The following is a 117,594-nucleotide window of genomic DNA, read 5'->3' on the forward strand; positions in this document are numbered from 1 at the left end:
GAGAAATTCTCACCTTTGTTATATTATCAATGAAGTTCAGTAGTTATTAATTTCTTAATACACCATCTTTAAATTATACACATTTGAAAAATAGTTTTGTAACAAAATATTTTAAAGGAAAAGGGTGATCTTGTAGTTAAAGCATAGAACTGGGAGTCAAGAGATCCGTGTTCTGTTCCTGGTTTGCTGCATGCTTCCTATATGACATTGGGCAACTCACTTAGGCCACTATTACAGATTTATCTACTGATTTTGGGTGTTCACTCTGATTTTGGATGACACGTAGGACCTAAATTGCTGAGGGGATGAGCATTCTTATCTCCAACTGAAATGCTTAGCTCCTCTGAAAGCAAGACCATAAGTGTCCTAAGTGGGACACACAAAAATTGAAGCACCAAAATTAGTGGGCACTTTTACAAAACTTGATCCCTCAGTGCTTAATTTCATTAATCTGTGAAATTGAATTGTGAGGCCTAAATCATTAAGACAGCCTCAGATGGAAGTTACTATAAAGGTGCAAAGTATGATTATTATAAAAGTTTATTGTTTCCTGTGCAATTGGAAATTAAGCTGATGCAGATTTTAAAAAATTAATTTGCAGCCCAGCTGAATTTATGTAGAAGTTTCTAATTAAGAGTATTTAATAAAATGTTAGTTTTAGCATCAACAGTAAGTTGTGTAGACCATGTACAATGTTTTACATAATGGAAACTATTGAATGATATCTCACTATGTATTTAATTTCAGATACAGTTGCCTATTTACAGCAAATGTTTGAACTGAACAGGGTGTCGTGAATCAGCCTAACATAAAGGCTCAGTTTTCTTGAATACATCACATTCCTTAAAGACAAAGTAAATAATTCCTGCTATGTAAGCAAACAAGTTATACCTTTGAATTAATCCCCAAACACATTTTGTACATTTCAAACCATGTAACGTGTGACACCATAATACAGACCAGTACAAGCAATGTTTAATTTATATTGTAAACATATATTACTGCTACACTTAATCTACAAAGCAGTTTGCATTTGTTTATGTGTGTCGGGGGGGTGTGGATTACAGGACACCTTTCACGTGACAATGAACATACATTCACATTTTCAGAGAAAATTCAGAAATTTAAGATCTTAGATTATTAGGGTGAAATCCTGATCCTATGGAAGTCAGTTGGAGTTCCGCCATTGACTTCAGTGGAGCCAGGATTTCATCCACAGTGTAGAAAGTGTATATCTCTTTGGACTTGTTTGTATTTCTTTAGACATCCTTGTGTTTGCTTTTTAGTTGAAACTTGCATTGCACTGTATATAGTTTTATATTGCATTTGTTCCTACATAACATATTCTGTGAGTCCTTCGTTCTGGGTATGGTACAGTACCTACTCTGTATTGATTCATTAAGAGTATCACTGCATTGCCCGCTGCTTTAAGTTAGTTCTGAGTGCAATTGTCTGTCAGTTTTGCCCATCCATTTTGGACATCAATCTCCACCACTGCTAGGGACAAATTAAATTTCACATTTACTTGATGTGGCTTTACATGCATTTAAGAATCAATTCTCTCTCATCCATTAACAATATATCAGAAATTATAGTTTGTCTGAAAATGTGTTTTAACTTAAATATATCTGGTGTAATAAATATCATAATTTTCAAAAAGGACAAGGTAGATTAGCTTTGTGAATTTGTTGATGTTTCTCCTTGGTTTGCATTTTCCGCTTGCACTGAGTGATTCAAAAACTGTCCTGTAGCTCCAATATATAACCTGGATCGCATTGGCCATTTCTGAAAGACAGGATACAAACAAGGTGTCCAAAAAGTGAGTCTCTCTAAAACATGTGATATGATTTCTGAAATATAAATGAATGCAAAACTTCAAATAGTAATGAAGTCACAATAAAATAGATACAAAAGTCTATGGTTATCTCCAAAAATGTTTGGTTTTCATGTCAGTGCTCAAATAATAATGAACAAAATTATTGAAAACTGTATAATGTAATCTCACTGTATAATGTAGAGTTGCTGAAAATCCCCATGAACCAACAGAAAAAAATGGTAAATTGTATTCATGTGCAGAATGTAAACAATTGTTGTAGCTGTATATTAGGTAAAAACAGAACATTCCTGTATATGGCAACAGGAATTCTATTTTGAGCTTGTGGTGACAAATCACTTAGGCCGTCATCCTAGTGTTTGGGCGGATTGCTGCATCTATGAAGAACCCAGTTGACTTCAGTTTTTCCACATGCTATCAATTGCTGTATCGGAGCCTGAAAACTGACTACATAACAATGGCACTTAACTCAGTATATCTGCTCCCTATCAAAATCATATCTGATCACTCACGATTTTTTATTCCTGTTGGCTCTTGCAGAGCCAACACAGTTCTAGGAGAGAAAGCTGGAATATATTTCTTCTTGTTCATTATCAGAACAGTTTACTTATTTCCAATTACAAGGTAAATAATTTACACTGTACAGATCTACTGACAGCACTGTGGTTGTACAGTTGGCATTGAGGGCATAACTTCAGGTATTGGAATTACATAGATACAAATGAGGACAATATTTAGGATGCATGAGAAGGAAAGAACTCGGATTCTGGGTTGATTCTGTAGGGCTGGGCATTAGAAAAGCCAACCTTTTCTAGACATTTGATATAGAAATAGCTGAGACACAATAAATAAGGCACCACACGATGCTATTTGTACAATGACACTTTTCAGAGCAGAGCTGCACCTTCAGTGTCATTCTCATGAGGTTGACTTCAGTAGGGCCAGGATATCACCCATGGTTTATAATGGCATCAGAACCCATCTAGAAAACTCAGATTTAATATCACTAAAATAAGAGGGACAAATAAACAAACATGGATATATAGGCATAATTTCATTGAGGAGTTCTGGTGTAAGAGTAGCACTCTCATGTCTTAAATCCAACACTGAATTTCTACTGTCACATATATGGTACTACTATATCCTGGTTTTGTAATATTAGACATACTGATTGAGATTTCAAAGTAGTGCAGGGCATTTAACCATTAATCTTCCAATTTCAAAATTATTGTGTATTTTCATCTTCAAAATTGAGTTTCCATTGTCACATATACGGAACCTATTTTTCTATTTCATATTTTTAAATAAAAGTTAGTGGTTAAGATTTCAAAGCAGTTCAGGGGATTTAGATACACATTGTTGGGGGGGGTATTTATTTATTTATTTATAGCCACTTTATGGCTTAATGTTTTTAACATTGCTACTTTTGTGGCAACCCCCTTCCCTGTCTCCCCGTTGTTATTGTAGAAGTGCATTTATTTTTTAATTTATATTTCTGCAGCTTTTGTAGTTTGTTTTATTATAAAAGGATGTAGAGGGTTTTTTCCTAATTTTGGTTTTTGCTATATATTATATTTTTTAGTTTTTATGTAAAAAGATGTTGAATTTTATAAAAACATTGAGGTAATAAAGCCAGATAAAACTAGCTACTTGTGTTTGGCTTGAGAGGGGAAAAAATAGTAATTCAGCAAAGATTGCTGGGAAACATTGGCAGCTGCTTAAAAAGTGTGTTGGTTAGTTTTTTGCAACTTTGAATGAAAGATTTAAATGGATTTTTGGTGGAATTTTTAAAAAGCTAATTAATTTTAAGCATACCAAATGGTGTTTTACAATCCAGGAGTGTTTGTTTAGGTTTTAAAACCTTGAATAATTACAAAAATGTATTTTAGATATTTTGCTTAATACCTTTGGTGTTGCTCAAATTATTTTTTAGATAACTATACCCAGATTACATTTTTTACTTGTACATTTGGAGGCAGTTAAGTTTAAATGGAACCTCCCCCTTTTTTCTTAGTGATTTTGACTAAATTGTTTATTATTATATCATTAGAAGTATTGGTTTTTTTGTTGTTTTGTTTTGTTTTGGCCTACAGCAATTATTTACAGACCATTTTGGGGGGGAAATGGTCTTTTTTTGTTTGTTTGTTTGTTTTTTTTAAGAATGGCTGTACAGGTTTTTGGAGACAAAAGCATTGTGGTGGTAGTTGTTACCACCTGACCTTTCATTGCATACATTGTTTGACTAAGAGGGTTTAACCAAGCGAGAATGCACTGAGTTGTACTGTGGTAACCATGTTTTATTATTAAAATTAAGCAATCTTTAAATTTACTTTTATGTTTAATACTTCTATTGTACTAACTTGCTTGATATTTTTAGCACATTGTAAAGTTTTTAACTTCTGCATAAATGCTTTAATGTTTTACTTTAAAAAAAATTGTAAAGTGACGTTTTTAGCCAATGTTTTTGGTGGCTTTGAGCTTATTTTTGTGCTTTTTTGCACATATTTTTAGCTGCAATTACTTTTTTTTTATGATTGCCCCGGGTTTTATTTTTTTAAATGTTAGTGGCATTTAACAGACCTTTATTGTGCTCTACCAAGCATTCTTTTCCATAGGTATTAAAAGTACATTTTAATTTTTTTATGTTACTGAATTTTTAGGAGAGAATTTTATACTATATTTTAGTAACATGGATTTTTTTCTTGCATTTCTTGTCTAATACTATTTTCTGGAGTTCATTTTCCACCCAGTCCCTATCCCTTTCCTGTTGAGTCCATAGGAACCTCCTTTAAATCTAACCCACTCCTCCAGTGCCCTGGAAACCTCCTCAAATTGAAATTCTTTCAGTGCCATTGCTAAACTGCTGAGTTGCAATCCTTGAGAGTAAAACTACATGTATAATAAACTAAGTTACCTGCTCCAGATGAATGGAATTTGGAATCTTAGTCACGGAACCCTATGTTAGGATTTTTTTAAGACCATTTTTTACTTGACTTTTTAAGAATGTACTTTGACTTTAGATTTTGTTATGTAGGCATTTACTATACATTGCATTACATGTTTTGGGATTGGCTTAGTTATTTCGTAGGAACCAATTTTTTTACATTTTTTAAATAAATTTTTTATGCTTTGTTCACACACTGTTCATATATGACTTACTCTTTACCTTATTTTATGTTTTAGGCTTATTTTGTTTATTGTAAATTTTTAGGGTATTTCCCCTTATTGTAGTTAGTTCAAACATTTTGGTTTTTTAGCTTATTGACTCATTTACCTATTTGAGTTACCACAGACATTTTGTTTTTAACCTGATAATTTATTTCCCCTCCTAATGCTAACTTCCAAAAAATGAGGATTTACCCGTAAGAATGGCCCTACTGGGTCAGACCAAACGTCCATCTAGCCCAGTATCCTGTCTTCCCACAGTGGTCAGTGTCAGGTGCCCAAAGGGAATGAACAGAACAGGTAATCATGAAGTAATCTATCCCCTGTCACTCATTTCCAGCTTCTGGCAAACAGAGGCTAGGGACACCATTCCTGCTCATCCTGGCTAATAGCCATTGATGGACCTATCCTCCATGAATTTATCTAGTTCTTTTTTGAACTCTGTTATAGTCTTGGCCTTCACAACATCCTCTGGCAAGGAGTTCCACAGTTTGACTGTGCGTCGTGTGAAGAAATACTTCCTTTTATTTGTTTTAAACCTGCTGCCTATTAATTTCATTTGGTGACCCCTAATTCTTGTGTTATGAGAAGTAGTAAACAACACTTCCTTATCTACTTTCTCTACACCAGTCATGAATTTATAGACCTCAATCATAACTCCCCTTAACCATCTCTTTTCCAAGCTGAAAAGCCCCAGACTTATTAATCTCTCCTCATATGGAAGCCGTTCCACACCTCTAATAATTTTTGTTGCCCTTTTCTGAACCTTTTCCAATTCCAATATATCTTTTTTGAGATGGGGCGACCACATCTGCACACAGTGCATCTCTGCCTCGATATAACGCTGTCCTCGGGAGCCAAAAAAACCTTACCACATTATAGGTGAAACCACATTATATCAAATTTGCTTTGATCCACTGGAGTGTGCAGCACTCCCTCCCCCCCAGAGCACTGCTTTACCCCATTATATCCGAATTCATGTTATATCAGGTCACATTATATCGGGGTAGAGGTGTATTCAAGATGTGGGCGTACCATGGATTTATATAGAGGCAACATGGTATTTTCTGACCTATTATCTATCCCTTTCTTAATTATTCCCAGCATTCTGTTCACTTTGACTGCCACTGCACACTGAGTTGATGTTTTCAGAGAACTATCCACAATCACTCCAAGATCTCTTACTCGAGTGGTGACCCCATCATTTTATATGTATAGTTGGGATTATGCTTTCCAATGTGCATTACTTTGCATTTATCAACATTAAATTTCATCTGCCATTTTGTTGCCTAGTCACCCAGTTTTGTGAGATCCTTTTGTAGCTCTTTGCAATCTGCCTGGGTCTTAACTATCTTTTGTAATTTTATATCATCTGCAAAATTTGCCACCTCACTGTTTACTCCTTTTTCCTGATCATTTATGAATATGTTGAATAAGACTGGTCCCAGAACAGACCCCTGGGGGACACCACTGTTTACCTCTCTCCATTCTGAAAACGGACCATTTATGCCTATCCTTTGTTTCTTATCTTTTAACCAGTTACCAATCCATGAGAGCACATTCCCTCTTATCCCGTGGCAGCTTACTTTGCGGCAGAGCCTTTGGTGAGGGACCTTGTCAAAGGCTTTCTGAAAATCTAAGTACACTATATCTACTGAATCCCCTTGGTCCACATGCTTGTTGACCCCCTGAAAGAATTCTAGTTTAATTACTTATGTTAAACCAGGCCTACAACTGTCTATTAATTTTAAAATTATAAAATAAAAACAAGGATATTTGGCTCACTTTGAAAGGCAATAAAATATCTTTCTCAACATTTTTATTACAACAAATCTGATATTATGAGATATGAAATGGATCACTATCTATTAAGGTATCTGAAACTTATCTATGTTAATATCTTTAAATGTAATCATGTATTCAGCATATATAAATTGTACTTGCATTTTTATTTTAACTTTCATACATTTGTGTATGGTAAATATTTGCTTGTGTATTGTAACTGTAGATTTGATAATCTCAAATGTTCACATCTAGAGCTTTATTAAAAGTGAATACTGTGATTTGACCACAACATACTTTTTTGTATTACCAACACCAATTTAAAAACAAAATTACTATTGAGAGGATTAGAAAATGAGCCAACTATTCAGTTTATTATAGTAGCCAGAGAATTGTGCATCTGTATAGTTTGACTGCCCATATTAATTAAATGCTTCCCCGGATTCTGTCTTTTTTTTTTAATGGTTTCCAAATATTACAAGAGCCAATCCTGCTCACTGCGCTCAGTCAGCTAGTTCCATTGAAGTCAGTGGGGTGAGTCATGTCAGAAAGGGGCAGAATCTGTCCCGAAATACATAACAAATATTGACTATTCCATGAAATATAGCCAACTTCAAGTTAAAACTTGATTTAATGGATTAAATATTAGATGTTTTGTTTTCTTAAGTCTCTACTTTTTCTAACTGATTTAAGTGAATCTCTTGTGCTTATAATGCCATGTGAACCAGTAACCTACATCTCTGAAAATGTACATTTATTTTTAAAGTATGAACAATTACAGTTTCAGTACTATGAACATGAACTCTCCTTGATTGTCTTGGGAACTAATATTCAAGGAACTTGTGGGAAATCAGAGAACATTTCAAGATTAGTCCTAATTGAATCATCCTGAATTCACCAGAATCTTACATGTAAAAAAACCAAAGTATTCTTAACACACACACAAAAAAAAAAAAAAAAAAAAAACCCATGACATTAGAATTTAAGGAAAATAATTGAAGATATATAAATTCATCTGTCCAATGCATTTGAGAACATTTTTTTATCCCAAACTACTCCTTCATGATAATGCTTCCCCCGCAGCCTCACAAGTTTTTCTGAAGGAGAGCTAACACTATGGTTAAAAACTAGAGTGAATGCTTAACAAAGAGACCTTAAAGTGCCCTTATATATTGAATGCATATGCAGCCAAGAAGAATTAGTGCCCCACCTAACATCTTGACCTAAACCTGCGACTGGATCAGTGAGAGAAAGCGAACAACCCTACTTATAGCACTAAGCACTGTACTGTTTGGAATCATCTTATACCCAGGTATAGTCACTAGAATTGTTACTAAAAGATTTTGTGACCCATACTCTGGGCTTCCATTACTACCTTAACAGTGAGCCTTTGCACTAGGCCCCAGTGTCCTACTGCTGCCCATTTCATTCGGTTGTGCCAGCTTTAACTATGCTAAAGAGCTTGGGCTTTTGTATTTTAAACCCTGATCCAAAGCCCATTGAAATTAGTGGAAGGACTCTCATTAACACCAATGTGTTTTGGATCAGGATCATTGAAATCGGTGGGAGTTTGGCGCCTAAATACCTTTGAGGATCTGGTCCTTGGTGCCTAAAGATTGTGGTGATTGGAACTACTCATATTAGACATTATTTTTGATTTAGCAAGGTAAATATGAAGATTCTGGCTGTCCCTCAGCCGCTTACCTTGACCGGGTGCAGGTAGCCATCCCCTCTCAGGGTGCCCAAGCCCTCCCCAGGCAACTCTTCCTCATCCTGTAGGCTACGGGTGAGGTGTGCAATATAGGTGGTGGCCAGGAGCAGCACATCCAACTTGGAGAGCTTGGTGTCAGGTGGCACAGAGGGCAGGGTCCTCTGCAGCTCCAGAAAGGCATGGCGCAGGGTCTGCACTCGGCTACGCTCCCGGGCAGCATTTGCAGCTGCTGGTCTCCCAGCAGTTGCCCCAACTCGTTGTCCGGCTGAGGAGGAGGAGCAAGAATCACTGCCAGATGCTGGGGGCAGCAGTGAGTCAGGCTCCAAACAAGAGCTGGAGATCTCCTTGCTGTTCTCAGATACATTTCTACAGTCCATTTGTGACTTCCCAGGTGGACAGGGACCTGTAATCAACAAGAGCAGCTCTGAAACCATCCAACCCCTGCAGCAGTAGCAGTGCTGCAAACCCATGGTGAAGCTCAAAAACTTCAGCAAGAGAGCAAATAGACCTTCACTTGCAGTGCAAAACCTTTCTGTCCCAAACCCACATGCATGTACTCAAGTGTAACATAAGCCATCTAAGACACTGGGACAGGAACTGTGGATGACAACTTCATTCCTCTGACACAATGGACCTGTCTACAGCAAGAATGTGTACAAGAGAGCTTTCTTAGGAATCAGTCCAAGACTGTGGAAACAACTTCCACAGGATCTAGGAACTACTAAAAACCTCAACACCTTCCATTCAACTGGAAGGTTCACTTCTTCAACCTTGTCTTTGCTAATATAAACACATCATATATTATATAAATTCTCACACGATTTTCTCCCTGAGAAAGGGAAGACATAAAGAAGGAAAGACCATGTTTGACTGATGCCAGTAATGTCACTTGCACTATTGGTTGTTGTATAAGGAATAGAATAGAAACCCCAAAAGTTGTCAACTAGAGCAAACAGCTGGATTCCTACCTGCAGAATTGTGGATCACTGCTTTAGTATGCAGTGTTATTTTATCTGTGTTGGTCCCAGGATATTAGAGAGACAAGGAGGGTGAAGTAATATCTTTTTATTAGACCAACTTCTGTTGGTGAGAGAGACAAGTTTAATATCCTGACATGGCTACAACAACACTGCATACTAGTTTTTGTTTATAATTTCAGTTTTGTTATTTGATATTTAAAAAACATGTCTCATGAAAGATCCCATTTCTAATCTATTTTCTAATCTCATAGGGCCATACTTCAGTGAAGTGGTGGAGAGCCGACAGAAAGCAACGAATTAATGAGGGCAGAATTTGACCCATTATTATGTAAGACCAGAAACAGGCCATGAATCCTTTCATGTTTGAAATTGTTTAAGGATCATTATGCTAGCTCTGTCCTCTACATTTAAAGTTTTTTTAAATGTAAACTTTATTCCAGTTTGGGTTTTTTTGTCTTTGTGCCAGAGGACATAAAACTGTCCCTTGAAAACAACAACAAAAATCATTTGGAGAGAAGCTCAGAACAATCAGTGAAAAATTCCTTCCTAACTTTCAGAAAGGACTGTCAGATAATCCCAATCACAAAACTGACTAATATTCCTTTAATTTATTCAGTCCCATATAGTAACCCAAGTTTTGCTTTAACTACATTACTACTATACTTGACTCCACCATCTCAGCTGGCAGTCCTTTTCACCAATTCACCACTCTCTGTAAAATAATACCTCCTGAAGGACCTGATTCTGCAGCCTTTGCTCAGGCAAAACTACTGAATGTATGCCAGATATTTCATATATGACAGGGACTGGTTCTCCCAAGTTGGAGATCGGCTGTCATTAGTGCTCTCCTGTGTAAACAAAAACAAACAAAAAGTTAATAAACTTCTATTAATTAAATCCAAAGACATTGTAATCTGATTCTGCAAAGCATTTAAGCATATGCTTAAGTCCCATTGAAGTCATCATATTATAGGATGGAGATGAGAGTAGTGAACAAAGTCAAAAGGGCTATGGGGAGGAAGAGACAGAGAGGAACAGGCAGAAAAGAAAAAAAGAAGTGGAAATAGAAGAATGAGGCTTTTAGGTCAGCTCTTTTACATTGTCCTCTCTAATTTGATGATGGTGTATGTGGGTGCATGCATGAATGTTATTTTGTTTATTTTGCTGTGATTGATTTGGAATTAGTTTGGCTCAGAAGAATATATCAGATAATATGTTTGAATATACTTGTTCACTTACATTTTTGTTTAGAGTATGATATTATTATTATTTTTTACAAAATACCTTTACTTGGGTTGTAAGTGCTTGTAATTCAGAGGAAAATCACCCTATAGGTGTTAATCTTTCATTGTGAAAATTAATAAAATATTAATTATGTAAGCAAGAACTCTCACTGTAGTCCCTGTGAACTTTTTGTAAGTAAAGACTTGAGGATTGATAAAGGGTTATACTGGTACAATGGAGCTTAGTTATACCCTGGTAACTTATATCCAAAAACCTAGTTTCCTCATCTTTCTCGTTCTCTCTCTCTGAGGTGGGGAGCACTCCACAAAGTACATTGGCTGAAATCCTGACTCCACTGGCGTCAATGGCAGAACTCCCATTGACTTCAGTAGGGCCAAGATTTTACCTGTGCACTGATTCTAGGTTTTAGATCAAGTATGTAACACAGTACCCTGTAGTGTAGACCCAAAAAAGTGTAAATGGGAAAATACAAAAAATATAAAGTATTTTTGTTTATAGTAGCATCCGTAATCCAATGAGTTAGCTGCTTTCTGAACCCAGAGATAGACTGTATTTGTTATGAAGTGTTGCTCAATAGATTCATTGTTTCCAAAGAGGTTCAAATGTGTGTGCTCAAATTTCATACTTGGGACTGATCCTGCATTTTCTGCACACCCAACATTTTCTATATGGACTTCCTTAATGGGCCTCTTAAAGAGACATGTTCCAAAATACAGTCTATTTGAAAACAAAAATGTTTCCCATTTAATTTGTTTTTAAAATTCCACTGGAAACAGCTTTTTTTTTTTTTTTGGTTTTGTTTTGTTTTTTGTTTTAAACAAATAAAACATTCCCTTGCCATACAGGTATTTGCAAACCCAAATATTACAGCATTGTGTAAAGACTAATCTGAAAATGAAATAGTGAAAGTAAATTAGAAAAACATCTTTCTGTTTTAATAGTCTAAGGTGTTACTTGTATATGCTTTAAATGTATGATGTTACATGGACATCATCAATTTGAAATCTAGTCAATTTACAACAACAACAACTAGTTAAAAGTAGTTTCAGGTACTACATCATTCTTAAGCCCTTCTGCCCATTTTTTGTGGTTTTACAATCACATTTTCTTATTTGTAAAATGTTTTTCTCTCCCTTGTTCCTGTGTGAGAGAAACATTCAGACAACAAGGGAATCTGATTATCTAGTTAACTGTACAAGAAAAACAGTGAAAATGAGTGTACAAAATAAACAAACTGTAAAAATATGGAGAGAACATTTTGGTAATTGATTTAGAGCACTCTTCAGGTGTTATCTGCAACAATAATAGGTACAAACATTTCAGACTGATTTTTTTAAACCGATTATGTCCATTTTATCTGTCTGAGACCATTTAAATGGAAATATTTTGATCTTACACAATGAAACATTAAGTACTTGTATGTCTGAATGAGATGTGTTTTTATATATATATATATATATATATATATATATATATATATATATATATATATACACACACATACACATATATGTTTTTTATTTATATATATATATATATATATATATATATATATATATATATATATATATATATATATATACACACACACACACACATTGTGCAAAACGTGTTTTATATATATATATATATATATATATATATATATATATATATATATATATATATATATATATAAAACACGTTTTGCACAATGTGTGTGTGTGTATATATATATATATATATTAGTCAATTTAAATATACACACACACACACGTCTTGCACAACATGTAAGTGCACACAAAGTAATACACACTATTAAATAGAAATCTATGTAGAATGTGCAGCAATGGCCTTTATTATATATGCAGAAAAAAGTTAAATATTATCCTTTAAATATTTATCACAAGTCTTAAAAAAAATCCAATTGTGGCTAATGTGTTATCATTATACCTCAAGTCTTTCCTTTCAAAATCTGTTTCTCTCTTTGCAAATAGATTTGTCCCAGTTCTGCATACCATTTTCTATTTAAATCCACATTTTAGACAAGGTTACTTTTGACAACTTCCCTTCCTGTGGGATTTTTTCAGATGCTAATGATTTCATTTATTTCTGGTACATCAACAAACAAAATTACATACAAGCATTCAAAAGTTGGCACACACAACGAGTTTTTGGATGGACAGATGTGGCAATTTTTTTCTAGCTTTGGACATTGACTTGAACTTTTAGGGGATTTTTTAAAATTGAAAAATGATAAAGAAATGAGGTGTAATTCTATTCAATGTTAAATACTTGGGATCTTTATCTGCATTATCTACCTCCCCCCCAAACTTCTGCCTAACAGCCTTACCCCTTCTCGGGCATGTTTGTTAGCTAACAAAGGATCAGGTTGGTATATATTAAAGAGGGGATATTTAAATGGACTAAAATTGTGCAATTTTACTAAAAATTGTGCGATTTAGTACAGTTTTATCTATTCTGTTACAATACATACTATGAACTTACATTGATTAAAGTTAGACTTCAATACAGTGTATGAATTAGGAAGAGCTTTACTAAAGGAATATTTTGATTTTAAATCGTGAAGCCAGCAATTGAAAAGCTCTGCCGCAAAGTCTATTTAATTTAATATAAAGTGTTATAAAAAAACAAAATGGAGAGTGATATTTTTATTGGACTGATCGCATTCCTCTAAAGACATCAGCTTTCCTGAATGCCACTTTCTCTTTTGAAAAGCTTGTCTTTTATTTTTAGTTCGTTCAAATAATTGAGACCAGCAAAAACTTTTATAAATGTCCTTTTTTATCTGTTGGACCCACGTGATCATTTATCTGACTATTGCACTAAACAGAAAGAGTTGACAGCAATTGTGGTACGTTTGTAACTTACACTGCTTCTTACTGTACAGGATTTTCATCAGTGCAACTTTAAACAAAATGTTTTCCTCTTTCAGACTCTCAGGAACAGAGGCGAGCCCAAGGATGGAAGCCTCAAGGCATTGAGTCTGAACGGGACTTACTGGTAAATCAGGTCTAACTTTTATGTATTATTAATTGAAACAGGATGTTCTGTGTTGTATAAAATATTATAATTGGAATTCATAAAGCAAAACCCCTCGTGAAGCTTGATCCCAGAGCCAATGCTAGGGAGATCTCAGTACGCTGCTGAAGGGTGACTTACTTTTTCCTCTTGGCGCTGCCCGGAGCAGGGAGGGAGGAAGGGGAGGGCTGGCGGGCGCTGATTCAATCCGGACTGGGAGCGGAGCTCTGTCTAGTCTGCGCGGAGCTTGCAGCCTCCCTATTTCTGCGGTCACATTGTCCCTTGTCTCCCACAGACAGACGCCGGCAGAGCCTTTTATAAGGCACGGGGCGGGCTGCCTGCAGTGGGGAACCCGGAGCTCACCTGAACGCCAGTCCCCTTCGCTCCGCAGCCCGCTGCTTACGGGAGCGGCCGCCCACTTCCCCATGAGTCATTAATCAAGCTGCAGTCCAGCGGCAAGGGAGTGGGGCGGGGCCACCCCTCCTCCCGGGAGACACCCCAGGCGTCTCCCCGGGGCAAAGAGAGAGGACAAGGGACAGCTGCCCACGAACGTCAGTGATCTGAGAGGAGTGGCCGTTTGGCTCCCAGCCTGGGAAATCTGGGCCAAGGAAGTCTGGCGCTACTTTACTTCTTCCAGCGCTGCAATGGCGGGGGGGACCCTGGAGCCCCAGCACAGCTGCTAAGAAAGGCTGCTGCAAGCAAACGGGGTCCTTTCCGTTTCCTTCGGGGAGACCGCGGCTCTGAGCTGGGGGATTTGAGAGCAGCCAGCCACAGCCCGATAGCTGGGCAGATTCTCTCCCATTGCTACACTTGGATTCTGGACTCCCGTGACACCGTAACAGCACGGGGCTCCCGCCACAGCTGACAAAAGAACCAGGCCTGTCAATTAGCATAAATGAACACTGAGATCATGGCTCCCAACCCCGTCCTATTAACAAATACTATAATAAAGTGAAATAATTAATAATAATCGCCTCCTCTGCTTTAGTGCATCGCATGCAATATATTAAAGAGCAAAGTTTAAGACCTCTAGGCACAAGCTTTTTACTGGGAACCTATCAATCAAAATACAGCCTTAAAGGAATGAAATTAACAGGAAATATTATTACAAAACATGGCTCTGAGGGGCTTCATTCCAATAATTTCGAAATCCATCTTAATGAAATTCTGGTTTGGGGGAAGAGGGAAACAGACTCCCTTATTCCTAGAGCTACGATTTGTTCAGGTCTTAGGACCGATACATCCTATTAAAAACATTAGGTTATTTCGGTTTTAGCTGTATGATTTCACAGCTTGTCATTAGCGCACCCTGACTGATCATTTCCTGTGCGTATTTAATTTCTATTGTCATTACTGCTTCTTTCTCCAAACCTGGCAGTTATTAACCAGGACTGAGAAAATGATCCCTCTGCCAGATTGTATTTGAACTAAAAGTTTGTCGTGAGCTTTCCGTAGAAAGAAACAGAGCTGGTACATGCGGTTAAAAACTATTGATGGCTAAATCTGAGCAGGAGATACGGAGCACAGTGCGAATGGATGCTCTCAACAAAACATTAACAAAAACGTAATCTCATGCAAGAAAAAGGAAATAGTTCAGAGACCAATGAATTAATCATCTTTCTATTGAAAGTCTGGCCTTGGGAGTCTCTGTGCGAATGAAAGGAATGACTATAGTCTCTAGGTGCAAATGCTGAAATTGTTCTTTATAAATATTGTTTTTGTTAGGATAAAGTAACAGTTTTGCTGGAGGGGAGTAATTTAAACGTTGGGCTTGGAGGTTAAACAATCTTTTAATAAGCAAGTTCTTTCTTTTCACTCCCTTGCTGTTTCTTTTTATAATTTGGTAGATGTGACCCTTGCATTTCCAAGCAGTGGAAAAGTCACAGCTCTCTATCTTTCTTAATAAGCTTTCTTTCGCCTTTCATATTAATAGTATAAACCCAAAGGAAAGAGGGTCACGACTCTTCCAAAATACCCAATATACGAGGAAAAAAATCATCCACAGTTGAAAGAAAGAAAGAAAGTGACTGGACAGTGAGAGCGAATATTTGATTTCAAAATTAATGGCTAGTAATTAAATATTAGTAACGTTAATGAGAAGAGACATTCAAAATAAATATGCAGTGTATAGAATAATCCCAGAACAACATTTTGAATGAAGTTTGATTGTGTGATAACATAGACACAATAAATCAAATCTTGGACCTATTAGAAAAATAAAGTCTGAACGATTTGTTACCGCTTTTGAAGCCAAGAAAATTAAGAGCTTAATCTTTGGCTATAATTTGAAATATTAGGAAGGAAGTGGGGAGAGAGGGATGATTTAGAGGACAGGGTTCACGGGGTGTATGGCTAAGCCAAATATTTCCATCGGGGGCTTTGACTCCTGCAGTATTCATGAGAACCCAAAATATCAAACCAACAAAAATAGGTGGAGATAGCCGTTTTAAACTATATATATAATGTTTATGAGGTGCTCTTTAATTAGAAATGAAAATATATTGTCCTAGAACTCATTCAGAATGAGCTAGACATTACATTAACAGGATGAGGGACGGAGACGTGTAGGGTGCAGAACGCAAGGAATTCTATCAACCTGTATTTCAGATCCACCTTTCAAGAACAAAGGCAAGACATAGGAAGACAGCTGTCGGTTTGAAAATGATGCTGCCATCCGCTGTACAACTGGATTGGTTTACAGTGATATGAAAATAGTTGTATTCCTACAACTAAGATATTAATTAAGATTTTACTCCCATCATGTTCTCGCCACTGGACTCATTGTCTAACAGAACCACTTTATTTAATATTATTTCAAGCTTTCTTTTTCCTGTTTATCCAAAGAGACTCTTTCAATAAGTTTAAAACAGACCTGTTTCGCTAGGTAGCAAGATTATATTACTACTACCATATAAAAAGAATAAAACATATGACATTCTGTGCTTGTTACACAATGTAGTTTGAGCCAGCAAATTAATTACCGGTTAATCTCTGGTTTCTCTTCAGATCTTATAAATCTTTCGCCTTTTACTGGTCAAAGTTATGAAGAGAAAACTCAGACTGATCAAAACAAGAACTGGGTTTTAGATCTGTTTCAAAGTACAGTTAATTGTTTTTCTCCTTCACCAATGTCCATTAGTTCAAATGGCTGGTCTATTTTAATATGACTGACTTGTCCATTTTAAATAAGTTATTTAAGACAGAATGTTCAAAAATAGTCCTAATAATTTAGGACAAATATATTTGACTCTAAAAGATACATTTTTACATTTCTTTTTGCCCTCGATGCTCTAGGTTGAGAGCCATGCCTGCCTGGTAAAGGACCTTGTGAAGGGAACTCCTAATATTGAGAGGTGAGTAGTAATTACTTCATTATGATTCTTTTTAAATTAAGCAAATCAAATCTGCATATTTGAAGTGATTCACTAGGCAGAGAGCTGGGGGCATCGTGTAAAGCATTTGTGATATTTTCCTTGTGTGCTGGACTAGAGCCTCAGGCGGTGTATTGTCATAGCGCCATTTACTTCAGAGCGGTGGCGATTTAGGTGAGGAGCTGCCTTTACATACTCTGTTCAACCACGGGGAACAGGCAGGTTCTCCTGGCTCGTCAGTGATCACCACTAGTCCCTCTTAGTGCAAGTCTGAAATAATATTAAGTAGTAACCTTTTCCAGGCTGTTGCAAGGAAAACGAGACTGTTTTGAGATTAAATACTAAGAATACTACAGAACCGATATTATTTATTATATTATTATGTATTATTAATATTCATCTTTTATATGTAAGTGAATCTCTATGGTAGCATTCTCGTTCTTGCAGAGGGAGTTTATTCAGTCGAAAATTGTCTTGTAGCCGTCTGCAGTAACATTACTGAAAGTTACAGACCCCACACTTCACCGACACCCTACCCCCCAATGGCATTAAAAGAACCCAACCCCAAAAACCTCCTCTTGTAAGTGAGAAACTCATCGCTTTCATAAGAGTCTGCAGCCTGCGGCCATCCGAAACCCCAGCCAACCTTCAAGCCTACACTGAAGCGCCCAGCCCGCTGGACTTAACATGGGCGCTGGCAGCGATGCTCATCATGCACATGCCCGCGCTCCCTGCCTGCTCCCTTCTTGTGAACGGAGATGGCAGGAAACAAAGGTTATTCGCCAATATTTGATTTGGATAAAACGTTGCAAATTTCGCAGAGGCTGCCACGTCCCCGCAGGCACAGGGGGCCAGAGGGGTAGAGCCTGAGGCGCTTTGCTCACGCGGTGGGTCAAACTGGCTGATCACCTAGAAGAGATGGTTACAGGGGTCCCGTAAGCTGCTGGTGCTGCCCAGAGAGGACCCGAATGAAACTAAACCGACGCGTTGCCCCTCGCCTCCCACGCATGTCCCCTGTTGGGCCACTGGCTGATTTGTGGCTGGGTACAGGTTTTTAAATCTACTCCTGCCTTCCTGTGCTAAACTCTGCTTACTCTCCGATTGCCGCCTGGCAATCAGCTGCTGGAGAGGAAACCTGCCACAACAGCTGGGGAAGAAACCGTCAGTCGCAGCAAGCCCACATGGACCCTAGTGTTCATTGCAGAATGGACCACATGCCAGTGGGGGGCGCATCGACCCCTGGTTGCACAGCCCACCCTGGCTGCTGCAGGGATTACTCAGGAAATCAGCCCTGCCTCGTTTCTGTACCAGGTGAAGAATACAGCGGCTTCTTATCCTGCTTAGGTTTTCTTCCGGCATGAGAACCCTAATTTGTAATGACAGACCTGGCTCAATGCATGTTCCTCTCGTCAGCTCAGGGTTTAGATTTAAGGCAACTGCAACCTTCTTTTTGAAGGGCTGGTAAATCATGCCTCCCCTTCCCACAACTCCCCAGGGCCTATTTTAAATGAGAACATATTGTTTAAACGGGAGCCTCACTTACAGTGTGATTTTGGTAAGAAAAGGGACTAACAAACAGTTCTTCCAGCAGTGGCTACCACATAAAAAAATCTGCTCAGTTTAAATTAAAGGATAATCTTCTGGTTTTGTAAGTACCATGCTGTCTGTGAAATACAAACTGCATTCTTTCTGGTTTATTTATCCTCACCAACAGCCAATTCTGGGACCAGGATTTAGCTAGTAAGTTTGTCCATTTATGAGGTAATACAGTAGCAATACTAGTTCCACTCCCTCGACTACAGCAAAAGCTAATTTATTAAAATAAGCAGATATGTCTCAAAGGGGACTTAAAGCCATATACTGGCTTTGATCCATGCACAAAACTCCTACTGATGGTAATTAAAGTTCCATAGCAAATCAAAGTCAGGACAAGGCCCACAGGGAACAGGTAAGCATGTGAAGATCAGAGCCAGTCAAAACCCAGAATTTCCATTTGTTTTGTTCCATTTGTTGTTTTGTTATTTTATTTTTTACTTTATTTCATGATGTAGTAGTATTAACGAATATATTTCATATCAAGTCATGTCATAATATAATAGTTGAAAAATTGTATTGTATTTTTATTTAAAAAAACATTAAGGGGAACTGCTACTTACTACAGATTAAAACATTTTATCTTTTTTTGTTTTGTTCAATGTACCTATTTGTTTTGTAATGAAATAGTTTGACGCTGACACTTCCAACAAGATAACAAGGTAGGCACTCAATGTACTAATTGGCAAAGCATCTGTTTTCAACATCCTAGAAAAATATCAGTCTAACACAGGGATAGTGAAAACACCTGCTCCTCTAATTACTAGATGGTTGCCATGTCATCAAATAATGAAAAATATAGACGTGGGAAAAATATATTTTAAAATTAAAATTTTACATTGAAATGAAATTTCAATATTTTGTCAGAATTTTTTTCCACATGAACTTTTAAAATATAATATTTTTAATAGAAACTTTCTGCTAACAATATGATTTTGCAAAATCATTGGTCTGTAAAATGGCTTTTCTAACAGAAAATTGCTGATTTTTTTCTGACCAGCTCTAGTGAGGCTATTTAGTCTGTTTTTAACACCATAACCATATGTCTGTCTCTTAAAAAAGAGAGATTCACATTTAGCTATTTTCCAACCACATCTTAATTGAAGGGAGTGCTATCAGCAACATGGATTTTTCTACCCTCCATCCTAAAAACATAGATCCAGTCATCTTGAAATAAAAGTAGTGAATTTATTAACTTTAGAAAACCACACAATAGTTTTGTTATTATAAGGCGATTCACAAAAAAGGGTAGGCAAATTCACTATTCATTTTTCCCAATTTGTTATCACCATATGTAAGATAACTGCCAAAAAAGCAGGCAAAACCCAAAACTTTACATTTCGTTTATCATTTTTACAGAATTGCAAATTTCAAAAAGCATCTAAGATGTGTATGAGGAAAGCTTATTCCATCAAAAGATGTATTTTGTGTCTGTGTTGTAGGAGCAGAATATTAAAGTTTCTTGAAAGAGCTAGAGACTGGCAGAGACCACACTATTTTCATTTTGTATCTTCCACACACACTGCTTTTCTATATGACAAGTCACTTAGGCCAAAATTTTAAAAGCTGTCCACTAATTCACTGGTGGGTGTTTTTCTAAATGATATGCTCTAGTTCAACCACAAGTTGCTTGGCGAGCTGCAGGAATCCCTGGGTGAGATTCTATGGCCTGTGTTGTGCAAGAGGTCAGACTAGATGATCATAATGACTCTTTCTGGTCTTAAAATTGATGACATCTGTAATGAGTGCCTCCATCTATAGGTGGTGGCTGAGTACCCACAATTCAAGTTGTCTTTAGTGATAGCTGCAGGTGAGCAGTACCTCTGAAAAAAATCAAACGCTAGCCAGCTCATATTGGATGCCCAAATGCAAAAAACACTCAAAACCCTTAAAACTGTCACTTTTGTGGAGGGGGGAGGGCAGGGTGAGTACAAGGTTGAAAAAGACTTCCTCCAAATAACATCCTGCTACAGAGCTCAGGGCATGACTTGCTAACATGTTGCGCTGAGTCAGTAATCCAGCTGCTGTCAATTAGGCCCACTCCCCAACAGTATTGACTTTTTTCTTTGGGATGCTCTTTATACAAGAAGCAACTTTCTTCTTTTATACAGTTTTGTCCCTTGGCGAAAGACAGTTAAAATTAGAAGTGTCATGGCGAAAGACAGTTAAAATTAGAAGTGTCACACTCCAGTAAATGTTGGCTTCAGTGACCCAAAAATAATAGCATTTACAAATCTGTGATTTCAGACATATACATATACCTTCAGATTTTCATATCTTCATGGCATATTACCCATTGATTTTAACAGGAGTAATAGCAGGTTCATAATGAGAACACCACTCTGCATTAATGTCTTACTTTTGGGTCTATTCTCCCCTCAATGTAGGCATTTAACACCATTCTTAAACGATATAGAAATAAGCTAAGTTGGTTGTTCAGAAACATGTAATTTCTTTTGATGACAGGCAAATGACAAGAGGTAAAACAAACCACATACATATGTGCAATCTGTGAAGGTCAGATATTGAACTCCTTACTTAGTCAGAACTTCCACTTGATTTCAGCGAGAATTTTGCTTAAGGGGGCACGTTTTGGTCTTAATGTGACTTAATGGCTAGAGCCGGAGACTGAATCAGGAAACCTCTTTTATTCCAGTGGCCATTACTATCTGTGCCTCAGTTTCCCCAACATTGAAATTTTTTTTGAGATTCTTGGATGAAAGATGCTTTCATTTATTTATTCAGACTAATAAAAGGCACCTAACCAGAAGCTCTAGGTGCTTGTACAGATAAAGTACCCAAACTAAAATATTATGATGATTACCATACTAATCCCAACAATATAAATTAACCAATAGGATGGATCACAAATCAGTAGTGCTGCCCTTTCCAGCTACTCCATTCCCCTCACCAAAAGTACCCCCCAAATAGTTAGGCCTTGGCGTACGTCCTGAGCATCAACAAATTAGGGCTCTGTCAAAACTCAAGAGGAAGTGATTATTAGAGTTGAAAACCCCTCTCAACAAAACCCTGCTACTAGCTCCCTTCACTTTTGAAAGACAGGGCTGTTAGCTTGAGCATCTCTACTGATGATAACTGCACAAGTATTATACATGGAGAGAGGCAGGCTTTCCAGCAGCCAGATTCTAGACCATTTAGGATTTTATCAGACAAAAGCAACTCTCTAAATTGCATCCGGAAAACTAGCAGGCAGCCAGTGCATATTACAGAGCACTGGTGTTATTACATGCTCTTGATGTGAAGCTCTACTTTTCAATAAACAGCCACATTCTTACAGCTTCAAATGGTCTTAAAATTTGGGCCGTCAAGAGTTTAAAAAAATTAATTGCACAATTAAACAATAATAGGATACCATTTAAATATTTTTGGATGTTTTCTACATTTTAAAATATATTGATTTAAATTACAACACAGAATACAAAGTGAACAGTACTCACTTTATATTTATTTTTACTACAAATATTTGTGCTTTAAAAACAAAAGAAATTGTATTTTTCAATTCATCTCATACAAGTACTGTAATGCATTTTTATCATTAAAGTTGAACTTACTTTATGTAGAATTATATACAAAAAATAACTGCATTCAAAAATAAAACAATATAAAACTTTAGAGCCTACAAGTCCATTCAGTCCTACTTCTTGTTCAGCCAATCACTGTTTGTTTATATTTTAAGGAGATAATGCTGCCTGCTTCTTGTTTACAGTGCCACCGGAAAGTGAGAACAGACGTTCGCATGGCACTATTGTAGCCGGCGTTGCAAGATATTTACATGCCAGATGCATTAAAGATTCATATGTCCCTTCATCTGCAACCACCATTCCAGAGGACATGCGTCCATGCTGATGATGGGTTCTGCTTAATAACGATCCAAAACAGTGCAGACCGACACATGTTCATTTTCATCAGCTGTGTCAGATGCCAACAGCAGAAGGTTGATTTTCTTTTTTGGTGGATTGGGTTCTGTAGTTTCCACATCAGAGTGTTGCTCTTCTAAGACCTCTGAAAGCATGCTCCACGCCTCATCCTTCTCAGAGTTTGGACGGCACTTCAGATTCTTAAACCTTGGGTCGAGTGCTGTAGCTATCTTTAGAAATCTCACATTGGTACCTTCTTTGCGTTTTGACAACTCTGCAGTGAAAGTGTTCTTAAAATGAACAATATGTGCTGGGTCATCATCCGAGACTGCTATAATATGAAATATGTCACACAATGGGGGTAAAACAGAGCAGGAGACATACTATTTTCCCCTCAAGGAGTTCAGTCAAAATTTAATTAACGCATTTTTTTTAATGAGCGTCATCAGCTTAGAAGCATTTAATCTGGAACGGTGGCTAAAGCATGAAGGGGCATATGAATGTTTAGCATAGTTGGCACGCAAATATCTTGCAATGCCGTCTACAAAAGTGCCATGCGAACGCCTATTCTCACTTTCAGGTGGCACTGTAAATAAGAAGCGGGCAGCATTATCTCCCGTAAATATAAACAAACTTGTCTGTTTTAGCAGTTGGCTGAATAAGAAGTAGGACTGAGTGGACTTGTAGGCTCTAAAGTTTTACATTGTTTTATTTTTGAGTGCAGTTACGTAACAAAAAAAAAATCTACATTTGTAAGTTGCACTTTCACAATAAAGAGATTGCATTACAGTACTTCTATGAGGTGAACTGAAAAAAACTATTTCTTTTATCATTTTTACAGTGCAAATATTTGTATAAAATAATAATATAAAGTGAGCACTGTACACTTTGTATTCTGTATTGTAACTGAAATCAATATATTTGAAAATGTAGATAAACATCCAAAAAATTTAATACTTTTCTATTGGTAGTCTATTGTTTAACAGTGTGATTAAAACTGCGATTAATCACAATTAATGTTTTAAAATCACGATTTATTTTTTGAGTTAATCGGGTGACTTAACTGCGATTAATCAACAGCCTTACTTAAAAGTATTAATGTAGAGCATACTGTAGCTGTCTAATCTTGAGATGACAAAGGCACTAATACCCAAAGAGAGGTCAGCATCCAAAAGAGAAGGTAATGCTCTCCTTTGTGAGCATGGGTGAAAAAAATCAGTCTTGCCCTCAGCTGTAACTTGGGCATCCTGGAGCTGCTAATATTTAACAGAACCCTCATACTGCAAACCCGGGTAACAAACTTGCTCAATCAGAGGGCTGATATAATCTCTGCCATTTCTTCTGATTGCTTCTCTAGTGAGTAAATAACTCAACTACATGAGTCAGGTCAGACTAAATGAAATGTAGACCTAAATGTCAATGTCATATCAAAGTCACCATAGCTCTTCACTCACACTCTCAGGGTAAGTCTACACTGCAATCGGACAACCATAGTTGGCCCGTGTCAGCCGACTTGGGCTCATGGGACTTGAGCTAAGAGGCTGTTTAATGGCAGTGTAAACTTTGGGCTTGGGCTGGAGCCCAAGCTCTAGGATGCGCCTCCAGCCTGAGCCCAAATGTCTACACCGCCATTAAATAGCCCCTTAACCCCTGCCCCAGGAGCCTGGGTCAGCCTACACAGAGCTGTGGGTTTTTAATTGCAGTGGTGACATACCCTTAATGGCCTCACACTGAGCAAGAGCGGTGATGAGATGGAATCCTGTGGTACTTCACATGAGAGAGAGAGAGAGCCCTAAGGCAAGATGAGCAATTGCCCAGCTCTGACTTTTGTTTTTTTTTTGTTAGAAGAGGGAGCCCCTCAGAGCAGTCTTAACTAGGTTGTTCAGGACCACAATCATTTACACAAAATTTTAGGATCAGTGTTATCAGAGACTGCTGATAGATCTAAGAAAAATCAGCATGGACACTTGGTCTTCATTTATTGCCAGGAGGTCAAATCGATGCAACTACTGCAGTTTCTGTACCATGCCCAGGCTTGAAAGCAGATTGACTGGAATCACCATAATTGAGTTGCCTCACCACAAACATCTTAACAAATACTTCCCAAAAATATAAGTTCAAAACAGACTGATAATTGTCAAGATTATCCATGTAAATTTGTATTCAAATATCCATTAATAATTTTCAGATTTTAATGGAAGCAAAATCTGTATAATTGGTAGTTATAGCATTTCTCTCATATAAATGAAACTATCACCAAACTGAAAGCCTTTTATTTCAGAAGATGTTACCATAAAATAAGCATAAATTAATGCATCCACACGTATTATGCAAAATAGTGGTCACACTCTCCTATGTGAGCAAAAAAGGAAAAATCTTCTTGTACAAAATATTTAGTGGTTTTTTAATTAAAATATTAGGCTCTTGCTTGGATCATTTCATCACTGGCTCTGATATACTCTAATTATGATGTTGCAATAAATTCTGTTGAGAATGAAGTGAACAGAAAGATGTAGTTGTCTCTGCAGCCGCTGGTTACAGGGGTATCTAACTGAGGAGATGAGGTTCCAATAGATCTTTTATTAGCAGTGAACTTTGAGAGTCTTTCAAGGTCAGGTGACTGTTACCAAAATAAAAATATACAGTTAAGCACAATCACATTTTTTCTAAGCCAAATGTGTTGGTCACAATCATGTTTAACATTTACCATTCATTGTCCCTGAATGAATGCCATGCACATACACATGCACAAACACAGCATGTGCTGATGTGCACTTATATATCAATCCCCCACAAAAAAGTTCTTTAACTCTGAGTTAAGCTTGCTAGACTGCAGAACTCACCAAGGCAAAACATAAAAAAGCAAGGAAATAAACAACATTCAAAACCTGTTCTGGAACTCATTTTATCAGTTCCCCTTCTGAATCACAGACTACCTCCCTTCTAATACTGATAGCTCACATATATGTACCATCATCCTGAACAATCAATAAGCAATCCTGAACTCTGACTACATTTATTGGTTATTTTATCATGTGTTACAGGATTGGTGTAGCTTCATAATTGTATTATACAAAGTTCTGTGCATAGTTTTGTATCCATGTATCTAAGTGAGATTATACTATCAGATTAAAAATAGCTGCTTTTTTGTTAATACCAAATGTAGATCAATCACTAAGTTTTATGTAGAGATTGCAGAACTGAATTTTGTACATGTACATGCATGCTGGTGTATTGTATGGATGGTCAAAGCAGCATTATAGAGAGTTCAAGTGTTGATGCCTCAGTGCAGACAAGTAACTTGCCTGGTCGCCCTTCAAGAACCAATGCCTTGGCACAGAGCCACTCAGCTACCTATTGCACTGGTACCTCAACTCCTGGGTGAACCAGGGCACCAGCACTGAAGAGCTGTCTCAGCGCAGACACTTAGCTCCCTTGCTAATGCAGCCTACTGCATTAGAAAGTTGACGCTGCAATGTCACCCAAGATCAGAGCTTGAAGGACAACACATGGTGTGCTCAGAAGCTGACAGTATTTTAAACTTACTTTTATAAAAATCATTTTAATGCATCTGAACTCAGAGCACTTTACAGCTATACAATTCTTACTCATTGTTAAAATAAATTTATTACATTCTAGAAACAAGCCATGGGGTTCATTGAAATATGCACTCAGCTGGATCAAATTCCCCCCCCCCCACACACAATATATATTTGGTAATGGACATGTCCAATCACATACACTAGAAACATTTTAGAGAAAAGCTGTTACTTACCATACAGTAACTATGGTTCTTCAAGATGTTTTGTACATGTGGATCCTATTTTAGATATCCAGGCACAAGATCAGAATCTCTGAACAGCAGTGTCTGTTGAGACACACCTGCATCCACACCTCCCCACAACCAATGGCATAAACAGTAGAGCACCCGCAGCGACAGCTCAGTTCCCTCACTAATTCAGAATCTCAGTTTAAGGAAAACTCAAAAAAGCAGGGATGAAGGCAGTGCGTGGGAGCCACAGTGATAAAACATTTAGCAGAAGGACTGTTACTCTGCAAGGCAAGTCACTTTTCTTCTTCGAGTATTTGTACATGTGGATCCCACTCATAGCCCTGCTCTACACTATGAGTTTAGGTCGAATTTAGCAGCGTTAGATCGATTTAACCCTGCACCCATCCACAAGACAAAGCCATTTTTGTCGACTTAAAGGGCTCTTAAAAATCGATTTCTATACTCCTCCCCGACGAGGGGATTAGCGCTGAAATCAACGTTGCCGGGTCGAATTTGGGGTAGTGTGCGCAATTTGACGGTATTGGCCTCCGGGAGCTATCCCAGAGTGCTCCATTGTGACCGCTCTGGACAGCACTTTCAACTCAGACGCACTATCCAGGTACACAGCAAAAGCCCCGGGAACTTTTGAATTTAATTTCCTGTTTGGCTAGCGTGGCAAGCTGATCAGCACAGGTGCCCATGCAGTCCCAGAATCGCAAAAGAGCTCAAGCATTGACCGAATGGGAGGTCCTGGATCTGATCGCTATTTCGGGAGACGAATCCATGCTATCAGAACTCCGTTCCAAAAGACAAAATGCCAAAATATTTGGAAAAAATCTCCAAGGGCATGATGGACACAGGCTACAACAGGGACCCACAGCAGTGCTGCGTGAAACTTAAGGAGCTCAGGCAAGCCTACCAAAAAAACAGAGGCAAACGGCTGCTCCGGGTCAGAGCCCCAGACATGCTGCTTCTATGATGAGCTGCATGCAATTCTAGGGAGAGGCCCCTACCACTACCCCACCCCTGTCCATGGACACCTGCAAGAAGGGAGTCTCATGCAACAGGGATGAGGATTTGGGGGGATGAGGAAGATGAGGAGGTGGAGGAGGATGAGGATAGCGCACAGCACGCAAGCGGAGAAACCATTCTCCCCGACAGCCAGGAACTGTTCATCACCCTGGAGCCAATACCTTCCCAACGCAGGCTCACGGACCACGAAGCCGGAGAGGGCACCTCTGGTGAGTGTACCATTGTAAATATAATGCACGGTTTAAAAGCAAGTGTGTTTAATGATTAATTTGCCCTGAAGACTTGGGATGCATTCGCGGCCAGTACAGCCCCTCCTTTTAAATGGCCAACCCAATGGGAAAGGAGGGCACCGCTATTTGAAACCATTCCCACATGTTTTGAAGGTTGAAGAAGCTGAAAGACTGTGGCTTACCATGGCTGCCTGCAAGCCAAATTCTGTTGCCCAGCCCTGCATGTGAGATCTCTCACACCAAACTGGCAGGCCCTCAATACAAGAGGTAAAATGCAACCTTGTACCGAAAGCACATGTGCTATGTAATGTTAACAGCTTGGTTCACTGTGAAAGAGTCTACCCACTGTTCTCTAAAATGTGTCTTTTTAAATACTACTCTCCCTTTTTTTATCCCGCAGCTGCAAATGTTTCAACGCTACCCCTATCATCTCCATCCCAGAGGCTAGCGCAGATAAGAAGGTGAAAAAAACCACACTTGCGATGAAATGTTCTCTGAGCTCATGCAGTCCTCCTGCACTGAAAGAGCTCAGTAGAATGCGTGGAGGCAACAATGTCAGAGTCCAGGAAAGCAGAAAATGAACTCAAGGACAGGAGGGACGACCAAGATGAGAGGTGGCAGGAGCACGATGAGAGATGGCAGCAGCAAGATGAGTGGAGTCAGGATGCAATGCTGAGGTTACCGGAGAATCAAACTGATATGCTCCGGTGTATGGTTGAGCTGCAGGAATGGCAGCAGGAGCACATACTGCAGCTGCAGCCCTTGTGTAACCAACCACCCTCTTCCCCAAGTTCCATAGCCTCCTCACCCAGACGCCCAAGAACGCGGGGGGGCTCCGGGCACCCAATCACTCCACCCCAGAGGACTGCCCAATCAACAGAAGGCTGGCATTCAATAAGTTTTGAAGTGCAGTGTGGCCTTGTCCTTCCCTCTTCCCCTCATCCACCACCCCACCCGGTGCTTCCCTCCTCCTCCACCCATTCCAGGCTACCTTGGCAGTTATCCCCTTATTTGTGTGATGAATTAATAAAGAATGCATGATTTTGAAACAACAGTGACTTTATTGCCTCTGCAAGCGGTGCTTGAAGGGGGGAGGGCGATTGGCTTACAGGGCAGTAGAGTGAACCAAGGGGGTGAGTTTTCATCAAGGAGAAACAAACAGAACTATCACACCGTAGCCTGGCCAGTCATGAAACTGGTTTTCAAAGCTTCTCTGATGCGCAGCGTGCCCTGCTGTGCTCTTCTAATCGCCCTGGTGTCTGGCAGTGACCAGGCGATTTGCCTCAACGTCCCAACCCGCCATAAATGTCTCCCCCTTACTCTCACAGATATTGTGGAGCACACAACAAGTGGCAATAACAATTGGAATATTGGTTTGGCTGAGGTCTAAGCGAGTCAGTAAACTGTGCCAGCGTGCTTTTAAACGTCCAAATGCACATTCTACCACCATTCTGCACTTGGTCAGCCTATAGTTGAACAGCTCCTTACTACTGTCCAGGGTGCCTGTGTATGGTTTCATGAGCCATAGCATTAAGGGGTAGGCTGGGTCCCAAAGAATAACTATAGGCATTTCAACGTCCCCAGCAGTTATTTTCTGGTCTGGAAAGTAAGTCCCTTCCTGCAGCTGTTCAAACAGACCAGAGTTCCTGAAGATGCGAGCGTCATGTACCTTTCCCGGCCATCCCACATTGATGTCGGTGAAACGTCCCTTGTGATCCACCAGTGCTTGCAGCACCATTGAAAAGTACCCCTTGCGGTTTATGTACTGGCTGCCAAGGTGGTCCGGTCCCAAGATAGGGATATCCGTTCCATCTATTGCCCCACCACAGTTAGGGAATCCCATTGCAGCAAAGCCATCCACTATGACCTGCACATTTCCCAGAGTCACTACTCTTGATAGCAGCAGCTCAGTGATTGCGTTGGCTACTTGGATCACAGCAGCCCCCACAGTAGATTTTCCCTCTCCAAATTGATTCCCGACTGACCAGTAGCTGTCTGGCGTTGCAAGCTTCCTGAGGGCTATCACCACTCGCTTCTCAACTGTGAGGGCTGCTCTCATCTTGGTATTCTTGCACTTCAGGGCAGGGGAAAGCAAGTCACAAAGTTCCATGAAAGTGCCCTTATGCATGCGAAAGTTTCGCAGCCACTGGGAATCATCACAGACCTGCAACACTATGCGGTCCCACCAGTCTGTGCTTGTTTCCCGGGCCCAGAATCCGCATTCCACAGCATGAACCTGCCCCATTACCACCATGATGTCCAAATTGCCAAGGCCCATACTTTGAGAGAAGTCTGTGTCCATCACTCTCGTGACCACGCTGTCGTTGCCTCCTCACCTACTTTGAGAGAAGTCTGTGTCCATCACTCTCGTGACCACGCTATCATTGCCTCCTCACCTGTCATTGCCTCCTCACCCCAACAAGGTCCTGGTTCTGCACATACTGCAGGATAATGGTGAGGTGTTTACAATGCTCACAACAGCAGCGGTGAGCTGAGCGGGCTCCATTCTTGCCGTGGTATGGCATCCGCAGGAGAGCAGAGTTGCAGCGGAAGCAGTGGATGATGACTGATGCCATGAGAATAGATATTTATACTGAACGACGAGAGGACCTGCGAGGCGGATTCATGGCACCAGGACAGCAGAGTTGCAGCGGAAGCGGTGGAGGACGACAGCACCGTGCACATTTCCCGAGGAAGAACACGCGTTCCCGGGAGCCCATGACAGACAACATGGAGAAATTCGCTATTGAGATACAAGCAGGAGAGCAGAGTTGCAGTGGAAGATGACGGGATGCCACGAGAATAGATATTTATAAAGAACGACGAGAGGACCTGCGAGGTCGATTCATGGCACCAGTAGAGCAGAGTTACAGCAGAAGCGGTGGCTGGATGATGATGGATAGCAGACCTACTACACCGTCTGCTGAAAGCAGTATGATGTCTGCACGGAAAAAAGGCGCAAAACGATTGTCTGCCTTTGCTTTCACGGAGGGAGGGGCAACTGATGACATGTCCCCAAAACCACCCGTGACAATGTTTTTGCCCCATCGGGCATTGGGAGCTCAACCCAGAATTCCAAGGGCAGCAGAGACTGCGGGAACTGTGGGATAGCTACCCACAGTGCAACGCTCCGAAAGTCAACGCTAGACACAGTACGGTGGACACTCTGCTGACTTAATGCGCTTAGTGGGGACACACACAATCGACTGTATAAAATCGCTTCCTAAAAATCAATTTCTAATTTCGTAGTGTAGACATACCTTAAGTGACTGACAAGCAGGGCCCTATCTGGAAGGTGGGATTGAAGAGTCCTAGCTGACACTAACTAAATAGTGATTCTAGCATTGCTCTCTCAAATTTGACATCTGATCATCAGGTCAGGTCAAGAGCATAATATTTAATAAGAGTGAGGGGAATACTCAAAGTGGCTGCCTTGCAGAACTCAGATTTGGGGATATTTCTGAAGCATGAAAACGAGGCAGCCTGAGTGCTAGTCAAATGAACTTTGATATTGAGAAGAAGAGATATCAGCCTATGATAACAGACTGAAATACACTGGGTAATCTGTTTAGATATTCCCTGAGAAGAAATGGCTTGTGTTTCAAAAGTGCTACTTTTGGAAACAAAAAGATGGAGGGATTGTCTAAAGGGCTTTGTACTATTCAGGTACTATAGCAAGGCCCTGGAAATATCTAAAGTATGAAGATTCTTTTCCCCAGGGGAGAAGTGGGGGTTTGGAAATTGGGGAGATTAAAAGATTGATTAAAATGAAAGTCTGAAACAACTCTGGGAATAAATTTAGGATGAGGTCTCAATACTATCTTATCTCTGTGGAATGTTGTGTAAGGAGGGTTGGCCATGAGAGCTTGTAGTTTGTTGACCATTCTGGCTAACCAAAAAGCCCATCTTGAGTAAGGTGGTGTACAAAGCATTCAGGAGGGGGCTTCCTAATCATAGATCAGTGTGAAGCAACCCATTTAAAAATCTGGATAATAGGTTGGGGGAAAAAAATGAGAATGACTAGACAGGAGGGTGGCATGCCAAAATTGCTGCAAGGCAGACTAATTGAGAGCCCAAAGAGCTTTAACTGCAGAATGTAATCAAGGATCCTGGGAATAGGAACATGCAACAGATCATGGTTGCACTGGGCTGCCTACATTGAAAATCTTTCCCACTTCGAGTAAGTTTTTCTTGTGGAGGGCTTCCTGCTTTGCTATAGGATTTCTTGCTTCTGTAATGAACAGTATCTATCAGTGGCACTTAACCAGCCAGCATCCAGGCTGTCAGGTGCAATAATTTCAAATCTGGGTGAAGAGTTTGATCTTTGTTCAGTGATATTATGTCTGGACAGTCTGGAAGTGCTACTAAACACTGAGTTGACATTTGGAGGAAATCCATTAGCCAGAATTGCTTCAGCCAGAAGGAGCTATCAGGATCAACATAGCTGCATCCTGTCTGACTCAGGATATTAAAGGAATTGGAGGAAATGCATGCATAAGACCTTGATTCCATGCTATGAAAAAGGCATCTTGCGTGGATCCTGGGCTCAGGCCTCCCTGAAGCAAAAGGCCGAGCACTTTGTTTTCTCTTTGGTGGAAAATAAGTCTATTGTGGGATTTCCCCATTGTTGAAATATCCATGTGAGGATGGAGTGCTTCCGAGATCATTCATGACTGGTGACAGATTATCTGCTGAGAATGTCTGTTCAGCTGTTGTTCACTCCTGGAAAATGAAGAGCAGCTGGAGTTATCAGATGAAGTTGACACCATGTCCATAGTCTGATCACTTCTTGACATAGAGGTGATGAACAGGTGCCTCTTTGCTTGTTTACATAATACATCAAAGATGTGTTGTCTGTGAAGATATGTATGGTGGAATTTTTAAAGCTATGAGGAATGCTGGTGGAATTTTTAAAGCTATGAGGAATGCCTTGATGGCTAATCTGATTGGCTGGAGTTCTTGGACATTTATGTGGAGACTCATCTCCTTCTGGAACCATATTCATGCATTTGGAGGTGGTTGAGGTGAGCACCCCAACTTGTTCTTGATGTGTCTGTGACTAGGTGAAGGGGCGGAGATGGGTTCCCTTTTTGAACATTCTGAATATCTGTCCACCAATTTAATGACTACAGGACATGATGTGTGACTAAAATGAACATGTTCATTTGATGTTTCATAGATTGATATACCGACTTCAGCCAGCCATAAAATGGATACAGGGGAAGTCTGGCTGGTGGCATCATGTAAGTCAGGGGTCGGCAACGTTCAGCACGCAGCTCGCCAGGGTAAGCACCCTAGCGGGCCGGGCCAGTTTATTTACCTGCTGACGCAGCAGGTTCGGCCGATCTCAACCCCCACTCGCCGCGGTTTGCCGTCCCGGGCCAATGGGGGCGGCGGGAAGCGGCACGGGCCGAGGGATGTGCTGGCCGCGGCTCACCAGGGTGAGCCGCGTGCTGAACGTTGCCAACCCCTGATGTAAGTGCAAGCTGATCTGTGGCCTAACAGTTTGAAACAGGTTCTCTGCTGCATTAATGGATTTATCTTGATGTTGGAGAGGATTGTCTGGACAGATTGAAATCTCTTCTGGAAGGTATGCCTTTGCTGATTTGGAACTGATTACAGGTCCTGTGAGCTCTATTGTCTCTAGTGGGTTGATCTATCATTAGGCCCAACTCTTTGAACAAGTAGAGGTCAAAGTTCATTGATGCAGCAACATCCAGATGGGACATGACTTAGATCAGCCAATTGTCTAGATATGGATAGATGTGAATGCCTTGTCTCCTTAAATACTCAGCCCCCACAATGCCTTGTCTCCTTAAATATGCAGCCCCCACAGCTAAGAATTTTGTGAAGAATTTAGATGCTGTGGACAGACTGAATGGTTTGGATCCTTGTTCAAACTAACAGGCATGAACACAGCATTCAAGATAGCTGTAAGGAAGTTAAGGAGACCCACCTAAAACAAGGCAGAATGTAATATGCCCAGAAATTAGCACCATGGGGGCAGAGGGTTCAACAGGGTATTGTTTGACCAGGGGTGTGTGTGTGTGAATGCACACCAGAGGAGACACACAAGAAAAAGTGAAGCAAGACAGAGGGACAGCCTGACAAACATGGTGTATGAGACTGGATCAAGGGCGCAACCCACATTTTCCTAAGGAGGGACGCAAAACTCTCCCTCCCCTGCTATGCACTCAGCCATAAGCTCTCTCCTCCACACTCTCCCCCAGTACCCAGCCCCAAACACTCACCCCATCATGTTTTTCTCTGCCCCGGCACTTAGCCCTGAGCTCTCTCAGCTACTCCCCCATACCCAGTCCTGAGCTCTCTTACTGCCTTCACACCCAGCCCTGTGCTCAGCCTCTACCTCCTGCACCTAGCTTTAGGCATACTCCCCTCTTGCTGCCCCACACCCAGCCCCGCACTCTCCCACACACACTGGTCCAAGCTTGTCTCCACCCACACCCAGCCTTTTGGTCTCCCCACCCCACATCCAGCCCCAAGTTCTTATCCAGAGAGGTGATCAAGCTGAAAAGCACCATCCCCACCAGGGCCTAGGCAGTTTTGGGAGCATCAGACCCCATCATCCTTCCACATCTCTGCTTCCCCAAGAACCACCAAAAGCCCAGATCCAATTCTCACATCTTCCTGGGGACTGAGGATTCCTGGTGCCCCCCTACTCTGCTTCTCCATGGGGGTCTGCGAATGCCCGGTGTCCCAGGTGCCAGAAGGACTTCAAAGGTTGGGGGGGAAACCAGGCATATGGAGTTGCAACACCATTCAAATTTGGAGGGGCAGCTGGACCAAATTTCCAGCTCTGGTGAGGGGCCAAGGGGGGCCTTCACCCCCCCCCCCCACAATTGTGCCCCTACCTTTGAAGAAGCTAGAGAGGGGGCTTCTAGTCTGGTGGTGGCTAAAGAGGCTTGGGTCTGTAAGCAAAGAAATGATTTCCTTTTGGTTTCGGTTACTCCTGCGTTCGGAGAAACAGGGGTTTATATATTCCTTGCTCTAATGGGGTCAACACCCACCTCTCATGAGCGTCCCCTTTTCTCTGGCCGATATACCTGCAATCACAGTCTTTTCAGGATGGCACCTGCCTCTCACGGGCAGCCCACTTTGGTTGGTTGGGTGTGAGCCTGCTTTTGGTTTTAGTTCTTATATTGGGGTGGTACCAGCCTCTCGCGAGCACCCCCACCCCCGGCTTCAGCGACTCAGCCTTCTGGCAGAGCTGCATACACTGTCCCCAATCCTGGGGTATACAGTCCAAGTTCTTATCTCGGCCCTGGTATGGGACCATACCTCTCAGACTTCTACCCAGAGGCACTGCCTTCTTCAACCATCCTGTCAGGGTCCATCTCAATACCCTCAGCTGGTGTCCTTGTCAGCAGACCTCCCTGAGCTCAGTCAGCAACCAGACAAGCAGGGCCTAACTCAGTACCCTCCTCAGGTCTGTCCAGGCTCTGTGCTGAGTTCCCCAGGCTCAGCCTGTCTGCATATATGCATCCAAAGAAGTGGGCTGTAGCTTATGCTCTAATAAATTTGTTAGTCTCTAAGGCACCACAAGTACTCCTGTTCTTTTTCCTGTCTGTACTGACCTTTTCATGGTCCTGCTGCTAGTCTATCCAGCCAGCCAGGCGCCGGTCTTTGGCAGCCTTCCCTGAGCTCGGTTCTGTCTGGTGAGCTCTTCGCAGTGAGCTGTTCACAGTCCTGTTGGTGTTCATCTAGGCACCCAGTTTTCCCTCATCGAGCTCCACACAGCAACTGAATTTCTCTGCTCTGCTGCTTGCCTTATATAGGGCCCTTCTGGCCCCTGATTGGCTACTCCATCAGCCCCTCTGCTGGGCTGCTCCTCTGCAGCCACTCTAGGCTGTCTGGAGGACTTCTCTCTTCTCTGTTCTGGGGCAGGGTGATATAGGGCAACAAGGCCTCCAAACCTAGTCTACCCTGCCACAGTTGCAAATAAACAAGACTGCATCAAAGAAAATACCAGACTCCATCGTCAATTTCTACTCTCAAGGGGAACATCCACAGGGACCCAAACTTTGACTAGCTGCTCCGGTCAAAAGGGGTAATGGTATACAACTAAGAAGTGCCTGTGCTTTGTTGCATATATTGTTCCTCAACGTCTCAAATAAAAGTCTTTTCTTGATTTCACATGTAAAGTCTAGAATCTCAAACTTTTTTGTAAAATAAAGCTGCACAGGTGACTGTTCATAGTCATGAACAATTCAGTTCCCTCAATAAACACTTAAGTACAGTATTAGTTTTTATGGTCCATTTACTAGTTTCGCTGAGGGTGGTTGGTAAGAGCAGTACAGAGAATTAGGCAGCCTATCAGCATCACATTTTACCCTCCTGTATGTGTGCTGGAATCTGGGGACCCTGCCACTCTGAGGCGATCAGAATCTCCCTCTATGTGTATGTGCTTGAAACTGGGTCCCCTGACCTGCTAGAGGAGTCTGAGTCCCTCTCCCTTCCCCCCATGTGAGTTGGGGGGCCCTATCCTTTTAGTAAGTAAGCCCCTCTACTTTTTCTCAAGAGGGCTGGGATCTGGGGAATCTGAGCCCCTCTGCCTGCTCTCCCATTTGAAAACCAGGAAATACAAAGTTAAGGTACCTGCCACCCCATGGGGGTGAGGGAAAGGAAGTGTGTGTGGGGGGAGGGCATTGAGTGGGCATGGCTATGGAGGCCTGGCCAAAGCATAGATGAGGGGACCTGAAAGCAGGGGCCTAGTGGAGGCACAGGACCTGGCTGGGTATACTGCTTGTGCTACATAACCAAGGGAATGTGCAACCTCCAGTAAGTTGCTGCCTGTGGTATGTTATGCAGCAGCAGAGGCCACCAGATAGCAAGGAGCAACTTTTTACATGCTAATGGCTTTTAAAGTACTACTGACTTAATGAGATAGGAAGGGATTAGCTGGAAATGTTGGTGGGGGGATATATGTTGCAGGGGATGGTGGGGGAGAGGAGGAGAGACATACACCAGTCTTCTCTCAATTGAAGAAAGTTACTGTAACCAACATAGAATAAAACTGCCAAGAGTTTGGACCATAGACCTGCCCTGTCAGCAATTTCACCCTCCAAACATTTCAAAGCATGACCACTATCACCATTCCAATCTGACAAAGTGTGCAGGAGAAGGGAAGACAACTTAAGAATCACATAACATCCTTTACCTTTAACTAGCCACCTCAACTGCAAACCTAAGTGATAACTACAACTGCTTAATGAACTCTACTCCTACCAAAAATATTTCTCATTCTGTTAAAAAAAAAAAAAAAAAAAAAAAACCTAGGAAACTCACAGACAAAAAACCCTTATTTAATGAAGTATTAAGGTTACCTGGTGATATCTTGTGCCCTTCCAGAACATCAAGTTCAGCAAAACTCAAACCTCTGAAAACCATGAGATAAAGAGGTAAGGTACATGCCAATGACATGCCAATGCAACTTTAGCTCTATCCTCTGAGCGATGCCCCAATACAGCAATAACACACATACTTGTCCTTTGCCTTTGCAGATAGTGCAGAACATTCAGGGAATAGCAAATAGGACAGTGTCTCAGCACCTTCTCTTTCCTAAGGCAAAACTTGTGCTTAGGTGAACAGTACAGAACAGGAGCTACTTTTACCTGCCCTGCACTCAAAATCTCAGCCTACAGAAACACCACCACACTTGATAAATTTTACAACCCTTTTACCAACCCCTTCACCTTTCACTCAGGATTCCACTTAACAGTTTACTTTCACTTAGCCATCATTAAACCTACAGATCACTCTTACATTCCACCCAGCTGCTGACAATCCCTATGCCCTGTGGACTGCTACTGACACATCCTAAGAACTCCTGACTGAAATGAGGCATATTGTATCTGTCACAGTACACATGCATCTCTCTCCTCTGATCACACACTCTGGGGATGGCAGGAGGACATGGGATTGAGAGAAGGGCTCAGACCCACCCCTCCTGAGAGGGGCAGGACTGCTCATATTTCCTCATATTACAATCACAGCTTTGCCAAGCTGCTCCAACTATTTCTTCCATCATTCAATACAACTGCACCTAACAAAATGAATCCAGGTGGCGTGCATGTAGATAATTCCCAGTGGCTATTGCGAGCTCCAGGGGGCCTGAGTTAAGGTTGCTTTGCTGTGTACCTCAACTGGTTTTTAGAGGTTTGAGTCTTGCTGAACTCAACATTCTGGAAAGGTCTGAGATACCACCAGGCAATCTTAAATCTACATTAATCATGTTTTCTTTCAGTTAATTCTATTCATTAACATTAAATGAAAGTGTGACTGCAAAGTCATGCTTTGGATGCATAATCAATATAACCTCATTATCAATTATCCACAAAAAATGTTCTAGGATATGCATTGTGTGTATTGTACTATATGAGCCAGCTGGAGCTAATAAACTGAAAACATGTTTATATATGTTAAACATGTTACATAATTGTATGTGATCATACATATGTTTAGTTTATTTCATACTGGGGATTACAAAGAACCACAATACACAGAACAGACAACACAATTCAAAGGCATTTGCAGGTATGCAATTGAGTTTGATAAGGAGCATGTGACTAATAGCTGAGGGGATGTGGAAGTAAAACTGATCACCCCAAATACTTCCAACTCTTGAACTAGGCATCCAGGAAATGGCTGGTTGCTAGAAGAGCTGATTTTGCATAGGTGCAAGGGCAGATACTAGGGCTTTCGCCACTCATTTCCTGATAGTTACATCATTTAAAGATATTGCCATTATTCCCAGTTATATAAACACATATTACATAGGCAAAACAGGACTTTCTGCACACCTTCTGAATAGCAAACCTATAAAATATTGATTCTACTAGCAAGAAAATGTGGGCTGAAACTGATATTTACAGTTTAATTTTACAACATCAGAATTTCAACAACTTCTCTACTCAGGGAAAATTAATAGCGCTGTATCCCATTGGGAGGTAATAGGTATCTTTAAAATACTTCAATGATTTATTTTCTTTGAATTACATCCCCCAATACCCACATTTCTTTATGCATACTTAAAACTAACATTTTAACCAATACAAAATTGCTATTATTTTTACATTAACAAAAAAGATAGATTATTCATTTAATGTTCATTGCTCTTTCAGTGACCTATTTAAGTAATCAAGCAATAATTAGCTTTTTCATTGTTCAAGCTATGCACAATCCTCAGTGGATCTTATATGTAGATTTAATATCTATTTTTAAGATACAAAGGGTCAAACATGACCTAGAATGTATGAAAAGAGAGGAAACATCTGTCAGAATTATTTACAGTGACAAACACATAAAAAACAGCATTAATGTTCACTGATTGAGTTTGATCTGATACTGAATTTCAATTAAACAATAAATATATTTGTTCAGTATCCTCACTTTCTGCATGGGGATGACTTGCCTGTGACCCAAGCCCTTGGGTCTAATAATGGAATACATGTGGACTTTTGATTATATCATTCCTCAGCATAGCTCTGAGAAGGTACATTCTTCTGGTTTATCTTTTTCTTGTTTATATTCTTTAATTAAACATTTTATTTTAAAATGTGGACAAATCCTCATCTTATTCACATGACTCACTAGCTTCAATGGAATGTGAGTAAGGTGATCAGGATTTGCCTCAAGTCAGTGATTAAGTATTAAATTCAATCTGCCTATGCATAGCACCCAAAATGGAATGGTCTATGTATCTGCAAGGCTAGCAGCAATCTTGGCACAAAACTATTGTTCAGATGAGATACTGCAGTTTTCTTAAAAGAGCGAGAGGGCAGATACATGAGTGAGGTGTTACAATAGGAGAATCTGTGGTTGCTTACTTGGAAATTTTCCCTTCTTCAAAGGGATATGCACACAGATCCTCAGTGTGGGGTTATCACCGGTTTGTAGCTGTAGGGGGCAGAATCAAAGCTGATTGGATGGCTGATGAGGGACGAGCTCCCAAATTCCGGAAACCCTCTCAGTTTTGAAATGCTTCCAAAACTAGCCCTTCTGGGCTGTGAGACAAATAATGAATCTCTTGTCCTGCATCAGCACCTTGCAAAAATAATACTCAACATCAGAAGATCATGAACAAGAAACATTTAACTACTGCCGAGAATTTTAACCATAAGTTAAACAGATCTCACTTTTTCAGGGAGGGCTATATCTGTGGACCTATGCTTTTGAAGAAAGGAACATTTTCAGGTAAGCAACCACAAATTCTGTCACTCTCTCTCAGGTGTAGGTCCACAGATTCTCATTGTGGGATTTTCTCAGCAGTGACAAAATTCCCAGGGAGGGCATAGGTGTTGGAGCACCCATGGGGAAAAAATGGTGGGTGCAGAGCACCCACCGGGAGCCCCCCCATCAGCTCTCCTCGCCCCAGTGCCTCCTGCCCACCGGCGGGCCCCGCAGATCAGCGCCGCCTCCTCCCTCCCCGCGCATCCCACCTACCACGAACAGCTGTTTCGTGGCATTCAGGGAAGATGGGAGAGGGAGGAGCGGGGACGTGGCGCGCTCAGGGGAGGAGGTGGAACTGGGCAGGAAGAAGTAGTGATGGGATGGAGCAGGGGTGGGAAAAGGTGGGGCGGGGGTGGGGTGGAAGAGGCGGGGCGGGCCTTGAAAGTAGAGGTGGAGTTGGGGGCAGGGACTGGGGCAGAGCCGGGGGTCGACCATCCCCCAGCAGTTTGAAAAGTTGGTGCCTGTGAGGGAGGGTACAAAATAATGTCACAGAGAAAAAGGATTCCCTTACTCTAAGGAATCACTACAGCATGCAGGACCTGCCTGCCAAAGGCTGCACTGGCTGAAGGCTGAGTATCTATCTTGTAAAACTTGGTAAGTGTATCTATGCCCAAACTGCAGCTTTACAGATTTCATTGCTTTCTCAGTCCATGAGACCGCCATCACTCATACTGAGTGAAATCTGGTGTCCCACTGGAATAAAGATGGGACCCATTCTTCAAACCGCTTGATCTCTGTGAAAGATGCAGCAGGATGGATTAACTGACAAAGTTCCCAGTTCTGACACTCTTCTTGCCAAAGTGATAGTGATCAAAAAGGTCATTTTGATAGTCAAATACTATATGTCCCTTTGGTGGAAAATGGAAGATTTTCTAGATATATTCAAAATTGCAGACAGTGCAAAAACATATACTTTTAAGGTATTAGCCTGCAACCTGATACCAAAACCATCTTGTAAAAACTCCAGAACATGAAACACTTTGGCTACTTAATGCTAAATATGTCTCTCTCTATGCCAAACTTTGAATTTAGACCAGATCCTTGAGTAAGCTTTTTTGTTGATTTTCTCCTATATGCTAACAGCATTTCAATGAGACCAGCAGAGTAACCCTTTCATTCTAGAAATTTCTTTTCAAATACCAAGTTTCTAGATTTAACTTGAGAAATCATTGTAAAGAACTGGACCACTGGATAATAAATCTGGCCTTGGATTGAAGAACAATGGTGGCTCCACTGACATGTTCACAAGCAGTGGTGTAGTCTTAAACTGCAGCATCTCCCTGCCAGTCTCACCTTCTAACCCTACCCCTACGCTGCAGAGGGAAGGGCACAGTGGTATACTGGGGCTGGATTGTCCTTCTGGTGCATTCTGGCTCTACTACACCACTGTAGGAGGGTTGGGAACTAAGTCCTCCGGGGACAATGGGAGGTCACAAAGATAATTTTCGCTTCTTCCTTTCTGATTTTCTGTATTACCTGATGATGATGGTGTGACGTTCTGTAGTTTGGCACAGGAGAGTTGTTGTCAGTGATTAAGGAAACTGTCCCAGTTGTTAGCTGGCAGAGTTTTGCAGATGAACAAGGGATAGGACCCTTCCTAGGGAGCACAGAGAAATGTGTCTTAGGAGGAGGCCCAGAGGAGGAAACTGGGGAAGGAATAGTGGGGGTACAGGAATGTCTCCTCACTAGTCACTTGGGAGAGGATGCCCAGAACAGAATGGCTGAGTCAGCATCGGTGCACCCAGGCACTCAGCCTGTGACCCAGGTTTTGAGAAGGAACTGTGTAACTGACCTCCTGGAGAGGAGCAGTCACACAGCTGACTTCTCAGGGACAGAGAAAGCGGTGATGGAGGGTACCCCAATCCAGGTCCCAGTTTGTCAGGATGCCATTTCTTGTTAAATTGACCAACTCACATAAGCTTGCAGCGTCCAGCGGGCATAACTGGACCCTGCAAGACGGAGGTTCCTAGGGTTGTGTCTGTGACTGGAACTATTGGCTAGTGTCATTCAGTTGCACAATCCAAGCAGCGGGTGGCCAAAAGTGCTCACTCATGTAGCTGGGAGCAGCTTACATGCTAGATGCTGTGAGTGAACAGCCCAAGAGTGGGGGTTCTCACAGCAGAGCAGGGTAAGGATGGCTCCCAGAGTTGAGGACTGGAGTGACCTAGCAGATCACCGGTCCAGATAACACCAGGGGAACATCACAGATGGGTACTGGGGGAAAAGCATAAAGTAAGTCCATTTCGCCACTTGAGTGACAGAGAATCTATGCCTAAGGCTCCTGGCTTCCTTTTGCTTGCAAAGTATTGGTGACCCTTCTGGTTTCCCTTAAATGCAAAACGATCCAGGATCGGAACTTCAAAATTTTTGATGATCAACTGGAAGCATTAGTTGTGAAGACTCCATTTCACCTGATCGATTTTCCTTCTGCTCAGCCAGTCAGCCTTCACACTGCTGATGTCATTGATACACAAGACCCTGACAGACCGTAGACAGGCCTCCACTCACTGCATCCATGATGCTGCTTCCTTTTGTAGATCCCTGAACTCATACTCCCTGATAGCTTACATATGCCATCATAGATGTACTGCCCATAATTACCAGAATATAACATTCTGCAATGATGAGGTCAGTTGTTTAAGAGCATAGAAAATTTATGCTTTTCTTTTGTTCTGAGGACCATGTCTCTGGACCCACAACTTTTTGAAAAATGCTTCCTATCCTTCCAGACTGGCATCTGTTGTTATGACAGACCTCTCTGGCTTCACCATGGCCATCCCTTCAGGGAATCTCTCTGGACTCATGCACCAATCCAGGAATTTCAACACAAATGATGGAACATTTACTTTTTAAGATGGAAATATCAGAAAATGGCAGGGAAGGAACAGAAGGAAACTGGAGAGTCCTCATATGTTTTCTTGTCCAAGGCACTCTCCCTATGCAGGACACGATCATCCCTAGAACACCCATTGGGGTGTCTATCAACATCACTGGGCACCTCCTCACGAGAGTAATTGCTGATCTCAACTTATCTGATCTTTTGGTTGGCAGATATATTGTGTGGGCCTATGTGTCTATCAACACTCCAAGATGAAATAGGTGCTGAATTGGTTGAAGATGACGCTTTCCAAAATTTACTAGAAATCGCTGCTGTTTCAATGTTTAGTTGCTTGAGTGAACCGCTCCTTTGATAAGGCTCTCACTAGAAAGTCATCCAGGAGAGAATAGACTTGTAACCCTTTCTGTCTGAGAAAATCCATCAGAACAACAAGGACTTTTGTAAATACTCAAGGTGTGGATGACAGTCCAAAAGGCAGCACTTTGTACTGAAAATGATTGGTCCCATGAGTGAATCGCAGAAATTTCCTGCATACTTGGTGAACTGGCACACGAAGATAGGTCTCCTTCAAATTGATTGATGTAAGGTAATCCACCAGGCAGACTGTTGCCACCATGGACTTCAAAATCTCCATCCTGAATCTGCCCCCCCTTATGAACTTGTTCAGGTGTTTTAAGCCAAGCACCACTCTGTCCTCCTTGGAACTCTTGGTTACCAGAAACAAGACTGAGCAGTAGCCAGAGAACATCTCTGCCTCAGGATCTCTCTCTATCATGCCAATTTGAAAAATCTGATCTATGGCCTTTAGCATTTTTCAAATCTTTTGGGGATTTGAGGGTATTCAAGAAGGGCAAAAATGATGATTTGGTATCTTTGAAAATTCTATGATGCATATCCAGGACCTGTCTGTCTAATATGAAGAGAGGCCATTGGTTTTTGAATTTTAATAGTCTCCCACTAGGTCAGAAGTTTACTGCCCATAGTCAGGCACTGTTTCTAGTATTGGAATTTGCATTGTGGGAAGACTGGTCTCTCCCCTTTTCAGGCTTAGACTTTTTCCAGTTGCTTTTGCTGTAATCTTGCAGTCCAAACTGTGAGGAGTAGACACAAAAAGATGGCAGGATCTGAGGTAAAGGCACGTTTCATGCCAAATCCAAGAGCTGCTCTCTAGCACAAGAAGGAATTTCTTCCTGAGAGGGGGATTCCCTTCTTTTCTCCTCTGCGCAAAATTCTGGGCTTCCCCTGGGGCTATGGAAAGGAGACAAAATTGCCCAGTGAGGGAAGGGAGGCAGAGGGATGATGAAATCTGCACTGCGGGAGGACGAGTGCCCAGAATGGTTTCACTAGCCGCTTCTTGCTCTGTGGCAGATTCAGCTGGTCCTGCTTATGGTTTTCCCACGCTGGGCTATTGCCGTTTGATGTAACCACTTGTGGCAGCCAAAAGGTTAACTTCATTTTTCTGTCATCCTTCAAGACATTTGCAGCGCAGCTGTCAGACTCCCCAGGGCTGGCCCTAGACCAAAGGGCACTTCAGGCAAGGAGCATCTTCTGCGCTTCCCTCCCTCCATTTATTAAACCTTCGAATATCTCACTTTTCATGTATTTGTAGCCAATTTCACGACTTTGATGCATGATTTGCATGCATGATTTATCCTTGTCATAGGACGATAAATTTGCATGCTAGGATCTGTAAATCTGTATTTATTCATGCCATATATAAGCAAATTAAAAATTTGTTTCCTCTAAGCTTATAGAAACTTTTTAATTTTAAGAATAACTGAACTGTGTTCCACATTGGATGGACCAGTATTAAAAAGTGTTACAATAGGTGACAGCCTTAGAATGTTAACCCTAGTCCTTTAGTTCAAAAAATCACTTTTCTCGCCTTTGTCCTCACAGCATCAGAGAGATCCAAAGGCTTTCCAAAGGCATTTTCAAACGATAAAATAGCAAGCGATGTCAGTCTCTTGTCGGCCATCATCCATCAAAGATATGTTTTAATGAGCCTGAGCTTCGAAAAACTGCACTCACCACTTGCGACTGTGACCGGCAGCATGAGCAGAATCCTCAAAGCTATCCATACATTAGGAAAAGTGTCCTTCAGCTCTGCATCATGAATGAATTGGAGAACTTGGAGTGGAGAGTGCTTCCCGTGTTGCAAAATGTGAAGGGTGTTGTCCATTTCCACATAAAGACTTTATCATTGATGCCCGAACATTCTCTATGTGTCAGCATGCGTTGAAGGTCCGTACAATTGTTCAAGAATGTTTTCTTGTCCACTGGGAACTTACTAGAGTCATACAACCCCTGCCCCCAAGTCTTTTTGTGGGCTTCATTTATCCAAACTCTTCTTCGATGAACATTCAAGCAGTATTAACGAGCGAGCAAAAAAAACTCTTGAATTTTGCTTCCAAGCTTTCCATCATCTCATCTATGCCCTCATAACCAAAGTGTCTTTTCTTCCAATGAATATGAGTTTCCTTGAAGACAGGCTCAACTCCTAAGTCTTCTCCCATTTCTTTGGCAGCAATGATGGCATCTTCTAATCTGTTGTCTCTGTAGGCCACAACAAAATCAAGGCAGCTTCTCATCAAAGTCTCATTCCGGTCTCAGCTTTACTCGACTGCGCCAGTTCCATCAGGGCTTGGTACTTTACTGGCCCTATGTTGCCAATGGGGCTCTCCCAGTGAGTGTCGCTTAGTGACTTCGCAGTCAGATTTGTAACACTGTCTGTGAGGATTTTCCACTTAATAGTTGATGCTGAAAACTTATATCCTTTGCAGTATTCCAAAGAGAGATACTGAATCTAAAGATGACATTACATCTGACACAACCAGGTTGAGGGAATGGAAACCACCAGGCACAAAGAAAGCTCTTGGATTCAGCACAAGGATCCTTGTCTGGATGCCACTGTTTCTTCCCTTCATGTTTGTGCTGTTGTCGTAGCCTTGGCCATGGCAGACCTGAAGCTTTATTTTATTCTCATTCAAAACATTCATAAACAGCTCTGTTAGGCCTTTTCCAGTAGAGTCGATCAATGTACTGGAAACAGATAAGGTGTTCCTTTACATGGATACACCCATCCTCGTCATCAAATAATCTTACTGTAAATTACATCTTTTCACTGTGCCTAATGTCGGGAGTGCAGTCCATTATTATGGTATAATACTTCGCTTTGCTGAGCTGCGTCAATATGTTATCAAGCACCTTCCTGGCCATAAGGTCAATCAATTCATTTTGAATTGCTTTGCTGCAGTAATGGCCCATAGCTTCTTTACAAACTACTCCATGTAAATATGCACACACGACATCATTGTATTTCCCGAAGAGCTCTAACAAAATGATGAAGTTACCGTTATGTTCAGTGAACAACTTATCCAATGAGCCCTGGAAAGCCAAATTATTCTTTGCAAGGAAGAGGGTAATTGAGATTAGATGATCAAGCACATTCCTCCAATGCAGAGTTTCTACATTAATAATGTGCTGGTTTTCTGTATTTATTCAGAAATGGCCGGGTGACTTTTCATGTTGCTTCAGAGCTTCAGCTAACTTATGCCTGTAATTATATGCAGAAAGCGCACACAATCATTTGGCATTCTTGTTAAATATTTTGCAACAAAAACAGAACACTTTGTAAGTTGATTTTGAGTAAACTGGCCAACACTGATACACTTTCTCACCATTCTCAAGCACTCTTTTGCAAAGTGACTTTGAGAAGTGTCATTTCTGCTAATTTACTGGAAACATCATATCCTGGCTTTTGCCTGGCCCGTTCAAAATTGTACGATCAATATTGGCAGACTTTAGGATCGCCGGCCACAAAAAGCAGGATCTGATGCATTGATTTGTGGTGTGCAATTTTTCTCACTGCTATATCTGCCATCATGCAAGGCTGATTCTTCTTTATCGTTTCTCTCCTTTTCATATAAACCAGATTTTTCTTTGTCATTACTCTCCTTTTTGTGTGAACCACATTCTTCTTTATCTTCGCTCTCCTCCATTCCTTATCTTTAGGTAACTCTACTAATTCCTTATTAAAAGGACTGCCATCATTTACACTCCAGCTGAGGCCTAACCAGAGCGGAGTAGAGCGGAAGAATGACTTCTCGTGTCTTGCTCACAACACACCTGTTAATACATCCCAGAATCATGTTTGCTTTTTTTGCAACAGCATCACACTGTTGACTCATATTTAGCTTGTGGTCTACTATAACCCCTAGATCCCTTTCTGCCGTACTCCTTCCTAGACAGTCTTTTCCCATTCTGTATGTGTGAAATTGATTTTTCCTTCCTAAGTGGAGCACTTTGCATTTGTCTTTGTTAAACTTCATCCTGTTTAGCTCAGACCATTTCTCCAATTTGTCCAGATCATTTTGAATTATGACCCTGTCCTCCAAAGTAGTTGCAATCCCTCCCAGTTTGGTATCATCCGCAAACTTAATAAGCGTACTTTCTATGCCAATATCTAAGTCGTTGATGAAGATATTGAACAGAGCCGGTCCCAAAACAGACCCCTGCGGTACCCCACTCGTTACGCCTTTCCAGCAGGATTGGGAACCATTAACAACAACTCTCTGAGTACGGTTATCCAGCCAGTTATGCACCCACCTTATAGTAGCCCCATCTAAATTGTATTTGCCTAGTTTATCGATAAGAATATCATGCGAGACCGTATCAAATGCCTTACTAAAGTCTAGGTATACCACATCCACCGCTTCACCCTTATCCACAAGGCTCGTTATCCTATCAAAGAAAGCTATCAGATTGGTTTGACATGATTTGTTTTTCACAAATCCATGCTGGCTGTTCCCTATCACCTTACCACCTTCCAAGTGTTTGCAGATGATTTCCTTAATTACTTGCTCCATTATCTTCCCTGGCACAGAAGTTAAACTAACTGGTCTGTAGTTTCCTGGGTTGTTTTTATTTCCCTTTTTATAGATGGGCACTATATTTGCCCTTTTCCAGTCTTCTGGAATCTCTCCCGTCTCCCATGACTTTCCAAAGATAATAGCTAGAGGCTCAGATACCTCCTCTATTAGCTCCTTGAGTATTCTAGGATGCATTTCATCAGGCCCGGGTGACTTGCAGGCATCTAACTTTTCTAAGTGATTTTTAATTCGTTCTTTTTTTATTTTATCCGCTAAACCTACTCCTCATTTTCTTCTGCACTGGGATGATTGCTACTGCCTAAAGCCTGCACTATGTTGTTCTGTTTGAGATATTTTCCCATCAAATTTGCCCCTTGCTGCAAACTAGATTGCAATTGAGCTTTCCACTTCCTATACTAAGCTCCTGAAGGCTTCTTCAGGGGCATCTTTTATTTTCTACGGGGGAAAGCAGACAGTTTTAGGGATAGCAAAAGTTTATGTTCCACAGTCTTAGAAAGTCATCAAACATTACATGTTAAGCATGGCAAAAGAAATAACAGTATTTCTTTTATATTGTTGAGTAGATAGGGGTTTGATAGATATCTCTGGCGTCTCACTAAATATGTACTTTATTAGTCACTACTTACACTCTTCATGTCTTAAAAATCAGGGCTTTGGAGCGGAGCCTGGAGCTGGAGCGTGGAGCAGCTCCGGAGCAGTGGAGCTATAAAACAAGGTTCACAATATTGCAGCTGGGCTCTCACTTCACTTCACTTTGTTCTTAGATCTCACTGACTGACTGGTGACGCCTCGCCCCTTATATACCTGCAAGAGCATGGCTGACAACATTCTAGGAGGTTGGAGGAAAATGTAGTTCTCAGAAAGTCTGGAAGGTTCCATGAGATTCTACATATGTCCAGAACATTCTAGGAGGTTAGTGAAAAATAAATCCACAGACAGAATACCTGAAACATTTTACTTCAAACATTCTATATTCCTTTATGACACTAACAACAATAACAGCACCCTAAACCTGATACCCCCCAAGCCCAGCATCCCAGGCAGTTGCCTGGGTTGCTTGCCCCTAAATCCGGCCCTGAGACTCCTTGCTGGTGGGAACCAGGCTCCTGGGTTGGAGTAAGGCAACCAAAGCGAAACCTTTCTAACCTGATGAATGAGGCAGCTGCAGTGAACGAAACACAAACCTCTCCTTCTGCACACTATGGCAGAGAGACAGAGCAGGATGAATACAACCTTGGTCTTCTATTTTTGAACCTTTCTCCACCATCCTCTTAGCCTGTTACTTGAGTGGTGGGGTGGTTAATGTTGCTATGGTAATTCCAGGCAGGAGACAAACCATCTCTTCAGGTTTTTCTTTTCTTATTTATTTATTTTTGAATTCTTTCTCTTGCACTGGATTCTCCCACTCAGCCAGTAGCAACAGAAGGCAGAACAAAACTGAGGAGGTATCCAGAAGGTGGGGGCTAGTCCCTCATCAGCCATCCAATCAGCTTTGATTCTGCTTCCTACAGCTACAAATAGACAATGATGCCACACTGAGGATATGCAGACCTAGCTTTCAGAGAGAAGTCTTATTTCAATAATATTTGTAAAGTGCTCCGAGATCCTCATTTGGAAGGAACTACGCAAGACCAAATTATTATTATAGCAGTGCATATAGTAAGGCAGTGATGCCATCTTTTTTGGGCATGTCTGCCAGAGCTCCACCATCACTTGGATTAATAAAAGCCTTGTTTACAGTACTAATTGTTGAAAATATCAGCTATAGATGGTCTGACTGAAGTTCATTACAGCCCTCTTTATATGAATCACAAAGACCTATAGACTGCTCCTAAGACGTCACTTAAATAAATGGTATTAATTTCCATTTACCAATAAAGCAGATACTGATATTTTATTCCAGTAGAGTACTGAAGATGAAGTTCTGCCCCCACTGAAGTCTATCGGAGTCTTCATATTGACTTCAATAGGGCCAGGATTTCACTGTGATTTGCTAAATTATTGGGAATTTTCATAAACTGAAGTTGTTTAAAAGCTGCACATTCTAACATATAAAATGCCTATTTATTATCTTTAGCAAACCAGTCTAACTAAATACAATTTCACTATCAACGCTTACATTCAAGGAGTATTTCCACTTGACAGTTTTCATTTTTAACATATGTTCTTATAATAACCAACATAATTTCTACTTAAAAGTACTGATGAAATTTTAAGTGTATAAGAGTCACAAAATCATAGTTTTGAACTTCACTGTCATGGGTGGGGGGGATTACTGATATGCTGGATTTTTTCCCTACTAATATAGTTATATTTACTATAGATAATTCAATTAATTTTTATGTGTCCAAATGCAAATGGAAACATAAAATAAACTTACTATGCCATAGTCTAAAAAAATAAATAAATTCAATGAGCTCATATGAAATTCTTTCAAAAGTACAGCTGAGTAGATATGCCTTACCACATCTGCCACTGCAATACAAATAGCCTTTAAATAATACCTACGAGAGGAATAGATAACACTGTTCTACAGCCAAAATGCGTCTGAAATAAATGTAGTCAAACTTTACTAATTCTGGGTCACTGAGAACGAAAATGATGCTTAAAATTGTTGATTGGCTCCAGTTTTCAAGATATGCTATTGGGTCAGTATATACGACCCTTGACTTGGGAATGGCGGAGGATAAGTGAGTTATAAAGGGAAGGGATCTCAATTTAAACCAGAAATGACTAAAATACATCTTTGACTGGATCTATGAATAAATCTATGACTGGGTTTGGACAGTACTTGCTTTTTAGGCAAAACAATGAATGATGCAATCTAAAGCTGGTATTGCGTCATACATGATATGAATTGCATCATGTAATTCCTAGAAGTCATGGATGATGCAATCATAACGAAACTTACATCACTCTGCTGAACAAATTGCCCTATATCAGCTCTAGAAATCATACAGTGTCGTGCTCTCTTATTTGTCAATGTTTGGTTTTGCAAAGGGACACATTTCTGTTTAGCCAAAGTGAGCAGAGATGCCTCGTACTTGTGTGAACAGTGCATATAACTTCTGCTATGTTTGTGGTGAAGTGACTTTTGCATCACAAAAGCGCAGTATAACCACTATGGTTAAGAAAGCCTATCACCTTTATTTTGGCTGCAAAATTGGAGATCAGGACAAGAGGTGGGCCCCACACATATGCTGCAACACTTGTGCAACAAATCTTCGCCAGTGGTTGAACAGGAAAAGGAAATCTATGCCTTTTGCAGTGCCAATGATTTGGAGAGAGCCAACAGGTCATACCAGCAATTGTTACTTCTGCATGGTGCCTCCAGTTGGGAAAGGTGTGTCAAAGAAGAAAAAGTGGACTGTGTATTATCCAAACATTCCATCAGCTATATGCCCAGTACCCCACGGAGAAGGACTGCCGGTTCCTGATGTACCAGAATCATTCTCACTTGAGTCAGACGAGGAAGAGGAAGAGGATGAAACTTCTGAACCATCAATGTCACAGGACCCACATTTTCTCCCATCCTCCTCCTCTGAACCACACCTCATAACACAAGGTGAACTGAATGACCTTGTCAGGGATTTGGAACTACCCAAGAGTAAGGCAGAGCTGTTGGGCTCCAGACTACAGCAGTGGAATCTCCTGGCAGGTGATGTTAGGGTTTCCATGTTCCGTGACCGTCAAAAGGATCTTGTCCCATTCTTCTTCATGGAAGGTGATCTTGTAGCCTGCAACAACATCGATGGTGTGATGGCAGCCCTCAACATCGTTCACGATCCAGATGAGTGGAGACTGTTCATTGATTCATCCAAGACGAGTCTTAAAGCTGTTTTACTGCATAATGGCAATGTTTTGCCATCAAATTCCAGGTGGTCATGCAGTCCATATGAAGGAAACCTATGACAACCTGAAACAACTTTTGAGGTGCATAAACTATGACCAACATCAGCGGCAGCTTTGTGGCGATCTGAAGGTTGTTGCTCTCTTGCTTGGTCTGCAGACTGGATACACAAAGAACTGCTGTTTTCTCTGCGAATGGGATAGTCGTGCAAGAGATTCCCACTACATCAAGAAAGATTGGCCACTCCAACAGTCATTGGAGCCTGGGAGGAAAAGTGTTCAGCATCCACCACTTGTTGAATCAAGGACGATTTTGTTACCACCCTTACACATCAAGCTGGGTCTGATGAAGAACTTTGTCAAGGCCATTGACAAAACACAAGCAGCTTTCAAGTACCTCCGTGGAAAATTTCCAAGCTTAAGTGAAGCTAAGATAAAGGAAGGTGTCTTTGTTGGTCCTCAGATTCGTGAACTTCTTCGAGATGATGCATTTGACCATGCACTGCGTGGCAAGGAAAAGACGGCATGGAAAGCCTTCCAGTTAGTGGCAATACATTTTCTCGGAAACAACAAGGCAGACAACTACAGGTTGTTGGTGGAAAACCTCCTCAAGGCATACAAAAGCCTTGGTTGCAACATGTCACTAAAGATACATTTTTTGCACCCTCATCTAGATTTTTTTCCACCGAACTGCAGAGCAGTGAGCAACGAGCACGGCGAGCTATTTCACCAGGACATTGCAACAATGGAGAAACACTATCAGGGCAAATGGAGCCCATCAATGCTTGCAGACTATTGCTGGACAGTGACAAGAGATGCTCCATTTAATGAATACAGGAGACAAGCCAAGAAGCGCCGAGTAGACACTGAATAGGACGAAACTATGTACATAATAGTTTTTTGCCTTTTGTTTCATAATAAATGTTATTTATATAACCCTTTTGCTGATTTTTAAAATGTTACATAAACAGGACAGGTGAAATATTATTATGGTAAAGCAACCATAAACACATGAAAAGACCTAGGTTTACAATTTATGATTAAAACTCTACTATCTACACAATATACATAGACATAAAATGTAAAAACTTAAATATCTTAGAAACAGTAGCCAATCAGTTGTTTTAATTGTCATATTTGAATTTAGCACACCAAAATACATAATAAATAGCACATTTTATCTCTGAAGCAGACGACTTCTCAAAAATTGTAGACCAGTGTAAGGTAGCTGCAAGTCTAATCTCGTCTTTAAATACTATTGCTAAGCATTTATTGTTGAACTTTATATTTATTCCGGAACTGCAGTTACAACAGTGCTCACTACAAGTGAGGTAGCCAGCATTTCCAATAGAAACTTTTGCTTCTAATTAATAATTCATCTGCACATTGTTTTAAAATATTTTTTTCCATAAAGAGTTTAATCTTTTGACATATTCTGCCTTTAGCTACTCTAGTACAAACCCTGCAAAATCAATGGATTTGCACTTATGTAAATGAGAGCAGAATCTGACTTCTACCTTATCCCCATAAAATACTGTGAAGGTATTTGAAGATGTCCATTGCTTCTTCTGCAACTCAAGAGCAATCTGTTCTTTAAAACAGAATTGTATTTCATGATGTAAACTAGTGGTATTTTGGAAAATAAGTAATTTTGTTTAAGAAATTTAGATTACAATTTGCATAATTAAACCCTTTTATCCCCAATGAAAAAAATCTCTGAGGCATTTTGTAGTCATATGTAGTTTTATGCACAAGAGCAAAAAATAAATGTATTAATTTATATTTGTGTCCACTCTTCATTCCATATGATTAAAAAAAATAAACATCTCCTAGTAAGAAAGAAAATTTCTGAAGTTTTCCCATGTGTCACTTGGTTTTAATTTGCTCAGCAGACCATGACAGACTGCTTTATCAGGTGAAAAAAAAAGAGACTGTTTTCTGCACTTTTCAATGATCTATCAGTTACTGGCAAATAATAATAAAAAAATATGAAGCCAGTTCACGAGTGCCTTTACTGATGAAAGGAAGTACTGGTACTTAAGTGGAATTTAATTATTTTAGGATCACACTGCTTAAAGGTGTGTTTTCTAAGCAGTTGACTGAAACTTGTCCAGGTAATCTATAAACAAGAACGAGAATAATCCTAAACAGTTTATTAGTGTTTAAATGAGAATGCTGAACTGTTTAATTCCATTTTCTTTGTTTGAAAAGATTATTGTGTTCTGCAATCACCAGTTAGACTTTGTTTGGTATTAACCAGGGCTGGACAGAAAACATTTGCAAGGTTTTGAAATCTGTTTTTGTTCTACATTGGAACAAAATTGAGATCTTTTGAAAGTTTTCATGAAAAATGAGAGAAAGACACACCATTGCCCTGCAATGGCCAGTAGACCAGTGGTTCGGGCACTCGCTCTGCCTGAGTCAGAGCAGGGACTTGAACCTGAGTCTCCCAAATCCCAGATGAATGCCTTAATGTACTGGACTATAGATAGAGTCAGTCTCTCTTGCTCACCCAATTAATATTTACCGTAATTATTTACACACAGTGGAACAGCTCCAACCAGAGAGACAGAGAGGTTTCAGAATCAGAAGGAGCAGGGACTTGAACCTGTGTCTACTACATAGCAGTTGAGTACCCTAAAGACTGGCCTGTTGGCTATTCTGGGGAGGAGGAATGTCTCTCATTTTGAAATTCCATCCTGTACCTAAGAAACTTTCCTGGCAAAGGTTTCAATAAAACTGACTCTTTCCTGTGAAAAGTTTTGAAGTTGTTGAATCAATATTTTCCTACAAAAAAAGTTGAGTCACAAAATTCCTTATGAGCCCTAGTATTAACACAACAGAAAACAAGCCTAATCCAGTCCAAGGTTTAATCTTGTTCTCAGATACACAGGCACTTATAGCTGCATAATTTATAAAGTCAGCTAATGGTGTTGGTACAAAGATAGTTGTATATATACTAACATGTCTGTGATATAGCAAGAATTCAGAATAAATGATGATAGTATCATTGAGGCTATGTTTTAGTCACAGGTAATTTTAGTAGAAGTCACGGACAGGTCACAGGCAGTAAACAAAAATTCACAACCCCTGACGTGTCCATGACTTGTACTATATATGCCTGACTATATACCATGGGGGCTCTGGGGCAGGGGTGGCCTGGGGGTGCTGTGGGTGTTCTGTGGGGTGGGGAGCAGCCCAGGGGTGCCATGGGTGCTCTGCGGGGGGGGGGGGGGGGGGGCAGTGGCACACTGCCTGGGCCCCTGCTGCTGCAGGGGAGGGGAGGCACAGCAGCCTGAGACCCCTGCTGCTGTTGGGAGGGGGGGAGGCGCAGTGGCCCAAGACTGCCCCAGCAGCCCCAGGGGCTGCCCGAGCTGCTCAGGAAGCCCCTGCAGGCCAGATGTACCTGCCGCTGCAGAAGTCACGGAGGTCCCAGAAAGTCAAGGAATTTGTGTATTTTGTGACAGACTCACAGCCTTAAGTATCATACCCATGTCACTATGTAACTCGAGCCATCAGAGTGTGGGGGACCAGCCTAACTTAGAATTGTTTTCTTTGCAACATCAACTGACTAAAGAAATTCAAGAAAAAACATCTATTCTGTGAACAAGAAAAGTCATTAGGCCCTACATTCTATAAAATATTTTAGGGCTACTAATTTGGAATGAGTTAAAATAGCATTTTTTGTCTCTTGTATCATTCATGTCTCATGTTAGAGGCTAAGCTATCAGCATCATGCTTGACGTATAGTGCAAAAGTTGAACACAAGCAAATTATGCTGTTGGAAAATATATAAAACCCCTGGCTGATTAACTTTACTACCTTGTTTTAGGGCAACACTAATCTTTGTTTTTAAACAACGTATTGCCCTTTCATTGAGCTTTATACTCAAGTGAATATACGTGCTGGTTCATTGACAGATGTAAAAACAAAGCCATTAAGTGAACTGTGAGAGCAGAGAGCCAAGAGGCAGGAGCCTGCAGCTACAGAATTCCCACTGCAGCACATTGTTCTTTCTCTGTTAGAATGGCTGATGGTAAACAATCTCCTCACACTTTTGAGAAATATCACCAAGACTTTATAATTTAGAAGTTAATTAATTAAGGAAAGAGCCTGCTGTTTAGAGAGAAGCCGATGGATCTGATGGAAAATTTTCAATTGCTAACTGCTGCTGAGAAGCTATAAAGGAGCCTTATTCATCTTTTTAAAACGTGTGTTCCACCATCTGAACATGTAAAGGATAGTCTTTATAAGGAACAATTGTTTTCAGATTGTAAATTAGCAAAATTGCCACTTTGTTCTCCTCTCCTTATCCTCACATACTAAACTGTCTAAGGCTTCAAAAGACAGGTTACTTGATGAAAACATTTTAAGAGACGACATTGTGAATTACTTGATATTATGTTTTTTTAATTATGTTATGTTTGGAAACTCTTCTAAGCAGCACAGCATCATAAAATAATTTATAAGCCAAACTGTACAAAAATTGAAATATTCATTTGGAAAAGTATCTGATAAACTAGATGGGTCAAACAACGACTGTTTTACAATGAAAAATGTCATCATTCTGTTAATATTCAACTCACCTAATGTAAAGTTTCCCCATTTTTAGAGTCCTCTATTATTAAATAAGAAGGCTAAAAGGAATGAATTACTGGATTCAAAAACCAATTTAGTCACAGGAAAAAATCCTAGATGGTCTCAAAAATGTTGGGTCACTTTGGGATGCCTGTGCCTTCTGCAGCAGTGGAGTGGAGTTCTATACAGATTGCTATTTAACTGTGCTCAGCTTTGGCTTAAAATCAATTTAGGTCTACAAGAAGAGGGGTGCCTTACCATTCTTCAAGAGCTGCCTCTGTGCATTCATATTTATGGGATTAAACAGCCACCAGACCATTTACAAATTGCAAAGAGGGAAGAGGCTTTACAGGCCATTAAGGAAATCTATAAGGAAGGAATGATTGAGCTTTCAACTAGTCCTTGGGCCTCACTCACAATTCCAGTTGAGAAAAAAGATGGCAGCACTAGTTTCTATACAAAACTAAATTAAATCACTTTACTATAAACAGATGATAGTCTGGATGCTGCAGCAGGTTCAATCTGGTTTTCCATACTGGATCTTAAAAGTGGGTATTGGCAAGTGGAAATGGATCCAAACAACAGGAAAAAAAGTGCTTTCACAGAAAGAAAAAGGTCTCTGGCAATTTAAAGTGAGTTTTTTTGGCCTGTGTAATGCACCAACCACATTTAAGAAAGTAATGGAGAGCATACTGCATGGCATGCCCCTCTCTGGTGCATACTAAAATCTTTGAGCAGGAATTGATACATTTACAAATAGTCTATGATAAGCTTAAGGCTGTCAGCGTGAATCCAAATAAAGGAGTTGTTTAAAAAAAAAAAAAAAAAAAAAAGGTAATTTTCCTTGGAACACAATCAGTGAGGAGGGAATTTCCACTGGCAAAAAGGAAATTGAAACTGTACAAAGCTGGTCAAATGTCCAGACACTCATAGATGTTCAAAGTTTTGTAGGGCTCCTATTACAAAAGGCTTATTTGTGGATTTGCCAATATTTCAAAACCATAGCGTAAGTTGGGTGAAAAAGGAAAACAATTTCAGTGAGTAGCAGCGTGTGATTTCACATTTTCAGAGTGGACTGTACCTGTTTCAGCCTATCCATGTTTCAACCCCCCTATTCATATTGGATATAGATGCTAATGCTTACGATTTGAGGGACAGTAATGACAAGAGAACATAAAGGACTTGAGAGGGTGGTGGCTTATTACAGCAAAAGTTTAAGTTTTCTGGAGAGAATGTATAGCACCACCCAAAAGGAACTACTGACTGTGCTTAAATCTAAAGAACATTTTCATCACTATTTGTATGGAAGAAAAACTGTGGTCAAGACAGACCATGTATCCCTGTAATTACTCTTTAGATTCAGGAATCCTAAGGGACAACTTGCCATCTGGTTGGAAAAATGTCAGTTATGATCTCAGAATTACACACAAACCTGGGAACAAGCATGGTAATACACACCCTTGTCCGGGTGGCCTTGTTGAGAGGCTAATTGCAAACTCTGCTCTAAGCAGGAGAACAAGGAATTTGTTGCTCAAGGGAACGAGTGTGCTCAGGAAGAGATGTCTGTCTCCTCTCCTCTTATAATTTGCAGTACAAATGTTCCTGGTTCACCAATTGGAACAGTGGATGCAGAATTGCAAGAATGGACTTCTGAGCAGTTAAATGATTCCCAAAGAGAGGATACGGACATCAGGATAGTGTGTGATTGGAAAATCATTTGGCAAAGGTAGCCACACTGGAATGTAGTATCTCCACAGACCATAGTAAAAGCTTTCTGGTCACAGTAAGAAAGCTCGGAGTTTGAAGATGGAATATTGTACAGGAGATGGGAAAAAACAATGGGCAATGGGTACAGGTACTAGCTGGTTGCACCAGATACATTGAAAAAGAAGGTTCTGATATGTCATGATTTTAAAACTGATGGACATTTTGAGGTTGCAAAAACCAGTCAAGCTAAGAGAAAATTTCTATTGGATGAAATGCAGACAGGATGTAGAAAACTGATACAAGAAATGTAATGTTTGTGTGGCAGAGAAGAGTCCCCCTATGACAGGGAGAACCCCTGTGCAGCAGTATCTTGTCACCTTTGTCCGGCTTGTCCTCGTCCATTCCTCCACAGAACGCAAGTCGACGCCACACCATTCCGTTTTGTTGCAAGCACATTCTTTCCATTTCTGGCCAAAGAGTTTTGTCATGGGATTGGTCCAGTATCTTGTGGGGGCCCCAAAAGAGCACACTGCTGTCAATGTGCTTGGGCCCTGCCTGAAACAGAGTCTGGCAATCAATATAACTATGTACTACTTCACAAAATGGTCTGAAGTTTACCCAATAAAGAACCAAGATGCTGTGACACTAGCAGAGGTTCTCGTGAATGAATTCTTCACCAGATTTTGGGTCCTGAATTATACACAGCTCAAGGGAGAAATTTTGAATTCAAAGTGTTCCAATAGGGTTTCTGAAATTCTATGGCTCCACAAAACTCGTACAACCCCAGCATACCCACGTCTGATGGGGTAGTGGAAAGACTCAATCAGACTCTCGGGGTTCAGCTGGCTACCTCTGCAGACCAGAACCAAAGGGTCTGGGACAGGGTGGATAAAAATCAATGATTTAAAAAATCAGATTTTTTTTTGATAAAATGCTTTTTGAGGAAAAAACCTATCTAAAGATAGTTTTAATTAAGATACATTATATCTCAAAGATATCTTATAATGGAATAGGGATTATAAATTCTAATTCTATAGTATGAGACAATATATTAAATGAAATGTTTAAGAAAAGTTTTATAAATGAGTTCCAATAGTTCATGGATTAGGGATCCAATCTTATAGGGTTCCAGGGGCTTCTGTATAGATTATTTAGGTTAATCTTTCTATCTACACAGTACACTCAGTGCTCAGTCTAAAACAGTGATTCTCAAAAACTTTTGTACTGGTGACCCCTTTCACATAGCAAGCCTCTGAGTGCGACCCCCTTTATAAATTAAAAACACTTTTTAATATATTTAACACCATTATAAATGCTGGAGGCAAAGTGGGGTTTGGGTGGAAGCTGACAGCTCGTGACCTCCCATGTAGTAACCTTGCGACTGCCTGAGGGGTCCTGACCCCCCACTTTGAGAATCCCTGGTCTAGAAGATACCATCAGAGATGCTTAGTTTTGCAGTTCTCAAACTGTGGATTTGTGTCTCCAGAGATAACATGCTTGTTAACAGCAAAAATATTTTAAATAAATAAATAAATAAATAAATAAATAATATATACAGGTGAGACCTCAACCCTATTGTCCCTCTGCAAATTTGTGTACACATAGTCAATCCCTTACCTCTCTCTAAAAGTGCAAAGTTTCAAAAAGTTCAATGACTAGAAGATTGTTGGGGGTGGAATAGATCTGGACAAGGAGAAGAAGTCTGGAGATAAATGGGAGAAGGGAGGGACAGGCAGTAGAAACAAAAGTGAAACTGTTTGAGCAGCATATTCCAGAAGTCTTGAGGTCTTTCCGAGTGTAGCCTTCATTGATTTGAGATCTACCATACCATTCTCTCACTAGAAAGGAAAACCTATAGTAGAAGCAGGCTGTAAAAGAGACCCAGTTTGGGAATAAGAACCATTCAAGAAATATGTTTGCTGATGATGTTTTAAAGAAAGTCATACCAGTGAACTGGTGGAAGTCACTTAGCCCTGGTCTACATTACGAGTTTAGGTTGAATTTAGCAGCATTAGATCGATTTAACCCTACACCTGTCCACACAATGAAGCCATTTTTGTCGACTTAAAGGTCTCTTAAAATCGATTTCTGTACTCCTCTCCGACGAGGGGATTAGTGCTGAAATTGACATCGCCAGGTCAAATTTGGGGTAGCATGGATGCAATTCGACGGTATTGGCTTCCGGGAGCTATCCCAGAGTGCTCCATTGTGACCGCTCTGGACAGTACTCTCAACTCAGATGCACTGGCCAGGTAGACAGGAAAAGCTCCGTGAACTTTTGAATTTCATTTCCTGTTTGGCCAGCGTGGCAAGCTGATCAGCACAGGTGACCATGCAGAGCTCATCAGCAGAGGTGACCAGGGAATCCCAGAATAGCAAAAGAGCTCCAGCATGGACCGAACGGGAGGTACTGGATCTGATCGCTGTATGGGGAGATGAATCTGTGCTATCAGAACTGCATTCCAAAAGACGAAATGCCAAAATATTTTGAAAAAATCTCCAAAGGCATGATGGACACAGGCTACAACAGGGACCCACAGCAGTGCCGTGTGAAACTTAAGGAGCTCAGGCAAGCCTACCAAAAACCAAAGAGGCAAACGGCTGCTCCAGGTCAGACCCCCAGACATGCTGCTTCTATAATGAGCTGCATGCAATTCTAGGGGGTGCCCCCACCACTACCCCACCCCTGTTCGTGGACTCCTGCAAGGGGGGAGTCTCACGCAACAGGGATGAGAATTTTGAGAACGAGGAAGATAATGATGAGGAGGAGGATGAGAGTAGCGCACAGCAGGCAAGCGGAGAAACCATTCTCCCCAACAGCCAGGAACTGTTTATCATTCTGGAGACAATACCCTCCCAACCCTCGCAAGGCGGGCTCCCGGACCTTGAAGGCGGAGAAGGCACCTCTGGTGAGTGTACCTTTGTAAATATAATACATGGTTTAAAAGCAAGCGTGTTTAATGATTAATTTGCCCTGAAGACTTGGTATGCATTCTCGGCCAGCACAGCTACTGGAAAGCAGTCAAGCAACATCCGTTCTTTATCTCTCTGTGTTATCCTCAGGAAAGTGATATTATTCATGGTCACCTGGTTGAAATAGGGGAATTTTATTAAGGGGAGATTCAGAGGTGGCTGTTCCTGCTGGGCTGCGTGCCTGTGGCTGAAAAGAAATCATTCCCGCTGTTAGCCACGCGGTGGGGGAAGGGGTGAAGCGATCATCCCAGAGAATTGGGTGTGAGGGGGGATTTAGTTAGGTTTGTGCTGCATGTTAACCCGAAAACCGCAGCCCCTCCTTTTAAATGGCCAACCCATTTTAAATGGTCAACCCAACGGGTGCTTGGTATGGGAATTGAGGGCGCTGCTGTTTGAAACCATTCCCACATGTTATGAAGGTTAAAGAAGCCAAAAAACTGTGGCTTACCATGGCTGCCTGCACAAATTCTGTTGCCCGGCCCTGCGTGTGTGATCTCTCACACCAAACTGGCAGGCCCTCAAAATAAGAGGCAAAATGTGACCTTGTCCCGAAAGTACATGTGCTATGTAATGTTAACAGCTTGGTTCACCGTGAAAGAGTCTACCCATTGTTCTCTAAAAAATGTGCCTTTTTAAATACTACTCTCCCTTTTTTTTTCTTCCCACAGCTGCAAATGTTTCAACACTCCCCCTATCATCTCCGCCCCAGAGGCTAGCGCAGATAAGAAGTCGAAAAAACCGCACTCGCGATGGAATGTTCTCTGAGCTCATGCAGTCCTCCCGCACTGAGAGAGCTCAGCAAAATGCGTGGAGGCAGACAATGTCAGAGTCCAGGAAAGCACAAAATGAATGCGAGGACAGGAGGGACGCATGAGAGGACAGGTGGCAGGAGCAAGAGGAGAGGAGTCAGGATGCAATGCTGAGGTTACCGGAGAATCAAACTGATATGCTCCGGCATATGGTTGAGCTGCAGGAATGGCAGCAGGAGCACAGACTGCAGCTGCAGCCCCTGTGTAACCAACCGCCCTCTTCCCCAAGTTCCATAGCCTCCTCACCCAGACGCCCAAGAACGCGGGCGGGGGGGGGGTAGGGCACTCCGGGTACCCAACCACTCCATCCCAGATGACTGCCCAAACAACAGAAAGCTGGCATTCAATGAGTTTTGAAGTGCAGTGTGGCCTTGTCCTTCCCTCCCCTCCTCCTCTCACACCCCACCCGGTGCTTCCCTCCTTCCCCACCTCTCCTGGGCTACTTTGGCAGTTATTCCCCTATTTGTGACAAATTAATAAAGAATGCATGAATTTGAAACAATGACTTTTTGCCTCTGCAAGCGGTGATCGAAGGGGGGAGGGGAGGACGGTTGGCTTACAGAGCAGTAGAGTGAACCAAGGGGGCGAGTTTTCATCAAGGAGAAACAAACGGAACTTTCACACCGTAGCCTGGCCAGTCATGAAACTGGTTTTCAAAGCTTCTCTGATGCGCAGTGCGCCCTGCTGTGTTCTTCTAACCACCCTGGTGTCTGGCTGTGTGTAATCAGCGGCCAGGTGATTTGCCTCAACCTCCCACCCTGCCATAAACGTCTCCCCCTTACTCTCACAGATATTGTGGAGCACACAGCAAGCACGAATAACAATGGGAATATTGGTTTCACTGAGGTCTAAGCAAGTCAGTAAACTGCGCCAGCACGCTTTTAAACATCCAAATGCACATTCTACCACCATTCTGCACTTGCTCAGCCTATAGTTGAACAGCTCCTGACTACTGTCCAGGGTGCCTGTGTATGGCTTCATAAGCCATGGCATTAAGGGGTAGGCTGGGTCCCCAAGGATCACGATAGGCATTTCAGCATCCCCAACGGTTATTTTCTGGTCTGGAAAGTAAGTCCCCTGCTGCAGCTGTTCAGACAGACCAGAGTTCCTGAAGATGCAAGCGTCATCTACCTTTCCTGGCCATCCCACGTTGATGTCGGTGAAACGTCCCTTGTGATCCACCAGTGCTTGCAGCACCACTGAAAAGTACCCCCTTCGGTTTATGTACTTGTTGCCAAGGTGGTCCGGTCCCAAGATAGGGATATGCAGTCTATTCCTCTCCCTATCCGTCTATCGCCCCACCACAGTTAGGGAATCCCATTGCAGCAAAGCCATCCACTATGACCTGCACATTTCCCAGAGTTGCTACCCTTGATAGCAGCAGCTCAGTGATTGCGTTGGCTATTTGGATCACAGCAGCCCCTACCATAGATTTGCCCACTCCAAATTGATTCCCGACTGACCGGTAGCTGTCTGACATTGCTAACTTCCAGGGGGCTATCGCCACTCGCTTGTGAACTATGAGGGCTACTCATCTTGGTATTCTTGCGCTTTAGGGCAGGGGAAAGCAAGTCACAAAGTTCCATGAAAGTGTCCTTATGCATGCGAAAGTTTTGCAGCCACTGGGAATCATCCCAAACCTGCAACACTTTGCGGTCCCACCAGTCTGTGCTTGTTTCCCGGGCCCAGAATCAGCGTTCCATGGCATGAGCCTGCCCCATTGCCACCAGGATGTCCAAATTGCCAGGGCCCATACTTTGAGAGAAGTCTGGGTCCATGTCCTCATCACTCTCATTATTGCGCTGCTGTCGCCTCCTCGCCTGCTTTTGCAGGTTCTGGTTCTGCACATACTGCAAGATAATGTGCGAGGTAACTGCTGCGGTGATCTGAGCGAGCTCCATGCTTGCCGTGGTATGGCGTCTGCAGGAGAGCAGGAGAGCAGAGTGGCAGTGGAAGTGGTGGTTGGAAGACCAGTTTTGCAGACTACTGCACCGTCTGCTGCCAGGACACAACAGCAGCGGTGTCCGTTAGGTGAGCTGAGTGGGCTGCACGCTTGCCGTGGTATGGCGAGACAAGAGCAGGAGAGCAGAGTTGCAGCAGAAGCGGCGAATGACAACGGTCATATAGAGGACCTGTGAGACCACCAGGAGAGCAGAGTGGCAGCGGAAGCGGTGGTTGGAAGACCAGTTTTTCTGACCTATTGCACAGTCTGTGGCCAGAGCAGAGTGGCAGCAGAAGTGGTCGTTCGATGACGACAGTTAGCAGTCCTACTGCACCGTCTGCTGAAAGCAGTATGGCGCCCACACGGAAAAAAGTTGCGAAATGATTGTCTGCCGTTGCTTTCACGGAGGGAGGGGCGACTGACGACATGTACCCAAAACCACCCGCGACAATGTTTTTGCCCCATCAGGCATTGGGAGCTCAACCCAGAATTCCAATGGGCAGCGGAGACTGCGGGAACTGTGGGATAGCTACCCACAGTGCAACGCTCCGAAAGTCGACGCTAGCCATGGTACTGTGGACGCACTCCACTGACTTAATGTGCTTAGTGAGGACACACACAATTGACTGTATGAAATCGCTTCCTAAAAATCAACTTCTATTAATTCGACCTAATTTCATAGTGTAGTCGTACCCTTAGTTCCAACTACTTCAGTGAGAGCCATACAAGTGTACATAGCAGAATTGGACCCAGGATCTTTTAGGGGAACATACCTGAATTTTTTGCTAACATTAACATTACTTCCTTCCTGGGGTCTTTGCAGAGGTTCTTCTCTGTTATGTGGAGACCTATGTAGCTCAGATAAAATAACAAATTTTGGTTTTCCTTTTCCAGAAGGATTGTAATAAACAGGAACAATGGGATGGCCTGTTCCAAAGTCATCTGCAGGATACAAAGAATTAAGTATTAATGTAATATTTCAAGACAAAGTATGACTTCATTTTGCTAGTTATTATATGGCTTGCAAGTTTTAATATTTTTTGTTATGTACAAATAATAAACTAAATGGTAGTGTAGACATGGTCTTAGTGGGAGGTGAGACTATTCAGCATCTCCTACAATCAGACCCTTATTTTGTGAGATCTCATGAGATAGCAATTTGATATGGCATGATTGTAGATCACAATAAGCCCTGTCGCTAAAATTACATATCAGAGCTTATCAAGAAGCAATTGGAGAACTTCCATTAGTTCATTTATGTATAAATGCTTATTTACAAGCTATTTGAGCCACCTGAGTTTTAATGACTAGGCTTAAAATCTTGCAAGAACAGTCTCTTTCACAAGCTTTCTTATATATCAGTACTTCCTGCATCCAGCTGGGTTGGAAATGCTGTGAAAAATAGCCTTTATCATTTTAATTATTTATTTATGCTTCCAGTCCTACTTGAAATCGAGAAAAGCAGAAGCACACAAAAATGAAAATTGAAAAAGTTAATTTTTTTAACCTCAAACAAAGTTTAATTCAGGCTTGTTTGAATTTTATACCTAAATATTTTTTTGGGGAGGTGTGTTCTTATTTTATTTGCCTATTCAGACTGTAAACTTCCTGTGGGAGGGACAGAATCCTCTTGTGTGTCTTTACAGTACCAAAGACAAATTATTATAATGAATATAAACCAAGTGATAATACTAAATATGAACTAATTTGCCAACTCTCATATCTAGTTACATCAGTGGTGGGCAACCTGTGGCCCGCGGGCTGCACGCAGCCTGTCAGGGTAAACCGCTGGCAGGCCGTGAGACACTGTTTACATTGACCGTCTGCAGGCATGGCCGCCTGCAGCTCCCAGTGGCCGTGGGTCACTGTTCCTGCACTGCACTGATTGTGTGTGTATTTATCCCAAAGTGTTGGACAAGCATTCTTCTATGTGTGAAAATCAGCCTTACAAAATTATCATGAACATTCACCATCACTGGCTCAAAATCTATTTGCCTATCCTTACCGTGATGCTGACAAGTTTAAAATAGAGGTGAGCCAGAACAAAAACTGAAGATCTAGACCTTCCTGAACAGAGAAGCTGAGGAGTTCCTTGACAGTCAGGTTCAGGAAACATCAGTACCCCAGGTAAAAAGGAGCTGCTCACCAAGGAGTCGGAGACAGAGGAGGTCAGAGAGGAAGACTGGCAGTTCGTAACTACCAGAGGCAAGAGGTCACGGAGACTGTCTACATGGTTGAAGATCGACAAGGATGGGCAGGCTGTGGCCACAAGACAGAAGAGGACCAGGAAGAATTCCACGTAGCTGGAAGTTTCCAATAGATACCAGGCCCTCAACTTGGAAACTGTGGAAAATACCTCTCAAGATCCATCTGGTCACGGAAATGGAGACATGTACGGGACACAGGATGGCAGTTTAGCCCAACCTGTAAGAAAATCAAGCTTCCTCACAAAGATTTCTTCAACTGTCCAAGGAAAACTGATGATCCTTGTTGGGGATTCAATATTCCAAAGAATTAATAGAATTTTGTGCAAGGGTCAGGCAGACAACAGGACAATGAATTGCCTTCCCAAAACATAACACTAGATGTTGCTTTAAAATTGGATAGACTTTGAAGTTGACAGGAAGGTATCCATTGGTGCTGATTTGTTAGAGCACTAATGACACTGAGTCATGGGACGTCTCGCAGATATCGCAGGGAACTTGGAAGTGTGCTGAAGAATGTCCAAGTGATATTCTCTGAGATCATTCCTGTCCCACAAGCAAAGGAAGGCACAAGGCACAAGATTCTGAAAGTGAAACGCTGGCTAGAAAAGTGGTGTAGGTCGGATTTGGCTTTGTGGAACATTGGTCCACCTTCTATAGGGAGAGGGAGCTGTATAGTTTAGATGGCTTCCACCTCACTAGAAACAAGACCAATCTTCTCTGGGACAGGTTGACTAGAGTCACCAAGAGGGTGTTAAACTAATTAAAAAAAAAGGGGAGGATAAAAAGAGGGAGGATATGAGCACTCAGCACAAAATTGAGATGTGGAGAACAAAATTAAATCAAGGAACCAAAGGACATGAAGAGAAGAAATTATTTAATTGCTCATATGCCAATGATAGGAGCCTGGGTAACAAACAAATACAAGTGGATTCCTCATTTATGAGCATAAATTTGATCTAGTTGGTATTACTGAAATCTGGTGGGATGATTCTCATGACTGGAATGTTAAAAATCAATGGTCGTAACCTATTTAGGAAGCATTGAGTGGACAAAAGGGGAGGTGGGATGTCACTCTATGTCAAAAATGGCATTACCCATTTCCAAGTCACTGATAATGCAGAAGAAAATGATCTTGAAAGCTAATGGATCAATGTCCTAACAGATAAGCAAAAGATGGGGTAGTTGATGTCTGCTATAGACCACGACTCCTAATACGTTCCAGTATTAAAACATCCTTGGAATGTCTAAATATTATAGATGACAATTTTCTAACTCAAAAAGTGTTGCAGCCAACACACGGGATTTCTAGATTACACCTCATCTCGATAGATAAAGAAAAAACTGGTCACGGAACTAAAAATTAATGGTAACTTGATGATGACTATAATGTGCAAACAGAGTTAAGTCCAGACCAGTTATATATCCTTGGTGCTTTAAAAGGCCAATTTCACAAACTAAAAACAATTAGGAGCCAAATTAGCTGGGAGGAAGAATTTTATCAGAAAAATGTTAATGATAATTGGTAATTGCTTTAAGAACGTTTTACTACATGCCCAAAAAGCCACAAATCCACAATTGAAGAAAAAGGCCATATTGGTTGAAAATACCAATCTGGTTTAGAAGGGAAGTAAAGCCAGCTATAAAAGTAATATATAAAAATGGAAGACAGCGGAAGTTGATAGTAATGAATATATATATCAGGAGCTAGGAATTGTAGAAAAAGGAAGCAAAGGGACACAATGAGAAAGCTATGGCCAGCAGAGTTAAGAATTATAAGAAAGAGTTTTTAAAGTATATTAGCAACAAAAAGAATCCTGACAATGGTACTGGTCCATTACTAGAAGGAAATGATATGGATATAATACAGAAAAGGCAGAAGTGTTCAGTAAATATATCTGTTCTGTAGTTGGGAAAAAAACAGATGATGTAATAACACTCTTTCCATTCCACTAGTATTTCAAGGGGACGTTAAAGAGCAGCTACTAAAGCTGAACATTTTAAAGTCAGCCAGTTTGGATAACTTGCATCCAAGAGTTTTAAAATAGCTGGCTGAGAGGCTCACTGGACCATTAATGTTGATTTTCAATAAGACTTGAAACACTGGGAAAGTTCCAGAAGACTGGAAGAAAGATAATGTTGTGTCAAGAAACTATAGGCCTGTCAATCTGACATTGATCCTGGCAAGATAATGGAGCAGCTGATCATAGAATCATAGAATATCAGGGTTGGAAGGGACCTCAAGAGGTCATCTAGTCCAACCCCCTGCTCAAAGCAGGACCAATTCCCAGCTAAATCATCCCAGCCAGGGCTTTGTCAAGCCGGGCCTTAAAAACCTCCAAGGAAGGAGACTCCACCACCTTCCTAGGTAACGCATTCCAGTGTTTCACCACCCTCCTAGTGAAATAGTTTTTCCTGATATCCAACCTGGACCTCCCCCACTGCAACTTGAGACCATTGCTCCTTGTTCTGTCATCTGCCACCACTGAGAACAGCCGAGCTCCATCCTCTTTGGAACCCCCCTTCAGGTAGTTGAAGGCTGCTATCAAATCCCCCCTCATTCTTCTCTTCTGGAGACTAAACAATCCCAGTTCCCTCAGCCTCTCCTCATAAGTCATGTGCTCCAGACCCCTAATCATTTTTGTTGCCCTCCGCTGGACTCTTTCCAATTTTTCCACATCCTTCTTGTAGTGTGGGGCCCAAAACTGGACACAGTATTCCAGATGAGGCCTCACCAATGTCGAATAAAGGGGAACGATCACGTTCCTCAATCTGCTGGCAATGCCCCTACTTATACAGCCCAAAATGCCGTTAGCCTTCTTGTCAACAAGAGCACACTGTTGACTCATATCCAGCTTCTCATCCACTGTGACCCCTAGGTCCTTTTCTGCAGAACTGCTACCTAGCCATTCGGTCCCTAGTCTGTAGCAGTGCATGGGATTCTTCCGTCCTAAGTGCAGGACTCTGCACTTGTCCTTGTTGAACCTCATCAGGTTTTTTTCGGTCCAATCCTCTAATTTGTCTAGGTCCCTCTGTATCCGATCCCTACCCTCCACTGTATCTACCACGCCTCCTAGTTTAGTGTCATCTGCAAACTTGCTGAGAGTGCAGTCTACACCATCCTCCAGATCATTAATAAAGATATTAAGCAAAACCGGCCCCAGGACCGACCCTTGGGGCACTCCGCTTGAAACCGGCTGCCAACTAGACATGGAGCCATTGATCACTACCCGTTGAGCCCGACGATCTAGCCAGCTTTCTATCCACCTTACAGTCCATTCATCCAGCCCATACTTCTTTAACTTGGCGGCAAGAATACTGTGGGAGACCGTATCAAAAGCTTTGCTAAAGTCAAGGAATAACACATCCACTGCTTTCCCCTCATCCACAGAGCCAGTTATCTCATCATAGAAGGCAATTAGGTTAGTCAGGCACGACTTCCCCTTCGTGAATCCATGCTGACTGTTCCTGATCACTTTCCTTTCCTCTAAATGTTTCATAATTGATTCCTTGAGGACCTGCTCCATGATTTTTCCAGGGACTGAGGTGAGGCTGACTGGCCTGTAGTTCCCCGGATCCTCCTTCTTCCCTTTTTTAAAGATGGGCACTACATTAGCCTATTTCCAGTCATCTGGGACCTCCCCGATCGCCATGAGTTTTCAAAAATAATGGCTAATGGCTCTGCAATCTCACCCGCCAACTCCTTTAGCACCCTCGGATGCAGCGCATCCGGCCCCATGGACTTGTGCACGTCCAGTTTTTCTAAATAGTCCCGAACCACTTCTTTCTCCACAGAGGGCTGGTCACCTTCTCCCCATGCTGTACTGCCCAGTACAGCAATCTGGGAGCTGACCTTGTGCGTGAAGATAGAGGCAAAAAAATCATTGAGTACATTAGCTTTTTCCACATCCTCGGTCACTAGGTTGCCTCCCTCATTCAGTAAGGGGCCCACACTTTCCTTGATTTTCTTCTTGAAACAGGACTCGATCAATAAAGAATTAAAGGAGAGTAATATAATTAATGGGTTTATGGAAAACAGTTCCTGTCAAACTAACTTGATATCTTTTTTTGATGAGAGATTACAAATTTGGTTGATACCGCATGTCCTTTTTATTAAAAAACTAGAACAATATAAAATTAACATGGTACTCATTACATGGATTAAAAGCTGGTTAAGTGATGGGTCTCAAAATGTAATTGTAAGCAGGAAATCATCACCAAATGGATGTGTTTCTGTTGGGGTCCCATAGGGATCAGTTCTTCGTCCTATGCTATTTAACATTTTTATTAATGACCTGGAAGAAAATATAAAATAATCACTGCTGAAGTTTGAAGATGACACAAAAACTGGGAAAGTGGTAAATAATTAAAAGGACAGGTCACTGATACAGAACCATCTGGATTGCTTGGTAAACTCCGCCCGAGCAAACAATATGTGTTTTAATATAGTTAAATATACATGCATAAATCTAGGAACAAAGAATGTAGGCCATACTCACAGAATGAGGGGGTTCATTGTGGGAAGCAAAGACTCTGAAAAAGATTCTGGAGCCATGGCAGACAATCAATTGAATATGAGCTTCGAGTATGATGCTGTGGCAAAAAGGTCTAATGCAATTCTTACAGACATAAACAGGGGAATCTCAAGTAGGAAGAGAGAAGAAATTTGATCTCTATACTTGGAACTGGTGTAACCACTGCTGGAATACTGTGTCCAGTTCTCGTGTCCACAGTTCAAAAGGAAGTTGATAAATTGGAGAGGGTTCAGAGAAAAGCCACAAGAATGATTAAAGGATTAAAAAACATGCCTCACAGCAACAAATTCAAGGAGCTCAATCTAGTTACTTTAACAAAGAGAATGTTAAGGTGTGACTTGATTGCAGTCCATAAGTACCTACATGGGGAATAAATATTTAGTATTGTGCTCTTCAGTCTAGCACAGAAAGATATAACACAATCCAATGGCTGGATGTTGAAGCTAGATAAACTCGGACTGGAAATAAGGCATAGACTTTAAACAGTGAGAGTAATTAACTATTAGAACAACTTGTCAAGGGTCATGAAAGATCATCGATACTGTTTAAATCATGATTGGATGCTTTTAAAAAAATATGCTGTATTAATTATTTTGGGGAAGTTCTATGGCCTGCGTTATACAGGATGTCAGATGGGAGGATCACAATGGTCCCTTCTGGCCTTGGAATCTGAATTTATTAATTAGATCTGAAACTTCTATCTTAGCCCAATCTTCAGCCTGAAGTTTGTTTCCAACATCTTTGCTGTGAAATAAAATGTTAGGGTTGTTATAATGTTGTAAATGATCATATTGTAAATGGAGTATTTGATTAGTTTGCTTACAGAAATGTGGATAAGCTGCATGTTCATTTGTCATGCTCTCTTCCTTGCTTTTTTTCCTAGAGGCTTTGGATGCTTTCCAATTCATTAGGAATTGTCTTTCTATTTCTTTTATTTCTTTCCCATCAAGGGATTCTGAGGAAAAAGGAAAACACACACACACACTTTTCATAATAAAGTTAGTCAACTAAAAGGTTAAACTATTAAATATCTTATGTACACTGATATGTTTTCTTTTGCCAAAAATTGCTTACATTTTAGTTAACTTTGTCAGAAAAGAAATCAAGTGATAGATTATATCTTGAAAATTATTCATAAAGAAATGAATTTCATGTGTAACATGGCAGTTTTCAAATGCATTGGAAAGAGACTATCAATTATTTGTAGGGTTTGCAAGGAGAATGTTTGATATCCAAATTAAGACGTGATAGTGAGAGTGCAGGGGTCTAAAAAGAGAGCATACATTTATGCAGGACATATACATTTATAAGGGCATAAGGAAATACACACTTGCAACCAAAACCTGCCTGCCTTACTCATCAAATAGTCCCACTGACCTCTTGGGGCCACCTGTATGATGTAAGAAAGCACGATTTGATCCTTTATCATAACTTCACTCACTCTGTAGTGCAGTAGGACCCACAGTTCTAGCATGATTTGACTCCATCCACATTTCCAAATTAAGTTTCTTGTTTGACTACAACTTAGGCCTGGTCTACACTTAAAAAATAGATCAACTTAGCTACATTGCTCAGGGCTGTGAAAAATATTGTGCCTTGGGTGCCGTAGTTAGGTCAACTTAACTCTTGATGTAGACATGCCTACGTTGATGGAATAATTCTTCCGTTGACCTAACTATCATTCTTGGAGAGGTGAATTAACTACATCGACAGAAAAACCTCTTCCATCAATGTAAGAGGCATCAACGTAAAATGCATAGTTAAGACACCCAAACTACCTTAACTCTACCCTGCAGTAATGCTACAAGGGGAAAAAAATGAAAGATATCTTTAAAAATCATTATCGCCTAATTTGGGACCACAAACACAGAAAAGCCTGAATTATAATTGTATGGATATGCCATAGTATCACTCCTTTTTAGTAAACTGTACTTTTGTTAATAATAATAAGTTGAGTCATAATAAGCAACAGGTTTTTTTTAGCTTATTAATCAATTTAAACTATATAACTTGTACAATAGCTTTTAAAAATTATATTTACCACCTGACATTAATGTGGAGGACATTACTTGGTTTCATAGGAGTTTCACTGTAATTCAAAAATAGATAATGTGCCAACTATTTTTTTTAAGTGGAAAGAGTTCTAACCATACTCTTTTACCTAGAGTTTTTGACTGTATAATAAGCCTGTCCCTGTATTTTGGTTTGCGGCAAACAGGATTCCCTTTAAGATCCATTCTGCACAGCTTGGTCCATTTGTTCAATACAAACTCCAAATCCTGCAATTAACAGAAGAAAAGAGAAAAACCAAGACTGTTGCTTTATCTTGAGACTGTAGACGATAGAGTTCAGTAATCATGCTGGTTGTTCATTGAAAAGTCTTCTTTTGGACTTCTGGGTGTAAAATTAAGTATGTGTGTTTGTAGGACTGGGGCTTTGTATGACACTTTTTGAATGCAGCACAGTATTTTACATAATAGAAATAGGAAGGCAGTGACAGAAACATTTACGATCAAATACAAAGTGAGTGATGGCAAGCTGACATGCCAATCATCATCCATTGGTTTTGATTCTTTATTTCTGACACTCCCCTCTAGAGTCAGGTTTACACATCCCAAGACAATTGTCTAGCACTAGTTCCTATGATAAAAATCCTCAACTAGCTGAGGCGCTTCCAAATGGGAGGAATATGGTTATGGAAAGAAGCCAGAAAGCAACAGTACTAAGTAGGACTGGTTCAGACATATTGTAACAGAAGGGGACTCCGGGTCAAGAAGAGAGTGGGGAATGCAACAAGCTGTAGGTCAAATCTTTCCATAAAGGTATTAGGTTACCAGTCCCATGGTTTTGCTTTGCTTGTACTGGACTTGGTGCTAACAACAACATTCATTATCCTAGAACTGTAAGATGTTGTCTATCATTTTAAATAGTAAATGCTCAGTCCAGGCTCTGATGTTGTCTAATCAGATTTCCATACACTCTGAGCCTATTTTTGCAAAAGCTCTGGCTGGTGGCAGAAGTTCCTTTTGGTTGATTTTGCAGTGCCTCTGGAAAGCCAAATAGAGCAGAGACTTTATCGGAATAAGTCTATTGACCTCCACCTAGTGCTTACCATATTTTCATGCAGGAAAAATTGATTGCTGAAGAAGCATTTTTGGAGGTGTTAAAGATTTTCTAACTCAGAGCACCAGTGATCAGTAATGACAGGAAAGCTCAGGTCCAACAACGGCTCTAGCTGAGAATGCTAGCCTGAAAACCAGTATTTTATAGACATGCATAAAATCTGGTCTATCTTCATCATGCTTCTCTTGTGGGACAGCATGGAAACTTCTATTGGGTTAGTTGGGAAGACCACAGAATAGGGTCCTGATGCCAGGCAACAAAAATGTTAGCACTTGGTAGCTGAACACAAGAAAGATCCTCTGTTTTTTAGGATATAATAATGCTACTTGCAGACAATTGTCTTTGCCATCATACTTTTAAATGCCAGACACTGGAGAAAAGCCAGTCAAGAAGACAGTAATGTGAGTAACATATGCATATGTTTTTATATCACACATAGGAGGAGAAGATATACAGCCTTTTGCATCATAAAAGGCCCTTAAAAATATAATTCTACCTGTACAGGCTTCAGAAATTCATAGGACAGTGGACATTTCATGCAAAAATTGATTAAAAAAATAAAACTAAAATCTGGCAAATCATGCTGGAAAAATATAATTTACACAAGACATAGTAACTCCCCTACATATCTGTGGGTGGCCAGTTACATTCTTGGCCCAAATAGTGAAACATTTAAAATGTACCTTTCTGCAGTCTGGGTTTCTGTCTGGTAAATCAAGGGCAATATGACCTAGATCAAACTTTTTCTGTCTTTTAACTTCAATATATTAAAGTTAACAAGATTTGAAGGCTATTCATAAGTGCTTAAAGAAGAACAGGAGGACTTGTGGCACCTTAGAGACTAACAAATTTATTAGAGCATAAGCTTTCGTGGACTACAGCCCACTTCTTCGGATGCATATAGAATGGAACATATATTGAGGAGATATATATACACACATACAGAGAGCATAAACAGGTGGGAGTTGTCTTACCACCTCTGAGAGGCCAATTAATTAAGAGAAAAAAAACATATATCTCCTCAATATATGTTCCATTCTATATGCATCCGAAGAAGTGGGCTGTAGTCCACGAAAGCTTATGCTCTAATAAATTTGTTAGTCTCTAAGGTGCCACAAGTCCTCCTGTTCTTCTTTTTGCGGATACAGACTAACACGGCTGCTACTCTGAAACCTTTCATAAGTGCTTAGTAAGTTGCTGCATTCTATTCAAAGAGCCTACCTTCTGAAATACACATGGTCCAAAATTTCCTTCCAATGTTACTCTGAATATGAATCCATATAGTATGTGGCTGTATAGAGCATTTGAGAGGAGATTCTAAAGGCTATGTATGAGAGCGAGAGAAGGGGTGGATAATACTAGAACTGATGTACCATAGTTGTAGAAACATCTGCTCAATGAGGATCAGCATTTCATAAACCAGAAAATGTGGACAATTTTCATGGCTTGATAGCAAAAGTCAAATATCTGCTAATCCAAGTTCATAGGTCCTCCTTCAAATTCAGACTGCAAAATTAATAACAATGTGCCCTATCATCTATTCTGTCTCTGAGAGTAGAAGGGACTTAAATCCAGGGGGGATGCAGAAGATGATACTCTACTGCATCATTCCACTCTCCTCCCAATCTGATGAAAGCCACTCTGTAGGTGTACCATGTGGTTTAGGATTCATGGGTAGAGAATAAGGGGACAAAGGAAAAGGCAGCATGAACCTCCTCCTTCCCAACAAAAACCCATGGGACTTTTGCAGGTAAGTTAATGCTTACACCCACTTCTCCACTCCATAGTTTGGAACTGTTTAAGGGTAGATCTGGAGTAGTAGCCTGTGGGAAGCCCAGGGGAGAACAGTTCCTGGAGAAGCCATGCTGATAGAGTGAGTGCTGAAGGAAGTCCGAGAAGGACAGCTGCAGTATGGAGACACAAAACTTTCTTCTTGTGGAACTTCCCAAGTGGGAACAGTCCACCAAGGGAAACGTTGTTAGTTCCATAACATTAATTACAAAGGAAGACTCTATCAGTATCTGTCTGCATAATACTGTGATAACATAACTGTTTAGTAGATTCAGTGTATACCCCCCTCTCCCTCAAAAAAGTGTTAAATAACTTTAGGAAAAATACATTTTTGCCTGGGCTTATTTAAAAAGAAAATATTTAGCCAGCATAATTTATTATTTTTTCTTATCTGGGCAATCAGCCATTGTCTTGAAAAATGTTTAATAAGTATTAGATTTCCCTTTAAAAGAATTAATACAATTAATATAGGTTTTTAGAACACAAAACTGTATATTACTTAAAACCATAACATGTAAACAGCTAAACTTTGATGAATGTACAGAGTGCTGTAGATTTTCATGAGCAGTTACTCACTTGATAAATGACCCAGAACATACTCAGTCTAGTGTATGTTTATCTAAGAACACACTAATCCTGTGCTGAAATATGATTAGCCTTTCGATATGCTCTAGTTGTTCATTGCCTTCCTGTCTCTAATAAAGTGCTTTCACTTTCCAGCTTTCAATAAACTGTACTAAAGGGACCAGACACTTTTCTGGGCTGTCTCTGTTTGATAAATGATCATGTCATGCTATCACTTTGAGGTCTGCTACAAAATATTGAAGAGCAAATTATATTCCACATATAGGAGGTGTGAGTGCCTCAGTAGGCTGCTGTAGTACTGGCAATAACCTTCTTCACAATTAATGATGGCCATTTAAGAACTAGTATTTGACCAGTGTGCTCCAATTTTTATTGGAAATGTCTAGCTCAGCTGCCCTAACTACATCTACAGACAGCAATTTGTCACCATTCTGACTACCTGTCATAATCTATTTGAGAAAAAATCTATAATTTTTCTCTTGTTCCTGACTGAATTGTGAAGTGAATGAATTCATCTTTTTTGATATCTTCTTGTCATAATCAATACTGGCCAGAGGTTGAATAAATTAAAGACTTTGAACATACAGATGGTTTTATATAGGTCCTTTCAGTATTTTCTATATCAAACATAACATTTACATAGACATTAGGTCATATTCTTCTCAAAATAAAAGGTTTGTTGATTTAAGTTTTTATAAAAACAACAGAATATTTCCAGCACTTAGTAAAGTTCTAATTGAAACAGTTTTTTTTTAAAGCAAATAAACATCCCTTTCAGTATTTGCACCCAAACATAACAAAACAGCATCCTGGTAGTGTGTGTGAATCTGATTAGAAACAAAAGTGAAATTGCTAGTTTACTTTCATTGTCCAGACATAGAGAAATGAAAAAGCAAACAAGCAGAAATAGGAAAAAGTAGAAAAGAGATTTTTTTTAAAAAAATATTTAATTTGGAAGAATCCCAGGTGTTACTGATAAAAATAACTTTTTTAAAACTGTGGTTATCTAAGTTATCTCTTGACAGTGCTACTAATGTTAGTAAAAGGCATGCTAAGCATACATCAACTTATAAGTGAGCCAATTTAAAAAAACCAGCTGTAAGTAGTTTCATGTACTGTACATGAACCTGGCTCCCTCCTGCTAGTTTTTGTGGTTTTATAACAACATTTTCTTTTTCTTAAAAATGATTTTCTTTTCCCTGTTGCTGTGTCAGAACACTCACAAAAACAAAAATGAAAACTGACTAATTAGCTAACTACACTTAGGAAAGGGAAAGACGGTCAAATAATCCAAATAAACAAATATAGAAAATATATTTTTCTTTAATTATTTTCAGTTATTTGAATATTAGGTATTACTTTTATAACAGTATGTAGAAAATGTTCAGGCAGAAATGTGATTTTTAAATCAAAGTTGTTCGTTAGATTTTAGCTTGTCTGTTGTTTTTATTTTCAGCTTCCTGGCATCAATGTACAGCAATTTATGGTCTTACAACAATAAAGATGATTGGTTGGTAAGAATTAAAGAAAATTATCTAAAGTCTTGTTAAAATCGCCGTCAGTGCAGTTCAGATCCCATTTGATTATCCAAACCTCACTTATCTGAAACAGGGTCATGTTCCCTCATGTCTATTAATGAAACTGAAAATTCCCTTAATTGTCCAAAACTTCAAGTATACAAATTTATTAGTCTTAATCCTCAATTATGCTGAGCTCAAGCACAGCACAGGTGCAGGGAGTGGGTTTATTATGCTGCCATAACAAAACTGAACTAAAATGTTATGTTCAGAGAAAAAGATAATTGATATAGTTATACTGGACAAACCTCATACAACAGTGAAAAGGGTGTAGAGGAGATGCTTCATGTCACCTAGTTCTGTTATGCCTTTCACACTTTCTTCTCCTGCACAGACTACTATTCCATTCCCATTGTCATTTACCTCTCCTGCACAGACTACTTAATGTTCTCACTGTTGCTATTAAACTCTGCAAAATCCTTGATGGCTTTCTAGCCCCCGCTCCTCTTCTCTGCCTGTCATTTCTCACCACTGCACAGACTCTGAGGCCTTCTGCCCTCTGTCCTCTGCCTGCACTATTGTTTCCAACTTTTGCCCACAACATCTAACAATACCTAATTTCCTTTTCTGGTCTTCTTGCTGTTCCCCTCTCCCGCACAGCGGGAAAGTACAACTTTAATATGCCATCCAAATCTTTGCACCTTGTTGTTACTTGATTTAAATTATAAATATACAGTAAAGACTTAAAATCTACTTTCCTTTTCATTTTTTTTATGTTGAAGAAACAGTGAAAAGACACCAGTGAAAAGAGAAGTGTCACTACTGAGACTTTCCTTAACAAAAGCTAAATAATGACATGTTGATTTAGCAGGAATACTGCTAATATATAGTAATAATTATTAGCCTCATTATACAGAGGTAACTGAGGCAGAGAAGTTAAGTGACTTGCTCAACGCCACATAAGAAGTCATTTCAAAGGCAGTATTTGAACCTAGCAGCTGATTGTTTTCACTCCAGTTCTGGATCACTAACATGATATTTCTACTGTTTCCTATCGTCAACCTTTTCTAATCCAGAGAGTCATAGCTCCAAAGTCTATATCTCTCTAACTAATTTAACACATCCAGACAGGTTACACAAAAATATTTTCCCGTGAAGTCATAGAGAGAAAAATAAGGGTGATAACATAAATGTAAAAGAACTGTCCCAAACTATGTGTCTTCCCATATAAAGGCTCTGATGTGGCTGAGAGGCCATTTCCTGTTATAGTATAGAAAAAATTGTCAAGCTTGACATCTTTAAACCTGTATATATATTTTAAACTGCAGCCTTTTAGAAGTAATTTGTCCATAATGATGATGGTAATGTTTTTAAAAGAGGTAAACCATCAAGGATCTGAACTTAAAATAGCTACTGTACATGTTTAGGTGTCTGATTTGCTATCTTCCTACAAATGTATTTGGAAGAACTTTCATTTTGATGCTGACCATGAACGGAGCAGTTCTGTAAAACTGGAGAGTTCCTTGATGATTTTATAAGCAGGAAATCTATGGACTTTAATCTGCTGCAAATCTCTAGTGACATAGTGAGAACCCTGATGTTACATATACACTCTGTTCCTCTTTGGATAAGAAAGCTGACTTTACATCTGACAGTTGTTTTAGAACTGATTACAATCATTTTGAAAACAGCAATTTGCCTTGGAAAGGAAAATTTGTGATTCAATTTCTGAATATCACAATCTGGTGGTCAGTGTCTCAACCATAACTGGCCAGGCAAAGTGAGGCTCTACACTCAAATTCATGGCTTTGTCTGGAATGCAATAATTTTTGAATGCTGCATCCAATCAATTTCAAAATTTCAATAAACAGTTTAGGCATCATTATTGAGTCTGGTGAAAATCGGAAACTGGACATGGGAAAATGGGGGTGGGAAGAGAAGGTGGGGGGAAAGGGGTTGGACATAGAGCGCATGGCATCTAGTTAGCAGACCAATCAGCTTCACCAGGTCTGTAATTATCTGCTTGATGGCAGTCAATACCACCCCTCATCTCATCTCTGCCCTTCTTCCCAATAAATTTTAAATTGTTCTCCCAGGCAGAAAGAAAAGAAATAATAATGGTGGAGGTAAATGAGAGAAACCTCTGGCATGAGAGATGAAGTTGGAGGTTGCAGGAGTCCCTGAAAAAGAGGGGAATGGGAGGGTGGCACATATGGAGCTTGCGGGAATGGAGGGATTCAAGGAGTCACTGGCATGGGGAAAGAGCTCAATGTGCAACCCTCTACTATTCATTTTATTATTACATCAGGTGCCATCCTTTTAACTATAGTTTCCAGAAAAACATGAGCCACATCAGCCATGAAATTCACTGCTGCAGAAAACAAGTAAAGATATATTCCAAACTTCAATTTCTGATTGACTAATTAAATGTACCACTTCCCCCCACTTATTTTTATTTTCTTCTCCTTCCCAGGTAAGTTTTAGTTGTTTTGTATGAATAATATTATTACACAGGATTGTAACATTACATGTACAGGATTGAATAACATAGATTTGGCTTGCTGTTCCTCTTTTCCTCTTTTCTCAGTTACTGAATCAGAAAGAAGGCTAACAGTGGATTATTTATTTAGATAGGAATATATTCCTTTAAGAGAATTGGAATTGTTGCCTTTAGTATTTAGTTCAGTTTCAAAAACCTAACCCTCAATTTCAGAAGAAAACTAGCCTTTGCTGTAAATGTCTATGGCCTAAGTAAAATATATTAAACCTATTCATGCAATCTCCTTCTATAGTCATTTATTTAAAATGTACCCTCCTGTGATGCCCCCAGCCTGTGTGGGTCTGGACATCACAAAACGTTCATCACATCTTTCAACTTCAGTCTCATGTGCTAATGTTATTCATTAGTGATATCTATATAAGAAAAGATACTGTTTAATTTTTTTTTATTATTATTAATGTTGGGGGGAGGATATATCACATCTCACAGAAGTATATGACAGTTGAAAAGGCAAATCCCTTCTAAGAAGATAAACTGTATTATTGAAAATATAGATCCAGAAACCTTGTTTAATGCATTTTATTTAAACTACATTCACTGCCGCAAAAAAAGATTGTAAATGCACTCAAGACCTCACTTTCTGTCTCATTATGTAGATTTCTTTATAACTGCTACTATGCAAGATAAGGGCTCTTGCTTAGAAGACACTAAGGTCCTTCTCCAAAAAGGGAATGGGTTCTACAGTTTTCATGTCTCCCAAAGGAAAGAAATTCAGTAGCCACTTTCATGACCACTGCTTCTTATGATATTCTGGCAGAAATAAAATATCTGGTGTAATTTGAAGATGAGAAGAAGGGCTGAGACACTGGCCAGCCGATCAAATATCTAAGAACTGCCTTAACTCATTTACAATAAAAATGCTGACTAACGTGTGGGGATTTATGGCAGTTATCCCAAGAAAGAGAACTAAAAATTTTAATGTGGTAAAATTTACTTGCAAGTTAATTAAAAACAAGCCAAATCCAACATTCTGATGCCATGGGGCCTTTGCACTGTGGGCCTGATTCAAAGTCCACTGAGGTCTGAGGAAAGATTCCCATTTACTTCAATCTGATTTGGATCAGGCTCCGTAACTCACAATAAATTATTAGAATGAAACAAATGTTGAACTGGCTATTAAAATACCTTAATAATAATGATCAGTCTGATTATTTTGATTTCACTCACACTAAATATTAAAAAACATTCTTTTTAATACCTTCACATGGTGAAGTTGGTTGTCAACTGCTATAAGATGAGAAATATTTTCCAGAAGTGCTAATTCTCCCAGTTCATCTATATTGTTATTGCTGATATTCAACACTGACAAAGATTTCTGGAAGAAAAAAGGAAAAAAAATACAATTATTTTCTCACATTGCAAAAGTGTAACAGTAATTCCTTTGAGAAAATTCTGTCAGCAGGGCCACATTGTGAATTTTGTAAGGTTTGGCTGAAACATGTAAATGAGACTACACAGGATCGTCTAATATTTCACATAACCTTTGATGCTGGATGTGCATGTCCTCTGTATAGGGGCTTGAGAGTCCCCACAAGGATATGTATTTTGGGTCATGAAGTCAACCTGCAACAATGTTGTATCTCTACTGTTTTCATAATATAATGCTTAGCATTTATATAGCATTTTTAATTTGAATGTTTCAAACTGCTGTATAAAGGTGGATAAGTATGACCCAAAGAACTCTTGGTGCCAATTGGCAGACAGCGTGGGGTGCAGAAGGCTTTACAGGGATCCACTGGGTCAGATACTGCATAACAGTTCACCAAAGGGTGGCATGTGAGGTCTCTACCGTGAGCCAGTTGCCCCCTGGACATTATAATTGTTGCAAAATGTATGTGTAGATAATATTAAGGAGCTATGTATCTATACTGAAAATCATGTTCTTGAGGTCTTGGAGTTAAGGTAAGTCACCAGGGGGTGACATACCTTGCAGATGTTCCTTTCAGGCAGAAGGTAACTGACACTTATTTCCCTGTCTTGTCATTTGTGTATTGTATGCTGTGACGCTTCCTGGGGGTACTCAGGATTGTAAGGCAACTTGCTGCCACCTGCCCTTAGCGTGAGGAAGCCTCATCTATGCCTGATAGGGGTCAGTTCTCCAACTCCACCAGCCACGAGCAACACCAGCACTCGACTCCAGGTCTTGCAGGCCCCGCTGTTACTTTGCAGGTTAGTGATAGGGACACTCCAACCCTCAAGCCCACTGAGCATCTTCCTGGAGTGTCCAACTCCTGGGCCTCCTGGACACTCACAGTATTCACCAATCCACTACTTCCAAAGAAACAGCTTACCAGTTTCACTTTAGATCACCACTCAGCTTAATTCAAAGCACTTAGTTTTATTTATAGTGAAATCAAGCATACATTTATTTAACAAAGAATAGAGATTCAAGTAGAAGTATTGGAAACAAAAGATTACATATAAAATAAAATTATAACGCATTCTAGAGCCTAAACTAAATTAACAAGATACTCATGTGTAATAAAGTATTGCTCACCCCAAATTCTTGCAATGCACTGCTAAGCAGGCTGTGACCCTTTTTTCAGACACATGCAAGCTGTCAGTTTGCCTCCTAGGTGAAGGATTCCATGTGTTTCTTTGCACTCCAAGATATACCAGACCAATTCTTCAACTTTATTCATAAATAGGGCACCCCCTGCTGTTTGTTTCTTCCTGTTGTTTTCCTCTCTTGTAGATTTCACAATCTCTCAATTTGTACCTGAGTGACAGTAGGGCCTGCAAGGCGTAGGGAAGAGTGCTTGTGTTGCCTGTGGGCTTCCTTGTGCTAAGGGCTGGTGGTACAGTAGTGCCTCACAAGTCAGAGGGCCATGAAAGCATCACAATAAGTATTAATAGCCCTAATTTCCGGACGCAGAGCTGAGACACAGAAGTTAATTGACTTGCCCATGGTCACACACCAAGTCTACAGAAGAGCTCCCACATTCCTTGCTCTAACCACTAGATTATGTTGCCTTCCTTTCAGACCTGATCTCACAAACCTTGTTCATATGCACACTCCTTTCTCATATGCACAGTCCTATTGCCTTAGCCTTTCTTTTGGAACTTACCCTCTTGATGAGTCCAACAATGAATAAACATGACCTGGGCCTTTTAGTAATGTGCAACTTTTTGGAAAACAACACGAGGTAATCCATCATGTAACACTCTTTTAGAGTACCTATGGTGAGCCCGCTGTTCTATCCAGGGCCGCCGAGAGCAGGTTCGGGCCCCGGTGAAAACATTTTTTCGGGCCCCCCAGCAAGGGCGGACCAGCTAAACAGAGCCGAAGGGGGGGAGGAAGCCGAGCCCGGAATTTTTTCGGGCCCCCCAGCAAGGGCGGACTGGCTAAACAGGGCCGACGAGAGAGGGGGGAAAGCCGGGCCCGGAATTTTTTCCGGCCCCGCAGAAAGGGGGGTGCCGACGAGGGGGGGTGGGGTGGAAGCCAGGGAAGCTGGGCCCCCTTCCGGACCGCCGGGCCTTGGTAATTTGTACCGGCTTCCCCCCCTTCTCGTTGGCCCTGGTTCTATCCCCAAAATAAATGTAGTTCAGGTAACATTTATCCAAATTAGCAAAATATTGTATACTTTTATGTCAAAGGAAAAAAAGGCACTTATGCGTTTAGGAACTGGAAAGAGGAATATTGAACTAGCATGTTTAAATCTAGGCTAGAAAAGGGACTAATTATTGCTTGACCATTGACTGTTTCTTTCAGCAGTGCAAATCTAGAAACCTAAATCCCTCCTAGAACCGGATCTGAAGAGTGAGCTCTGCATATCAGAAAAGGACAGAAGTTTTAGCTCTACCATTCTTCCTGTGCACACAATTAATAACCCCAAACTTCCCAAACAGTGGTCCAGGGACCACTGCTGGTTGGCAAAACAATAGTTGGTAATCCATGGAGAGATGACTGGGCTCATGTTTCTGGCCCTTTCCTTGTTTCCAGCCATGAGAAACAAGAACAGATGGGAGAGGAAACGAATGTGAAGAGCAAAAATAGATACTGTGATTAACTTTGTACAAAAAGGACAAAATACATCACTCTAAAGATGGTTGAAGAAAAACATGATTACATTTCATAGACTGAAAAAACTGTTCATCTTTTCATAAGGATTTTCCCCAGAATGCTGCCAAATTCATTGGCTGCTGGGTTATTAACTCTAAGTGCCACCTCTGAAAAAGTTTGCAAGCTTTGGATTCAAGAATTGAGTAATTGACTTCTCTATAATAAATCCCTTCTCTCTTTTCAACTTATTCACTGTTTATTTCTTCTGCATAAAGACAATGTATCCTTCAGCTTCAGGCAAATAAATAAATACATTCCACAAATAAACAAGCAAACAGGTTGCTGGACTCTGCTGGAATGTGGCACTCCAGTTTTTTCCTAGCTATTTTCTAAGTTACATGGAGAGAAAAAAAAATCAATCCTTTACAGATCCCACTTGAATGGAGGCCTTATAACTAAGGAAAAGGGGGCAATGTACAAAATATTGAGCCATCCACACTTCCTTTCTTTCATAAGTCTATTGCAGGGGTTGGCAACCTTTGGCACGTGGCTCATCAGGGTAATCCGCCCACACTGCTTCCTGCAGCTCCCATTGGCCGGGAACGGTGAACCGTAGCCACTGGGAGCTGCGGGGGGCCATGCCTGCGGATGGGCAACGTAAACAAAATGTCTCACGTCCCGCCAGCAGATTACCCTGATAGGCTGCGTGCTGAAGGTTGCTGACCTCTGGTCTATTGTCACTGCTTGTCAGAAAATTCATATATATGCTTACTGCCAGGGAATGAAGAGTTCTTGGATCAAACAAGAGCTTTTCTCCGAGAGGAAGCCGCTGGCTTTCAACATGTAGCTCTCTCAGTTCTTCTAATGTTTCCAAGCCCTCTACTACTGTGATGTAATTGCTCCCCAGATACCTGCAGAAAACAACATAAATGGGACTTAACGCAGTTTGAGGGTAAAAGAAAAACAAAACAAAGCAGATTCACACTCAAGTCTCAAAATAGAAATGAATCCCTTACAGGCATTATTAAACTGTAGCAATGAATGTGTTAAGGAATTGCAACTGAGTGAAGAATTCCTATTTAAACAGACTTGTATCCAACTGTATATTTATAGATTAATAGATGCAAGTCTAGTCTATCAATTCTATTAGTCTATAGATAATAATACTCTTGTTAAATCTTCTGGAAAAGAAGACAGTATTTCAAACAGAGTAAGTCTAATGATAAATTTCAAATAATATCCATTGCTACACAGTGTATGTGGTCACAAAACACTTGAATGGAAATGTTATATAGCCAATGAAGGGTATTTATGATTTCTGGCAAGGCTCCTCCTTTGCCTCATCAGCCCAAGTTTCTGCTTTGGCAGTAGAGGCCTAAAGTAAATCAGTCCTACTTTGGAGGTTTTGAATGATTTGGGCTTTTTCCCCCAATGCTTACAAGATGAGCCTCAAGGTAGGCACAAGTAGTTCTCTTAAGCACTCACAACACAAAAGAAATATATTTCCTTGTCCTTCTCCAAGGCGTTGACTTATTATGCTGGCATCTGGCTGCCAACCCTTCCCCAAACAGAAGTAAACTTAGTTGTTTCCCTTATAGCAGGGGTAGTCAACAGGCGGACCGTGGGCCAAATCTGGATCTCCAGTGCTTTTGAATGGACCCCAAAATCTTTTTATTTACTTATTATCATTATTGTTGTTATTTTCGCTGGAGTATTGATCTTGACTGTACCTTGACCAAGAAATTTGGACCTTGACAAAAAATGAGTGACTACCCCTGCCCTATAGGGAGAAGGGCAGCCTTCTACCTAGAAGAAGCTTTTTCTCACTGATACCCTTAACCCTGCTGTAGCTTGTTTGGCATCCCTCTCTCTCACCAGAAGAGGGGCTTTTTAAAGTCACCAGCATCACTTAATTGGACTCAGGTGTCTCTAATTAACCTGAGGTAACCTTGTTTCAGTACATAGGAAAAAGAGCCTTCACCATTCTAGGATTGATATACCTGCCTTCCACCACATTCTGGGTGATACTAAATAACAATCAGTTGATGTTAACAAATAGATCACAAGCTTCAGCTTTTAGTTGGTCTGAGCAACCCAATTCAGCATCCATTTAGCATCCAGAGAGGTTAAATGCTCTACTTAATATTTCCAGGTGGTGGTACATATTCAAGCACGTAGGCCTTGCTTGGTTTTACGTCCTAGATCTGATTCTCATCAAACATTCTCCCCTGCACCCTAGCTTTTATCATTCCTTTCCCTGCAACCACTGTAAAAAAAAAACAAAAAAAACCCCACTTTCTTATAGCTGTCAGATCTGACTTTATCACGGATTTGAAAGACAACATTTAGCTTACTTACAGGTACAGGACTTCAATGATTAACTTTTTCTTAAATTTCTTATTAATATATACATAGTATACAATAACATTTTTTTATTTTTTCAAAATAAAAGACAATTTTCACTTACAGTTTCTCAAGTTTTTTCAGTGATGTGAGGTTCTCTATACATGAAATGCAATTGTTTTGCAGGTACAGGTGTGTTAGATTTGAAGCAAAGCACAAGTTATGGATTTGTCTAATCTGGTTATCATACAAATACAGGACATTAAGATTTCTGCACAAAGAGAGGTCATCCTGGAAGAAAGAATAAAATGATTATATTCAGCTCCCTTATAATCAACTTCTGGAGCTTGTTTTTTTTTGCCTTAGATTCAGTTCTGCTGTATGATCTATCTGTAGATTTTCACCACTGACAAACACTAACTTTAATTCACCATTTATAGTAAACATAATTAAGCAACTGTCTCCTGGGGCAAACACTGATTTTTCTCTTTAATGCTTTGCTGTATTGAAACTGAGACTCATGGCTCTCCCCAACCTGCGAACATGACTTAGTTTATGATCTCATTGTCTTCCCTGCCTTCTTCAAGTACATTTCAGGAAAACATCTGTTCAGTGGATTGCTGCCTCAAACAAACTGAAAGCTACCTTGTCATTGGTGTAATGGAAAACAGTTTTTCAATTAAGAAAGTATAAAAACGTTGAATGTATTTTACTATATTTCCTCTTTTAAGATTTCATCAGAATCTGACCCTTTGTCGAAAGACATTCTTAAAAATAACCTGAAAAATATATAAAATTCTGCTAGCATATTTATATCAAAGTATTCCTAAGGCATCTGTCACGTTGGTATCTAAAGACCTGTTCTCCTGCAACTGGATCTTCATGGCAGACCCCTGCTCCTGGGCTTAGCTCTTTTAACGTCAGTGGGGCTCCATGAGGGTGCAGGTGTTTGCCTACATAGAATCCAGCCACAGGATCAGGGTGTAATATCTTTACAGTTCAAAACCGAGTTTAATGCTTTGTTTTTAAGAAATCCATCCCTGGTTTGAGTTTAGTCAGTATCTTGAGGGAAATCAGAACTAATCCAGGCCCCATTGAAATCTATGGCAAAACTCCCATCCTTATGTTGTAAAGGAGCAGGATAGAGCTCACAGTTTGCAGGTTTACTCTTTTAAAATTAAGTACCATTATTTTTAAAATGGTTAGACCAAAGAGCAAATTAATTCACTAATGAAAGGTATAACCTGTGAAATTTTGGACAACCATCATACTGGTCCAAATTTATTAGCCTCACTTGACCTATATCCCATCCTGTTTCTCTCCTTCCTCTTCCCAACCTTCCTCCAAAATGCAGAGAATAAATCATAGGCAAGTGCAAAGAATTTGCTACAAGTTAACAACTCTTCCATAAGATTCCCAAGAGAAGAAAAAATAGCTATTTAAAAATGAAAATAGTGCTGTATTTTAGCAGCATTTGAGACTATTACTACCTCTTTAAAATAATGAAAAATCTGAGCTGCAGAGTTTCTGTTCTCCCCTTCCTCTCTTGGTCATTAATTAGTTACAGTACTTTTATTAGGTATTATTTGCATTGCAGCAATGCCCAAAGGTCCCTAATTAGCATCAGTGCACTGGGTAAGCTTTACAGCTCACATTTTTCATGAATTTAATAAGGTGGCAAATGTCTCAAATTAAATTAAAAGATAGCAAACTAATTTCATTTTTAAAACAATAACTATATATTTGCTTCTTCTATGGAATGTTACAAAAGAGATTTTAAACTTTAACCTTTCTTAAACTACAAAACATTGTTTAACATTTGAAAGGCAGAAAGCTACTGATTGCATCTCTCTTCTTCAAAGCGCAATTGATTTTATATACTTTTCTTTTAATAAAAAAAATTAGGTAAAATAGCTGATGTGCCCCATACATCCTTCCTGTGTGCTGGATACATAGGTTACACCCCCCCCACTTTCATGCAGGTAAAAATCCCAACTGACTTCAATGAGAGTTTTGCCTGCCGTAAGAAAACAGAATAAGGCCAATGGTGAAGAACAATTTTGTTGGTCAGTGGGAATTATAAAACACTGAAGTGTGTGAATATCTGCAAGAACTACAGGTACTATCACAGCTTTAAGGTGTACATTCCAAATTAATCTTATGTACTGCCAAGTACATGCAGGCTCTCCCGGAGTATCTATTTTTAAAAATTCAGCAATGCATGCTACAATGTGTGTTTTCAAATAGACCTTTTAAAAAAGCTGGTCAATTATAATGTTTTAAAATATAATATAGAGATCAGCATTGTCCTCCCAAAAATTAACAAATAATCAAAAACAGCACTAAAACATCCTAAAACCCCAGCTATAAAACTGAGTTAAAAAATTAAAAGTAGTATTTTCATGATTTATGAAAAAGTTCTTACAATTGTATCAATATTTTTATCTGATAAGTTCAGGTGAGTTATCTTCCTCAGGTACTGTGCCAGAGATTCTTCTTTGCGGTTTTTGTGATTGATGCTTTTAGCAACTAGATCCACTGTTAGTCGAACCATAATTCTGTAATTAGCCAAATTTTCAGAGAAACTGTTTTGATATCACTAAGAATTCCATATATTCTTGTAAGTGGTTTTTCTAAAGTGCCTTAAAAATAAAATGAACAAATAAGATTACAGTGTTTTTATACAGAAACTCTGGCAAAGTTAAAAAAAATATATTTTACATTAAACTTTAATGAGATTTTTGGTAATTTTCTCCATGCAATTTCTTTCACTTTTACTACAAGGCATTTATGTATAAACAGAAGCCTCCTCTTTTATAATCACTGCTCCCTCCTGGTTTTCATCTTCTTGTTTTTGGAATTTTTCCAAAAAATAAATGATTATATCACAATATTTTGTTTGTTGTTTCAGTGTGTTTAAGATGCTCAACACCCATTTCTAGTCAATTTCATACTGAAACAGCACCACTGTCTGGAGCTGTAGAAATAATTCCTGGCCACTTTTACGTAAATAACTAATTACTGACAAAAAGAAGAACAGGAGTACTGGTGGCACCTTAGAGACTAACAAATTTATTAGAGCATAAGCTTTCGTGGACTACAGCCCACTTCTTCGGATGCATATAGCTATATGCATCCAAAGAAGTGGGCTGTAGTCCACGAAAGCTTATGCTCTAATAAATTCGTTAGTCTCTAAGGTGCCACCAGTACTCCTGTTCTTCTTTTTGCGGATACAGACTAACACGGCTGCTACTCTGAAACCTGTAATTACTGACAGTTCTTAACCTTAATTCAAAAACACTTTTATCAGGAGTTAATCAATTTACACCAAACCTAAGACGCTTTAAGTGTATCTGATATCCTTAAGGATTGAAAAACTTAACTTTAAATTTACATTTGTCTATTACTGGGGTTGGTGGCAGGTCTTATTCTAATGATAAGGGGTTCTCAAACTTCACTGCATCGTGACCCCCTTCTGACAACAAAGTTATTACGTGACCGGGGGGCGGAGCCCAAGCCCTGACACCCTGGGTGGGGGGACAGGGAGCTGGAGCCTGAGTCTCACTGCCCCAAGTGGGGATTGAGCTCAGGCTTTAGCGTCAGCCCTGGGTCCCAACAAGTCTAATACTGGCCCTAGCGACTCCATTTTGGGGTCCTGACCACAGTTTGAGAACCACTGCTATAGACGCACCAATATGGAGTTGCACAATAGTTAACACAACTCTATAGTACTGTCAGTGAGCAGACAACTTTAAAGTGAGTAAAAATTTAATACTGAAAAATACCAAACCTAGTTTTAATCACTTAAAACACTGATAATTATGAAAATAAAATATTAAAAGACAACTGCAGCCTAAATTCTTAGGGAGGATTGACCACATGCGAAGTCTAAAGTTCAGCAGCTTTCAGTTGTACATGTACAAAACAACTTTATTTAGTTTTATTTAATGGGGAAAGTATACTTTTTTCCTGCTCATTTAATTAAAAATGGGCTGAGTAGATTCTCCTTAAACTTTCCCCCAGAATTTTGCCAGTGGCTGAGACAAATCATGGAGAGCACAGTGTTACCAACTCCCATGAAATTTGTGGTTCTTCTTAAATCCCAGCTCCTGAATTCATGTGACTACATGAGAATCGACGCTTTCTCTAAAACAAAAACAAAACAAAAAAAACCCCAAACATTTCTAGCTCTCATGGTTGTGGATCAAAGCTTGAAAAGTGCCACACCCAAAGACACATAGTACCAACTCCACATTTATTGTTTTAAAAATCTTGTTATTTTTAAGCCAATATCATGATCAGCTCAGGTCAGCAATATTAAAGTGTCACAGAAGAAATGAAGTCTGAGAAACTAATCAGCAGGTGAAATGCAAGGAGAGCATCTGATGCGACTTCAGTGCTTCCTGCTGATACAAGCTTCTCCCCTCTATACCAGGAGTTGGCAATCTTTCAGAAGTGGTGTGCCGAGTCTTCATTTATTCACTCTAATTTAAGGTTTCGCGTGCCAGTAATCCATTTTAACGTTTTTAGAAGGTCTCTTTCTATAAGTCTATATTATATAACTAAACTATTGTATGTAAAGCAAACAAGGTTTTCAAAATGTTTAAGAAGCGTTATTTAAAATTAAATTAAAATGCTGATCTTATGCCACCAGCCTGCTCAGCTCACTGCCAGCCTGGGATTCTGTTCACCTAGGCCGGCAGCGGGCTGAGTAGGGCCTGCGGTCAGGACCCCAGACCTGGGGGTGGGCGTTTAGGAGTCAGGGCAGAGGGCTGGGGAAGGGGGTGCAGTGCAGAAGGCTGGGATGTGTGTGGGGTGTAGGGCAGAAGGCTGGGTGTGTGTTGGGGTGTGGGGGGGTTCAGGGCAGAGGGCTGGGGGTGTAGGGGTGCAGGGCAGAAGGCTGAGTGTGTGTGGGGGGGTTCAGGGCAGAGGAATGGGGCTGTGGGGGTGCAGGGCAGAAGGCTGGGTGTGTGTTGGGGTGGGAGGTGCAGGGCAGAGGGCTGGGGATGTGGGGGTGCAGGGAAGAAGGCTGAATGTGTGGGGGGGTTCAGGGCAAGGGATGGGTCTGTGGGGGTGCAGGGCAGAAGGCTGGTTGTGTGTTGGGGTGGGGAGGTTCAGGGCACACAGCTGGGGGTATGGGGGGTGCAGGGCAGAAGGCTGAGTGTGTGTGGGGGTTCAGGGCAGAGGGCTGGGGGGTGCAGGGCAGAAGGCTGGGGGTGTGGGGAGGTTCAGGGCAGAGGGCAGGGGGTGCAGGGCAGAAGGCTGGGTGTGTGGGGGGGGTTCAAGGGTCAGGGCAGAGGGCTGGTGGTATGGGGGGTGCAGGGCAGAAGGCTGAGTGTGTGTGGGGGTTCAGGGCAGAGGGATGGGGCGGTGGGGGTGCAGGGCAGAAGGCTGTGTGTGTGTTGGTGTGGGGGGGGTTCAGGGCAGAGGGCTGGGGGTGTGGGGGCGTGCAGGGCAGAAGGCTGGGGGTATTGGAGTGTGGGGGGTACAGGGCAGAGGGCTGGAGATGTGGGGGGGGGGTGCAGGGCAGAAGGCTGGATGTGTGTGGGGGTTCAGGGCAGACGGATGGGGCTGTGGGGGTGCAGGGCAGACGGATGGGTGTGTGTTGGGGGGGTTCAGGGCAGAGGGCTGAGGTGCTCGGCTCGTGGGGGTGCTCCCAGCCCCCTGCCCTGAGCAGCTCATGGCAGGGGGCTGGAAGGGATATGCCCTGTTCCACCCCCTTCCCCCAGGCTCCATCCCTACCTCTTCTCTGCCTCCTGTACAGAGCTGTGTGCACGCTGCCGCTCCCCCTCCCCCTCGCAAGGGCCATCAGCTGATTGGCCGGGGCGGAGAGAAGGAGGCACAGGAAAGCACGATGCTGGGGGAAGAAGCGGGGGAGGGGGAAAGCTGGGCTGCTGCAGAATCAAGTGTCTGCCTCCTGCCCCCGCAGGGGAGAGCAGGGGGGCTGAGGGCCAGGACCGTGGCAGGGAGCTGCGTGCCACTCAAAATCGGCTCACGTGCCGTGTTTGGCACGCATGCCATAGGTTGCCGACCACTGACCTAGGCTATGGAGCCACCCTGCAGCCTTCCCCACAGCTCCCTTCCCCACCCCATCAGCCACAGTCCCCAGGCTTCTGCCTTCCCCCCACCCACCACTTCCCTCCTCCTTCCCGGCCCATCTAACCCAGTGTGATGGCAGCACCTCTCTGCCCACCCCCACCCATCTGTCCCATCGAACGGCTGCGCCGCCCCTGCCATTCTCCCGATCCCCGCCATCCGATGGCAGTGCCCCCCTCTCCACCTCCGCCCGATCTCCCCCACTCCGCCCCAGCGCCGCCCATCATCCTAATCTCCCCGGAGACGGCAGCACCTTCCCACCCATCCCCTCCTGCGCTCGTGGCCGGTCGCCCCGCGCCTACCACACGCACCCCCCCGCCGCCGGCCGACCGACCGACCGACCAGCGCCAGCCTTGGTGCGGGATGTGACGGAACCATGCGCGGTTTCTCGAGCCGTCTAGTTCAGGGCCGGTTGCTAGGGTGACAGAACGCCAGCCGCAGAGGCTGCCGGGTGGACGCCTGGACGGTTTCTCCGCCCGCGGGAGTGGGCGGGGTTACAATCCTGCCTCTCGCCGCCTCAACTGTCGCAGAGAGTAAGGGGGCAGAAGGGAGGGGGAAAAGAGGACTCGCCCGCATGCGCACTGGAGGCGAGAGCGCCTGGGGTTCCGCCTCCGTCTTAGATTTTGGGGGGTTCCGCGCGAAACTGGGTCCAGACCCTGCAAACAGGGAGAGACACTTGTCCTATCCCCCGTCCTCCCAGGGTTGCTGGTTGAGCCCCTGGCAGGAAAAGGCGCGGAACGACAGCTCCTGTGCGAGCTTCCACCGGCACCCTGCGGGCAGTTGCTCCCCCGGCGCTGGTTACTCATAGCCGGCTTCTGCGGCTGTACCGCGTGCCCTCAACCCGCTGTGGCCCCAGAGCCGGCCCAGGGCTAAGGCCACACGCTTATGCCAGATGCACGTAGAGCGCACAGCTGGGGGCAGGCTGGGAAAGCTGACACAGTTACAAAATAAAATTAAGAAAAAACAAACCAGGAGCCTGTTTTGGCAGCCACACTGTGGTAGAAGTTCAGGATCCCAGGGCAGTGTCCTTAAATTGAGTGAAAAGCCCTCCCTCCCCTACTCCAGCCAGCCAGGCACCATTCCCAGGCAGCAAAATAGCATCTGCTGTAGGGTGACCCGGTGTCTTGTTTTCGACCGGAACAATGGACCCTGGCAGCTCTGGTCAGCACCACCGACCGGGCCATAAAAAGTCCAGTTGGTGGTGCTGCCGAGCTAAGGCAGGCTACTCCCTGCCTGTCCTGGCTCTGCACTGCACCCCGGAAGCGGCCAGCAGGTCTGGCTCCTAGGCAGGCGGGTGGGCAGGTGATACAAGGCTCCATGCACTGCCCCCGCCGCAAGCACCTGCTCTGCACTCCCATTGGCCAGAAACCATGGCCAATGGGAGCTGCAGGGGCAGTGCCTGTGGGCAAGAACAGCGCACAGAGCTGCCTGCTGCGCCTCCACCTAGGCGCTGGACCTGCTGGCCGCTTCTGGGGCGCAGCAAGGAGTCAGGTCAGGCAGGAAGCCTGCCTTAGCCCCCCACTGTGCCACTGACTGGGAGCTGCCGGACGGAGCCCACGCCTGAATCCCCCACCCCAGAGCCTCCACCCCCAGATGGAGCCCTCACCCCCCTGCACTCCAACCCAGAGCCCCCTCCCACACCCTAAACCCCTCCGCCCCACCCCGCCAGCCTGGAGCCCCCTCCTGCACCCCCAGCCAAAGCTCACACCCCCTCCCACATCCCAACCCCCTGCCCCATCCCAGTGAAAGTGAGTGAGGGTGGGGAAATGTAGTGAGCAGGGCCGGCTCCAGGCACCACCTTAACAAGCAGGTGCTTGGGGCGGCCAAGGGAGAGGGGCGGCACCTGTGGCAATTCGGGGGTGGCAGGTTCCTCACTTCCTCTAGGAGCGAAGGACCTGCTGCTGAACTGCTGCCGCCGATTGTGGCTTTTTTTTCAATTGCTGCCGCCGGTCGCGATCACGGCTTTTTTTTTTTTGCTTGGGGTGGCAGAAATGCTGGAGCCGGCCCTGGTAGTGAGTGGGGTGTGTGGCCTCAGGGAAGGGACGGGGCTAGGGTGTTCGGTTTTGGGCTATTAGAAAGTTGGCAAACCTAGTCTGCTGTAGTAAATGCTATTAAACATATTCTGGCTGTGCTAAAATGATAAAATAGGCACTTAAAAGATCTGACGGTGTGTCACAGCTGCCAGCTTCAGGGATGTGCATGTTTGGTAGCTGAAGGATTTTGTTTAATAACTTAGTTTTCTCAGTTTGACATGTCCTCCCATAGCTGGCAACTGTAACTAGTCATAGAAAAGACAAAAGTGCACTTAGAAGTACTTTTTTTCATTTGCAGACCCTTAAATATTTTCAGATGGAGGTGCATACCCCTTTGGAAATCTTAGACATAGTCTGTGCGGACCCCGCAGGGGTCCACAGATCACAAGTTGAAAACCACTGCCTTAAGATGTTGAAGCAGCACCAATATGGTAGAAGTTAAGGATCCTATGGCATTTTACATAAAATGTGTGACAAGCTCAGGGTCCCAACCACCATTGCCTCTGTCAGCAAACCTGGTTTTGCTATATCAACAGCACTTAGGCATATTCTATTGGTATTTAACACTAAGAAAGAGCAAACACCAACTATAAACTCAAGGAATAGAATTTATACTCACAAATAACCTGCTGATGCAGAGACATGAGCACTATTTACTAAGCCATATTTACATTATAGAGATATTTCTCAAAATATGCATAATATCAATTAGAAGCATAACTGCTGCTGTTACATAGACAACATGCATTCAACAACCACTTATAGTCTCTTGCTTTCCAGTTGATTCTCGACAGATTTATCTGAAGGTGGTACACTTAAGTTATGAAAGAAAGAGAAGCAAAGTAGAGCATAATTTGTGGTTTCTGAGTGTCAGGGATTCCTCTAGCCACCTCCTCACCACAAACATTAAATATTAAGAATAGTTGCTTCTAATAATAATAAAGCAAATATTCTAATGTCTTGAAGACCCAGCAATTTTTTTTAACCCCCAATTGTTGGTCAGCTGTCAACACAAACTAACAAAAGACAATGTTTAAAAGAGGTCATATGCTATTTGTATTCCTTGCAGATCTCTCTAAAGATTCTGGGGCTGAGTTTTCCCACGTGTAAAATGCACTGGCATGAAGCTTAATACTTTGTTTATAAATACTTCATTTATCCACCAGCTTTTTGGGGATTGTCTGCCCCATTCTTTGCAGGTCACCCTAATTGAGTGACCACAGCTGGCTCCCACTAGGACCCCGGACACAAAAGCACTTTGGGATCCTCAAGGAGAAGACACTATGTAACTTTAAATTACAAACAATGTTGTTATGCTTTTAAGGAAATGTCTTGAACAGGTGTAAATTGAGTACATTTTCCTTGAGGGGGGAGAGCGGGAAGTGTCCCTTCAATAAGAGATTACTCATTTTGTGCAGTAACTGCAGTCCTTCAAGATATTTGTCTCTATGGGGGCTCCACGTCATGTGCACATGTGCCTGTCAAGCCCTTGAGCAGAGATTGTCAGTTAGCAGTATCCGTTTGGCCTGCTAATGTGCCCTATGCCTCCTTGTGCTGGATATTGAGACTATATAGGGGTGTGCGGGCACCCCCCCCCCCAGTTCCTTGTACAACCAAACATTCCCTAAGGAACAGGCCAAAGCAGAGGGGAAGGAGGCCAGGTAATGGGGCACCCAGTAGGTATGCACATCTCAAAGAACCGCATTCAATGCATAAAGTGAGTAACCTCATCTTCCCTATGCATCCTCCACTTCAGGTGCCTTCTGAGCAGTATCCCCAGAAGCAAGAGGAAGCTTCAGAATAGAGTCCAGAAGTAAAGACAGTATTGCAGAACCAAAGTGCTGCATTGGATCTGACATATGGATCAGGGCCTAATGTTTCGCAAACGTATGTATTGAAGCCCATGTAGCAGCCCTATGTATTTCAGATACTGGTACATTCTTAAGTAGTGCAGTAGATGTTGCCTGCAATCTGGTTGAATGTGCTATCTCCCTTTGGGGGCCAGGGGGAGGGGATGAATGCCCACAGCATCATAACAAGTGATAATACACCCAGATGTGGAAAAAGCTAATGTACTCAATGCTTTTTTTTGCCTTTGTCTTCACAAACAAGGTCAGCTCCCAGACTGCTGCACTGGGCAGCACAATATGGGGAGAAGGTGACCAGCCCTCTGTGGAGAAAGAAGTGGTTCGGGACTATTTAGAAAAACTGGACGTGCACAAGCCCATGGGGCCGGATGCGCTGCATCCGAGGGTGCTAAGGGAGTCGGCGGATGAGATTGCAGAGCCATTAGCCATTATTTTTGAAAACTCATGGCGATCGGGGGAGGTCCCAGATGACTGGAAAAAGGCTAATGTAGTGTCCATCTTTAAAAAGGGGAAGAAGGAGGATCCGGGGAACTACAGGCCAGTCAGCCTCACCTCAGTCCCTGGAAATATCATGGAGCAGGTCCTCAAGGAATCAATTATGAAACACTTAAAGTAGAAGAAAGTGATCAGGAACAGTCAGCATGGATTCACCAAGGGGAAGTCGTGCCTGACTAACCTAATTGCCTTCTATGATGAGATAACTGGCTCTGTGAATGAGGGGAAAGCAGTGGATGTGTTATTCCTTGACTTTAGCAAAGCTTTTGATACGGTCTCCCACAGTATTCTTGCCGCCAAGTTAAAGAAGTATGGGCTGGATGAATGGACTGTAAGGTGGATAGAAAGCTGGCTAGATCGTCGGGCTCAACGGGTAGTGATCAATGGCTCCATGTCTAGTTGGCAGCCGGTTTCAAGCGGAGTGCCGCAAGGGTCGGTCCTGGGGCCGGTTTTTTTTAATATCTTTATTAATGATCTGGAGGATGGTGTGGACTGCACTCTCAGCAAGTTTGCAGATGACACTAAACTAGGAGGCTGGTAGATACACTAGAGGGTAGGGATCGGATACAGAGGGACCTAGACAAATTAGAGGATTGGGCCAAAAAAAACCTGATGAGGTTCAACAAGAGACCTGCACTTAGGACGGAAGAATCCCATGCACTGCTACAGACTAGGGACCGAATGGCTAGGTAGCAGTTCTGCAGAAAAGGACCTAGGGGTCACAGTGGACGAGAAGCTGGATATGAGTCAACAGTGTGCTCTTGTTGCCAAGAAGGCTAACGGCATTTTGGGCTGTATAAGTAGGGGCATTGCCAGCAGATGGAGGAACGTGATCGTTCCTCTTTATTCGACATTGGTGAGGCCTCATCTGGAATACTGTGTCCAGTTTTGGGCCCCACACTACAAGAAGGATGTGGAAAAATTGGAAAGAGTCCAGCGGAGGGCAACAAAAATGATTAGGGGTCTGGAGCACATGACTTATGAGGAGAGGCTGAGGGAACTGGGATTGTTTAGTCTCCAGAAGAGAAGAATGAGGGGGGATTTGATAGCAGCCTTCAACTACCTGAAGGGGGGTTCCAAAGAGGATGGAGCTCGGCTGTTCTCAGTGGTGGCAGATGACAGAACAAGGAGCAATGGTCTCAAGTTGCAGTGGGGGAGGTCCAGGTTGGATATTAGGAAACACTATTTCACTAGGAGGGTGGTGAAGCACTGGAATGCGTTACCTAGGGAGGTGGTGGAGTCTCCTTCCTTGGAGGTTTTTAAGGCCCGGCTTGACAAAGCCCTGGCTGGGATGATTTAATTGGGAATTGGTCCTGCTTTGAGCAGGGGGTTGGACTAGATGACCTCTCGAGGTCCCTTCCAACCCTGATATTCTATGATTCTATATGATTCTATGATTCAGATATCCATCTCAATAGTCTCTGAGTAGAGATAGAGGATCCTGTGGATCTATCTGCAGAGGAAACAAAGAGGCTAAGTGACTTCCTAAATTGCTTGGTCCTATCTAAATAGAACGCCAATGCCCTTCTAACATCCAAGATATGTAAACAGGATTCCTGTAGAGAACTATGTGGCTTTGGGAAAAACACTTGTAGATGAATTGATTGATTAAGGTAGAACTCTAATAGCACCTTAGGTAAGAATTTAAGGAGTGGACCTAAAGAAACCTTGTCCCTAAAGAACACTGCAAATGTGGGGAATCTGCCATCAAAGCTCTAATCTCCCTGACCCTGTGGACTGACATGATGACTAGTAAAATGGCCATCTTCATAGATAAATGCAACAGAGAACAGGTTGCCATTGGTTCAAATGGAGGACTCATAAAGTAATTGAATACTAGGTTGAGGTCCCAGGTCAGGGTGGGGTTTGTAATCTGCAGACAGAGGTTCCCCAAACCCTTAATAAACCTAGAATATAACAGATGAGCAAATATGGAGAATCTTTCCACAGGATGATGAAAGACTGATATTGCAGCCAAATGGACCTTAACTAAACTGATTGATAATCCCAATTTCTTTTGATCCAACAGATAATCCAGGATGTCTGAAAGTGGTACCAAATCAAGCAGGAGGCAGCGATGACACCACCGATGTAAGAATTTCTTCCATTTCTGCACGCCGTGAGGCAGAGGACTGCTAGGTTTGGATGAAATGCATGAGTTGTGTCTTGTGACAAGAGATAATGGTCAGGACCTTGGGTGACGGTTGGACACATAGGTGAAACAGGTAAGGGTAGAGATTAGGGTCTCGGTACCAAGAGATGCTCAGTACCCTTGAGGAATGGGGATTCCGGTTCATCTGTTATTAAGAGTTGTTTAGTATATCTGAATTGCTGTGGTACCAAATAGGGAATTGGTACTGATGCAGAAGCCAAGGCCACTGCGTATGGAGGGGGGGCATACTGAAGTAGATGCTGATGATGTCTCTCGCCATTGCTTGCTTGGTGCCGAGAGTACTGGATGCCTGGTTACCAACAGCTAGGCTGAACTCGATGATGCCAGTCTCGAGTGTCTGTGCTTGCCTTCCTTGCTGGTAGAAAGTACTGAGGCCCTATCAGACCCATGTCTCTCCTTTGTGCTTTGGGACTTTATGGATTCGCTGGTACTGCAGGAGGAGTCCTTCAAATCAACAATACCGAATTGAGAGGTTGAGGCTTCATAGACCATAGATCTCACCAGGGACCTGGACTTTTTTGAAACTGGCTCCTTAAGGTGAGAGTCCATGCCACTCTTTGGAAACCTTCACTGAAGCCTCCAAAGTCTTAGGTTTCTTAGGGGAAGCCTGCACTGAGACACTGGATCTGTCCAGTGACAGATGTGCAGGGTGACTCCTGGCCAGACTCAGAAGCTGGCCGAAGGGAGCATTCCATCATAAACAGAGAGATTAAACTCAAAGTGCTATTCTTTGCCCTGGATTTGAGGTGTTACCCTGAGAAATGGATTTTGGGATGTGCTTCAAATAACCTACCTATCACCCCCCTCAGTCTGTCCTGCTGAGGTTTCTGAGATTGTTAAGGAAACACTAAAAGGACACAGATATAACCTTCCAATAAAATTATTGACACAGGCTGTATTATTTTCCTTAATAAAGTATCTTTTTATTAATGTAACTAATAATCTCTACTACAATATAATCTAAAAGTAAAAATCAGGCACAAATCCTTTATTGTGAGTTAAAGAGCATCTAAACTGCAATAGCATACAGTTTAAATGATTCTAAACAGTGTGCTTTGCTACAGGTAGCCAGTCTGTGCTGACAGCAGTTCTTAGCTTATTCTTTTGAGTTTTACATAGATAAATTACAATGAAGACATACACACACACTTCAAGCATATACAGGGCCTAATACTATACTAAAACTATTCTACACTATATGTTATAAAATAACTTACTTCCTCTGCTGATTATTTGTAGATGTTGTGGAAGTTGTTGCTGCTCCCGGCTCCATCTCTCGCCTCAGCAATACTCTTTTTTCAGAATTAAACTGATATTTTCTCTTCCAGAGCGAGAAACGACGATTGGAAGTTATTCCGCCCAGCAAGTCTTCTGTGCTCTTGGGCAGCTTTCTGATATCGCTCTCAACTGTCTCATTCAATTGCTTTATATATACTCATGGGGGAATTCTGCAGCAAAACATTTAAAAATTCTGCAAAATTCTGCATATTTTATTTGTCAAAATAACACAATATAATTATACTAGCTTCAATTATTTTGGTAATTTATTTCAAAATACCTGTTAGCAAGTATGTCTGTAACAATACACACAACAAAAAAGATTCAGAAAATGGTTTTTGACAAATAGATTCCTTACTAGGCATATTAATACAGAACTCTGAGTAATAATTAATTTAAACTACAAAACAGAAACATATTTCCCGCACCCCTCAGAAGCAGTGCAAAGGCTTGGGGGAATCAGGGTTAATGGAGGAGCTGAGGGAGAGGGAAGTAATTGCTGGGAAGGAGCCTGGGTGTGAACTTGAAGGATTGTTGGGTCTGGGTGCGAAAAGTATAGAACAGTTGTTGTTCTTTTTTGGGGGGGGAGGGAGGGATTGTTAGGGAGTCCAGGGCCGGATTATGACATTCTGAGGCCCTAAGCTATGTCAAGTGTAAGAGGCCCCATACCATAAAAAAAATGAATTAATTACACCTCTACCCCGATATAACGCGACCCGATACAACACGGGTTCGCATATAGCACGGTAACCCCAAGGCTCCAGCAACGGGGCTTGGGCGGCGCTTTAAAGGGCATGGGGCTCCGGCTGCTGCGGGGAGCCCCAGGCCCTTTAAATCACCGCTGGAGACCTGCCGCTGCTACCCCTGGGGCTCTGGCAGCGGGGTTCGGGGGGCGATTTAAAGGGCCCAGGCTCCCCGCTATGGCCAGAGCCCAGGGCTCTTTAAATCACCGCTGGAGCCCTGCCGCCACTACCCTGGGGCTGTGGCAGCATGGCTCGGGCAGCGGTTTAAAGGGCATGGGCTCCCCGCAGTGGCTGGAGCCCGGAGCTCTTTAAATCACCACTGGAGTCCTGCTGCCACTACCCCGGGGCTCTGGCAGCAGGGCTCCAACGGCGCTTTAAAGGGCTCGGAGCTCTGGCCACTGTGGGGAGCCCTGGGACCTTTAAATCACCATCGGAGCCCTGCCGCCACTACCCTGGGGCTCTGGCAGCGGGGCTTGGGTGGCGATTTAAAGGGCCTGGGGCTCCCCGCGGCTGGAGCCCCGGGCTCTTTAAATAACCACTGGAGCCCTGCCGCCACTACCCCGATATAATGGGGTTTCACCTATAACGTGGTAGGGATTTTTGGCTCCCGAGGACCACGTTATATCGGGGTAGAGGTGTATTTTCACATAAAGGATATTGAATATATAAAAATGAAAGCTTTATATTTGCATATATATAGAAAGGCAAAGTTGTAAAAATAGAATAATAATCTAACTAAAACACGTCTTGCAATATGCCTGTTTGCGTTATAAAATAGTTTCAAATTAACATATTTTCATCTATGATTTCTTAATTAGAAGAAATGAAAACTTTATATCTACAGCAACACAAAAGTAGTTACAGTTACACAGACCAGCTTACTTCATGAAAGCAGTACAACCTGCGGTATGTCTGTTTGCACATCACATTCATTTTAACACTGAAATTTAAAATATTTTCTTTCGTGAGTTTTGGAGAGCAAAGTCATTGATGAGGTCTTCAAATGATAAGCTATGGAGTTTGTCACTTTCGATGCACAAAATGCTTAGGGCAAATAGCTTTTCTTGCAGCATTGTTGTCCGCAGTTCATTCTTGATATATTTCAGTTGCGAAAATGACCTTTCTCCTGAGCAGTTTGTTACCATTAGATTAAAAAAAAGCTGCAAAATCACTTTAAAAAAACAGTAAAAAAATTATAGTATAAATATTGAGATTTTATATATCTATACAACAACTAATAATTTATTAATATATGTATGCCGAAAACCTGTGTTATTTTACCAGGATATTTCTGTGAAAGTTAGTGCTATTTTGTCTATATTCTCATAGGAAAACAAGAAAGGATATATAATTTTTTTACACCATGAATAAGGAAAATTATCTTTCTTTTCATATGAATAGATGAAAAAATGTTTGATTAATTTTATTAGGGAAATACAAAGTTTATCCAGACTATATATTTACAAATGTTTATTCTGATTTAATTTTCACTACGAAACAATGATTTGATCGGATTTTTCTTTTGCCATACTATAAAAATACAATATATTATACATATGATATGTGATTTATAAGTCTATATAAGAATTTTTACATAGCATACTACCTATAATAAAATATTATCTTGCGTGCTCCAAACCCGCCGAGCAGAAAATCCCAGTCTTTTTTCTAGGCACACATCTCTGCTCGTGTTTGCTTCTCTATCCTTTGTCTTCCCCCAGGACCACCAATTAATCTCGAGTAAACACCTGGGACACACAGAATGACAACAAGCTATATGCTCAAAAGAAAGAATTTACTAGAAAAAAGACTGGTAATCTCTAGACAGGCATTGAAAAAGTGAGAAAAACTAGCCTATATTCAAGCAAATATAATGAATATTTAATAGCCTATAAATCATATATGCACATAGTTTGAAATATCTTGCTCACCAAATACTCAGAATATTTTGATATATATGTATATCTTCCCTCACTTCTCTCAAAACCCTCTGTTTATCCTTTTGTCAGCACTCTCTGATATTTACTGTGAACGTTCCCAAAACTGACGGAGAGAAACCAACACAAATTTATCCTCCTCAAGATCCACTTGATGCAAGTACCTAAAACAATCCCCTTCAAACTCAGTCATGTGAAGCACGGATAGCGCATGAAGCAGAAAGTGGCATGCGTACTAAAATACACAATTGTACATATGTACAGATCAAAAGAAGAAAGAACACTCTAACACTTAAGAAAACGATACATGACCTCACTCTTAGGATGAGTCCCATAGGAGTATGAGCTTGGCAGGATTGCTTAACAACACTGCCATCTCCGACCTCACATTTTCCCCGATTTTATCAGCAGTGAGATTATTTATTTATTTATTTATTTAAATAAGTTATGAAGGCATGGTCAGAATTTTACTGGTAGCAGCTGGCCAACAAACTCTGCCTTAGGAAACTGATAGCAGACTTACTCATAGAAATACTAATTTTACAAGTGCAATTATCATTTTTTTCTCAGCCCTGGCCTCCACCTGTCAATAATGAACGATTATTGAAGGGTAAGGGTATTTGTGTAGCCAGATGTGTATATTTTTGTCATAGTTGAACAAAAATGTCTGTTATTTAGAGAGAATCTTCTTTTCCCCATATCTCCTTTATTTATTAACCGATTTTGATAAAATCTGAAATGGAGTCAGTTTTTTCTTTTTTAGAGGGCCCTCATAATGTGAGGCCCTAAGCCGGGACAGGCAAACTTTTTGGCCCGAGGGCCACATCTGGGTGGGGAAATTGTATGCAGGGCCATGAATGTAGGGCTGGGGCAGGAGGTTGAGGTACAGGAGGGAGTGCGGGGTGTGGGAGGGGGTGCAGTGTGTAGGAAGGGGCTCAGGGCAAGGGGTTGGAGTGCAGGAGGGGTGCAGGGTGTGGCAGAGGGCTCAGGGCAGGCGGTTGGGGCGCAGGAAGGGTGCAGGAGGGGGTGCGGCAGGGGGCTCAAGGCAGGGGGTTAGGGGGCTCAGGGCAGGGGGTTGGAGTGTGGGGTGCAGGAGGGGTTCGGAGTGCGGCCTCCGGCCCAGTGCTGCTTACCTCGAGCGGCTCTGGGGTGGCAGTGGCGTGCAACGGGGCTAAGGCAGGCTCCCTGCCTGCCCTGGCCCCAAGCCGCTCCAGGAAGTGGCCAGAATGTCCGGCAATGGCTTTTGGGGATGGGGTGGGGCAGGCAGCTGTGCGTTCCCCTCGCCTGTGGGTACCACCCCCGAAGCTCCCATTGGCTGTGGTTCCCCGTTCCCGGCCAATGGAGGTTGCGGGGGGCAGTGCCTGGGGGCAAGGGCAGCGCACAGAGCCTCTGTCCGCCACGCCCCCAAGGGCTGCAGGGACGTGGTGCCAGCCGCTTCTAGGAGCACTGCGGGGCCAGGGCAGCCAGGGAGCCTGCCTTACCCACACTGCGTCACAAGGCTGGCAATCCCGTGGGCCGGATTGAAAGCCCTGATGGGCCGTACTTTGCCCTCCCCTGCCCTAAGCTGTAGCATAGTTAGTTTATGCGTTAATCTGGCACTGCTATTAGGGAGTTTTCCCCATGCAGACACTGGCTGACCCCTAGCCTCTCCATTTCAGTCAGGCATATCTGCCCCTGTCCTCAGTTATCCTTTCACCCCCTGTCCACATGTGTCCCTCCACCCCCACTCAGACACTCCCGCCCACTGTTCCCATGTGTCTCTATGCCCCCCACTCAGCCTCTTCCCCCATGTGGCCCTGCACCCCTCTCCCCGCCTATGGCCCTCCACATCCACTCCTATTCGACCCCTGCCCCACTAGCCCTTATGAACCCCTGCCTGTGACCCCCAGCAACCCAATGTGCCCCATGCTGTCTGTCTCATGACCTGGCCCAACAGGTGCTTTGAAGGGGGCACCGCAAGCTCTTTTTCTTCCCTGTGGTAGCTGGGGCTGACTGGGAGAGGCTGCTCTGTTCTAGCACTACAGCGCCCTCCACGGTGGGCAAGAGGGAGAAGTGCAGCACTTTCCAGCAGAAGTTATTTTCTGTGGAAAAATATAACAATATGCGCTGCACGTGAATTAGGCATGCACACATTGGTGCAGAATTCGCCCAGGAGTATAAGTTAATAACTTGTATAATGTTCCACTGGCCATTAGACCTCTATTGAGCATGCTTGATTCACCTACTTAGCTGTCCTTTCACCTTTCATACTGACAACACTCAGGCCTAGTCTTCAGTTACCGGCTGGTCCGGCGGCACGCCATCGATGTTCTGTGATCAATTTATCGCGTCTGGTTAAGACGCGATAAATTGATCCCGGATCGATCCCGGAAGTGCTCACAGTCGGCGCCGGTACTCCAGCTCACCGAGAGGAGTACGCGGCGTCGACGGGGGGAGACTTCCTGCCGCGTCTGGACCGCGGTAAGTCCGGACTAAGGTACTTCGAATTCAGCTACGTTATTAGCGTAGCTGAATTTGCGTACCTTAGTCCGAAGTCCGGACTAAGTGGGGACCAGGCCTCAATACCAAACATTACCTCATTTTTGATCACCAACGGAAACAGCCTTCAGCTGGCCAAAGCCAGTTCAGCTAGAGGTTGTTTGAACTTTTCTGTCACCCTTTTACTTTGAGTATTGCACATGCTCATTGTCATACATTATCTCATTCTGCACATTCTTGCTTAAACTGTTTTTGCTTTAGAACCAAGATTACCTCATTTGACCTTACTACTCATGCTCCAGGACATTTACTTCATAATCATACCTCATTTTATGTAATTTTTACTATTGGGCATGCTCAGCCCAGAGATATTTCATGGCCAGACTTCTTTGTCCATTTTTCCTCAGCATCACAGAGCTCAGTTTATGGAGTAGTGTGAGGGAGCAGTTCCATTTCTTTCCGTTTTGGGCTTTTGTCCATCACATTTATAGAGCTGGGATTTCTTTGGGCAACCGTGATTGCACATAGTGTGTAAAAGGCTTCTGGCGGAGAATTGCTACAAGCCCAAACTGGCAGACTTTCTGGCAAGGAGCTGCCGGGCTATCCGTAGATAATCTGAAGCTTTGCTGTCCTTGGCCTGTGCACCCAAGAGGCGGGCAGGGAGGCAACTCGTCCCCTTTACTTTGCAGTTTTTGCTCTTCTTGTTGTCATGAACAGAAGCCTTAGGTGTGGGTGTGTGGGAGTGCAAGGCCTGGGCGTGTGTGAGTTTCTCTGATGGTCTCTGGAAAGGTGTATTTTGTTGAAAGGCAAGAAAGGGGAGCAGCGTTCTTTGCTATGTCACATGTCCTTGTTGAGTGGAGGTCCTTTCCAAGGGGGTGTGCAAGCATAAAGGTAGTTTGTTTTGCGGTGTGAGGAGATTGCTGGATGGGCTTTGCGCTGAGTTGACAGTGTGTGGCGGAGGGGGCGGGTCTCCTGGGGAGGGCATGGGGAATTAGCTCAAATGGTAGAGCGCTCGCTTCGCATGCGAGAGGTAGCGGGATCGATGCCTGCATTCTCCAGGCTGCTGCTCTTTCTCTTTTTTTCATCCCCACCCGCTTGCACCCACCTGCACCATTTATGTCCGCGCAGAAAGGAGCGTTCCGGTCCGCTCTTGGCTTTGGGGTAAGCCTTTTGTCCTGAGGGAGCAAAAGGGGCAGCTTCTCTTTCAGGAGAGTGTGTGTCTGAGTTCTTTTCTGTTGCCAATCTCTTTGTGTTTGTTTTTCCTGAGGCAGGCGTGGGAGGCCGAGTCGGGTGGGAAAGGGTACGAGCGGGAATGTGTCAATTATTGACAAAGGGGAAGGGGAATGGACTGAGAATATGTTGTGGTTGAAAAGGCCCCTTTGAAGGCAGGCAGGAGGCCGCGAACATGTTTTCCATTGCACCACTGTCCCTATTCTGGGTGGGAATCAGGGCTGGGGTCCCAACATTGTGCTGCGCGTGCTTGAGACAATCCCGGGTCCCTTGAGGGTCAGCGGGAGGACGCGGCGTCCCGGCTAGCAGGCAGCACTCGCTTAGCCCTTTAGTGGCTTAGAGTCTCTTGGCATGAAGGCTGAAGGGGACACTCTTCAAAGAGCTTATCTTTCTTAATGGTCTTTTCCTCTGCTGAATTTTTCAATGAAAGAGCAAGTATCCCTTAGTGTCTTGATGAGTTGCCAGTGAAGCACTTGAGCATGTGAATATTCCCATCTAAGTGAATAGCACTACACAAATTTTTAGAGAGACTAGGGAATTTATTTTATTTGACCAAGTGACTGGGTTTTATTGATGAAAGAGAGAAGCTTTCAATCTTATACTGAGTTCTTGTTCAGCTCAGGAAAATATCTAGAGACTTTTCTACACTACAGGTTATTTTGGTATAATTTACGTTACTGAGGAGTGTGAGTTATCCACAGTCCTGAGGATCTCCCACCGACATAGCTACCGCCTCTCACGGAAGTAGGAGTTATTAAGCCAACAGGAGAGCTCTCTCAGATCACAGAGGGATTCTTAAACTGGGGGTCGTGACTCCTCAGGCCGTTGCAAGATGATTACATGGGGTACATGAGCTGTCAGCTTGGTGGGGCTGACTGCCCCAAGCTCCCATTAAAGAAAATTAGCTCCCCTTTTTAATTGGGGAGTCACACTCAGGGGCTTCCTGTGTGCAAGTGGTCACCCATACAGAACGTTTGAAAATCTCTGGATTAGACCATCGCCACCACAAGCGCTACAGCAGTGCAGCTGTGCCGCTGTAAGTGCTGTAGTGCAGATGTAGCCTCAGAGTGCCACAGCTAAATATGAGGTGGAACAGATTGTTTAGCATAATTAGTTAACACATATTTCAAGGTACTTTTCAAGGTGAAGTGGTCCGTTAACACCCCACCTGGAGGGAAAGAAAGGGTGATTAAGGCAGCTGGTTATAGATTGTAATAAGCCACAAATCCAGTGTGTCTATTCAGTCCATGATTTTTAGTGTCTAGCAAAGTTATGAATTTAAGCTCCCGGGCTTGTCTTTTGAAGGTGTTGTGCAGATTTCCTGTGAGGATGAGTACTGATAGATGAGACATAGCCAGATCACTTTGTAAAAAAAAAAGTGTTCACCCACAGGTGATATGGTATTTTTGTCGTCTTGTATCATTGTTCTGTGTGAGTTCATTTGAGAGCATCATCATGGTCTGCCCCCCACTTGTTCCCTTATTTACATATTCAGTGAACTATATATTGTGATAGGCATGTGTAGGACCCACGGATCTTGAAAGGTGTGTTAGCGGGGGTACATAGGTGCTTAGCTGTTTTGCTAGACTGGGGACTAAAAGCATGTCATTTAAGACATAGCCACTTAGAATCTCTCTTTTTTGGGAGCAGGGTCTCTTCCAGCCGTCGGAACTGTCTTCATTCTAACTTTCTCTCAGTATCCTGGAAGATTTTAACAGAAACTTTTTTTTTTTTCCCCTAAGAGTCCAACCTTCTTCTTATTGAAGTCAATGGGAAAACTCATTTTCAATGGGAGCAGGCTTAGGGCTTAGTTTTTCTATTAAGTGTATAACTGCACCTATATTTACTGAATGTGTAGGCCTTGCCTTTTAACATTTGTTAGAAGCGGGAGCAAAGCCTAAAATCTTCCCATCCTTCAAACCTGGAATTTCCTCTATCCGCCTTGCAAATGACCAAGACTATACCACAGGATGACCTTATTCCTGCAATTTAGTGTGGAATCCAAACTGAGTGTGCCCTGGAGGTGTCTATGCTGGGAAAATTTATGTTTTCAAAAAATTAATATTATGAAAGTTAATTTTGTATTTAGCTTGCCCCCCTCATGGCTACAGGTTTTGCAGGTGTCTAAAGCTGTCTGTTACTAATCTGATTTTTAAAAATAGCTGAGAGGTTTAAGAGAAAATATTTGTTCATTAAGATTTGAAATAAGATTCTTGTCTAGTGGCACAAAGCATTAAACAGTCATCTGCGTACTCTCCAGTGTAGCAGAAATTTGGCAGAGTACATGAAGTCCTTGTTTTCAAGAAAGCATTTGGAAATAGTTTAAAAACATCAGGGGCTGGATTTCTTACAGTTCTAGCTTGTATGTTTTAACTGAAAAAGTCATTTTCTAAGTACATTAAACACCTTGAGAATCTCTCTTTTATAAACATAAGGACACATTTTGCATGATTTCATTTCTGAACTGAACTGATGTATTTTAAAAACACCCCAACTGATAGGAATCTAGATATTTTCTGAGAAAATTGTTAAAACACTTCCCCCAGAGAGGTAAGTTACGAAGTGAAGCTTAAATATTAAAAAAGCTAGAAGGAAAATGTGGTTAAACTTTTTAAAGATCAATTTTCAAACCTTTTATTCTGTAACATTTAAAAATCTTTCCTGATCATTAACCAATACACATGCTCTGCTATTTCTCCTGGAGAGTGAGATATCTATGTAAAATAGGACCAGCATTGTAGTTACTTCATTTAATCCAGTTTAAAAACACATATGACAACTTGATTTAATTTTTATCACTGAAAACTAGGATATATATATATATTTATATTTGGAGGACAGTAGAATGTTCCCAAAACAATATGGGCCAGATCAGATGACAGACCATATTAATTGAACCTATGTAGAGAGATATACCTCAGACATTTTACTATACTTGTATATTTTAAAAACAGAACTAGACTTAGTCAAATATGGCATTTTTATTAGACAGATCTTCTCCCAAATTACTAAAGGCTTGTCTACACGTTACATTTATTCTGGAATGAGGCAGGGTGTGAATTTAAAGCAGAATAGCTATTCTTTATACTCAGCCCTAAGCTAGCATGCAAGTATTTCAATTCTTCACTCATCCATATCTAGGTACATATATTTCAGTACATTTTTACCAGCTGTCTCTGATCCTGCAATTAACTGCATGCTCCTTCCACACATTTGACTCTAGGAGGAGCAGCAGTCCACCCACACCTTATCAACTGCAGGGTACTGTCCCCTCTGAGTGGTGGGGATGCAAATTTAGTGAATCCCCATTGTGTGTGTGAGCAAGAGAGGTAAGGGGAAGAAAAAGAAAGGCTACCTGTGCTTGAAACATTCAAAACAAAGGATAAAAGTTCACCTCCAAGGAAGGATCCATCCTGGAAAATTTTACCTCAGAAAATAAATATTTTAGAAACGTGTGAGCAAGAGAAAGCAGAAGTTTAGAATGGAAGCTATTTTGCAACCTTCACTATAGTGAGCATGATCAGAAGTTGCTATAATAACCAAGCTTGGGTTAAAACTGGGTAAAGGAAAAGCTTCAGGATTTCTTTATCATAAAAAATAAATTTAAATTTTCACCAGTGTTATATGACTTAAGATATATAGAGTGAGGGAGAAACAATGCAGGTATTTCTAACTTTTCTAATCCTTTTATTTTCTACCAAGACATTTTAACAGTTTGATATATGTAACACAAGAAAAGAAAAAGGTAAAAATATTACACACAGCTGTCATTCAGCAACCATTATAACATGTCCTGGTACTCCAAGATTATTTTGCCAACAGAGAGAGAGAGAGAGAGAGAGTGAGAGTGAGTGAGTGTGTGTGTGCATATCTGAGAAAATTGTTAAAACACTTCCCACAGAGAGGGAAGTTATATACACTCACACGAATAATTATTTTTTTTCCAATAGATTTTTCTATAAACGTAAATCAGACTTTTTCAAATGCATTTATCAATTAAGGCTAGCTGATATTTTACATAGAGAATTCTAGTACTTTAAGTGCTGCAATTGTGCAGCCTTATCTGGTTGTAAAAACAATATTTTTAAGAGTTGAAAATTAAGATGTCCCATGGTAATATGGTATAAAGTACTGCTAATTTGAAATCTGCATCATGAAGTTCTAAATACCAACACAAATAACGCATTCATTGCACTTTTGAAACATATCTGCTATTTCAATACTCCCAGCTTTCTCACTAATTTCAGGCATCTACCATACAACAAACTATCTCCTTTAGAAAACAAAACAATGTGTGCTTCATTCCAGACACAAATGATATCTCAAATGAAGGCAGGTTGTCTTCAACAGCAGGAAAAAAATTCAGATGGTTGTAATTACTAAAGATTGTGTGTCCTCAGATGCAGGCATATAAATTAATTTCCTTTTTAATAAAAGTTATGCCATTTCAGTTATACACAAGCCCTAAGGTAACTGGGTCTAAAATAAACAGAGAAATTCACAGAGGAAATGATAGATGAATTACATAGGAGTTGAATGCAAGTTTCAGTAAAAAAATTCAAGTTCCTAAAATAATATATATAATCCTCTCAAAGGGCTTAAGCATTTCCTATCCACGATGATCTAAACAGACAAACTGAGGCAAAAAATAGAGTAAATGTTCTTTGTTATTAGTATTACTAATACTTGTTGGATAGTATGGCAGTGTCTGACAAATTTGAGATGACATCCACTAATAATTAATAACAAACAATAATAATAATACTTAGCATTTATATAGTGCTTTTCATCTATAGTTCTCAGCAGGTAAGGATCATATCTCTATTTTACAGACAAGAAAACATGCACAAAAATGTCTTGCACAGGGTCACCCAGTTGATTCATAGGACAAGTCTGGAAAAGAACCCAGGTCTCTTGAGGCCTAGCCCCACAAACTAGCTGCTGGACCATACAGCTTGCCAGAAGTCTTCAGTTTTCAAAAAGGCCTGCATTAAGCAATTTTTCATAACAAGAAACAAACCGAACGTCATAGCAAATATTTCATACCCTTAAGTTTTGACCCTCTTGTGAAATGTTAACTTTCCTAAAGTATATTTCTTCAGGGATATGACTGAGGCTGTGAAAAGTACCACTGTAGTTAATAAAAAATGAGCCGTTAAGGAACAGTATCATTTTGTTAAGTCATTAAATAGTTTAGTGTAATTGCTGTTAACTCCCAAATAAATATGCATACTGCCTAACTAACTGGAGACTCCCTGATATCAGTTGTTGAATAAGCCTTGGCATGAAAAAAATCCTATGTGCAATCAATCACTTATACCGTATTTTAGCCATTTCCTTCTTTTAAGCACTTGTACCCTCAAAATGGATATAGCTTCAAGTTGTTTCTGTAGTATATTTATATTTCAGATAAACAATACATCAATTTTTGAGTTTCTATATATCTTAGCATAGCGTGACCCCAATTCTGACTGGGGCTTGTGTGCTATAGCCCTACAAATCACCTACTTAACTACTAAGAAATGTACCCTGATTTTAAGTAACAGGGTAATCTAAAAATGAACAAGTCACATGAGCTTTGCCAAAGGGGAGGAAGAGGAACAGATATTAACCATTGTTAATAGTTTATGTTCACTTATGCTTTTTGAACCATGTAGATAAAATACTGATTAACATGTCAACATAATTCATTTACATTTCCTTAACAGAAATGCATTCTTCTTACTTTGGAAGTATCTTTGGTAACCTCTGATAACCAAAAAGAGGTTTTGTAATCATAAATAAAATAAAAAATAAAGAAGAGATGGAGATGATAAAACTTTAAAATAGAGATTTCCCCCCTTATTCTGGACCACTTACTCTCATAAAATACCCACTGACATCAATATTCAATCAAATTTCTTGCATAAATAATTACTTGCATGAGCAAGTGTTGCAGGATTAGGATTTAATTTAGGCAAACAAAATAAACCTATCATATCAGAAGCTAAAGTTGGTGCAGACAGTTTTGTGGAGCAGAACATTTCTTGTAACCTTTACATTGCAAATATATAAGGATCAATTTTCCAGAATGCTTGGTACACCCAACTGGGGCTAGATTTTCAAAAGAACTCTGCTCCTAAATTAAGTGACCAAGATTTTCAGAAATGCTTAGAACCCACTAGCTTTCTTTGCTGTCAAAGGGAGATGTTGACTTTGAAAATCTGGCTACTTTAGTTAGTTGCTTAAATGGAAGATGCTGGGTGCAGAGTCCTTTTGAAAATCTGGCCTTTGTATCCTGAATATCTAAGCAAGCATGTTTTCAGTTTTGCTAAATACTGTTTGCAATCACTGATTGACTAAGTATTACCAGTTTAAATCACTTCAGAAATTAGTGATGGGTAAATATAGTGAGTAGTTGATACAACCCTTATTGTGGAACTTCAGAGCTAAATTCCATAACCTTAAATATTTTGCTATATCTATGAAATCTGAGCATTAATAATAGTGGTACTGCTGTTTTATGTAACTAATGACCCCAGAGATACCATATACATATTGCTTGCAAATGTTGCCTTTGCAGTTTAACTCTTAAAATAATCCAGGAATATAGAAAGAAAATTTGAAAGCTGAACAGTCCATTTTCAATTCAATGAATAAATTTAGATATAGTGCAGACATCAGCAACCTAATTAATTCCTATGCATGCATGATTCCTACATCTATACCTCATCATTAACATACAAGTGTTTCTGAAACTCTTATTTTTGCAGACTTCAAATACCACATTCTTACCCAGAATCACTGCAAGTTCTGTGTTCTTCCTCTGTTGTGTTTATTTGTAAGAGGCTGCACTATACTTGAGTTTATCTTATTGTGCAATATTGTGGCTGTTCAAAATATGAAATGCCTAGACATTGTTTTATAAATAGGGCCCTACCAAATTCACGGCCATGAAAAACGCGTCACAGACCATGAAATCTGGTCTTTTGTGTGCTTTTACCCTATATTACTCAGATTTTATGGGGGAAACCAGCGTTTCTCAAATTGGGGGTCCTGACCCAAAAGGAAGTTGCAGGGGGGGGTCACAAGGTTATTTTAGGAGGATCATGGTATTGCCACCCTTACTTCTGCGCTGCCTTCAGAGCTGTGTGGCCGGAGCAGGGCCGGCTCCAGGCACCAGCCCACCAAGCATGTGCTTGGGGCGGCGTCTGGAGGGGGGCGGCGTGGCGGGGCGCTCCGGCCCGAGAGCGGGCCGCGACTGGGCTCGCCGCCCTCCCCCCGGCGCTCCGGCCAGTCGGGGAGAGCGGAGAGCCGTGGCGGGGCGGGGGGGGGGGGCGGCTTTTTTGCCTAGGGCGGCAAAAAAGCCAGAGCCAGCCCTGGGCCGAAGAGTTGTGGCTGTTGGCTGGGCGTCAATTGTGAAATTGACCAAAATGGACCATGAATTTGGTAGGGCCCTATTTCTAAATCAACAATCTTAGCTAGAATTTCAAAATTGCACGGTATTTTGTATTACAGTATATTGTTGAAACATGTCACAATGTATTATAAAATATAGTCTTAGTTGGGTAAAAAGTAGTCTTAAAAATTAATAATTCAAGTATAAAGCCTCAGAAAAGTTAGTGAACAGTTAAACAGTGGTTCTCAACCGTGGGCTGCACACAGCCCAGTTAGCACACAGCTGCAGCCCAGATCAGCTGTGTGCTAAAAACCAGAGCACAGCAGAGCAAAAAAAGGAAATACAGTAAACTACTAAATAAAGGGAATGTTAAAAAAATTGACATGGTAAGGAAACTTTCTGTGCTTGTTTCATTTAAATTAAGATGGTTAAAAAAGCAGCATTTTTCTACTGCATAGAAAAGTTTCAAAGCTGTATTAAGTCAATGTTCAGTTGTAAACTTTTGAAAGAACAACCATAACGTTTTGTTCAAGGTTACGAACATTTCAGAGTTCTGAACAACATACTTTCCCGAGGTGTTTTAACTCTGAGGTTCTACTGTCGACAAATAATCAGGTGAGTAAAAGCAGAGGCAATTCTACCATGTTGGCACTATCTAAAACAGAAAATATAATCAAAATGCACCTTCATCCCAGTTCAATGTGCTATTCACAGAAACACATTTCCATCTTCCAGAGAAAAGGATTTATTTACAGCCGTGATTCTCAACCTATTTACCATTGTGGGCCGCATGCAATACTACCTGTATGGCCCTGAGGATGTCACATGGGCCGTAGCTCTGTGCTGACTGGGCTGAAATTGGCCCGCAGGCCACAGATTCAGAACCACTGATGTAGGGGTAGTTTCTCCATTGCCAGAATTTAGTGTGCATTTAAACAGAGAACTGCAAAGCAGCATTAGTAGTTCTGGTGGGGCACCAGTGCATCCTTGAATAGTTCAGTAATCAGAGAACAAGACTGAAAGGTAGTTTAAGATCTTTCTTTAATAAGGGCATGTACAGTAAAGGAGGTTAGCATCCTATCTATAATTCTGGCTAGTCTCTAATCGTTAGACTTAGAAATACACTTTTCTCCTGTGCTGTGGAGCTTCTACATACTAAAATTAATACAACACAGTAAAATATAGTACTCACGGGTTGGAAATATCTGAGCATATATTGAGATACAGGAGAAATTTTGATGACTTCAGAAAGAATTGGGATTTCAAATGCAATTCTCAACATAAAAGTCTGTAAGTTCATCTAACACCTCCGTTTGTAACACTAATTGAGGAAACTACTATACTTGTTTGAATGGTTTGTATTTCTTACATGCAATTTGTTTTCTAAAAATAAAAATAGTTATCTGCTATCAAATGAAATATGGGTGTGCAACAGAAATACAGGCCCTGAAATACTGCACTGCTGTAAAAATTACACTCCATGCACGATACCAGGGATTGAATTGTGTAATTATTAATTTGTAAATAAGTGATACATCAAACAGTAGTGTGGAGGATCAAGATCACACATTTCTATACCAAGGAAAGATAACATGTAGCTGTCAAGTCCAAACACACAAGGTTTTCACATTTCAACCACTATTCTATGGAATTAGGTTAGAAACTAGCGCCCTAAATTTTTTGTAGCAGTTGTGTGTATATTCTGTTCACCATACATTTTTTGATTCTTTATGTTCCAGACTATGCCCATAAATGTGTTTATGTAAGATAGCTAGCAACTTGTTACTGCTGGGCAGCTTGGAGAGAAAGAAACCGCACTGTGGCCTCAGTAAAAGCCAAGTCAGGAATAGCAATAGGGGTATGAATGCTTCACCAAATACTAGCAAGGGTTACTACACCTCTACCTCAATATAACGTGACCCGATAGAACACGAATTTGGATATAAGGCGGTAAAGCAGTGCTCTGGAGGGGCGGGGCTGCGCACTCTGGTGGATCAAAGCAAGTTCAATATAACGCCGTTTCACCTATAACGCGATAAGATTTTTTGGCTCCCAAGGACAGCGTTATATCGAGGTAGAGGTGTATTTCATTTCCTGAACAGTGCCAAGAGCCTGGCATGGGACACAGGCATAGTGTGTGCCCAGTAAATGATGAAACAAATTATATAAATAAATAGTAGCTTAGATCTGTATATTTTTGTCAAATTTAGATGAATAACAAATTGCTATGATTTAGCTAAAACGTTATAAAATAGCACCTGAACGTCTAAAGTTTTTGATTATTATATGCAATAAAAATAACTATTTGGCCTGATAATATGCAAGTGAAGTTTCAGTTCATTGCCATTTTAAACAGGCAGTTTAAATTCCTGAAACCAGGGTTTTAAAAAATAACTATTAAAACTACTGTCAAGGCTGTATCCCCACTTTGAACTTTAGGGTACAAATGTAGGGGCCTGCATGAAAACTTCTAAGCTTAACTACCAGCTTAGTTCTGGTTCCGCTGCCACCATTTCAATGGATTCCCTCCCTGGGAAGCCTTGAAAAACCTTCACCAATTCCCTGGTGAATACAGATCCAACCCCCTTGGATCTTAAAACAAGGAGAAATTAACCATTCCCCCTCCTTCCTCCCACCAACTCCTGGTGAATACAGTTCCAACCCCCCTGGGATCTAAAACAAGGAGAAATTAACCATCCCCCCTCCTTCCTCCCACCAACTCCTGGTGAATCAAGATCCAAACCCCTTGGATCTTAAAACAAGGAAAAATCAATCAGGTTCTTAAAAAGAAGGCTTTTAATTAAAGAAAAAAGATAAAAATCATCTCTGTAAAATCAGTATGGAAATTAACCTTACAGGGTAATCAAACTTAAAGAGCTCAGAGGACTCCCCCTCTAGTCTTAGGTTCAAAGTACAGCAAACAAAGATAAACACTCTAGTAAAAGGTACATTTACAAGTTGAGAAAACAAAGGAAAACTAACACGCCTTGCCTGGCTATTTACTTACAAGTTTGAAATAGGAGAGACTTGTTTAGAAAGATGTGGAGAACCTGGATTGATGTCTGGTCCCTCTCAGTCCCGAGAACGAACACACTCCCAAACAAAGAACACAAACAAAAACCTTCCCTCCCCCCCCCCCAAGATTTGAAAGTATCTTGTCCTCTTATTGGTCCTTTAGGTCAGATGCCAGCCAGGTTACCTGAGCTTCTTAACCCTTTACAGGGAAAAGGATTTTGGAGTCTCTGGCCAGGAGGGATTTTATAGTACTGTACACAGGACAGCTGTTACCCTTCCCTTTATAGTTATGACACGCCCCCCAAATCACAGATAGTGTTGGACGTTCGGTTCCACACTGGCTGTGATTTCTTCCTGGAGTTCTAGGAGAAAACAGAGTTAATAAGACACATGTACCTTTAGACATACTACTGATTATATAAAAACTAACAATATGTTTTATTCCAAGAACAATTGTTAACCAGTTAACTCTGGGAAACTTTCCCGGGAGAGTGCATCAGCCACTTTGTTAGAAGCTCCCGAAATGTGTTGTATTTCAAAATCAAAATCTTGGAGAGCTAAACTCCACCGAAGAAGTTTTTTGTTATTTCCCTTGGCGGTATGAAGCCACTGTAGCGCAGCATGGTCTGTTTGTAGTTGGAAACGCCGTACCCAAACATATGGGCGTAGCTTTTCCAGCGCGTACACAATGGCATAGCATTCCTTTTCGCTGATTGACCAATGGCTTTCCCTCTCAGACAGTTTCTTACTGAGAAAC

The 117,594-nt window shown here is 41.5% G+C and overlaps 2 protein-coding genes across 6 annotated transcripts; both read right to left on the minus strand.

Annotated features, from left to right (window-relative positions):
• Positions 1–611: 611 nt before the first annotated feature.
• Positions 612–8,962, minus strand: TCF24 (transcription factor 24). Its single transcript, XM_065585711.1, has 2 exons — positions 8,486–8,962; positions 612–1,785 (listed from the first exon to the last, which is right to left on the minus strand). Exons 1-2 carry the CDS (start codon positions 8,960–8,962, stop codon positions 1,672–1,674), a joined length of 591 nt encoding a protein of 196 aa, XP_065441783.1. The 3' UTR covers positions 612–1,671.
• Positions 8,963–24,837: 15,875 nt separating this feature from the next.
• Positions 24,838–92,736, minus strand: PPP1R42 (protein phosphatase 1 regulatory subunit 42). Of its 5 annotated transcripts, XM_065585710.1 has the most exons (9): positions 92,512–92,724; positions 88,539–88,755; positions 86,238–86,404; positions 84,543–84,681; positions 80,966–81,082; positions 72,353–72,470; positions 71,015–71,146; positions 64,226–64,394; positions 24,838–25,200 (listed from the first exon to the last, which is right to left on the minus strand). In XM_065585710.1, exons 2-9 carry the CDS (start codon positions 88,665–88,667, stop codon positions 25,128–25,130), a joined length of 1,044 nt encoding a protein of 347 aa, XP_065441782.1. In that variant the 5' UTR covers positions 88,668–88,755; positions 92,512–92,724; the 3' UTR covers positions 24,838–25,127. The 5 variants fall into 5 exon arrangements, 4 of the variants coding, with proteins under 4 accessions (XP_065441782.1, XP_065441781.1, XP_065441780.1 ...); XR_010598895.1 differs by lacking the exon at positions 72,353–72,470 and having other exon boundaries at positions 92,512–92,736; XM_065585709.1 differs by lacking the exon at positions 24,838–25,200 and having other exon boundaries at positions 59,277–64,394; positions 92,552–92,727.
• Between the last annotated feature and the right edge of the window lie 24,858 nt (positions 92,737–117,594).

The sequence above is a fragment of the Chrysemys picta genome, chromosome 2 (assembly GCF_011386835.1).
Source record: "Chrysemys picta bellii isolate R12L10 chromosome 2, ASM1138683v2, whole genome shotgun sequence".
Taxonomy (NCBI): Eukaryota; Metazoa; Chordata; order Testudines; family Emydidae; genus Chrysemys; species Chrysemys picta.

What these genes read in the sequence shown, in the direction of transcription:
- TCF24 (XM_065585711.1), bottom strand. Translation starts at nt 8,962, where the DNA reads ATGGGTTTGCAGCACTGCTACTGCTGCAGGGGTTGGATGGTTTCAGAG. An exon ending in GCTACCTGCACCCGGTCAAG is followed by an intron (nt 1,786 to 8,485) that starts GTAAGCGGCTGA and finishes CCTGTCTTTCAG; the next exon opens with AAATGGCCAATGCGATCCAG.
- PPP1R42 (XM_065585709.1), bottom strand. Translation starts at nt 88,667, where the DNA reads ATGGTTCGACTAACAGTGGATCTAGTTGCTAAAAGCATCAATCACAAA. An exon ending in GAACTCTTCATTCCCTGGCA is followed by an intron (nt 81,083 to 84,542) that starts GTAAGCATATAT and finishes TTTTTCTTCCAG; the next exon opens with AAATCTTTGTCAGTGTTGAA. An exon ending in TGCAGCTTATCCACATTTCT is followed by an intron (nt 64,395 to 71,014) that starts GTAAGCAAACTA and finishes TGTATCCTGCAG; the next exon opens with ATGACTTTGGAACAGGCCAT.